Here is a 144,179-nt window from a genome sequence, read left to right as displayed (position 1 = left end):
TGAATTACATCATCTTACGTCACCAGCCGGCAGCTCATTCTAGTTTGCCTATGATCAAAGATATGGAAACATTTTGAGCGTTGCTGGTATTGTAAGCCATGGCCTCGTATGAATGCGCCACATTTAGTGGAAAGCAACAGATTTGAATTTCGTCAGTAATTTTCCCTCGGCAACGCTGAAAATATAACGTTATGTTTTGCTATGGCTTGGTACACAGCATGCGGAATTAAAATTTATGGTGAATGTTTATGTCATGTCGTATTCATGATGTCCTGAACTCCTAAGCCAGCATAAATTGACTGGTGGTATGATAATGACCATGATGATCGCCGCACAATATCTTTGTTATATTTGCATTGAACGCCATATGGTCCTGATATTTTAATGGTTAAGACTCATTCCGTGCAGAATTGAACGTGCACGCTCAATAGTACTTGTCGTTTTAAATATAGTTATACAAATAGTAGGTGTGTTTTGAAGCGAGTATAGTGAACCTGTGTTTGCGGCAAAGCTGTGAAGACATTGGAACCTTAGAAGCTGTTTGGAAGACAATAAGGCACATAGACATTTAGGCAACGACTTCTGTACTCTGCTAAAGTGAAAAACCAAAATTCTACACTCCCAAGTTAGGGACTGGTCAGTTTCTTCAGCCTGGGGGGGCGGTGGATTCATGGGGGGGGGTCACCCTGTTTTTGACTTTGGTGATAGGGGGGGGTCACCATGTTTTTGAAATGCCCAATAGGGGGGGTCAGTGTGTTTTTGAATTTTGACACAGGCTCATCATTGCCTAAAATGCTAGTGTCAGCCACAAAATTCATCATTCAGTTGTATTTTTCGGCGCGCCCTTCGGGTGCGTAACTTTAATAATCAGTCATATTTTTCAGCACGCCCAACTTTAACATATCAAGCATACATACATCAGAGATATCTGTATGTTCAATATTTTTCAGCGTGCTCTTCAAGCTCATTACTTTAATATATCATACATCTTTCAGCATGCCCTTCAGGTGCATGACTTTAATATACAAGGTATATATATCAGAGATATCAGGATGTTTCATATTTTTTGGCGCGCCCTTCGGGCGCCATACTTTCAGAGATATCTTGATGTTTGCTAAGTGAAAGTGTACCATTATGAAAATCTGCATTTCATATGAAAAGGATGACAAATTCCTGATACTTTTCTGTTCTCTCTGTGAGAATTCAGTATGAGAAAGCAACATGCACAAATATTTCACAATATATATTTGATACAGTGACTTATTTTAGAGATTGAAAAATGACAAGATATCTTTCCTTCTCATTGATGCAATTATTTTCCTTTGTTTCATAGGTTTTCTGTAGAAAGATGCTTTTTATGAACAAAATAACAGTTAAAAAAGGCAGTTTTTGTCATTATTAGCTGTGCTTTTATGGTTTCAATGTTACAAAAGAAAAGGTCCTCTCAGACACTGTACACATCAGATTTGGCTAAAAAAGCTCTCTATGGCTCCTCAGTAGATTTAATTGGATGGTTGGCAAGTCTTAACACCCATCAAAGTTTTTGATTCACTGCTTTTTCCTCTTTGATATTAATGATTGACATCCATTTCTGTACAACAGTTCAGGACATCTGGTTAAGCAGAGAAAGTGTGAAATACATTCACAGCTCATTCAAAATACAGCTCATTCAAAATGTACTGTATTTAAACTTTAAGATTGACACTTTGAAATTCCTATCTTACAACTGACATGTCAACAATTTCACTAAAACATAGAATGACTATTTAAAATATAAATATATGTAAAATGTAAAATATATATATATATATATATATATATATATATATATATATATATATATATATATATATATATAATTTATGTCCATCTTTTGTTTTACCTTTGTCGCGCCCGGGGGGGTCACCCTGTTTTAGAAATTTGGAATAGGGGGGGTCACCCTGTTTTCAAAATTTGGAATAGGGGGGTCAGCCACTTTTTGACGTCGGCAAAAAATAATCCACCCCCCAGGCCGAAGAAACTGACCAGTCCCCTTACTAGCTGAGTAGCCTCTGAAACAGCATTGTCTTCACAAAGTGGAGTCAAGCGCTAGCTTCAGCCACGACGTAACAATGCAAACAGGCAAAGTGAACACGTCATAGGGCAATGACATTGCGCGGAACTATTCACCTGAGAGGCACCCACCGTGTCAAACAAGACACTCAATTGTCAACTATGTAAAACTCGTGACCTTTTACGCACCGATGCGATCATAGAACCTGCAGCGCATCTAGGTCACCCATGTTGATCTCTGTGTCACTGAATCAAGACGGACACGTTTTTCCACGGCTGTAGTTTCTTACGCTCATCAATTCATAAACCCTGAAGTGTTTCATCAATAAAACGCCTAGACAGCTAATAGTTACGATGCTTGTTCAAACATTGCTGTAAAAGCGAAAAGACGGTCTGGGGTCAAAGTATCAAGAAACATAAATAAATCGCACCTCGGCTAATAAAAATAAGATGATTTAACGGCGAAAACCTTCTGTTACACTTTTTGAATGGAAAGTGTCAATACTGTTTGCTTGATGAACAATGCAACGCTTCTGTGATTAAACACCGCCGAATTACCAACGCCGATGTCCGCGAATGGACAGTACATTTTCTTGACGAGTAAATGTTTTGCAATTGCAACCAGCTTCTCGATGGCTATTTAGGGAGTGGCGACTTGAGACTCCAAAAAAAAAAGCCCTGTATGCGGTGATAACTTCTGGTATTTTAAAACTGAATTACCTGAGCTTATACTCACGTTAAGAATTGCATTGAATAGGGGCTTTGTTTGTGTGGGCTCAATGAAACCCTGGCATAGGTGTAAACAGCCGTCGTTTTCGGTCGTTGCTCTCTAGGAAATATTCCCAACAACATTGCAAAAATGACATCAGTCCTTTGATAACTAAAACGATAGCTTTGATACACATACTCACCTTAGTCGACTGTCGGTGACACGGGTCTAGCTTGTAGTTCAAAGAGGTAGTAGATTATAGGTCTTCGAACGACAGGTAAGCGACGACTCCACAAACCCCTGCAAAACCGGGTGACAATGGAAACAATCGTGTTTATTGAAGCAGCGAGTTTTGCATGACTATTCTATTCAACAAACAAGCGAGTTTGATTGGCCTGGAAGGACAGGTAATATGCGTAGGCATGTCCCAGAGATCTTTTGGAGAGAACGCTTCCAGGGAGACTAAAATATCTCGCTGATATATGTCATTTCCAACCCTATGTTAGACAACAGCGTAGCCGGGTAGGGAAAGTCACTCTATGAATTGTGCGCAAAGTTCAGTTTTAATACCGGCGTTGATGATCTGAAAGCATGGGTAGCCAGGCCGCTGAAGGGACCACTCCCACTTCTATCGTTGTGTTCACTCGAAACTTGTTGTGTCATGCTTCGGCTGTGCAATTACAGCCTCCATTGCCCATCAAAGTCAACTTATTCGGCATTGCTCGCACAGGTATTGACAGAAGGGGCTAAGGCGATTTATGGGAGCTCGTCAAATTCATGGATTTCTTCAAATCTGCAAACAGCATGCATGATACTATCTGCTTATAGTGTTGAACTTGCCGGTGCTATAAAAGGCAACAATTCATTCTTCTGCTTGCGACACGTCGAGAACAATAGAAAGCTAACACAGCACCTATTTGTCTTACAATAAAACTTGATTACAATGACGGCAGCCCCAGCCCGGTGCTTCTCTCATTGACTATAGAGGGCGACACCACAGATATACCCCTGTTTTATACTTTCCGTAAGGCTGTGTCAAATGTGACTGTGTTTCAACCTGGGCATATGATTTCTCAAACATGCCCTTCTTGTGCAAAGAAAAAAAAATCGTTGTGAAATCCTTATATTCGTCCATTAAGTGTAGATTACCTTATTATGTTGTTTTTTGAAGTTCCTAATTAACTTGAACATAAGTTGTTCAGTTTCGTAAGCGTGACATCCAAACAACATACAATGAACTCGGTTGTGTCTTACCTGACCATGTCATATTTTGAAGTCCCGTCAATAAGAAGACAATTGCCGTTAAATATATATTAACCTAAAGTTTGTGAAAAATGTTTCGAAAGTCTTGGAGTAATGAGTTAACTTCCGTAAGAGCTAACACTATTTGAAAATCCTCGGCGTCTTGTTCCTTCGAGAAGCACTCTTCTTAGAAAGTTAATAAAACTCTAGTCGGTCGAGAAGATATCAAATTTCTAATGTGAAGTCACTTTACTACAATTTAAGAAACTAATAAACGTCCCAACATTCACATTGTTTCTGTGGAGTGTAGCCTTGCGTTGTTTCACTTTCTGTTGTGTAAGAATTCACGAGTTACCTTTTTCACTAGTATAGTAACTTAGTAAGGCACCGTCAAAATTAAAACGACTGTGAAACCAGTTCCTCTTACCAGCTGATCAATATTCTGCTAACAACCCGCCTCTTCCTTCTAGAATTTGTCCGCTTTTGTAAGGTGAGGGCGCTGTGACACTGCACAGCAACTGATATTGTGTGATATGAGTTCAAACTCTCAGACAGGTTCGAGTCTCACGCGATATAACTAAATCACTATGTTATCTGCATGGGTTTGAAGATGGTTATCTTATCTTTCATGTTTTTGCATAGCAAATTTTTGTACTTTGAGAAAGAATAATATCCACAGCCATGGATTCATGTTCACACGATTGGAACTAATTTGAGATAATTGGATGGTGAAGTAATGCCGATTTAATCTGCATATATAATTTCATCTGCTTTCTTTTTACATTGCACACTAGTTCTATGAGTAATTTGCAATATTTAAATATTCAGCTATACGGCACCTAACACTTTTGAGAAATTTGAAAAATATGAAAATCCAGTTATGCAAAATTAGTTCCAATCGTGTTTGTTGGGAATGAAGTAGAAGTCGGTAACGTTTTGGCATACATCAAAGATTATGCTCTCGCAGTGTTATTATTGCGCAAATAAAGTTCTCACTTGTTGTCGAAACGTTCAATGATAAACGCTGCAAACAAACTTAAGTCTACCCGGGACGAAAACCGCTGAGGTTTGTCCATGAATGTAATATTTATATATCAAACGATAGGAATGAAAAAACCTGCTTCGCAAAAAAGTTGCCAAAAAATTCAAGTCGTTTTCTTTCTCTTTTCATGTCAAAATGCACGCTTTTCTGGAAGAAATGTCCTTTATTATGTAGACGAAACAGATGTTTAACTAATAATTTTGTGCGGGATGGGGGTGGGGGGGAGTAACGTCTGGGGCGCATTCATACTTCTGTTCACGTTTGCAGTAACATCCTGGACAAGTACTTTCCACAGTTTTTGTAATAAGTAAACGCTAAAATGCATTTTTATTCGACACTCCAAAGTAGTAGGCCTACATGAGACGGTATAGACCACTTTGGAAGTTAGGGGGTCTTTTTGGGGGGTAGAAAAGATATAGAACACTTGGGTAACTTAGGGGGTTTTTTTTTCTTTTTTGAAAGATATAGACCACTGTCGTGGCCGACTGGTACAAACGTACGTCTCCTTGGTGATGGAAAGATCCCCTAGCCTAGTGAACATAGATATAGACCCCTTTGGAAAGATATAGACCACTTTTTGCCTGGGCTTACCTAGATCACTTTTAAAAAGATATAGATCACTTTTAAAAAGATATAGACCACTTTTAAAAAGCTATAGATCACTTTTTACCTGGGCTTAAATATCACTTTTAAAACGATATAGGTCACCTTTAAAAAGGATATAGAACACTGTCATGGCCGCCTGGTAGAAACGTACGTCTCCTAGGTGATGAAAAGACCCCTAGCCTAGTGAAAATAGATGGGCTCGATCACTCTGTGCAGGAGCCTGCTGTATACGAGTGGGTTTTTTTTTTTCGCGGAGCAGCACAACTTCGAGCCGAACAAGCAATGTAGGATTGTGGCACATAGGTTATTTGCTTCAGAAGTTGAAAAACTTGGGAAAGTAGCGCACTACCTGGCCCTCATTTGATGAAGATGAATCCTACGGCTGATTTTGGAGCTTATTCACAGCAGGGTAGTGATGTACACCGTACGTCGTACGGCAGTCGCATTGGATACGAGTGAGTCTTCCCGACTTTGCTGCAAATAACAGGGAACAATTGACATTCTTTGCAGTCAGCATGGACGATAAGATGTCAAGGGATAATGTGGTAAGTTCATTTGCTATATATTTCATTACTTTTCATTTCTTCGATCTAATACATCATGTATTTTTTGTTCTATGTTCATAATAATGTTGATTGATATGCAGTATCGACCCGACCTGGCTTCGTCTATCAAACAAGCGGGGAGGGGGGGGGGGGCATGTACGTTTACGATTTCAACAGTTGTATTGATATATTATCATTCTGCAACATTCGAGAAAAGGAGTAGGGAGTATTAGAAATGTGAAACTAAAGGAGCGATGCCGTACTGTACCACGCCGTCCAACATACGTGACGCTATCGCCACTATACCGTGCACATGTTCATGATGCTGTGCGTGAACACGTTATACTAGCGACGAATACGGGTTTGAAGAGAGAGGTTGAAAACAGTGTTTAATTTTATAATGTTTCAAGTTCAATGAATCAAATCTATCAATTTTTAAAGAGAACTGACATATCAATTACGGTAGTCGATAGAAAAAAACATTGGTTTGCAAGCGCTAGGAGTAACGCGAGTGATACTGTCCGTTCGTACTTGACCCGCGAGATAACGATGCTATTGTTTGCGCTTCGATTGTCCGGTACTCGCGTAAATCATGAAGTGAAAAAATGCGATGATTTCACAAGTACGCTACCAATTTTATCCTCTCCTTGCCTTCTCAAAAGAATACCTGTGAATCCCTTTCATCGGCGATGATTTAGAGTGAAAATTATCGTAAGGACGAGTGTTTTAACCGCCGATTTTCATGGAAAGAAAATGGTGAAATTTGTCGATCTGCAGTGCATGCAATGCAGTCGACCGCCGCGCTGCCAAAATCAGAAAATAATCCAGCATAGAACAAAAGGTAACCTGTCAATCATCCAGGGACCCCTGCGAAATTGTTACAATGTTTCAATTGTTCCATTCGAAATCTGCCCAGCTGACATCGCGATCGTTCTGCATGCAATTGGGCTTATGCCGAGTTTGTTTACAACTAACTAGAAGACCTCCGTCGGGCTATCTTTCCACTTCTGCAATTCTGTAACCATAGAAATTGTATAACCATTTCAGTCGGATTAAAAGTTAGAAGTCACGCACAATCTGCAGTATGTTCAACCCGTGAAACAGTGATAGTTTGTATTCAACACTACACGTACACCGTCTTGGTTACACCACGGTCCTCTCTAGAGGGACCGATCGTGTGGTTACTTGTCCATCAATGCCTCCTAACTTCCCGTAGGCTTATTAAAACTGCATTTACCATAATGACAGGAAAACAAAATTAATGAAATATCACAGAAGCAGCACTGGTGACGCTTCAAATGTTTATTTCGGTAGTTAAACTGTTGGCGTATAACCACTCTCGTGATGTGATTCTACAGCCTACTGCGCCGATGGGGCTACGCTACGGGTCCGGAGCTAATCAATGTGCAGGCTAGGTCTGTTTTCTGTACCTTTGATGGTGCATATATGAGAAGGTCGGACCTATTTTGAAAATTGGGTCCTGAATCGATTCGTGATATCAAGTTATCGCGGCGATGTTGAAACTTTACAACAATTTCTTTTGATAAACATGCGGAACGGCACCGCACGCAGTGAACCTGTATGATCTTGGGCTAAAAGAAAGGGGGAAACCGCTTAAAACAAGCAAAAGAAAAATAAATCTGCCCTCTTCTAATCTTAAGCTTACTGTTGAGTAGAGGACACGTCCAGCAATTTTCTAAAACTGCTTTAAGAAAGAAAATGGAAGCTGTGCATGGTCTACAATTGGAAGCACATACTGTAAACAGAAGCAACCGGTCACATACACGCGACTAGGTCAATGTCTTGCACGGGAGACAGACTTTGTAACAAATTTTTGATCGACAGTCACCCCGTGTGCATGATACCGGAAACTTTCTATGCACGAAGTCCGTGTTGTATTCTGTGTATGTACTGAGTCTATTGTTTACATGTATTATGACGGTCGGCCGGGGCAATCGAAATCGCGGCCGAAACAGCGGCCTGTTTTTGATGTCATTTCAAACGTCTCCTATTTGATCTACCGTCTGGTTATCAATGTTCAAAAACTTTGTTTGTTTCTTAAAATTGAATATGTTATCCTGATAAAGTGGTAAACTGTACAGTACAATCACAATTTCTTTAACAAGTTACAATGTCAGACGTGATTTTTTTTTTCACGCAAAGTAGTAAGCAATAAGCAAACGCCTCGATACCCAGTTTTTTTTTTACTTTTGTTCTGCGTTGAGTTCAAAGTTCATTGACTTTAGCACCAAATGTAAGGTGACACTGAAACACAAAGGAAATTATGCCGTGTTTGGAATGAGAGCTTGCATAGTTAACAGGCAAATACAACTGTATCACCTTGTTTTATACTTGTTTTAAATTCTGTTTCAGACCTGTGTTTCTAAGGTAAAAATAATAATAATAATAATAATAATAATAACCGATGAAAATGATGATAGCTGTGAAAGTTAACTAATCAAACAAAAAAAAAATGTAAGAGTTGATCGTTTCATATTTCTTTCCCGTCGATGAACAAGAGCTTCAAACAAATCACACCCACTGATGTAAATTGCAAGCAAATTTATATAAAACACACACGCACAACAACATTATATATACAATACTTTACATTTATATTGTGCTATTATTTGTATTCAGTATTGTTTGCTTGCTTTAAGTGTTACAGTCACCTTTACTACATTTGAAATAATTTTTGTTATGCAGTGTCATATTTTTATTTATAATGTCGTTGGATTTTTAAAGAGAAAATAACCTAACTGTTATGTTTTTTAAATTTTGTATCTATTACCTTCTCCACTAATACAGAACTGGGGGGGGGTAATCACATAATCTGGTGTAGATTGAGATTTATTTTCCCATGCATTCAGCTGTTTAACTCTCCATGAATTTCACTACACTCTGCTGATAATCTTCTTTTCAGGTGGCTGTTGATTTTAATCTGCTGATCGCCAAGAAAGAAAGTGGATGACTAGGTTGTATGCGTGAGACCTTCGTCATTAGAAACTCATCCCTAGCGTTGATGCCAGTGAAATGATCGTGTCTCAAGGAACGTACAGGTGACCATCTACTCCACTCCACCCTACCCCGTCCTCCTTCCAGAATACTGTATCTGTGAAACATTCAACATCAAAGTTTTGTCGTCATGGACTATCATTTCTGCCAAAATACTTGACTCATATTCGGACATATTTGAAGGACATTTTCAAAGCTTGGGAGAATAACCGTTTTGTTTGTGAGAAGATACCATCAGTGACTGTGACAGAACATTTCCTTGCTTCACATCTTAAATATGATACATCAGGAAAGTAATGTGGATCCATAGTAATATTTGTATGTTCCAACGCAGTCATCGAAGTATTCATCATGGAAATTTAGGTTAAATACCTGAAAGATACAGTAATTCATTGTCACTGAGAAACAATGCTTGGGTCACAGAGTAGGACATGGAATATTATTTGAAGTTCTGTTGAAAGCAGAACTATGATTCAATACTCAGAAGGTACCTTTCAGGTTATGTTTTATTTCTGCCATCATGAAGAAATAAAGCCAACTGTATGAGGAAATTATGTCAACTTGTGAAGTATGTGGTATCTCACCATGCACTCGGACAACCTTATTTCTATTACTGTTTTTTTTGTGTTTTTTTTTTTACAGTGAAGTCCCCCACCCCAACCCAACACAAGATCTTTTAAATATAGAAAAATAATTACACTGCTAATCCTAAGAAATTGTTTTACCCATAGCTTTCTTCTTTCATTGATATGATTTGGTTTGATGTCCATATGTTTAGAAAAGGTCTGCAAATACAGCATTTGCTACTTAATTGGCTTAATTATGAAAAAAGAGCACAATATCATAATACAGGCTACACCAAGTGAAAAATAAGAGGACCAGACTATCACTTGTTCCGTTCTCACTGAATAATACCTTTTACTGACAAGAAATTTGGGTCATGTACAAACCTAGTACAATTCAACCTTTCTATTCACTCTTTGGATTCAATTCAACGATATTCCCCTACTTGAAGTATCCCCTCTTTCATCCTATACAAGGAGTCTTTCTCAGAATTCAAAACAAACTAACATAGAATTCATCCCTAAGAATTAAGAGCCGATGATCTCCTTTCAGATTCATACCTTAAGGAGAATATATCACATTTTTGCATTCATACTATAGATTGAGTCCCCCTCCTTTAACCCAAAATTTATCCAGAAGTTAAATGGATGAGTTGCAACACTTGTAGCAACCACCATGGATTTGTTCTTATGCATTTTGTTTGTTGGTAAACATTCTGGTAGTACACCCAGCAACAATAGAGAACTATTTAATTGATTCACCAGCTCTTACAATCCCCTCTAAACTGTAATTTGTCCTTTAAATTTTAACTCTAGCAAAGCAAAAACGGGGTAACTTTTTTAAGTTCTGTCTATGCATTTATCGAAGATAACAAATTTTTTATTTCTTTCATGTATGATCTATGAGAAAAGTAGAAGAGAATACGTGATGACCCTTTTTTTTTGGATAATCAATCTGGTCCTCACATCCCAAAGACCATCAATTAATGTCGTTTTCCTTTTTTTCATCTTTACAACAGTACAAAGTCAGTGAAGCCCAGGATTGTAGAAGTGAGGTTCCTTACACTTTAGGCAAAAATTTCAGGCCGTTACACTGGCAAGGTTCAAGTGTGGAATACAGGCAGAGAGAGGGAGACGTTTCATTAGGACAGAGAGCTAATCAATGGTTCTACTTTCAGTTAAATCACACCTCCCTCCCTCTCTTCCTCTGACTTTCTGTCTGTTTGACTATCTGAATGCTTTATCATTCCATTATAAAGATACATTCAGGTCTTTCACTTATATCAAGATCATTAAAACATGTTTTGAACATATGTAACCCAAGGGGAAAAAAACAGATTTTATCCAAATTTCTACAGCAACAAGACAATGAGTAAAAGTTTCTTCCATCTTAATATAAACAGGCCAAACGAGTTTATGTTGTATGCATTCCTGACATTCCAACTAGTGAAACAGAAATTGAATTGTTTTAAACTTCTTCTGTTAACGGTAGTGCAGTTTGTTTTTTGTTTTTTTAATTAAACCAAAGACATGCTCTTCAAAACAAACATATCTATATATTTATTTATTTGACAACTGAATCAAAAGTGTCAAAACATAAACAATAATTTTCACAGCTTTGTTCTTCCTCTTTTAGCTTGATCGGTTGCTATATCACCATTCAATTCCCCCCCCCCCCCTCTCCGTAGCGATTGCTTCGATAAATTGAAAAAACCCACTCCCCCCAAATCTTTGACCATTTCAGGTAAAATCTATAATTATTAGCAGGGGGAAAAAAGATCAACTTTTTTTCTTTACTTGTGTTGGTAGAAGGGGACCCATTCCATCATTTAGATAGATGTCTGTTTGAAACATTTCCAATTGTTTTTTTGTTTTTTGGGTTTTTTTTTTATAGAGACAAGTGATTCATTCAAATGAACCTATTTCTTGGCTGAGGGGGGGGGGGCATTAAAGAAAAAAAAAGGCCCTTGGGGAAACGGGGCATTCATAAAGTCATAAAGAGCCTATACCAAAACAGGTGTAATCCAATTCAATGGCCAGGAGAACTCTTTTAATTTGGCCCTCGGGGCAGAGGGGCCTACTTTTTGGCCTTTAGGGCACAAGGGCCAAGCAGATTCACAACACACACACACACACATACACAGAAACAAATCAACACCAAAGCACTAAAGATTCATTTTGACTTTAAATGACAAGGAGCTGTTACTTTTAATGACTTTTTTCCCTTCAGTATTTGTTTTGTTTTGTTTTGTTTTGTTTTTGTTAAAACCAACTTCTGTTTCTGTTTTAATCCTTAATATAACGGTGTTGAGATACAGAGTGATGAGCTTATTGTTTAGCTCGTACATGTGTAGACTGTATTGATATTTTTATCAAGTTAACCCTTTGATCGTCAATGTCAATTTTTTACCCCTTTACAAAATAAACCTCAGTATTTTTTTCTCAGATTTTGCCAAAGTTTTGAAAAAACAAAACAAAACTGTAGCTAATAAAATATGATGTGCAACTGGTCGAAAATTATCAAAAAAATCAGAAAATTCATAAAAATTTACAAAATGCGGCAGAAAAATTTTGGTTGGAAAAATTACAGCACTGAAAGCATTAATAAAATTATTCACACGCAGACGATTTGTTAACAGACTGAACTGTTGTAGTCTCAGCATACTTTTACGAAGTGGAACAAGGGCTTGCCCTTTTTATTCCGTTCAATTTTATTCATCGGATAAAGCAAAACAAATTAATAATACTTAGAGTTAGAATGTTCTTACCAGAACAAAAAAAAAAAAAAAAAAAAAAAAAAAAATGTTTGACACACTTTACAGACTGGCTTAAACCCCCCCCCCAAAAAAAAAAACAAACAAAAAACAAACAAAAACAAAAAAAACAAAAAACAAACCAAAAAATAATCGCAATCATACCAATCCATAGCATTAATCCAAGACTTATATTGACTTTACATTTCTTTAATCTTAGACATTTTCATTTTTGAATGTGTAAAGTGTGCCAAATATTTTGTAGTTCGCGAACATTGAAATCTCGATTATTGATGATCAGCTTCAAGACTGTTTGCAGAATGAGACAAATGACGTCAAATGATACTAGAAAGGATGTTCTCATTTCTTGACAGAGGGAGGGCAAAATAAGGCCCTAGGGGCTCAGGGGCCTTCAAAGGGTAAAGAGGGGAAGGAGGGAGTCCATAAGAGGGAAAGTGTGATCTCATTCATCGACAAAGACCAATCTTCCTCGGTGGCCCTCGGGGCAGGGGGGCCTACTTTTTGGCCTTCGGGGCAGGGGGGCCTCATTTTTGGCCTTCGGGCAAGGGGATACACACACACCACACACGGAGACAAACAAACAAACATTCTTACTCATTCAACAAACATTTACACACAAACATCAACAAATAAATTCAAACCAGCCATTGAATCATTTAAAATAAACTTAATTGACTTCGGTTTATTGCATTTCAAAAAGATAAACCAGAAACTGCTTTTTGCTGTGTTACCATGTAAAAGACATGAAAGGTGCAATTTAAAAGACATGAAAGGTGCAATTTAAAAGCAAAACAAACTGTTGATCTGTCATGTTCAATTTCAAATTCAATATTTGAAATTTAAGGGGGGGGGAGGAATGTACCCTCTTCTTTCTTTGTTTTCATTTTGCAAATATGAATCACATACATTGAAAGCCTAGAGAAAGTGTCTGAAATATACAACTATAAGTCTTACAAACAGAATGATTAGGAATACAATGGCAAAAAAAAAAAAATATTGATCAGATTTTTTTTCCCCCTCAAATTCTAGGACTTCTAGAAGAGTTTCTTCAGAACAATACTACAAACTACACATTCCAAAAACTTATGCAACATTTTCTTCAGTGTCACAACTCTATAAATTTAATTTTAGTATGGGAAAACTCAAACACATACAATTCTTTTAAAGATAAATACAATTTTCGACTGTAATGTCCAACTGAGCTATTTTTTTTTCTTCAGTGTCCGACTCTATTAATTTAATTTCAGTATGGGAAAACTCAAACACATACAATTCTTTTAAAGATAAATACAATTTTCGACTGTAATGTCCAACTGAGCTATTTTTTTTTTCTTCAGTGTCCGACTCTATTAATTTAATTTCAGTATGGGAAAACTCAAACACATACAATTCTTTTAAAGATGAATGGAATTCCATCTCACAAAACCTCGTTAAGATATAACCAATGCATTTCCCCAGAAATGACAAGCGCCCTCAACGTTCAGCCATTTAAAGCAAACAACTGCACATGCTCAGAAGCATTCATCCTTCTCCAAAATGGCTGCCCTCAAAACGACAGCTAACATTGAGTAGCTAATCAAAATCCACAATTTTCAGCTACAAAAAATTGCCATCCGATGCCTAACTCGAAGGATACTGGCGTACATGAGTCCACCGACGGCTCAAACGCAGTGAATGAACCTCGAGCTCAGGATAACCTGAGCAGAGATGACAGAGACGACACCATTACAATCAGCCAAGGTAATGAGTCGGGGTTGACATCAGATCTCAAAAACGGGATGGCAAGGGAAAGCACTCGATGGGAAACGAGAGTGATAGTGACTCAAACACTGATGGAGAGTTAAGCTCGTCGGATTCGTCGACGAAATCCGACAAAAGTGCATCTTCTAGCTCCTCTAACTCAGATAGTGGCTCAGACCACACTGATACTGACCGTGACGTCAGAAGCAGACGCCATTTTGACAGAACAAAGAAAACCCGCCAAGATTTCGGCGACCGATCCCCAATCGAAACGAAAGGGGCTTACAGCATGTTTGATCCAGAGTCTGATGATTCCAAATGGAATTTGCCAACAGACCTACAGTCTTATGTGGACAAACATTTCACTAAGTATATCAAGGATAAAACTTTACAAAAAAATGTACTGAAACCACACCCTGTACCATCTAGCAAATCACTCAGTGCGCCAAAAGTTGATAGTTACATAGACCATCTGTATCAAGCTAGGGGCGCTAGCATTGAAAAGGGTATTGATAGGGCTCTATCTCAAGTACAGCAAAAACTACTAAATGCTATGGGCCCTTTGGCCCGCATATGGAACAACTTGCATGAGGTAAAGTCTGCAGAGGCTTCTCCTAGCCTAGACTTAGATGAAACTTGACATTGCTAGATCAAAGTGTACTCTTGGTAGGACAAGCCAATGTCTCACTGAACTACCAGCGTCGAGTATCAGTCCTTACTAAACTCACAAAAGACCCTAAACGTACAAAGTCAATTCTGGCAAAGCATGAAGATATCCTGCAAAAACCAGGAACTCATTTATTTGGCGAGAAGTTTGAAAAAGTGATCACCAAAATTGCCAAGTCAAAAAAGAGAGCCAGAGAGCTAGCTAATGAGTTGGGAAACACAAACAGATATACCAACCCTCAAAAGAAGAGAAGGTTCTTCCAGATAAATACACAACCCTTTCGACAGGGGCCCCCAAGAGGTGGGCAACACTTCGGGGGCCGTATTAACTTCAGCTCCAATAGGAAGCAAGGCCCAACCAACCAAGAAAGAACAGGTATGGCATTCATAGACAATTCCTCCTCACTGGTCAGTTGTCTCGAAGCCAAAAGCATGTCAACATCAGTAACAAAAACAGAATCAGCGTCTCAGATACCACTAGAAAGCAATGTACATCCAGTAATAAAAAAGTTGCATTTGTCAGTAAAGACCCAAAAAGGTCTACCTCTGGCAGGCCGGTTGAAAGAGTTTGTCGAAAACTGGCAAAAAATAACAAAAGATCCTCAAATTATTTCAACAGTCAAGGGACATCGAATAGAGTTTTCTTCACTACCAATTCAAACTCGCACTCCAAGAGCACCAACATTCTCAAAAGCGGAGTGTGTCAGCATAGACAAAGAGATAGTAGACATGCTGGAAAAACAGGCAATCGAGCCAACAGGCCAGGAAAGCGGAGACTTCATAAGTCATATTTTTCTTGTTCCAAAAAAGACGGCGGGAATCGCCCAGTAATCAATCTGAAACGTCTGAACAGTTATGTCGTCTATCACCATTTCAAAATGGAAGGTTTGTACATGCTAAAAGATCTCCTCAAAGAAGGGGACTGGATGTGCAAAATCGATTTGAAAGACGCATACTTTCGTATTCCAATAGCAGAAAGCCAAAGAAAATACCTAAAGTTCATTTGGGGAGGAAAATTCTTCCAATTCACTTGTCTCCCATTCGGCTTGGCATCAGCTCCAAGAGTGTTTACGAAACTGATGAAACCAGTAATTGCAACATTGCGTCGGTTGGGTTTGAGATTGATAATATATCTGGACGATATCCTCCTGTTGAACCAGTCAAAAGAACACCTAGAAAAAGACAGAGACACCCTGATATTTCTCCTTCAAAACCTGGGGTTCATAATAAATTGGAAGAAATCCCAACTGGTTCCAACTCGACAACTGGAGTTCTTGGTTTCCAAATAGATTCAGTTTCAATGATCATGTCACTCCCGCAGGGGAAAATGAACCACATTATGAATCACTCTGCCAAAGTAATTCACAAACAGACTGTATCAGTCAGAGAGTTAGCCAGTTTGATTGGCAAGATGACTGCATCAATGGCAGCAGTAGTTCCTGCTCCCCTTCAGTGTAGATTTCTCCAAATGGCAAAAACAAAAGCCCTGATAAACCAAAACTCGTACGAAGCAAAAGTGACACTGACCTCAGGTTGCAAGGAGGAATTACAGTGGTGGATCGAACATCTAAGAGACAACAATGGCAAAACACTGATCACTCCCTTTCCGGACATGACAATAGAATCGGATGCCTCACTGATGGGTTGGGGAGCAACACACCAGGGAAAGAGAACAGGGGAGCATGGTCTTCAGCAGAGAAATCCATGCACATAAATGCATTGGAATTGACAGCAGCGTTTCTTGCTATAAAAACATTCACGAAAGGGAAAACGAATATTCATGTACACCTAAAAATGGACAATCGAGCAGCTGTGGCCCATGTGATAAGAATGGGGGTACAAAGTCTCCCACACTGGTCAATTTGTCAAAGGAAATGTGGCAGTACAGCCTGGCTCACAAAATTACTAACGGCAGAATATCTCCCAGGGGTGAACAATGTCATAGCAGACTGGGAATCTCGTCATGTAACAGATTCCAGCGACTGGCAACTGGATCCACAGATTTTCAAATTGATAACAAACAAATGGGAAACCTGGAGGTGGATCTATTTGCATCCAGAATAAATCATCAGCTCGAGAAATACATATCATGGCGACCAGATCCGGGAGCAATGGCCACAGATGCGCTACAGATCAGTTGGGGGCACATGAAGGGATATGCCTTCCCACCATTCACTCTAATAGCGAGATGCCTATCCAAAATTCGGAAAGAGCAGAGCACAATCGTCATGATAACCCCAACATGGCACACTCAACCTTGGTTCCCCTTGATCATGGAAATGTCAATAGACTTCCCCATTCTCCTACCAACATTCAAGGGACTCCTCATCTCACCACTCCAACAAGTCCATCCTCTCCTGGAAACAGGCTCCTTACAGTTAGCGGCCTGGAGGGTTTCAGGAAATCACTTGTTGCAGATGGAGTTTCAAAGAAACTGCCGAACTTATGTCACACGCATGGCGCGACGGAACAGCAAGCTCTTATAACTCCTCCTGGAGAAAATGGAGGAGTAGTTGGTGTGGTGAACAACAAATTAATCCATTTCAGACACTTTGGGCGATATCTTGAATTTCCTCACAACTCTGTACAATGAAGGCTATGAGTATAGAACAATTAATACTTACAGATCAACTATATCAGCATTCCATCCAACCATTGATGGTTTCAGAGTGGGACAACACCCAAGGGTAAAAATGTTGTTACAGGCAGTGTTTAATAGTAGACCTCCACAACCAAGGTACAAGGAAACTTGGGATGTAAACCCTGTTCTTTCCTATTTGAAAGGTATGGGTGTAAATTCAGCCCTAAGTATGAAAGATTTATCAGCAAAGTTGTGTATGCTGATGGCCCTAACCAGTGCTGGCAGACAGTCTGAACTACAGTGTTATGTAGGTCATTTCCCCCACACTCATCATGACCTGAGTTCAATAAGTCTAGAACATTCTCAAGGTCACTGCCCTTAATGACCTCACAACCTTGAATTCAATTAGTCATGTTTGGAATGTTCTGGAAAGTTGATTAGTTGTGTAAGAGAGATAATTTTAGAACAGTAATTAGCATGTCAATAAAAGTTCTAGATTGTTCTTATATGCTTATGTAAACACATGAGTATAAATACTGGGACAGCAGGCTTGCAGTCAGACTTTTGGGATCGTGTCTCTTGTGTGTTACTAAACTCCAGCAGTAGTCATTCTCAAGACTTTTCAAGACCTTCACTGCCAACGCTGGATTTATACTGTGGACTTTGTGCAGCTTCAAGCCTGCAAGCCAAAGGACTGTTCATTCATCCGACTGACTGTTACAACTCTGAGACTGGAGCTTTGCCGTCCCAGCTGAGATAAGTAGTCTGTACACTTTTAAAGTTTGTACTCTATCCCTGACTTAGCAATTAGTTTTATTTTCGTAATAAATTTTGTTTAAACGTTAACTGCTGAGTTCACCCTTTTGTTCGTATCCTCTGCACGTAACAAAATTGGGGGCTTGTCCGGGATACGAATATTTTGAGCCGTTTGACAACATTTTGACAGCCTTTTCAAAACTACTGTATACTGTGAACTCAGCGAAATTCAATCATGGCGGAATTCAAGCCAGACGAATTTATGGATGACCTTGATCAGGACACATTTAATTCCCTCAGAAAAGACAACCTCATAGCACTGGCAAATTTCCTTAAAGTAGATGTCAAAAGATCTATGCGCAAGCGAGAAATTCAGTTCAAGATTGCAAAACATTTAGTTAATTCTGGCCATTTTGAAGAGTCTGCCTTAAAAGATTATGAGCCTGAGTCTTCCTTCGAACTCAGAAAATTAGAATTAGAAATGCAGACAAATTTGGAGATCAAGAAACTAGAATTACAAATGAGAGAGAAAGAATTAGAAATGGAAGAAAGACAAAGAGAGAAAGAAAGAGAGGAAAAAGAAAAGGAAAGAGAATTAGCAGAACACCGACTGCAATTAGAAATGAGACGTTTAGAGCTTGGAAAGTCAGGAAAATTCTTCCCTTCAGACGGTTTTGACATCACTAAGCATTTCAGGCTAGTTCCCCCTTTCCAAGAAAAGGATGTTGATAAATATTTCCTACATTTTGAGAAAATTGCTCAGAGTCTGAATTGGCCTAAGGAGTCCTGGTCTATGCTTTTGCAGAGTGCTTTGGTGGGTAAAGCCAGAGAAATTTACATTCAGTTGTCAATAGAGCAGGCTTCAATTATGATTCTGTGAAGGAATTAATTCTCAAGGGCTATGAGTTGGTGCCTGAAGCTTACCGTCAGAAATTTAGGGATTGTGAGAAGGTGAAGGATCAAACTTATGTTGAATTTGCTCGAACAAAAGAACAACTGTTTGATCGTTGGTGCTCTTCTGAAAAGGTCAGTCAGAATTATGACAAATTACGACAGCTCGTTTTGATTGAGGAATTTAAAAGGTGCATCCGGAGTGACATCAAGACGTTTATCAATGAACAAAAGGCAGATACATTAGAGGTTGCTGCACGTTTGGCCGATGATTATTCATTGACCCACAAATCTTCATTTCTCAGCAAACCATCCCAGTCCTTTTCATACAGAAACAATGCAGGTAAATTTAACTCCTCCTTTTCATCCAAGAATTTTTCAAAGGAGAGTAGGAAATCAAATGACAACAGTTCACAAAATTCAAGTAACACTTCCACATCATCAGATCCCAAGTCTCAATCTCCTTCTGACAAACAGTTCGGTACACTTTCTTGTAATTATTGCAAGAAAGACGGCCATTTAATGTCAGAGTGTTTCAAGTTGAAAAGAAAACGTGAAGGTCAAAGTGGTCAAAGTGGATCTAAGCCCACCGGCTTTATTTCTTCATCAACTCAATTAGAGTCTAATAATGTGTGTAACACATTTTCTGAGGTTAAACCCCTCTTATCCCCAATTAATGAGGTCAAGGTCAATTCTTCTCAAGATAGCATTATGGGTATTTTCGAACCATTTATTCATGATGGTTTTATATCACTTTCTAGTGATTTTTCTTCCGCTACCCCCCTGTCAAAATTCTAAGAGATACCGGGCGCGTCCCAGTCTCTTTTGTTGGCAGATACCCTGCCGTTTTCTGAAAAGTCATTTTCAGGTTCTAAAGTTCTTATTAAGGGGGTAGATTGTAATGACTACATTCCTGTTCCTCTCCATAATGTCTATTTGTCTTCGGACTTTGTCTGGACCTGTGACTTTAGGTATTAGGCCTTTTTTGCCTTTTGAAGGATTCACCTTCTTCTTGGAAACGACCTTGCTGGGGACAAGGTCATTACTAATCCACTTGTGACTGATAATCCTAGTTTAGATCAGGATCCAGAGCCAATTGAACAAGAGATTCCCGATTTATTTCCTTCGTGTGCAATTACTCGAGCCATGTCAAAGAAAACTTCCGAGAATCAAAATACTCTCAGGAATAATGTCACAGATGTTGACTTAAATGACACCTTTCTCAGTCAGTGTTTGACACGGATCATTCCGTTCTCCCTCGTGGATTTGAAACTTCCAGTAAAACTTCTGCTGACCAAAGTCAGACATTTTCTAGATCAAATCTCATTGCAGAACAACACAAAGACCCAGATATTTGTCTTTGTTTGACAGGGTAGATGATGAAGGTAAAACTTCAGATAGCTCTGTTTCCTATTATACAAAATCTGGTATTCTCATGCGTAAATGGAGACCTCCAGATGTCTTGGTTGATGACGATTGGGCTATAAAACATCAAATTGTGGTTCCAAAGCCCTACCGTGCTGAAATATTGCGCCTGGCCCATGAAACGCCCTGGGCTGGTCACTTAGGAGTCAGGAAAACTTATCATAAAATTCTCAGTCACTTTTATTGGCCTAATCTCAGGCAGGATGTAGCACATTTCTGTAAAACTTGTCACACATGTCAAATGGTAGGAAAGCCAAATCAGACCATTCCAAAGGCCCCTTTACAGCCAATTCCTGCATTTCAAGAACCATTTAGTAGGATACTAATAGACTGTGTTGGGCCCCTACCAAAAACAAGATCAGGAAATGAGTACATGTTGACAATTATGTGTACATCAACTCGGTTCCCAGAAGCCATACCACTGAGAAATATAAAGACAAAGACTATAGTGAGAGCTCTAGTCAAATTTTTCACTTTATTCGGCCTCCCTAAATGTGTCCAGTCCGATCAAGGCTCCAACTTTATGTCTGGATTTTTTCAACAAGTAATGGATCAGCTAGGCATTAAACAGTATAGGTCATCCGCCTATCATCCAGAAAGTCAGGGTGCTCTTGAGCTATTTCATCAAACTTTGAAATACATGATTTGGACCTACTGTTTTGACACAGAGAAGCAGTGGGATGAAGGAATTCATTTTCTGCTCTTTGCTGCTAGAGAGTCAATCCAAGAGTCTCTTGGTTTTTGTCCATTTGAGCTTGTATTTGGACGCCGTGGTCCACTTAAGCTCTTCAAAGAGAAATTCCTATCAGACGATGATGATTGTCTGAATATTTTACAATATGTGTCAGATTTTCGTACAAAATTCTCTAAGGCATGTGCATAAGCCAGAGAAAATCTTGACTCATCTCAGCAGTCAATGAAAATCAAATACAATAAAAACACCTCAAAACGGAAGTTTGAACCAGGTCAAAAAGTTCTTGTTCTACTTCCGGTTCCTGGCAAACCACTCCATGCTCGTTACTTTGGGCCATACCTAATTGATAAGAAATTGAGTGATTTAAATTACATCATAATAACACCTGACAGGCGAAAACAAAAACAGCTATGTCACATAAATATGCTTAAGCCATATTTGGATAGGGATAATCCTACTATAACTCAGCCTGTCAGTGCAGTCAGTTCAAACCATTATGAAGATAGTGATACTGAAACTGACTTGAGTGAAAATACTCTAAACTCAAAGCTGGGCTCGGTCAAGCTTCAGAACTCAGAAATCCTGGAGAAGCTGGAGTCTACAAAGTTGGCACACCTCCAGCCAGAACAACAACAACAGGTGAAAGAACTGCTCCATGAATATAAACACCTGTTTCAAGATGTTCCAACGAGGACGAACGTCATCTATCACGACGTTGATGTTGGGGACAGTAAGCCTGTAAAACAACACCCATACAGACTGAATCCAACAAAAGCGAAATATCTCCAGGAAGAAGTCAAATACCTGCTGGACAATGACTTTATTGAACCCAGTAAAAGTAACTGGAGTTCGCCGTGCATACTTGTTCCCAATCAGACCACAGTTATCGTATGTGCACGGACTTTAGGAAGGTCAACACTTTAACAAAGACAGACACTTTCCCAATCCCGAGGATTGATGACTGCATCGACCGAGTGGGAAAAGCCAAGTATGTGACGAAATTTGACCTACTGAAGGGATTTTGGCAAGTCCCTCTGACGGATCGTGCTCGTGAAATATCCGCCTTTGTTACACCAGACGGATTGTTCCAGTACAAGGTGATGCCATTCGGAATGAAGAACTCTCCGGCAACGTTCCAACGGATGATCAACGACGTCATATCCGGGCTAGACGGGTGTGCAGCCTACGTTGACGACGTCGTCCTGTATAGTGACACCTGGGAGGAACACATCAAGCTCATGCGGAAGTTCTTTGAGAGACTGAGCAAAGCAATGTGACTGTCAACCTTGCCAAATCTGAGTTTGGTAGGGCAAGGGTAACTTACCTCGGACATACTGTAGGACAGGGTGAGGTAAAACCTGTTGATGCTAAAATCAGTGCCATTTCAAGTTTTCCCATACCAAACTGCAAACGACAACTGATGCGCTTTCTCGGTATGGCTGGTTACTACAGAAAATTCTGTCCAAATTTCTCCACAATTACTGAGCCTTTGACTAACTTACTTAAAAAGAAAGTAAAGTTTGTTTGGTCAGAGCAATGCCAACAGGCATTTGATACACTTAAAGCCATACTGCAAAGTGCTCCAGTGTTGTCTGCACCAGATTTCACTTTGCCATTCAAATTAGCTGCGGATGCTAGTGATACGGCTGCTGGTGCTGTTTTATTGCAAGAGGATAGTCATGGTGTAGATCATCCTGTTTGCTATTTTTCACGCAAATTTAACAAATCCAGAGAAACTACTCTACAATTGAAAAAGAGTGTTTATCTTTGATATTAGCTTACAGCATTTTGAAGTTTATGTTACTTCTTCAAATCAGCCAATAGTGGTTTATATTGATCACAACCCTCTTGTATTTCTACAGAAATTTAAAGGCAAAAATCAGAGATTGCTAAGATGGAGTTTAATGTTACAGGAGTTTAATCTTGATATTAGACATATCAAAGGCAGAGACAATTTAATTGCAGACTGTCTCTCTCGTATTTAGAGTTTATTGTTGTTCACTTTCAAGAAGTTTTACTTTAGAGTAAAAAAAAAAAAAAAAAAAAAAAAATTTTGAGTACTTAAATCTTTTTCAAGATTACATTTGTAAAAGAAAGATTTTTCTTTGAAAAATTTTCTTTTTTGAAGAGGGGGTGTGTTATGTAGGTCATTTCCCCCACACTCATCATGACCTGAGTTCAATAAGTCTAGAACATTCTCAAGGTCACTGCCCTTAATGACCTCACAACCTTGAATTCAATTAGTCATGTTTGGAATGTTCTGGAAAGTTGATTAGTTGTGTAAGAGAGATAATTTTAGAACAGTAATTAGCATGTCAATAAAAGTTCTAGATTGTTCTTATATGCTTATGTAAACACATGAGTATAAATACTGGGACAGCAGGCTTGCAGTCAGACTTTTGGGATCGTGTCTCTTGTGTGTTTACTAAACTCCAGCAGTAGTCATTCTCAAGACTTTTCAAGACCTTCACTGCCAACGCTGGATTTATACTGTGGACTTTGTGCAGCTTCAAGCCTGCAAGCCAAAGGACTGTTCATTCATCCGACTGACTGTTACAACTCTGAGACTGGAGCTTTGCCGTCCCAGCTGAGATAAGTAGTCTGTACACTTTTAAGTTTGTACTCTATCCCTGACTTAGCAATAGTTTTATTTTCGTAATAAATTTGTTTAAACGTTAACTGCTGAGTTCACCCTTTTGTTCGTATCCTCTGCACGTAACAACAGTGCCTACGGGTAGATAGCATGATTGACTCTGGGGACAAGGTTACATTCAATTTAACAAAATTGACTAAATCATCGAAAACCACCTTCTCAAAATTGGCAAGAGGGTCAGGTGGTCCTCTAGGATCCCTTTCATTTAGTAAGTATCCCCACAACAAGTCTTTGTGTGTTTCTTACCTGTCTGAGAGTATATTTAGACAAGACAAAGGAGTGGCGTGTGATGCCTGATGGAGTAGACAGAAACCAATTGTTTATTAGTTACACCAGACCACATAGGCCAGTATCAAGGAGCACACTAGCTAGGTGGTGGAAAGCAGTCATGAACTTTGCAGGCCTTGATACAGGTATTTTCAAAGCCCATTCCACAAGATCAGCGACAACATCAAAGGCCAAAAGCCAAGTGTATCACTGGATGATATCTTGTCCAGAGCCAATTGGTCTAAGCCATCTACTTTCAGAAGGTTCAACAACACAATTCCAACAAGCCTACACCAGGCTTTGTGGAAGGTGTTTTGCAACAAGCAAATTAGCTTTGAACATGCATTGGTTATATCTTAACGAGGTTTTGTGAGATGGAATTGGAGATTTCATAAGCACACCAAAGGTGTGTGAAATGGAATCATAATTCCATGAACAAAACCGAGTTAAGATATAATTTCCCACCCTTTCCCTCCCATGAGGGGTTTTGCTGGTGGAATCTATGAGTGACCATAGTTGTTTCATATAATTCTCTTGCAGACCCTGACTTAACAGTGGTATGGAGGCTGAAGTTGTGTTTGGCATTCACAAGATGCTACACCATTTAGACAGAACAGACAATCATATTGATGTTGCGCAGTTATTGTTGAGATTGTTATACTGTGTTATTGTCATTTGTTATGAGATACTGTTCGAAAAGTTTGTATCTGATGTAGTTGACAAAAGTAAAAGTTGGTAAATTAAAAAAAAAAAAACAAAAACAAAAAAAAAAACGGAAATGTAACTGACTTAGTTTAATCGTGCATCATTTTGTCGAAGGATGAATGCTTCTGAGCATGTGCAGTTGTTTGCTTTAAATGGCTGAACGTTGAGGGCGCTTGTCATTTCTGGGGAAATGCATTGGTTATATCTTAACTCGGTTTTGTTCATGGAATTATGATTCCATTTCACACACCTTTGGTGTGCTTATGAAATCTCCAATTTTCGACTGTAATGTCCAACTGAGCATTTTTTTTTTCTTCAGTGTCCGACTCTATTAATTTAATTTTAGTATGGGGAAAAACTCAAACACATACAATTCTTTTAAAGATGAATACAATTTTCAACTGTAATGTCCAACTGAGCATTTTTTCCTTCAGTGTCCAACTCTATAAATTTAATTTTAGTATGGGAAAACTCAACACATACAATTCTTTTAAAGATAAATGCAATTTCGACTGTAATGTCCCGCTACACCACAACAAGAACAAAATCTTCTTCGTCCATATTCTTCCACTTTGAACTTGTATTCTTCTGGGGTAGTAGTTTTGCCATCTTCTTCTTCTTGCAATAGTCTTCCTGCTTCTTTTGTCATGGCTGTTGCTTGTTTTCCACGGGCTGTAATAATATATCCATGATCTTTCATGAGATGGTGTAGATAAGCCACTTCATCACCAACTTGTATTGGAAATGATGAAAACCAACATCCAGTTTCCTGTTTTAATCGCCATAAACGATTGGTAAATCCATGAGCGATGAAATCATCGGGACCATTAATCTTGTATAAGATGTGGTAGTGGTGTTTCGCTGACATTCCAACGGAACATTTGAAGTTGTGATGTATCAGGACAAAGTCTCTCAACTTTTCACGTCTTAGGATATTGGTCAAACACCGCTGAGCCATATACTCCGGTTCGTCGGTATTACACTCAATCTGGACCATGCCATGAAAACTTGCACCAGCATTGATATAGTTGTAATCACCAAACACATCTTTTCCATTGTAGAAACTGGCCACAGTAAAGGCTCTGTATCGTGCTGGCATTATGGCTATAATGTGAACAAATACAAGAACATGGTTACATAAACATTTATAAATCAATGCGCGGGCATATTAGGCTGCTTCGGATTGTTCTTCTCCAATGTGAACATCTTGGATATATTGATGGCAAAGTTCACGTATTTTGTCTGGTTTGATGTCATCCATAGCTATGTCAAAATGCCAAATACAAAGTTGTCCTTCATCCATAATACCCATAGTATGGGTATTACACAGTGTACGAAAATCATCTCGACGAGCTTTTCGTTCTAAGTAAAATACAAATATTAACTTATATCTTTCTTCACTTAAATCTAAATCAAATACAAACGGTTTTGTATGGGTAGTACCCATATTGAAATAACGTATTACGTATGTACCGTACATTAATTATACATTAAAAACAAAACAAAAACAAAACAAAACAAAAAAACAAAAGCAAGCCCAGTGGAAAAGCTAGTTAGTGAGGTTCCATTGCTCATTCCTAATATTCATCCCCCCCCATATGCGCCCCCTCCCCCCTTAGAGACCTATTGTTATTGCCATTAGTAGGCCGGATGAATATTACAATGTCACTTCAATGCATTGGAGACAACCCCCGCGTGACACACACGTACAAAAAAAAAATCAACTCCACGCGAATACTAGTGCACCGGTTCACTCCTCGTGTTCGCTGTCTGCGCTGGGAACACACTGGAAAAACGTAATGATTACTGCGACCAGCAAATAAATATGGACACGAAGCACGTCATTTCGATGAACATTTTGACTTATTCTATTACTAATGAAGCTAAGCTAACAAAGACACAAGCTACAATTTACCTTAAAAAGGGGCTGGCTTAACCTCCGTGTCAAAGGTCTTGAGTGCACACAGAGTTCATAATTTTACCTCTATTTATAGATTTTGGGCGGATCATGTCCATGTTTGCCAAGAGTCAACCTTAAACGGAAACACTCTCTGTCAAAGTCAACCCTAAAAGGAAACACTCTTTGATACAAATTACCTAGATTTTGGAACTCTGCCGGTGAACGATAAAATCTGTCAAATCAGGCCCCGCGCGCGGGACTTGTATAGAAATTTGCATAAAGGCTAAGGCAATGACGTAATGTTCTGTCACAGTCACTGATGGTATCTCCTCACGAACAAAACGGTTATTCTCCCAAGCTTTGAAAATGTCCTTCAAATATGTCCGAATATGAGTCAAGTATTTTGGCAGAAATGATAGTCCATGACGACAAAACTTTGATGTTGAATGTTTCACAGATACAGTATTCTGGAAGGAGGACGGGGTAGGGTGGAGTGGAGTAGATGGTCACCTGTACGTTCCTTGAGACACGATCATTTCACTGGCATCAACGCTAGGGATGAGTTTCTAATGACGAAGGTCTCACGCATACAACCTAGTCATCCACTTTCTTTCTTGGCGATCAGCAGATTAAAATCAACAGCCACCTGAAAAGAAGATTATCAGCAGAGTGTAGTGAAATTCATGGAGAGTTAAACAGCTGAATGCATGGGAAAATAAATCTCAATCTACACCAGATTATGTGATTACCCCCCCCCCCCCCAGTTCTGTATTAGTGGAGAAGGTAATAGATACAAAATTTAAAAAACATAACAGTTAGGTTATTTTCTCTTTAAAAATCCAACGACATTATAAATAAAAATATGACACTGCATAACAAAAATTATTTCAAATGTAGTAAAGGTGACTGTAACACTTAAAGCAAGCAAACAATACTGAATACAAATAATAGCACAATATAAATGTAAAGTATTGTATATATAATGTTGTTGTGCGTGTGTGTTTTATATAAATTTGCTTGCAATTTACATCAGTGGGTGTGATTTGTTTGAAGCTCTTGTTCATCGACGGGAAAGAAATATGAAACGATCAACTCTTAGATTTTTTTGTTTGTTTGATTAGTTAACTTTCACAGCTATCATCATTTCATCGGTTATTATTATTATAATTATTATTATTATTTTTACCTTAGAAACACAGGTCTGAAACAGAATTTAAAACAAGTATAAAACAAGGTGATACAGTTGTATTTGCCTGTTAACTATGCAAGCTCTCATTCCAAACACGGCATAATTTCCTTTGTGTTTCAGTGTCACCTTACATTTGGTGCTAAAGTCAATGAACTTTGAACTCAACGCAGAACAAAAGTAAAAAAAAAAACTGGGTATCGAGGCGTTTGCTTATTGCTTACTACTTTGCGTGAAAAAAAAAAAAATCATGTCTGACATTGTAACTTGTTAAAGAAATTGTGATTGTACTGTACAGTTTACCACTTTATCAGGATAACATATTCAATTTTAAGAAACAAACAAAGTTTTTGAACATTGATAACCAGACGGTAGATCAAATAGGAGACGTTTGAAATGACATCAAAAACAGGCCGCTGTTTCGGCCGCGATTTCGATTGCCCCGGCCGACCGTCATAATACATGTAAACAATAGACTCAGTACATACACAGAATACTATATTATTTTATTATTATTAATTCTTTATTTCGGACAATGAGCATGTCCATATATATAAATGGTTACAGGATTGGCAAAAAGAATGATACAAAAAAGGTTACATCAAGAAATATTCATTTATGGGTTAGACCATAAAGACATATTTCTGAACACAGATTAGAAGACTGAATTTATCCATCTTTTCCTCAAGTCAGAAGTGAAGTACACAACATCATACACCTTACGTATAATTAGGTTCTCACTCATAGAAACCCTTTTCATCAAACTATTGATTTGCTTTCTAAGCAAAGCATCAAAAGTGTCAATCCTATTATATACAAACATAGTACTAGCACTGCTGCGTCTGTCATATCGTAGAAGTATGCGACCAGCATTATTGTAAGCAACTTTCAATTGTTTCAGGGCGCTTTTATTATAGCTGACCCATAAGTTACCACCATACAATTGATAGCAATATGCTTTAAAGAGTTTACATTTAACACTCTGAGAACACATAGAAAATTTTCTCAAAAGCAGTTAGCAGAGATATAAAAAGATCTCCTCTGACGCTCGATATCAGAATTGTCACTGAAGGTATTTGCCAACATATAGCCGAGGTGCTTTTTCTTTTCAACAAATCGCAGTTTAACTCCATTGAGATAAACAGCCGGAATATGTTCCATCATACATCGCTTGAGAATTATACACATACATACAGTTTTCTCTGTATTGAAAACAATATCATGAATATCGCCATAATTGCTACATATATTTAAAAGTATCTGAGTTCCTTTCACTGACGGGCTTATCAGACATATATCATCTGCATACATCAGATGGTTAACAAAAATACCACCGATGTTGCAACCAACCTTAGAATTAATCAATCTATGGCTAAGATGATCCATATACACATTGAAAAATTTTGGGGACAATACACCACCTTGCTTCACACCGTTTTTAACAGTAAAATGTGTTGAAATACAGGAGCCCCATCGAACAGAGATTTCCTGCGTTCTGTACCAGGTTAAAAGGTATCTCACATAGCAAATAGGAACATTACGGTTGATCAGTTTCTTGAATAATGACCAGTGATTCACACGATCGAAAGCTTTAGAAGCATCCATAAAAGTAACGATAACATTGCTACCATGACTTATAATAGCTAATGACCTCTTTCAGGACAAACATACACATATCAGTAGAATGACAAGTTTTAAAACCAAATTGGTAAGGTGAAGATCCAAGGAACGACTCAATCTTATTCAAAATAACTAATTCAAAAACTTTCGAGGTAATAGTAGACAGAGCAATCGGGCGATAGTTGTTCTTATCGCTTACATTTTTGTTCTTATCCTTAACAATGGGCACTAACAAAACTTCAGAAAATCTAGGAGGACATACATTATGAATAAGCATTGAAGTGAGACACATGCTCAAAAGTACAATTAACTTATTACTAGCATATACAAAATGCTCAGATGAGAGAGAATCTGGACCAGCAGATTTACCTTGTTGTAACTTGTAAATGGCTTTACGAACATCACTAGGTGATACAAAACTCATTTGATCAAGGTTGCAATCGTCAACCTTATTCAACACGAATTCTTTGTCTCTAACCGAGTGCACCACATTTAAGAGATCACTAAAATGGTTCCGCCACATTTCAGAGATATTGACATCACCACTGCAACACGGACTTCGTGCATAGAAAGTTTCCGGTATCATGCACACGGGGTGACTGTCGATCAAAAATTTGTTACAAAGTCTGTCTCCCGTGCAAGACATTGACCTAGTCGCGTGTATGTGACCGGTTGCTTCTGTTTACAGTATGTGCTTCCAATTGTAGACCATGCACAGCTTCCATTTTCTTTCTTAAAGCAGTTTTAGAAAATTGCTGGACGTGTCCTCTACTCAACAGTAAGCTTAAGATTAGAAGAGGCAGATTTATTTTTCTTTTGCTTGTTTTAAGCGGTTTCCCCCTTTCTTTTAGCCCAAGATCATACAGGTTTACTGCGTGCGGTGCCGTTCCGCATGTTTATCAAAAGAAATTGTTGTAAAGTTTCAACATCGCCGCGATAACTTGATATCACGAATCGATTCAGGACCCAATTTTCAAAATAGGTCCGACCTTCTCATATATGCACCATCAAAGGTACAGAAAACAGACCTAGCCTGCACATTGATTAGCTCCGGACCCGTAGCGTAGCCCCATCGGCGCAGTAGGCTGTAGAATCACATCACGAGAGTGGTTATACGCCAACAGTTTAACTACCGAAATAAACATTTGAAGCGTCACCAGTGCTGCTTCTGTGATATTTCATTAATTTTGTTTTTCCTGTCATTATGGTAAATGCAGTTTTAATAAGCCTACGGGAAGTTAGGAGGCATTGATGGACAAGTAACCACACGATCGGTCCCTCTAGAGAGGGACCGTGGTGTAACCAACAGGGTTCTCAAAAACTTTTGAAGTAGGCGGAAAATTCAGAAAAGTAGGCGGTTAGCTTCTATGTGCAACCAGGTTCCCTGGGCGGGCGGGGGGGGGGGGAGGAGGACAGTTCTGAGCAATTTCATGCATTCTTATACAGTGTATAAAAGGTTATTTCAACATACACAAAGGGGGGGGTTTCAGGGAGGGGGTCCCCTCCCTGTGTGCAGGAAATTTTTAAAATTTGAAGACATTTTGGAGTAATTTCATGCATTATTGATTGTATGAAAGACCATTTCAGCATGAGAGTGTTAAGGATTATATTTAAATTTGAAGACATTTCTGAGCAATTTCATGCATTCTTATACAGTGTATAAAAGGTTATTTCAACATACACAAAGGGGGAGGGTTTCAGGGAGGGGGTCCCCTCCCTGTGTGCAGGAAATTTTTAAAATTTGAAGACATTTTGGAGTAATTTCATGCATTATTGATTGTATGAAAGACCATTTCAGCATGAGAGTGTTAAGGATTATATTTAAATTTGAAGACATTTCTGAGCAATTTCATGCATTCTTATACAGTGTATAAAAGGTTATTTCAACACACACAAAGGGGGAGGGTTTCAGGGACGGGGTGGGCAAGAACTTTTTAAATTTTGAAGACATTTTGGAGTAATTTTATGCATTCTTGTACAGTATTAAAGACCATTTCAGTATACAGAATCATCATTATCATTGCCAATTACAACATGTTTTCAAGGGATAAAGTTTAAAAGAAAAGTCAGAAAATTAATTGATCTCACTCAGGCCTGTCAACTGCATTCAGTTGACAAGGATAATAGCAAAATTTCACCAGACTGTTGTGTAGAATTATGTGTAGCTCATGACTTGAACAAACATTTTGAAATACATCATAGAACGGGGCCTAGGGTTTTCACAATCCAGTAGATAATGATCCGCTAGAATCCTGACCAGCCTGGCTGTACAAAGTGTTTTACTGATTTAAATAAACTTGATTGACGATACAGTAAAATCAAAGAGTTTATTCAATTCAATGAATTATAGGAACACAATTTTCAGTGAATTTAATTCACTGTACTAATTTCACAATAAAACGAATCCGCGAGCTGATTATTTTTTTTTTGCTGATGTTGAATATAATTGAAAAAGAGAGCTAAATTTCAGTGTTCATGTTTGATAAAACCTCAAACTAACGACACTGAACGCCAGCCTGTGCTACGCCGTGTGTGTACAAACTACCGGTAGTCAATTGTAACACAGTACACACAACGCCATCTCCACAACGCGACATCGGTCGACCTGAAATTTGACACTGTGATCGACGTAGCGTTTGAATAGTACGAATAGTGAGACCAAGTAATTTTTTTGTTGATTTGATCTAAACCTCCCAAAACCAACAGACAAAGTCAGAAAATCAAAGTTTTCAAGCGTCGACTTTCTCTTCCGCGATGCACACAACCACGGCCCCTCCACAAAACGCGATGTCGATCGACTGAGTTGAATATTGACATCGTGATCGACCATGGATAGATTGACGTGGCGTTTCGAAAGTATGAAAAATGAGACTCAGTAACTTGTGGTCGCTTTAGATTTGATCAAAAACCTACCAAACCCATCAGACTAGGCCCTACTCTTACGCAGAAAACCAAAGCTCTCAGGCGTCGACTTTCTCTTCCGCGTTTGAGCGAAACAACAGTCGGCTTCATTCGGAAATGGTCGGCTATTCGCGGGCATAACGTAATTGTATGTTAGTCCAATTTTCGGCTATACCCGATGTGAACGTCGGAATAATTCGGGCTGTGATCGGGCGAGCCAGGTTGACCTCGAGAGCGATTCCAGTGTATAGTACACCACGTTCGCTGATCGCGGTACTACAGTGTACAGTGATAGCAACAAGTTCACCGCGTAAATTGCTAGACTACATATAGCCACATCGGCACTTCTGAAATATTATCTGCGGCTTGCAAGACCACCAAAAAATCTAATTATTGTTATCAAAACCAGAATTTCCGGGCCAGAGAGCGAAACAGTGCTGAAAAGTAGCCGGCCAAAATACGAAAGTAGCCGGTCAATTTGGCCGGCATCCGGCTAAAAATGAACACGCTGAACCAAGACGGTGTACGTGCAGGGCCTGAAAATTTAATTTTTATCCACTTGTCCCCGGACAAGTAGCCTCTATTTTTCTACTTGTCCGTAGCAGAAACTCACTTGCCCTGAAAATTTTCAAAAAAAAAGATTTCTGCTCTTACCCAGATTGTGGGACCTCGAATGGTTTGTGACAAATTGGTGGTATCTACAGTTTATAATTGTAAAAAAGTACATTACTGTAATGAAAATTATTTAATATGCTTTCGTCGTTTATGGGAATTCTTTCCATTTACCGCATTAAGATGTGTTTAACAGAAATAAATACTAGTAAGATGTTTCATCACACTTATGACTACAAAAGTAGAAGTGATTGAAGACAATAGTCTAATAATGCAGACATTTAACATGGTTTTTTCACTAGTGCTGTAAAGTTCACTTCATTTTTATAATTGCCCAATTGATTGATACTTTTTCATTGAAATTGCAAAAAGAAAATAGGTTGAAAACGCTAAATATCTGAGAGGAACTCCTTTCTCTTCATAATAGCAATAGCAACTTGCCATACCACGGCTTTGACAAGCTAGGTGGCTTTTGTTAAGGTCCGCTACAATCAAGATAGGGGGTCTTGACCATATAAGGAATTCAGCATGGTGACCTACACAAGCTTGCTGCGTACGATCGAAGAGTGGCATGAGACTCCTTCTGGAGAAATTTCTGACTGCAAAATACTACTTTGAAAGACAGGGATATAGTGCTTCATCAAAATTTTGGAGTTACTGATATTTTTAGGTAAAGTTGTGAGCTTCCATCACACCACATAGTGCCATTTGATGTTCCGTGCAGTGTGGCTAGAAATTTCATTCTCCGTACACACTGTGTACTATAATATAGCTACAGCAGGTTAGTTGGGTAGAGTAACCGTGGTTGTCAATAAAGTTTGCTTCACTGTTTCACTGTCCAAATTGTTTGGTGAAAAGTTAGTTGTTCTATTTAAAATGATCTAGGCTTCCGCTTCAAACATCATTGTCTGGTTATTATCTCGTTACATTTTACATGTAAAATGAGTGGAGAAGTACGTGGCCCTGCATTTGCCAAGGGTCCAGTGACTAGCGGACGCACATCGACTTGCTTACCATAAATCGCAAACTGTAACAGAGTAACTGATTTTTCTTTAGTTTTTCGGTTGAGACGAAACAAATAAGCCCCGATTTGAGTGCGTCCGAGTGACCCATGTCTGGTACTTTTGGGGGACATTGTTTCTAATTTGCGTCAAAAGACGAAAGAACGCACTCTTGGCAAAACACTGAGTTGACTCTGAACTTTCTGCCGCGGGCAAGTGAGGGCTAGTTTTGCGCTAGTCCGTATTAGAAATCAGTCTGTCCCGGGCATCGGGCAAGCGTAATTTTCAGGCCCTGACGTGTAGTGTTGAATACAAACTATCACTGTTTCACGGGTTGAACATACTGCAGATTGTGCGTGACTTCTAACTTTTAATCCGACTGAAATGGTTATACAATTTCTATGGTTACAGAATTGCAGAAGTGGAAAGATAGCCCGACGGAGGTCTTCTAGTTAGTTGTAAACAAACTCGGCATAAGCCCAATTGCATGCAGAACGATCGCGATGTCAGCTGGGCAGATTTCGAATGGAACAATTGAAACATTGTAACAATTTCGCAGGGGTCCCTGGATGATTGACAGGTTACCTTTTGTTCTATGCTGGATTATTTTCTGATTTTGGCAGCGCGGCGGTCGACTGCATTGCATGCACTGCAGATCGACAAATTTCACCATTTTCTTTCCATGAAAATCGGCGGTTAAAACACTCGTCCTTACGATAATTTTCACTCTAAATCATCGCCGATGAAAGGGATTCACAGGTATTCTTTTGAGAAGGCAAGGAGAGGATAAAAATTGGTAGCGTACTTGTGAAATCATCGCATTTTTTCACTTCATGATTTACGCGAGTACCGGACAATCGAAGCGCAAACAATAGCATCGTTATCTCGCGGGTCAAGTACGAACGGACAGTATCACTCGCGTTACTCCTAGCGCTTGCAAACCAATGTTTTTTTCTATCGACTACCGTAATTGATATGTCAGTTCTCTTTAAAAATTGATAGATTTGATTCATTGAACTTGAAACATTATAAAATTAAACACTGTTTTCAACCTCTCTCTTCAAACCCGTATTCGTCGCTAGTATAACGTGTTCACGCACAACATGTGCACGGTATAGTGGCGATAGCGTCACGTATGTTGGACGGCGTGGTACAGTACGGCATCGCTCCTTTAGTTTCACATTTCTAATACTCCCTACTCCTTTTCTCGAATGTTGCAGAATGATAATATATCAATACAACTGTTGAAATCGTAAACGTACATGCCCCCCCACCTCCCCGCTTGTTTGATAGACGAAGCCAGGTCGGGTCGATACTGCATATCAATCAACATTATTATGAACATAGAACAAAAAATACATGATGTATTAGATCGAAGAAAATGAAAAGTAATGAAATATATAGCAAATGAACTTACCACATTATCCCTTGACATCTTATCGTCCATGCTGACTGCAAAGAATGTCAATTGTTCCCTGTTATTTGCAGCAAAGTCGGGAAGACTCACTCGTATCCAATGCGACTGCCGTACGACGTACGGTGTACATCACTACCCTGCTGTGAATAAGCTCCAAAATCAGCCGTAGGATTCATCTTCATCAAATGAGGGCCAGGTAGTGCGCTACTTTCCCAAGTTTTTCAACTTCTGAAGCAAATAACCTATGTGCCACAATCCTACATTGCTTGTTCGGCTCGAAGTTGTGCTGCTCCGCGAAAAAAAACCCCACTCGTATACAGCAGGCTCCTGCACAGAGTGATCGAGCCCATCTATTTTCACTAGGCTAGGGGTCTTTTCATCACCTAGGAGACGTACGTTTCTACCAGGCGGCCATGACAGTGTTCTATATCCTTTTTAAAGGTGACCTATATCGTTTTAAAAGTGATATTTAAGCCCAGACAAAAAGTGATCTATATCTTTTTAAAAGTGGTCTATATCTTTTTAAAAGTGATCTATATCTTTTTAAAAGTGATCTATAAGCCCAGGCAAAAAGTGGTCTATATCTTTCCAAAGGGGTCTATATCTATGTTCACTAGGCTAGGGGATCTTTCCATCACCAAGGAGACGTACGTTTGTACCAGTCGGCCACGACAGTGGTCTATATCTTTCAAAAAAAAAAAAAAAAAAAAAAAAAAGACCCCCTAAGTTACCCAAGTGTTCTATATCTTTCCCACCCAAAAAGACCCCCTAACTTACCCAAGTGTTCTATACCGTCTCATGTACTACTCTCCAATACAAAGGAGAACAAAGTGAGAAGTTGGCGAGTTGAATTTATGTCTAGAATACTTAGATAGCTCATATTTATTGAAAATTTAAAGTCTTTTACAGATCACATTCCTTACACATATATTCTATGCAGTTAGAATCAGTTCTCATGTGAATTTATGCTTTTCGTGATAGGGTATTATATATAATACAGCTTTGTCAATACCAGTGAATTTTGTGACGTCATCCCACTGATTATTACTGATAATGTTTTCGATTATCAAGTATTGTTGCCCAAAATGTTTCGTTCATCTACAAATTTCATGTTTCCTACATCTACAAATTCCCTGGCATTGCCAAAACTATAAAATAATAGCAATAATGTACACCCTGCCGGCCTATAATGGACTCAAGTAAAATTTGCACTCTATAATGTACTCGGCTTGGCCTCGTCGGCAAAGTTTCCTTTCGTTCATTAAGTTCGCGAGGGAGGTACATTATTGCGTAACTGTAAAATATGACTTCAAAATTATTCTTATATAATCGTAACTATTGACGGTAATAAAGTACAGGTCAATGAAACAAGAAAATGTAAGTGAAACAAAAGCCCTTCAGTCGAGTAAATGCACAGTTTTAGTTCTATCAGTACTGCCATATGAAACGGAACGCTTTTATCCAGGTACAACGATGTGCACACCGTGACGTATACTTGCAGCCAATTGGAACGCAGCCTATAGAGGCTGCTATTTTGTCAACAATGTGACAGAGGATATATTGTTTTAAATATTCTTATTGCAGAGATGTATGACATTCAACAGTTAGACATTCCTGCGACAGCCACATATTTCTTTTACCTCTGTCACATGGATGTGTGCAGTATATCCGTTATTGGCCCGCAGACCACGCCGCTGTACCAGGGCCAGCATCCCCAATTTCCGCAAACCTGACTAGTACAATACTTTGTATCCAAGACTCTGTACACTGATTATGAAAATCCTGTAGCACTCTCACAGCCACGTGACATCTCTGTGTGCAGAATTGATAAAGACTGTGAACATATCATGAAATTTTTTCTGCTATGCTTTACAAATCATTGTTTTCTCAGGCCAGTACTGGGTCTGAGTTTCCGTTCTCAGTGCTATGTACACATTACTGTACCTTTCCTATTATGCTCGAGGGATGCTTTTCTGGGCGGCACACATTATGATTTCATCACTTGAAAGTAGGGAAAACATTAATTGATATAAAAGTTAAGAAGCGTTACTATACTTTTGCAAAAGGAAAATAAGATGACAGTGTTAAAATTCCAGTTACTGTAATAAAGTATAAGATGACAGTGTTAAAATTCCAGTTCTTGATATAAAGTACACAATTACCTTTTCAGGGAATGCTATATAAACAAATGCAGTTAATTCGAGTAAAAGCAGTAGAATATTTATTCATATTCTGTATTCACGTCAATATATGAAACCGCTGTAAAATAATAAGCAAAGTTCAGACATATATACACGTATTACGATCCCGATTTTCAGTTTTTGTGTTGCGTACCCTTTTACAAAATGAAATTTCAATTATGATTAGCTAAAGAGATTGTTTGTTTCATTACAGGAATCTCGTCTGTAAAACGAATTGTCTCTAAATTCTATGCAAGGAAATTGTTCACTATGGTCGTACAGTATTCATACAACTAATTTCAATCTCGCAGAAATAAGACACTATGTAACAGCTTCTCCTGGGTGCCCTTTTAATTTAGGAGGAAATGTGACTAAAAATTACAGCTGTTTCCCACTCAATTCGTTGTTTGCACAGTAGACCAACCACGATTCGGACGGCAGCCTAGCCATATGCAGCCAGCGAGTTCAGATTTCGAAATCTAAGTGCGAGAGGAATGTAACTTATAATCATTGGTCTGAAAGCAATTTTCTATTTTTATTCACGGGTTTTAAATCCATCTTTTGTAAGAATGAATCGTAAGGTATGGAGGCTATCATTCACATCAAAGGTTATAGAACGCTGTTCCTGCATCTCTCGGAAGATGTTGAAACTTTAACATACGTCCCACTTGAACTATACCAATAAAATTATCATTTCTCAAAAATCTTGCAATATTGCGTTCAACCTAATTATACAGCTTCCAAAGCAAACGACCGTAGAAGCACAATACATTGTTGGAAATGACATGAATTAAAGATTTAAAGATATCTGAGACAAAAAGGAAAAAAAGAGTATGATGAAAGGTCACAATACAAAACAGTAAATAGCAAATAATGTTGTAATCTTGTACATATTGTAACACTGAAGATAACTCATTGATGATATCGATATCATAATCTACGACACTGGACCTTGGTATAGTTATTACATTTCATGAAGTGGCGTAATTGAAATTTAGTAAATAATAAAATATTTGAAGTTTTTAAGTACGAGAATTACATTAAGGTAGGAACAGGTATGTAAATAGGTACGTGCATTTAAACAGACAGGGACATCTATAAACTTGCATCAAATAGCAATGAAAAGGCAGAAAGATAACCAATCGCGACCTTTGAATTTCAAATAAAAAGGCATCAATTATTTTATCGGTAGTTTTACGACAAAATTCTCTGTGGTCTTTGAAGATGTGTGAATGAGTTACTTGTAACATTTGAAAGAAATAACGACAAGTTCATCGAGAGGAAGAGAGAGTGAAACAAAATCTTGCTTTGATGTTTGGTTTGGTCAACAGCCACATCTAGAGATATATGTATATTGCAAATAGCTGTTTGGGATAACACTGCACTGAAAGTATATATGCATCATTAAGTCCAATATAATGTACAGAACGACTTTGCTTTTGAGAAAATTTGTCGGTTTTGAAACTATCATTTCGATCTCATTTGGTTAGTTGTGACTACATAATATGTTATCTAGCATTACTTGAATGTTGGAAAGACTTTTGTCACGGCGGCTAACCTTGTGTGAATTGCACTTAGCTTTAACCCTAAAGAAATCTTAAGTCCCAATTATTAGATAATGTGTACGATGAAGTTGCGTCAAAATACAGCTTGGTGGTTTTGACATGTTTTCATATCTATCTGTATTCAGTGGGTAGTTTTCTCCGAACAGGACTGCCACACTTACAATACACAGTGGGGTTCCCAATGGATGAAATTTCAACCTGTTGCGGGCACTTACCACACTGATACTTATTAAGCTCCATAACATCATACGCATTGCAACCATTTGCGAAATTGAAGCCCACAAAGAATTCAACCCGCCGGTTTTCAAATCTTCTCCCATGCAAGCCATTAGCTTTAGGGACGAAGAAACATTTAATAGTTTCAACTCCCTTCAGCTTTCCAATGTCCATATCAATCTCACCAACAACATCTCTATGGCATTTTCTTATCGTGCCTGTCTGTCTGGAAAGTAAAGAGTGTAACTTTTGTCTCTGTTTCCAGAATCGAGAATCGTGGTCCCATTCTCCCAGTTCAGATTCGTAAACAATACGGCAGATTCCAGTTCTCGTTTCAGCGCCCAGCCATTCTCTTGGACGACGTGGTCTGCCAACAAATCGCTTTTCTCGTTCTAAGTGGCCCTTGAACCTTAGAGATTCAGCGAGACACTCTCTTGAACCTGACTGACCTTTACTTCCAAGTGCAAGAATAGTCAGCAATATATAACTATAGTATATTGCGTACGGTGATCTAAACCTGTCATACCACTGCCTTACTTGTTTTAATACCTCTTCTACCGAATAGACACGAGGGACGAGCTTATTTCGTATTGTACAAAGCCATTCTTTCATATCTTCATCTATCTTCTTCACAATTACACCTCTTTCAAAAACATCTCGCATGTTTTCCTCGTACAATGAAATAACATCCTCTAAATCTGCAAGTTCACTTATATTGTCCATATATAAGGATTCTCTCGAAAGAATTTGCACCTGTGCCCGTTTGTTGTACTTCATTCTGTAGGCAGCAATTTTACCTCGCCTTCCTTTGATTGAACCGGTATCATACCATACTCTCAGGGCCAAGTTAACATCGTCAAACAAGACATAGTAGCCATTCCTGCACTTGAAAAACTGGTCAGATAAAATGTATACTTTATCGTAACATTCTCTGAACAGCACGTCAATGATCGAAAGTGATTCCTCAACAAATGTGTCGGCGCAGCTTGAATGTGTGACAAAATGCTGATAACCTCCTTCGAGATTGTTCTCGATGAATTCAAGGATTTGGAGCCTGACTTCAATTTCGTGAACATATGAGATTTCCTCTTCATAGCCTTCCTTGGTGTATTCTCTACATTTTTGAAACGCATCACACGCCATCTTTGTCAGATGCACAGATTCATTTATTAGATCCAAAAGATTATCTTTGTCTCTTTGAACGTACCGCTTAGTCCCTAACCTCCCGATTAATTTGGATAACTGTCTATGGTGGACGCGACCGAGCATATCATAAATGCGTGTCAACTGGACATCCTTTAATGTCTCATCACTGTTATCAACCACATCGACATTGCCACCTGTTCGACAGTAAGACCGTCTCAATTCTTCATGCCTAATTTTTATGGCCTCATCCATAAGCTCTTTTGCCCTTTGGAAATCCTCTCTTTCGTTGGCATGAAACCTGCCAAGATGGGCGAGCGCACTCGAGTCTTTTGGAAATTTCTGGGACAAAAGACTCAGGACATTTAATCTCTCGGTATAAGGTGGCTCTGATACAATATCCATTATGATCTGCGAATATGTAGAACGCTTGAAATGGCTTATCCTTCCACCGAGATCAGTTTCCCTGTTGTTTCTGTAAAAGAATGTCGCCCTAATAATTTCCATTATTTCAGGTGATATTGCCTGGCTTTTGTCATGCCTCAATCCGGCTTCTTCAATGAACTGGCAAGCAAATTTTTCAAGACCTTTCTTAGCCTCCAAAGAAAGTGAAACAGTACTCTCTCGCTTATGCTCTTTAGGACAGAGTATATCTTCTAATATCTCCTTCGCAACGGCATGCAAACTGATTCTCCAACCTTCGTCGGTCTCACACACAAATTTCGTGGCTTCATACGGGAGTTTTACGACTGCCTTTTCATTCACATTTAGTACATTACAAAAGAACTGCCCTGGAATGTGCATTTGACCATAGTAGTATACTAATGCAAGGTACCCAATGACTCTTTGCCAAGATGTCAGTTCCTTGGAAGGGTTAATGTCCAGATATCCTGAAACATATGATTGTGTGCCCCGAAATGCATAATCATATGCTGTCAATCCAAACTCATACATACAATGATTGGATTGCTCTTTTGTGTCACATTAAGCATAAGCTCCTTCAGGCCTTGTTTTGCATCTGGTGGGCAAGACGCAGAAAACACTCTCTCTAAACGTATTGCCTCATTATAACTGACTTCACCCTCGAGCCATGCTTTGTTGCCTTGGAAGTATTTTGTGATACGACCGATGTATCTCTGGACATACAGAATGACAACAGGCACTTCCCTTGAACAAACATTAAACAGTCGAGAGACTCCTACGCTGTCCTTGTATACAAAGCTGTCAATGAGGACGAATACTGGTAGGTATGTTTTATCATGAAGCCAGCTAATTCTTTGTTCAACCTCCACCAGAAACTCAGGTGACTTAGAGTTAACATAAACGCATGAGCACTTTCTCTCTAAATGGATATCCCAAAGCATCCTTCTTCCTACAGTAGTTCCTCCAGACCCTGGGGCATGGTACAGAGAAACAACAGCAGACCTGCCCTTACTGATGTTATCATGAATGAGATTTTTCAGTTTTGAAAAGATCTCTCTCTCAACATCAAACAGATGTAATTTGACCTCGTACCACGAAAGAGTACCTCCTCTGAGAAAATCCTGTCCAAAATCTTCTGGACCACCGGTAGCTAGATTGTGGTCATAGTCAAGGTATAACACATCGAAGAATTCTTTCAACCATGCAGCATCTTTAGGGGCAATTTCAATTTCCATCATGGCCTCCCCCTTCATTGCTGGTAATTTAAACCGACCAACCTGTCCCGCATCTTTTAGTTCTTCACAAAGTTTCAAGCAGATGTACTCAAATGGAATATCATGAATCGATTCTTGTGGCACATTAAGGTATTCAAAATTTCCACGCAGCATTTCGTATGCTTTCTCTTTTATTGAAACCTTGTCGAAACAAAATACTATTTTTAGAGCTGAAACCCTTTCATCCAGCTTTTCCAACAGTATCTTTAGACATGGTAGTAGATTTTCAGATGAATACCACAACACAATGACAGTCACAGGTTTTCGTCTGAGAGTAAAGTCTGCTAACTTCTGGCAATGTTGTTCTATGCCAACACTAATTACTTTTCGCCATTCCCTCTCGCTAATGGGAGACTCTTCGGTGTGGTAATTTGTCTTCACAAAACACCATTCGATGGCCTTATCTGATAACTCTTTTGGACTATCATTACAATGGGAGATATACAGACTTCTTTTATTCCTTAATTGCTCCTCACAAACGGAAAATAGCCCACTCTCACGACTATCAGGATCTATATCGAATGCCTTTATCCACGGTATATTACTCAACACTGACACAGATGCTGTGTCAATAGAACATGGACCTGTAATCAAACAGTATGCCCTTCCATCCTCGAAATGGTCAACACTTTCCAGAAATTTCTCCCCAATATCTGATTTTATCTGAGCACATAGGGGCGACTCTGTTTTACGACTGTCGTGAAACCATGATAAGACCCTTTGGATTTCTTCGGGAGATCTCGCAACTCTAATACCTGATCTTCGATCTCTATACAGCAAATCGTTTACTTCCCACAATCCATTTTGATGGCACTTTGTGGGACAAATAGGATCTCCTCTCAATATGTCGGAGTTTGAAACAACAATAACCCCAATCCTCTTACCTTCTATCTGTTTCTGTGTATATTGGAAGTGTGGCATACCACTAAAAAAATTAGCATTAAAGAGAGTTTGGTAGTAGTTATCATCGACACAGTGATCAAGACCAATCAAGTCGTGCGGAGGATGGGACCTTTCAACTACACCAAGAATGATGTAGCTTCTATGATAACGTGGTGTGTTCCAAAAACTGACAACATCTCTCATGAAGTCAGCATTCTGGTCTCTCATGTAATGCTTAGACCTGTATTGGATATAATCATTTTCACAGTGTGTGAGCAAACATGAAAAATTCTCATCATTGGATAGATAGTAATCTTCTTCACTTTCAACTGCGTTATCTGTTTGCCTTCCTTGGAGGTTTGTAGACATACCCTCATGAATATTCTGTTCTACATTAATAGTGACATTTTGTGCATGATTTACACTTATGTGGCCTTTTTGTCGAACAGATATATCTAGATATGATTGTTGTGGGATGGCATTTGCAGACGGATCTGCATATTTCAATTTCACAGGCTGAACATTGCCTAAACCTCCAGATGAAACCTTTGCCCCATCACATACGCCTTTTCTGCCATGATGTTTCATGGACTGCCCATAGCTATCTCCCGTGGGAGACACCATCCCGTCCCGATAAGATGATTGACTTTCATCTGGACTGTTTTTTCTTCTCATCTTGTGCTCTGAATCTAATCGTTTATTTTTTTGTCTTTGTACAACTTTCCACTCAGTAGAGTAATCATCAGATTCGGGACTTATATCTCGTTCAGAACTACAAATGCTTGATCCATCATCTTCGTACCCTTGATCCCTGAACTGAGACTCATCGGAAATTTGACCTTCCTTAGAACAATTCTCTGAACTATTTTGTACAAGCGATAGAGGAGCTTGAGGGGGAGATGGTTGCATTTTCATGTTTCTGCGTTGGTATAATGCATGAACAAAAATTACTTGACCTCTTTCTACTAAAGTGAACCAATCGGGATGTTTTTTAAGGAAATTTTTCATACTACCATACCCAAAGTCTTTAAATTTCATTTTGACTTTACTACAGTACTCAGTGTCGAATCTTGTTGCGAGTTCATTAAGAGTACATGGCTTCACACTCGGAATGTTGTTCGGGTTAGCTATTGAATGAAGTAGCATCAGAACTTCTCCCTCAGATGGTCCTAGAGGTTTTCTTTCTCGATGACTTGAATCTGGAAAATTGTAATGAGCAAATAGTGAATGATTGCTCATACATGTTTCTGAAAAATAACAAGAGAAGAAAACGAAATTTTGAATATCATCCTTCCTAAAACACTTTCTAAACTAATTGAAGCTTCCTAGGGCCAAATGTAAAATACTGAAGGCAAAGATGAAGTCACTTAGGCTTAAGACTGACCCCTATGCATTCCTATAGTTTCAAGGTTTGTACGAATCAAAGTTAAGTCACAGCTACAGATTACAGACTATAGTCACTAATACTGAAAGAAAATCATCTCTTACACCCATAAATGAACATCATCACAATTGAATGGGTAGTGGATCAAGTGAGACTCAGCATATACACTCATATTCTTCAGCTTACCTGTCTGTGGTAGCGTTGTAGGTGATTCGGGATGTTGGTCTGCACAAGCATCATTGCTACTTTGTACGATGGTGTTATGATTCCCGATCTGAACAATTTCACAGTCCCTTATTTCACACTGGATAGCTCCTATAAGATCAATTTAACATATATCTTTCATTTGCAGTTCAAAAACTTCAAAACTCTTCGATAATGGCAGAGTCACCTTAGAATTCCTTTCTGTCCCCTTCCATTCTAAATACTAAGACATGTACATCTGTGTAAGTTTTAGACCATCCAGCAACTTCTTCAATTGGTGAATATTTTTGAATGATGTTATCAAGTAATCAAACGTCTTTCGAACAAACTTCTATTCAAGCCACTCTGAAGACAGAACAACTTAACTTTAAATTAATTTAAATTCATCGGGTAGTTATAGTCATGAAATGAATATCGCAGACTTTTGGAAGAGCTTCAATTCGTAAACTAACTATTCCAACCATATTGATGAGACATATTTTGATAGACCTATTTCAACCAGCTGATGATTCATTCGAGCATTAGAATAGCTGATATCACAGATGCCTCGACAGACCTAAGTTATGTATCAAGAGCAGGAGGGTGTTGACTAGCCACCGTTAAAGCAGAGCCTTCAGCCTATATAAAGTTAGCCTGTGCTTTGCCAATAAAGGAGGCTAACTGTCAAGAATTTTATGCACACAGATTCCATATGAGATCAGAAATTCGACGATTTGCAGGACATCTAAAGCAACCACTTCCGATGCTTGACACAGAAACTAGAGCCAATGTTGACATGCACGCTAGCATTGTTTAAGTTCGGGAAGAAAATTAGGTCCAGTTAACGATATGAAGATGACACATGAGGCTACTGTCTAATATTAAATTATCAAGATCAAATTAAAATACCATGACACAGAGAATATTCATGTAAACGGAACTATCTTCATCATATAACTTATCCAGAAATGATGGATTGGATAGGTGATCCATAGACATATTAGAAATGACCTCGACCAAGGGAGAGACTTTTGGATAGTCCATGAGACTTCATGGCAGAAAAAATTATCTGACAGTGCAAAGGTTTCATCTGGCACTCGTAAAAGATCAATAGTAATCAAGGAGTTCGAGGTCATTTCAAATATGTCTGAAACATGGTAAAGGAGGAACAGAGCTCTGTTAAAACGTTTGAAGGCTCGCGTTTGTCGGAGGAGAGGCAGGATAATAGTGATCGTGATTGCTGCCATCAGGTAGGTGGTATTACTACGGGAAGTATGAACTCACTCTTTGCAAGGAATTCCGAGATAAAGTGCTCATTTGCATGTGTGGTTAGTTTAAAGCGCTCCATCGTGCTGGATAGAATTAAGCTGCAAGACTGGCAAGAATGGCGGTTACATTAGACTGGGATCTTTTCTAATGCATATGTTAATTTGCAGCGGCAGCTTTAAATAGATTAGCAAGCTTGCTCAGATGTAAATTTGTTGTTGACAGTATATTCTTTCTTGTCTTCAAAAAGTTAAATTGGAGCAGTTGTTATCTATTGGCTTTCTGCCGCTCCCAAAACAATGCTTTTCACGTCCTCTGCATATCTGATGGCTTTCAGAATCGAAGACAGTGATATTCACTATCTTGGTGGCTGGAAACACGTATTCCGCGCAACCACGAGAGAGAGAGAGAGAGAGAGAGAGAGAGAGAGAGAGAGAGAGAGAGAGAGAGAGAGAGAGAGAGAGAGAGAGAGAGATGAAAAGACAGACATAGCTAGATACAATTAAGACACAAACATAGAGAGCTCCATAGCATGATTCTAGTGCATCGTATCCTAGGAGCCTAAAAGCTAAAATTTTGTTACTGTGCTTAAGGCCAAGCATGATATTTGACGAGCTGTGTGTGAGATGATGACATGGTATCAGATCTTGTCCTGTTCTCACAAAAGCCTAATGTTTCTATGAACATTGTACGAATGCATCTAACAAATAGGAATTTAAAAGTACCTGAATGTAAGACTGCTTTTCCAAACTGTTCATCACTTCCTTTTGTATTGTTTGGATCTATGATGTAAAAATGAGAAAAGGGAATAGTACTTCACATGACGCATTATACCACTCCATTGTCAAATATTTCATAGGGATTACCTTACATTAATACACAAACACTAAATAGGTGCCGGACACCCGCTGCTGTTGGGAAAGGCTTCTCCCTTTGAGTCCCAAATATCTTCTGTTTCCGTTACTCACTTAAACAGTAAGCAAAGCAGTCAGTATTTACAAATTTGTCCAACTTTTATCATGTGACTCGACATCAATTTTGTTTTTAAAAAAGTTATGGTTGAGTGATTTTTGAGACAAAGTAAAGGGGAGGCATCATGGGTCCGTGGACGCACGATCACAGGATAGTGAGTTCGAGCCCCGGCATGGCTATGGCGTTGTGTCGTTGAGCAAGACACTTTATTCCTCATTGCTTCTGCCCAGTGACAGTGGTTGTAATATGTACGTTTAGCTCTGCTGTGCTGATTGGCTGCACAAGTGAGCTGTTGTTTGCTCCCCAGGGGGTTGAGTGGTATCAAATCGGGTCCGGTGACCAGGGGTTACAAGACTTGTGGATATGTGCGCTATACAAGAACCCATTATTAAATATTAAAATTTAATTACCATTATCGGCGCCTCCCCTCAATCCAATATGATACCAAACATTGCTCTCATCATCGATCAGTTGTTCCTCTACTGTAAGTCCATCAATCAGCTAATGATAATTTAAAGCAAATAGAAACAATGGACGCAAAATCATACACTGGCCAAAAAGTGCTGACATCTGACAAAGTTAGTTTTGAGTTTTTAATAACTCACTAGTTTCCTTTTTATTGTGGTGAATGCGAAGATCCACTGCAACATGAAGACACCGTGAATATATATTTACCAGCCGCTAGAGAATCCTATCACTGTGTTATTTTTTTCTTTTAATTTAAAGGTCCACATACAGGTTAATCCATTTTGTATATATCATGGATAAGGGAATGTACGTGTGTACATACATACATACATACATACATACATACATACATACATACATACATACATACATACATGCATACATACATACATATATGCTATATTTATCTCATACATACATACATACATACATACATACATACATACATACATACATACATACATACATACATACATACATACATACTATATTTGTCTATTTTAAGATTATATACTCACCTTCCTTCCTCTAGCAAGGTAAAAACTTCCATGGTGTACATGTAGTTGTCTTTCGTAGTGTATCAGCTCTCTAATTCTACTCATAGTGTCACATGGCTTTAGTGCTACTGGGAAAACGCCACAAGGTATTCCATGTACGTAAAGTACTGAAGTTCTACACAAGGAAAAACATGTTCCACAGTGTATTCCATAATCAACATTTTCCAACCATACACATTGTTATATTATGTGCACATTAAGCTCCATTCAGCAATATAACTTTTAAAGCTTAGAGACTGGACATAAATTACAGGGGGGGTTTCGAAACACCGCTGCATCAAAAAAAGTGACCTTCAAAAGTTCATACACAAAAATTAGTGACCCTCCCCTTATCCGCGCATGAAAATAAGTGACCCTCCCCTGTTACTCAATACCCCTCCCCCCCCCCAAACAAACCCGCAATGTGTTCAAGACCTCCTCCTGACTTGCTATACTTTTGAAGTCCCCTCCCAAAAGGAAGGCAAAATGCAGCCGATATAACGCTTTGTCCAAAAAATATCAAATCACATGTATGTGATAATTCATGTAAATGTACTTTGCTTGAAGTGGCAGGTAAAAAGTGCATGCCTGTACAAAAAATGTATTTTTTAGATTTCATCGATAATGCCTATTCACTATGCATGGCAGCCTATGATGAAACTATGAATATTCTTTTCCAATACAAAACTAGGTAAATCTGTGCATTTATGTACACCTAATTATTAGTATTAATGTTCATGATTAGACTACAGTGGTTTCAAGTCAATGGTTGTGCAAGAAAATTTGATTTTTTGAATTTCAACTGAAATGTCCATTCACTATGCATGGCAGCCTATGATGAAACTATGAATATTTTTTTCCAATACAAAACTAGGTAAATCTGTGCATTTATGTACACCTAATTATTAGTATTTATGTTCATGATTAGACTAGAGTGATTTCAAGTCCATGGTTGTGCAAGAAATTTGATTTTGGAATTTCACTGAAATGTCCATTCACTATACATGGCAGCCTATGATGAAACTATGAATATTTTTTCCCAATACAAAACTAGGTAAATCTGTGCATTTATGTACACCTAATTATTAGTATTTATTTTCATGATTAGACTAGAGTGATTTCAAGTCCATGGTTGTGCAAGAAATTTGATTTTGGAATTTCACTGAAATGTCCATTCACTATGCATGGCAGCCTATGATGAAACTATGAATATTTTTTTTCCAATACAAAACTAGGTAAATCTGTGCATTTATGTACACAAAATTATTAGCATTAATGTTCATGATCAGACTAGAGTGGTTTCAAGTCCATGATTGTTCAAGAAATTTGATTTTGGAATTTCACCAAATGTTAATTCACTATACATTGTAGGCTATGAGGAAACTACAAATAACTCATAGGTTATCTGATCCTAAATTGTTATTCAAAGGTTGTTTGACCTGAAGCTTCCAGTTGTTATTGATGACATTTTGCACTATTCTGAATAGTTTGTATTCTGTCAATGTCCTCAAAAAATGAAAAATGTACATACAGCTTCATGAACATTTGACACTGACCTATACTCAATGTATTGTCAATGGGAGAATGATATCAAATAAGTGATCTCCCAAATTGTTATTGAAAGCGTCATTATAGGGGACAGTTTATATGTACAATAGAGGAGTTGGATAAGTAGCAATCATGACAACTTAAATCAATGTGGCTGCTTGGATCATCAATACATTGTTTGTTATACCCTTAAACTTGCGCCCGATACCCTTAAACTTGCGCCCGAAGGGCGCGCCGAAAGTGGAAATGACAGAAAATGAAAGTGCCAGGAGGTATTTTTTTCTTTTTCCAGTATTCCATATTCTTTAATACTTGCACATGCAATTTCAGCTTTGATGCATAAAAAAGGTGACCCTTCCCCATAGGCTTGTACAAAATTTTATGACCCTTCAAAAATGCTTACGCGAAAAATGGCGACCCACCCCCAAAAAACACCGGCCCACCCCCCTGTAATTTGTGTCCAGTCCCTTCAGTACAAATATGTTTATCTGGACAAAACCTGATTTAAAATTCACTTTTAAAAGTTTTTCCCGTGTTACTGGTGACCATCCGATTGGACGTAAATTTTCCATTGAGGACTGAAGTATCTCGTAACCAAAGCTGGAGTATTATTGACAGCTGTCGGTCTAGAACGGAAGGCTTAAAGGCACTGTTCGCGATCCTTGAGATCGCCTTTGTTCTAGTGTGTAAGAGGATTATGGAGGTGTGATAGCGTTTTGTGTTCAAATGAAATTGTAATCTGGTTGGTAAATTTTCTGACGAGACAATCTGGTGCCAACAGGCCTTTAAACCATTGCCATGAGAGATCAATCATGTCTATAAGCAAAATTTATCCTTGTCTTAGCCCAATCAACTCCTGAAACGTGGCACACTAAAACGCATGAACACACACGGAATCTCGTAAAGTCTCGTTTAATGTCATATTATCTGACACTTTCTGACCATATCTTGTCAAATTGTACATTTTGAGGTTGATCTTACCTCAAATCATCATATGCCATCATGTTGGTCTCTATAGGACAATGTCTTAATTCCATCTTGTCGGTAACAGCTGCTTTAAATTAGTAGTATGCCATGTATTGAACACTCCTAACGAACAAAGAACATGAAAGAGTAAGAAAGGATAACTTAATATGAAAACCAAAATTTATTTAAAACGAACAAAAACTGTTGACATTAATTAGATAAGGAACGATCATCAACAACAAATAAAGAGTAATTCAATCACCATTATGGCATTAGTTTGTCACTAAGGAAAATTCTTAGCAGCAAAAAAAGAAGAAAGCCAAAAGGGAATGTACCGTTGTACATAATTACTCTTAAGGTAGTATGCCCTCAGTGACCACATTTATCTTTCATGGCTTACTTTGTTTATGAATTTCGAGCAGCCAATCACGTGTTGTAACGTGTAATGGAAAGGTTCATAGGTAAAATGTGATTACAAAACCTGACGTCGACTGGATACATTCAAAGTCTATTATGACGTACGTTTGTAACACTGACCCTAAACATTTTCCCATTTTCAAAAATAACGCGCGAATCTGTTTCTGGATTTGCTTTCGGGTTTGTAAAACAAACTATTCTAATAATAAAATGCAGTTTCCGACCGACTTAGCATAATTATCGAAGCAATGTTACGGATGAACACAAACATTTTTATTTCGGCCGTACGTGCATTTCACTAGGTGGAATGCAAACGGTAGGGTCTATCATTGGAACAGTGCTAAAATACAAAAAACTTTGAACTCAAAGGATGAGGTGTAATTTTATTTGATCATAGAACTGGGTGTTTTATTGTATTCATATAACCATCATCAAATCTCACATTTCTATCCTCTCCTAACCCCATACGACCCTTAGGCTTAGGGGAAAACCCATCGACAAGAAGATATTTTTAGAAGTTTCCAGTCTGGGTTTGTTTGTGCCGTAAAAATATATGAACAATTGTAAGAATTGGAATAGGATATGATATCAAAATGTTGGATTAAGGGCGAGTGGTGAGATCGTCAAGCTCAAAGTCTAATACACACAAGAAAGAGTAAAATTTTAACACGCAAAATGTGCTAATTATATCAAGTCAAAGAACTTACAGGGGTAAAACAAGTCGCCGAGCGAGTGCCACTAAAATAACCATGCTTAACTATGGTCGGTCGATCGTTCGAACCAAGGAAAAACGTCACGGTGAAGAAGATTTAATTTAACATTTCAGGTCGAAATAATCGGAATCGCTCACAGGTGCAGTGCATTTGCATCAGAATCAGTCAGATTTCCGCCAAATAAATGATTTGGCCATGAAGGTATGTGCTATCATAGACAGTTGAGTCTCGCTTCCACTGTCCTATTGCAAAACGAAAGTAGGGGGAAAAAGGAAATAAGGGGCAATTTTCGATCAACATTCTACCGCACGACTTTCATTTAGGCGTTTTAAATTCGATGGTGTTATTATGCCCATGGCGCCTTGTATGTGACGCTATTTTTGCTCAAAACCGTGAAGACATCATGAATACATGTGACGCAATGGGCGGCCCGTGCGATATGATGCCTCTGAACAACAGCACTGGTCCAATTTACGTACTGTAGTCGTGTCAAAATACCCTTAAAATGATATGGATTCCTACTTACCACATTCGTGCCGTAGGTCTTCTCTCGGAAGAAACATCGCTTATATACATGTCGACTAAAATGAAACAATTTCCGAGACAACACTGGTGTTAAAGCTTCCGCCATGTTCACCTTATGTGACATGACAGTAGTCAGAACCAAATCTGAACCTCGATTTCGATTCGTAAAAAGGACAGGTATAGGATACCATTGGCTTACCAAAGGTGATTTCCCTTTACGTTGCCTGTATCTCATTATTTTAATGTTTTGGTTTGTTGCTGACGACTGAGAGTAGCAATGTCAGTGTAGAACATCTCTCGACAATTTCTTTGATTTCTCTTTCTTACGTACACGTTAATTGTTCAGTCTCTCGATTTCTCCACGAAGTTTTTCCAGATATGTTTACATAACAAACCGAAAGCAGACATCCTAACAAGAGCTCCAGTCTAAGGGTCAAGCCAAGTCGGTTGCAGCCTTACACACCCCTATCCGGGCATGACCCCTGATACCGGTTCCTATGGCAACAACATAGACATTATACGTAGACGATTTTGTTGTCGGCTTGGTGACTAGCTCTGAAGGTGAGAAGATTTTAAATCACGTCTTCTGTAAAATTGGTTCATTCAAACGAACTCTATTACCACAATAGTACTTTCTTCAATATAAAATCATACAGAATGTTCGTACAATGCAGTACGTCGATGACACCATTGTTTTGCCACGTAGCTAAAAGGTAGAACAACAAAACAAGATGATGCATTATCTTATTTTCTGGTAAGGAAGTATGCACATCGAAAGTGAAAGACTTAAACTTTTATTGAAACGTTTATTCATTCTCTTACCAAATCAAGAAATCAAAATCAGGAGTCAACGTGCAAAGTTTGGTAAAAGGGAAATAAACTACATAAAATTCACCTGTAATTTGCGAAACTCTAAGACGGCAAAGATATTTTACTCTGAGAGCTGTAAAATGAACCCTAACAAGTGGTAGAGTATAATCTGATTTTTTTAACTTCAGAGTCCGAATATCTGCCTCCGCGGCGCATTCTACCTTTGATTCATGATTGTAACGACATACATCATTTGGTGCAGGAGTATGTATGTATGTGATATTTTACTTCAATAACATAGGCCACCGGCCTTTCGTTACACAAACTAAAGAAAGAATAAGTCTTTTGAAGGGGCAAAGGTTAAAACACTAGCTGTAACAATTACAAAGCTAACGAAAATATCAACAAAAAAACGCCACACTCGCCGCACAATACTTATATCTAAACTTACACTTTAGGTCTCAATGATATCTTTCTTCTGTTTATACCATGATGAATATATTTTGCGAGACCAAAAATCACATGCTTATCCCTATTTTTCATTAGTTCAATAAATTCTACAAAGGACACGGCGTTCTCAATGTAATATACAGTCAGATGATGTTTTCTTAATGTTTGAGTAAAGTCACATAACATGAAAAATGATATTCGTCATCTAGTTCTCTTCTGCAAAATCTACATAACCTCAACTGTCTTTCTGTTTTAGCTCTCTTTCTCTTACAATTTCTAATTTCTTGGAAGAAAGCCTAGCGTTGATCTATTTGAAATAGGTAGTTCTGATACAGAAACCCATTATTTTCCAGGCCTGAATATTTTTTAACGGAATAAAAGTCACATCAAGTCAACATGTCCACTTGTATACGGGAACGAAGCGATGACGAGCGATCATTAGTTCAAGTGTTTGAAAGTGTGCTGTAAGTGCACACAGATTATAGTTCTATCCCATAATACTGTGTTTGTACGCATGTCGCATGTAATATTTAGCTAATAATAACTTATGTTATAAGCGCAGTTAATATTGACAGCTAGGTAAGTTAACCTCTAACAAAGTAAACATTGATACATTTCACGCTTGCGCGTTTTAATCGATCGATATATGAAACATCCTTTCTGCGTGTCATGTTGTACCAAAGCTGTCTCGCAGATCACTAATAAAATAATTTTCAATACAGACTTCCGTAAATTTCGGATAAGTCACCTGTACTTCGTCTCACAAGACAAAGGTAACTTCCTCGTTAATCACATACACATTGATGAAAAGACATTTCTCTTGGATTCGAGAATAGTAATATTTTGATGTAAAGAAATCCTCTTCTCATATTGCTCCAGTAGCACATTTTCGACCCTGTTCTGTAGATTCTTAGATTCAACAAAACTTCGTAGAGCATTCGTCATCATCGTCGTGACGTCACATTAAGATGTCAAACTATCGATTACCAATCACAAAGAAATATAGAAGTTGATGTACTTTATTTATGTAGCGGTTATTGTGCTTTCTTTTCACATTTAATAAAGAATTCATGTTTATTTATGCAATTTCACATGTACAGTTGTAGTCTTCATAGACAACTCTTTTCTATTATTTAAATACGTTACACAGTCTTTTAAATGCCAGTGAAGTTGAACCAAACATCTATTTACAAACTGATGTTAACTATTGGAATACAAGGTCAAAATATGGACTGAGGTGATGCGGAATGTTAACCAGTTCATTTTAAAAGGGTGATTATGTAATGTATTGACCGACGGTGTTGACATTTTGGATCATCTTCCAGGCCAACCCTAGCTTATTAAGATTTGAAATATTTCATCCACCCACTCCTTCGCAGAGTAGCAGAGTCTTCGGCAGGTTCCAGTCACTACAGTATACGCAGGACAGTCGAGATGGCAGAAGCTCAGGTAAGCTTTAGTTTTACTCTAACGATTCTATGCACGAAGCCAACCTATGAAAAGATTCTGTATATCAGATAATGTCTTCTGCCGAGCGGAGACAAGACAACCAGATGCGATCTCGACATTATACGCCATACATGAAAGGGTCTTATAAAATCGCAATTGTTCAAAGCTCGTCATCTTAATGAGGTGTCAGACTTTCAGAATATTGCTGCGAACATTAATATTTCCATACGTCCTAAACTCAATCGGCACTTTGTAATTCACTGTAATTGGAAAACAATTATGTGAAATTTCAATAACGCCCCGCATAATGGCATGTTGGTTTCGTCCACCGAGAGGCGCTCGACTCAACCAGTGTAATCTGGGTCACCAGGTACATGTACATCGATATTAAACGTTTGTCGAGTCAACTGCCTATGGGTACGGCGCTCTTACAGGTTCTAGCGGTTTGTAGTGATGATCGAATCATTTCCTTGGTTTAAAATCAACGGCTGTTTATAGACAATCTTACGTTTTGCTTTACTTTGTCAACATTTGAATGAAGCTATCAGTGGCAGATGACATCAAGGAAATATATAAAAGTGCAACAGATATATGAAATGTGTCCAGCAACTATTACCTACAAACACCTCGTTTACGAACCTTATGAACTAAAATAATGACGGTTCGAAGAATGAAAATAAGACGGTATATCTGAAATAAAAATGCAATTTCTTTAGGAAGACTTCTTTCTTTCTCTTTCATATCGACTTTTTTCGAACTTTTCATCTTATTTGTAAACATCAAATTAAATACATCAGCAATCCTGGGTTTTTTAACAGAAGACGATGCATGCGAATACTCGATGCAGCTTGAATTTTTCGAATGTCTTCTTTGCCTTCTTATATCTTATATTAAATAAATTGAATATAATCTAAAGAAAAGCGTGTCCAAACCACGTAAGACGGTCCGTGCATACTCCATAGGTCTTGTATATCTGAGATGGAATACGGTTACTGATTAAATCGTATAACCAAACATCTGAAAATACTTCTCACTGCGTCATTTTGCATCACAACCTCATATCAGTCGAATTCACATCAGTCGTCACCTACGGTCATTTCCAGCTCCGAAATGTCAAATATAGCTCAAGAAGTTTTAGCCTCGTTCATGGATAAGATAAAAACCCTAGTGTATTCGGAAAGTATAACTATACATAATATTTGTACGGGGGATAATGCGGTTTTTGACTAGTGACGTAATAAGAAATTTGTACCAATGGGAGGTTAAATTTCAACCCACTATAATGACTCACGTACGAGTGTCAAGTATAAGATGTTTCCAAGTGAATGAAACTTCCCTTAGCAACGAGATATTGGATGTCTTATCTAATTGATTCGAGCTACGAAAACGACGCGCAGGGTAATATTGACTTCAATTTGCATACATACTGTGCACTTCCCAGTGAAATTTTGATGTATCATAGTGATGTGATAGCAGATATTAAATACCTAGCGAGAAAAATCATTCCGAAAACGATATATTGTCATTGTTGTGTGACAATATAACCTGTCCTTTCGCACACATCTCGCAAGAGGACACGCCCAGTATTCGCAAAGTCTTCGGACATTCACAGATTTTGTGTTGACCAGAAATGATGATATCAGTGTAGTCGATGCATGTCAATTTAAACATACCACGATAAACATGATAAAGACAACCAAGCTCGTCCATCTCTCTACCTAGTTATATTACACATTCATCTTGACAATATAGTCATTTTTGACTGCATGGCATGCCGCAGGTCATGTTTTGACATATCATTTTAGAGACAAAACACGGGAAATACTAATAACGAGAAAAGGAAGAATAAGCATTGATATTTTCTATTTATGAATTTTAAATTCCATCTGTAAATTGCAATATGTTGAAATGTAGGTATTCAATGTCAGACTGTACAGAAAATACAGAAAGTTTGATTTGAATTTCTCGAGCTTTTCATTCGAACAATATTCGAACCGCGGCGGCTGGGAAATCAAATTTTTGTTTTAATTCCTGATGGTTTATCCATATTTACGGATGACGGTTTGGATTGCCAAACTGCAGACATTTGCTTCACGCTTCGAGTTTATATTTAACATTTTGTCTGAAAAGAATTTAGAAATATTTCACATAAATTTGACACATAGCAAATTATTTACAATGGTGATTCAAAGCATGATTTAATTAATTATGCAGCATTTCATCTTCGCCACATCCAATCAAACAAATTTCCGTAAGTTAATTAATCTTAGGCAATTAAAAAGCAATTCGTATAATGTATTACTATAACACGTATTGTTTACATATGCAAAATTATTAATAATATTCCAAGTTTTTATTGCATTGTCGAAAAAAGTCAAATCATATCAAGAAGAAATAATTCTAGTCGTATTATTGTACTTAGGTTCTGTCCTTTAATATTATTCGTCACTTTATGTCAGTAAAATTAAATTATACCAAAAGAATTACAATTCTCTTTTGCCTGCCCTCTTATATTAGGGAGGAGGTACCGTGAAGGCAAAGTCCGACTTCGATGGCCAGAAAGAGGCTGAAGCTTTAAGGAAGGCTATGAAGGGATTGGGTGAGTTCATGCTCGCATATCACTGCCAACTCTGATCAGAACACATCAATATGAAGACAATCATTGCTCTCCATGGTTATCTCAACAAATATTGGCGACCTTGAATGTGCTTTCGGGAAGTTAGTGTGAATCATATTCATGATCAGGGCATTAACCCTTTCATCTCAACGTTTTGGTACTACCCCATAGCTTTCTTTGGCAAAGTTGGATTTCGACACTATGAAATGGGGGTGTAGAGTCAAAATCTTTGGGTGCGTCCTCCACCCACGCGACGGTGGTTGTTAATTTCTTTTCCTCCTTTCAGTCTACGGGGAGCGCTCACACTTTTTCTGTCACTCTATTTTTCTAGGCACGAACGAGAAAGCTATCATCGAAGTGTTGACAAATCTGAGCAATGCACAGCGTGTTCAGACCGCCATCGACTACAAGACTATGTTCGGTCGTGTAAGGATAACAATTGTTTGTTTGTGATTTCTCTTGCCAATATGTGTCCAATATTTCAGTTCTCTATTATTGTCGTTGACCACCTCTGACTGGTGTTTGCCGAATTCTCTTGAAAAGCGTTTATTTCCCCGGCATTATATTTATGAGACTGACAAACTATTTGATATGATAGTCAATTGCATAGTGCATTGGAGAGTTGACTGCGTTGCCAAGCGTTTGTGCGCACACCATAATGTAAATTATTAATTTGCTGACAAAAGATGCTAATCCGCAAGCATTTCTGTCACTCATTCATTACCATGGCGTGACTATTCGTGTTAAACTTGGTGGTGATGTAGAAAGCAAAATCAAAATATTCAACTTCCAACCGATGGAAATGTAAGACTTCTACAACCGATAGTGGTGATTGCGTTGACGTTTTCATGGAGAACGAAAAGATCACAACTATGTTTTTGTCTGTAATATGAAAAACCTTTTCAACTGATTGCTAAAGAAAGGCGGTAATCACACAACTACCAAAAATAATGCCATGAACAGATTTTATCAATATTACCTACGAGTTTCTACTAGACAAACGCTAAATGAAAAAATAGATAGATATAACTACTTTATGATAATCTTGTTTGAAAATCAACAGGACCTTATAAAGGATTTCAAGAGCGAATTGAGTGGCAAACTAGAAGCTATCGTATTGGCTTTAATGATGCCATCGCCGCTATTCGACGCCCACGCACTGAAGAGAGCTATGAAGGTATGCAGCAAGTGTATTCAAAATTATGAACAAACATACTCGTTTGGTAATCTTCAACAAAGTCACGTTGCTATGGTTACAATCCTACAACATCTACAGTAAAGAATGTAATTTATAACTTTGTTTAGTCTAAACACTGAATTATGTAGTCATTCTAGCTTCATTAGCTTGGTATTAGTTTTAATGCCAAATGGGACCCCCACACAAGCTGCTCCTTTTCAGTAGACGCCCTCAACGTTACATAGCTCCCATCACCCTACATTTGTTTTTTTTTCTCATCAGGGAGCCGGCACAGACGAAGATGCTTTGATTGAAATCCTGTGTTCTAGAAACAACGCTGAAATAACAGCCATTAAATTAATCTACAAGAAAGGTCAGTCTTTTGAATCAAGCGCGGCAACAATGATGTGTGATTGTTTTGTCATCTCGTACTTTCAAACTGAATGTGCGGTATACGAAATGTTCGTACATATTTAATACTGATAAAAAACCGACACAGCGTGCAATGTGAACATGAAATCTATATCATGCTAATACGGCAGGCCAGAAACTGTGACGGTTTGCTGTAAGCGTCCAAAACGAATATTCGACTCGCACAGTAATGAAAAATTGTATTCAACAGAATTATTTGTACTTTAATTCATAAGTTATTGACCGGTTTTCGTACGTGTGACTTCGCGATCGTGGAATGTATATTTTTTGTAAAAAAGGCAAAATAATTAGAGATTTTTGAAATTTTCCGGTGTTACCGCTGTGAGGTCGACACCACCCAAAGTTTAATATCCGACTACGCGTCCACTGGTACCGAAATTTCCTGTCCAATGAAATTCTATCCGCTAAAGACGCAGTAGTATAAATCTCGCTGTAAATTGGACTCGGAATGGTGCGGTACTCGTAATATTGCCTTTTTGGCTTGTTTCAGAATTTAAAAATGAGCTGGAGGAAGATATAAGATCGGACACGTCTGGAAACTTGCAAAAATTGTTTGTGTCACTCTCAACTGGTGGCCGAGACGAAAATGCCGAAGTGGACTCCGACAAAGCAAAAGCCGATGCCAAGGTGAATAAATGACCAGAAACGTTAAACACGATGACAGTTGTATCGTACGTTCTTGTTTGTGTAATCTTACAAATACGCTGATGGTTTGTTTATATTACTTTATTTTCTTCGAATTATCATTGGCGAGGTGTTTGCACAGAACTCTGAAATAGTAGTAAATTACATGATAAGGTATTTCGTCTGCAAATATCGTGATCAAGCAGCTTACATGTTCCGTCATTTATCGCATTTTTTCTGTTCGTTAAGTCCTGGATGAGAGTAACCATGTTTGCATTCAGGATCATTTACACCTAACAAAATATATGATCCAACACACAACAAAGAACGAGATAAAGTTTACCGCCCTCTAGAGTCATGATTATCGATGGTGTTGGCGACGCACATATTTTACGGCAATTGTAGTATATATACCCCCATGAGAATTACAGGCTCTTCGTTTGAGAATGACCTGTAAATGTAAGTTAATTTGTAGGTTCATCATTGAAATTTGTCAGGAACGATATCTGTACTATTTTCGACAGATGTGATCTGTGATATTTAATTAGGGGCGTTGCAGTGGAGTCTTTGTAATGAGCGGGTCCCAGATTTAAACTGAAGCATCTTCCAACAGGCACTGTTTGAGGCCGGCGAGAAAGCTATGGGAACTGACGAATCTCGCTTCAATATGATATTGGCTACGAGAAGCTATCCCCAACTCCGTGCGACCTTCGATGAGTACGCCAAGGTGGCCAAGAAAGAAATCGAAGCCTCTATCAAGAGTGAAATGTCCGGAAATCTTGAAAAAGGGATGCTTTCTATCGGTGAGTTCCGCTTGCAAAACGATTTTTATTCAGTGGTGTCTACTCGGTGATCTGATATTGATAGTAGCTGGTATAGTATTTTGACATTTTCGTCTCAGAGAGAGAGAGAGAGAGAGAGAGAGAGAGAGAGAGAGAGAGAGAGAGAGAGAGAGAGAGAGAGAGAGAGAGAGAGAGAGAGAGGAGAGAGAGAGAGGGGGGGGTTCGCAAACGAATTCAGTAAACGACCACATCACTATATAATCATCTATCTATTTGTCAGGTACTTAGGATGACTTTATATTATAATATGTCTATATAATGATATAATGTTTATCGTTGTAAATCTTTATTTCAGTCAAGGTTGTCCGGGACAAGCCTGCATATTTTGCCGAGCAATTGCATGCAGCTATGAAGGTAATGAAAGATTATAATATATGTTCCTCGAAGTTACTATTTGCTTTCTATGTCACAAGTAGACATCTCTCCTTCCTAAACATAAATCTGTTTCAGATGTATCGAAGAATACAATTCACATCCATCCATCCATTCATTCATTCATTCATTCATTCATTCATTCATTCATTCATTCATTCATTCATTCATAATTAACGGAGTGACGCAGGATGTAACTTTTCGAGTGTCGTTTTGTAAGACTGAAGACGGAAAAAAATCCAAAAAACTTTATCGATTATACTAAACCCTTAACAGTGTGCCAAAAGTTGAGATCTGTCCTAGCTTATTTTCGAGGCATTATCATATAGTAAAGTCAAGTTTTCTGAATGGATTACTATCTTATTTTAAACACCCAGGGACTAGGAACGGATGAAAAAACCCTGATTCGTATCCTGGTATCAAGATGCGAGAAAGACTTAGTCCAGATCAAGCGCGAATACTTCAAAATGTTCAAAGTGCCCATTGCAAAATCCATCGCTGTGAGTATGGTTTATCTTTGCATCGTCAGGGTATTGCCATCCAGGCATTCCTGTATTTTTAACTCTTTATCTTGCCATTCTTATGAATGTTATTGCATTTGGTACAAAATTGACAAAATAAACAAACTGTTACGGTCATTATAATCAAATTGAAGTTATTTTTTCAGTAACACGATTGGAACTAATTTGGGATAATTGGATGCATGCATGGTGAAGTAATGTCGATTTAATCTACAAATGTAACCTCATCTGCTTTTCTTTTTAAGTTACACACTTGTTTTTATGAGCAATTTGCATTATTGCAATATTCAGCTATACGGCACCTAACACTTTTGAGAAATTTGAAAAATATGAAAATCCAATTATCCCAAATTAGTTCTAATCGTGTTCACTAAGTTTACTTCCTAGCCAAGGAAATAAAAAATAGCAGACGGAAAGCAAGAAATGAGTCCTAGAAGTTATTTCTTATTAAATCTAGTTTTTGAAAATTACATCCGATTGAAATTAAAAGGGACAATGGCTTTGAATTTGAATTCCACTACATTTATCATGGAAAACATGTAAATTTGGTTCTTCCAACCATAGTATGTTGAAATACTGCGTATTTGGCCTTCAAACAAGACACAATTTGTGTAATATGCAGTGTCATTGCTGACAAATGAATTCTGGTCCATAGTAGAATTATGTTTTCAGACATAACGTCGGATCAATTGCTAACATGCATTGTCATGTACGTTAATAAGTTGAATACCAGGTCTTTCGATATTTACTTTGGACGTGAACAAGCCGTTGTGTGTTGCAGAAAAACAGAAAATACATCAAAAATTATAACTTTAATGGATCTAACAAGCCAACATTAGAAAATCATAACGCTCAATTAGCTGCTTGTCCAGAATGACACAGCACGCGTGGACACAGTTAACGCGCAACGCTGCTCGCCCGAACAGCAGAAAATTCCGAAATATGCAAATACAATTTAGGCCTACTGGACAAATGATTGTAGCTGTGTCATGACAACAGAACTGGTTTTACAATATCAAAGCGAGTCACACCTTCATTTCGGAGAAAAACCAGTTTTGACAAACTGCACAAATTAAACTTTTGTAACGGGTTTTCCACTACGTGAGCGGATCGCTGGAAAAAAAATCGTTCAGTGTGTACACGTCCATGCTGGTACGTGTGTCAACGATTCGAAGAAGCTGCGATGGAGCGCCCTCAAACGACAGATCTTTACGTATGGATGATCTATCCCGGAGCACTTATTAATTTTCACTGTTAATCTCTATTTTATTTCCATATTTACAGGGGGATACCTCCGGAGACTACCGAGCAATGTTGCTTGCCATATGTGGCGGACCAGAATAAACGAATTTTGATACCTACCGCTAGGGCAGCCGTTCTGTCGCTAGTATTACGTTCAGTACTTGATATCATAATTTTGTAGTTTTAAATATAGCTCCGCTTTCCCATGACAAAAAGTGAAATCCGCCAAAGAAGAAAATTTCTCTAAGGAAAAAGAAATTACTTTCCGCCTTCTGAAGACAAGACGTTCAGCTTTTCAACAAGACACGTTTTTCTTCAGTTTAAACTGGAGTTTTGAGAAAAACTTCTCTCGGACATTGAAATGGATTTTCAATCTGTCAAACTTGTCAGTTTAAAAATAAAAGTATTTTTTTCTCGGTAGAATTAGCGTCTTCACTTGCCTTTTTTGCACGGCATGAGTCAGCCTATCAACTTTCTGAGGGCATGTGTGGAATATTGATCAAGTAGTATATGTCTGTGGTAATGACTGTTATTTTGGAGAGGAACATAAGCTTATGTACGAGTATGAAATTTGTACTTGTACGTTTCGTCACAGTCCTAACATCACGTCAAATTTATTAAGTCGATTTCTGTCTCTGTTGACAGGCACTATTTAATTTTTGGCGCTGGTCATGCGATAGCAATCGAATTACAGACAAGTTTTACTGAATTCGGCAAAGTATGCGTGGTTTAGGCACAGTCGTCCCGCCATGCCATGAGACAGATGCAAAGATTGCTGGTAGTCAGTGAACTGTTTAATGAACACATTATTAAACCACAGGGTCCTAAAACTAAAAGGCAGAAAACGTACGTACAAACAAACAAAAAACATACATACACATACATACATACATACATACATACATACATACATACATACATACATACATACATACATACATACATACATACATACATACATACATACATACATACATACATACATACTGCATGCGCATATGCATGCATCCATACATATACTAATTTATTTTTTAGTTTGCTGTTTGTTTTGCATTTATCAATTGTCTATTTTATATATTGTTTGTCCACGTGTATTAGTTTTTTGTTTTTATTTTATCATTTGTACGTTTTATCTTATTGCTTCTGAGGACCCTGAAACTAATACATACCACGAAGACATCAAGAATAATTTCCAACCACAAAACATCAACATTTGATTCAAACAGGTGTCTCTTGCACTTCTCACTTTGATTTAGTCAGTTGAACTTGGAGATTCACTTTCATCCACAAGTCTTCGATATCACACCCTTATATGGAAAAAAAATCAGTATTATTTTTAGCAGAGATCACTTTATTCAGTACAATGAGACCACCAGACTAGATTCGGTCATGGTCCCTTTGGTTTGATATAAACAACACGATTGGAACTAATTTGGGATAATTGGATGGTGAAGTGTCTTTATAATCTTCAAATGTTATCTCATCTGCTTTTCTTTCTACGTTACACACTTATTTTTATGAGCAATTTGTAATATTGAGACACTCAGCTATAAGGCAACTAAAACTTTTGAGAAATTTGAAAAATATGAAAATCCAAGTATCCCAAATTAGTTCCAATCGTAATACTTCACCCGGTCGGATGATAGCGCCCTCTGTCGACATACATGTGTAAATGTCAAGGCTGAGTTTTGCTCGTCTGTCATGTCTGAAATGACACCAGCTGTGACCCAGAGATTTTTCGGCATTTTTGCAACGTGTCATTTTGCCGGCTGTTGCCAGTGACGTCTAACAAACAGTTAAAGTGATATATGCTGGGGCAATCCATTACATCGCAGGGATGGAGAGGTCAAACCTACAGGAGCAATGTATAAATTTTCCACAAAATAAATCATAACACAATTTGTGAAAAAGCATGAACTTTTTAAAATTAACAGCCATTTTGTAATGAAACAATGGTCAGAATTTTTTCAAGAACACAAACATGTAATACAATCCATTCATTCCATCTGTGACATCATTGGATGGAGCTCACAGTAGCCTACAATAGAATGTATACATTACTGTCGCATCATTGTTTATGAGAAAGAGTAAATCTATCTACCAGTTACACTGCTCAAGGCTATAGCAGCTTCATGCTGTGAAGTACAAAATAATTAATTTGCCATTATGGATAATCTTCTGGAACAATCAGACTGGAACATATTGGGTTTTCATCTCCTCATGAAAACTCTGTTGAATCTGAAGTACATCTGCAAGAAATATTTCTTTTTAAGATCATGTTATCAATGTCAGAATCATTATGTTTTACACTTTTGCTCTCTCTTTGACCCAATATTCCTTTCAAAATGAGGACAGAGATATTGGGGTCACTAGACATAGTTTTGGAGTAGACTACAATAACTTTACTTTACTTTACTTTATTGCTCAACAACACACTCAAGGAGTGTGGTAAGGCAAAAATTACAAAACTCAAAGATGCGGACTTCAACAAACACTGGATGAAGCTGCTGCTGGGGGAGGAACACTGACCAGTATATGATGTCGAAAAGTGGTGGCCACTCACTGCGTTCATTTGATGGGAAAAATATATTTTTAATTTACAGGAAAATGAGATGACTGAAATCACAGCAATTTCAGGAACACTGACTGTACAATGGAAACCTAATTTTTTTCATCAACTTTCAACATGACCTTCAGAAAGTTCAAGTACAGCAACACCTTTTTATTAAATCTGTTTCAGAGATTAAGCATAGGGGGAAACTTGAAACTGTTCTCTTTCACAATAAAATGAAAGAAAACAGGATGATCACACCAAATTTCAAATAAATCATCATGATAACACTGAGAAAAACAATTTAGCAATATTTGATTGTCACAAAAAATGACTGAAACCTTTAAATTTTCCCAGAAAGTTTAACAAGTTGACAAAAGCTGTAATATTTGTCCTGAAAAAATTTGTCCTTGAGGTGCTATCCAGCATAATAGATATACAGAAAGTGACCTGCTGACAGTTTGAGGTCAAAGGTGACATCCACTTCATCCTTGATTTCTGAAGTTTCAATGTGTCAGATAATAATTTTGCTGTGTCATGATCTGCCTGCTCTGTGATGCATAGGCTCGTGATCACCATGGGGTTTGATATCACATTCACTTAATGGAGATACCCATTGATATGGCTGATTGCCTAGGTTTACAACAAATCTTAGGCTACAAGGCTATTCTATTTAAATTTTTCTCAGAAATGTTGTTCTTGATGGCTTTGCATTATCATAATGTTTTCTGTCTTGAAAAAATGCAGCTTTGTGACTATTGGTTTGCACTTCAATAGAACATTATCATGCTGTTGTAAGATTTTTTTAATACAGCACATAATGTGCCTAAATTATGTTTGAGGTGTTTTATTGGTGTTTAATGGCTGCAAATAAAACTGTTGATGACACATCAAAATCTAAAGTTCTACGAAAATAGGTCACACCATACATGTAATGTGTGAGAATCTATAATGATATATGCTTACAAAGAAAAACAGAGCATTAACATTGATGACATATCTCAAATTTCTGAAACAGAGAGGATTAAAATAGAATGCGCCTCGGGGACAGATATTTGGACGCTCAAACTTTTACAATACTTTTCTGATCTACCACTTGTGGGGGTTCATTTTAAAGCTCTTGGTGTAAGAAAACTTTTCACTAGCTTAGTTTTTTGAAATTCGAAAACTTTATTTTTCTCCATAGAGTTAACACAGGGATGGTGGCCATTTTGAATTTAAAATATTGGTAAATCTTGGGTTATTTGTTTCTGTAGTACCAAAATTTGCATGGTGACCCCTAATCTTTATTCTTGATTTTGAAAGAGAATGGTTTAAAGATTCCTTGAGGAAACTTTGAGCAAACGTTTAAGTCTTTCAATTTAAGGCGCATACTACCTTAACCCTTTGAGTGTCAACGCCAACTATTGTTGACTTTATAAAACTTTTTTCAGATCTAGACAATTTTTTTCAGATATTTCCCAAAATTTAGGTCAAACATTGTAGCCATTGACAGCTTATGTCCATTTGTTCCAAAATTATCAAAAAGTTACAGAAAAATTCATAACAATTGATAAAACGTTACACTGAAATTTTTGTGAGAAAAATTACAGCACTCAAAGGGTTAAAGCTCTGATTAAGTTGAATCATTCGACACTGTGCTGGCAGAATTATGCATCCATGCTTCATTATGATGGCAGACTGCAAAACAGACAGCTGAGTTCCTGTTGCTCTATTGGCATTCAAGAACCAAGCTGTGAATAACTGTCCACAAAGAAATAAAATGTTTACTACCCCATTGGAAGACAGTCAACAACCCTGATTGACCCTTTGCCACACTCCTCCTCCATCCCTGACCAGAGACAGTGGAGAAGCTCCAACCCATGTTTACTGGTCAGTGATACAATAAATTTCAGGATTATGCCATTATGTGACAGCGCAAAGGGGTGACCAGCTTGCCATGAAATCGTCCGTTCTTGTCGCTACCTATGGTAACACTGTCACACAAGTGTGAAACACTTCACTTCCCCTACTCAGTAATGTTACAAAGACTGCCAGCTATCCAATTTGGGACAAAACAAAATAAAATTTGATGAGTCTAGTAGCATAAAAAGGGATGTTTGAAGGTTAAGTGATCACCAACAGAACTTTATTTGCCAAGTGTGTTTACGACAGTGCTGCCGGAATAGAGGTGACATGAACTATCCTTTGCCCATATACAGCAACATGGGTTAAAAGTTCACCCATCAAGTCGGCCAAATCTTCTGAAAACAAAATGCTGCATCATCATGAACAATTCCAATTCAGCACGTTTACTCAGAGATAAATATTTGTACAAATAGTGCAAACAAGCACTTTATTGAGCCCGGTGTTTGGGCATGCTCATTTCCAGCACTGTCTCACTGGGAAACTCACAGACCCACGCACAGGCCTGGCACTTCACTTGAATACTCTCTTCAACTATCAAAATGAAATACATCTGTGATTGTTAAGTTTTACTCTGCTAGTCCAGACGGAACATGTAAAACATTTTGCAATATTTGCCACAAAAAGAGCGCACAAAGGTCATTGATGAAATGGCGATAAAAGTACAAAATATACAAAGTCATCGAAAAACTTGCATTTCAACATTAAAACACATGATGCTCACAGCAAAAGTTTGTTTTCAAATACAAGCAACAAATCATAGGATTTATTATAGCTATGCAAAAAAGATGATTCTTGTTTCTGAGCTGAATAATTTTCAAGAGTGGTACACTGAGGCATTCAGAATCTCTTGTACATTTTGTTACAGGTTTCCAGAACTTCCCATCTTTTTTTATTTTCAGAAATGAACATATTTGTTACCAAAGCAACACACCGTGAGAACGTTCAAAAATGAGCAGAAATATTCCTACCTGTTTGCAACTTCAAATTCATTTTTTCTACATCATCTGGAGCAGAGAGTCCCTATAAGCTAGAGTATTTTTTGTTATTATTGCTACCTGGTATTAAAATTTAAGCGGGTTCCCCCTGTCATATCAATGCAATCCTATTTCAGGATGACAGATATGGTACTTGGCTTCCCACATAATTTACATATCTTTCCAAACCATGGCAAAAAAAAATTAATGCTGCACAGATTCAAAAATCTTCTTGATGCTAGAAAATTTTTACATCATACAAGTCAAAATTAGAAAACAATTTAGTCATTAGAAAGTACCTTTGATACTGCCACAGAAAATAAACCCTGATAAAGCAAAGTCAAGGTCACTGTCATTGGAACTTTGTTGTTGCATTAGATACACACTTTGCTACACTGTGTCAACTGACACAGCAAAATAAGTAAAAATCTGTTACTGATTACATCATCGTACAGGGCCAGATTACATTAGAATGTACGAAATTAGAATTTAAGAAATTAAAATATGAATTTTTAATTCTCTACTTAAACAATGATCTCTATTTTCAACAGAAATTAAAATACATACACAAAAAGGCCTACTACTGAGTAGTAAAGTGTGTAGAGGATTGATATGCAAATGTTTAATTGGATATCAAAATGTTAATCATGCTGATTACAATTTCAAAAATTAATTAACACATTGTTGAAAAAAGTAATAGAGTCAATATTGCTGTCCCTTATCTTTTAGACCCTTTACAGAGTGTTATGCATTCTGTCAATAATGAAATACAATGTCTATCTTTATTGCTGTCCCTTATCTTTTAGACCATTTACAAAGTGTTATGCATTCTGGTCAATATTGAAATACTACATCTATCTTTTTTTCTAAAGATACATTACTCAGGTCAAAGTGAAATACCGTGTCTCTTGTCACCGTATACAGTGTTTTGGAAGGAATGAGACAAGGTATTTAAAAAACTGACGTGAGATAGATTTAGTTTAAGGTAGAATGTGCCTCAAAAGTGAGACTTAAACTTTTGCACAAACTTTCCTCATGGCATCTTTCAACCATTCTCTCAAAAAATCACACATATAGTTAGGGGTCAGCCTGCAAACTTTGGCATAGGAAAATAAATTACCTAAGATTTACTGACATTTGAAATTCAAAATGGCCGCCATCCCTGTGTTAACTCTATGGAGAAAATAAAATTTTGATTTCCAAAAAACTAAGAGGGTGACAAGTTTTCTTTCACCAAGATCTTTAAAATGAGCCTCCACAAATGGTAGATCAGAAAAGAATTGTATAAGTTCAAGAGTGTGAATATCTGTCCCCGAGGAACTCAAAAAGACAATTTATTGCATAGCACTGGATCTAAACACTATGCTCAGGATTGGCAAGACTGAAGAGCACTGGGTCCATGGTAAGTTGTGTAGTACGGTTAAAATTTCGTTATCCTAGGGGGTATGTTTGTATTTGTTTGCACCTTCAGACAGGCACTGATTTCTACCATAAGTACTGTATGGCCCCAACATTATTCAGCTGTGCTGTTGGATTTCAATGTATTGTCACTGGTGAGGGAACCATTTTTATCAAAGGTTTTCAAGCTTGTATTTCACAAATAAAGAAACAAGGGTAGTCTGCAAACTAAACTTTCTTTGAAATTTGAAATTATCGGTAAACGATACAATCCTCATCAGTCTTCAGAAATCCTGAGGGGGTCAGAACAGTTAACAAAACAAAATCAAATTTCAGCTGCGCATGTGTATGTATCACGTCTGATGCTCCTGAAAAACTGCAAAATCATGTTTCTGTGAACTCATTGACCTTTTTGACAGTCACTCACTCACCCTGGGACAGTTACTCAACCCTGGGTACGACCATTGATATACACTGACACAAAGCAGGGAGGTTAAACTTTTTTCACCTCCACATACAAAAGAACGAATGCTGCAAAATAAATAAAAACCAGGGCAGACTTCGACAGGGTTACTATTGCACTCTTTGTTGCCTTGCTAGCTGGCTGTGATTATGTGAGGTGAAAAAGATCAGTTACTGTGCTTGTGGTTTGATGCAACTACCATCAAAGACCATGGGACCCTGATGTACAATGTGCACCACGGTAAATCACACAGGTTGTCAAACCACAAAGCCCCATAAAAGCTAAACCATAGACAATAAATGGTCTGCAACTACAGGTAGACATGCATCCATGATATCTGACTGGCATCTTTCAGAATAAAGACCAGGAAATTTGTGACAATCAGTGTTTGACAAAGTAGATATGCAGAATGCCGTACTGCTTCTTTTTTCCATTCTTTTGAAGTCTCTAATGAAGTGCTAATGTCCCAAGCTGAGAAACACACAATCAAAGGTGAGGTACATGTCACTTGTGAGTGTGTGTGTGGCTGCTTAGCACAATGCCTTATCTGCTTTGATAAAGCACTGAGATCGTTGCCAGGTTTGTTGTCAACATGGAGGTAAGACGGAGCCTGCAGTAGTTGCAGAGTCTGGTTCATCACAGACAATAGCGCCACGTCTGTGATCTCAACAAATTCTATGAATGGAATCAGAACTGTGGTACAGCTGTATTGGTTGTATTTCAGAATATGCATCAAATTTGTAAAAATACCGTCAAGGACAGTGTGCTCACATTCGGTTTGAAATGGTCCATTCGAGAAATATTTAAACCAGGAAAAACAAGAATGTCAAAAGCAAATAAGGTCTCCAACTTAGGTACTGGAGGTCATCTTTAGGAACATGCATATCAACTTCTATAGCAATGAGACAAGCAGATCCTAAATACGTATTAAGCAAATGTCAACAACAAAAAATAGTCAGAGAAGGCTTGATAAAAAGAAAAGGTGGGAGTGGGTAAAAAAATGTACAAGGGATCTGGTAAAAAAGTAATGCTACCGTACCTCATCAATCTTCTAGACCCTACCCCTTCCTGAATATCAAATGTTCCATCCCTCGGTATTACATAACGCGAGATGACAGGAAATATATTTACAACCTTGGGGAGTTTTTAATTAATGCCATGAGTGTTATCATTCTAATGTAAACAGCACTTAAGTTAGTTACAGATAGTGAAATGCCTTCCACTGTGGGCGGTGATTACAACATCTGGAATTATCCTGGATCCAAATTTCTCATCAGTTCTTGTATGTCTTACAAAGAAAAGTTGCACAAATTGGTCCGCAATGAAAAAATTCACCTCAGCTTTGTTTTCTGGATCAAAATTTCCTACAAATTGATACCAAATATGACAAAATTATGTTCACAGCCTTCAAAACTGTCTCACAACATATCCCGGGTTGGTGTAGGTCATTTAAGGTCACAAACTGAGAAAATTACCTAAAATATATAAATTGTGGGGTTTCCCAACACTTTGAGCAAAAAATTTGTCTAATAACATCCCTGGGGACTTTATACCAAATTACAAAGCTATCAAACAAGTAATTTTGAGAACAAGTTTTCTTGACCAAAAATGACAATATTGTCTTAAAAATACAAATTTGTATATTTCAGGACAATTTCCACATATCTAACTATTGTCATCTCTGTACGTCTGTGTACCAAATATAAAAGCTGTCTGTCCAGGGGTTTTAAAAAGAAAACACTGTTTAAGATTTTTTGACCAAAAATGACAAAATTGCTCCAAAATAGTAATTTTCCAAATTTTGTCATAACTTCAACAAATTAGAAGAGTAACACCCTCACAAAGATCCAACTCAAATTTGAGAGCCATTGGGCTGGCGGTTTCAGAGAAGAAGATTTTTTTAAACTGAAAATGAGAAAAATCACCAAAAAATTCTGCAAAAATACAAAATTAAAAATATCTTCACAATATTCATAAAACTGTATGAGGTTCACCTAAGGTACTTGCACAAAAATTTTCAAAGCAATCAAAACAGCAGTTCTTGAGTTATTAATTCTTGACCATTTTCACATTTTGTAAGCTCATTTGCATAATTTTGGCAACGCAGACTTCATTTGAACAAAATCCCATATATAGCCCAGGATGCATCCACACACCAAATACCAAGCTGAAATGTGCAGCGGTTTGCGTGTTTTTGATGTTGACGGACATACTGTACGTACATACATACATACATACATACATACATACATACATACATACACACATACATACAGACGCCATCGACTTCAGCTTATACGATAAACTCACATTGATATAACCAAATGTGAGCTAAAAAATTACATTCTAAATGATGAACATTAAAAATAAAAACATCCAAAATAGTATTTGGTTTCTTTCTTGACAAAAGACATCATTAACATGCAGGCTTGAGTAGATTGATTCGCCACTGACTGCAAGAAAATGTGATATTTTTTTAACAACAAGCTCATTGTCATTTTGTAATTACAAAGGCAAAAGCCTGCTGCAATGATGTCAGCCATCTTGGTTCAGTATAATCATTTTTTGACCTACATGGTTAAACACCTCCCTGGTAGCCAGCTGGCTGTTATCAATAAAATTAAGTTGGCTGGCTATTTCCTTAAAAGTTGCATACCTATTGACAATACCTGGACTTTGGTGGCATTTTTTTCCTAAATTCAATTCGATAAAAAAGGGTACTTGGCATGATGCCAAAAGATAAAGATATTTCCGTTTACTATAATTTCATGAAAATCAGCAAGTAGACAAATAAATTTTATACCATCAAATTTAAAAACAATTACTGGTGAGTTACTACTACAGCTCCTCTTTGAGTTTTTGAGTTTTGTGTTCATATCCACACAATTTTTCAAAGTCACAATCATTCAGCCATTTTGAATAACATTCTTTAACGGTTGTGTACTGACAAAGAGATGACTGACAGCAGGGTAAAGTCACCGGTGTTTCCTGGACAAAAACTTCAACCATGAAGTCATCAGCATCGGTCTCGTCCTTGTCACATTCATAGACGACAATGGCCACGTTGGACGCAAACGGGGCTAGCTTGCTGCCGCGGAATAGTCTATTTCTGCTGGTGTCAAAGTTATCCGCCCGAAGTTTGACTGTGTCGTTGAACAATCCCAGAATGCTGATGAGAGGGAATATCGTCTCGGCGTGACCAAACCAGAAAGATCCAACCAAGTGATCATCACTGGAAAATTGAATATGCACATAGTTAACTATTACCATAGATTATTTTAGTATGAATAAATCATGAATGGCTACAGAAAAACGTCTCCTCCATTTTATCAAGGTTCTATATCCTACCTAAGCTATTTCTCTAACATTCAAATTGTAGTACATCACATAGACCCTTGAGGGTCTACGTACCTCAATATTTCATTTTTTTCATGTTTAAAAAAGATATGTGAATGGTTTGGCAACCCTGGTAACATTTCTTCCATTATAACATTTTTGCAATGACACACCTAGGGGCCAAAGCAAAGTAACTGGAGCACCACAGCAAATACTCTGTATACTTTTTTTTATTTCTTCCTGATAAAACATAGGAATGATATGTGAAGAGTATGGTGGAACACTGATATTATAATTCTACTACTGAGTACTCCATGCTGCATCAATGATTCCTGTCAGTTTGTTCTCAGGTGTGAGTCTTTTCAATGTAAATAAATCATTCACATCTGCTTTCAAACACAAATATTTATCTCGTCAATGGCTAGCTTTTGGCAGCTTTTGCCAATTTACAGTGTAAATAGTAGTGAGGTGTTGATGGGTTTTATTAGGGAAAAAACAATAGACTAATCTGTTGGTTAGATAATTTCTCAACACATAAGATAGGCAAGACAATAGTATGACAATTCCAGGTGTAGATTTGCAACAGTGAAAATCTCTGTCAGATTCAAGTTTCTGAAAAAAAAGTTCTGTGGACATGGATAATATCCTTCAGTAAATTTTGTGATTGGTCAAAGAGGGTACACGACTCTGTCTGGGCAGGAAACATTCTAGTTTGAATACCAGCCGACCATCCATGAAAGCAGTGGAAGGGAACATAATGCACTGCTACATCAACATATCTGTGATTTGATCTCATCTGTACAGGTAGTCATATTGGATTGAGTGTGCACCAGCTTGTTATAACATGTGTATTTTGCTTTGCCAGTACAGTTCCTGTCTCAGTCAAATCAATCACATTACTCAATACATACATTCAGAAAGATTACAATTTTCTGTCACAAGGAACATCAAAATCCATGGGCTGAAAAAGGCAGTAAATTTTTACACAAAGGGGAATATGTAAAAATCACTTGGGAAAAATCAATGTGCCTTAAAGAGTGAAAAAATTAATTTGATACACTGTACATACAAATTTTTCAACAGTTCACTAACCGCTTAATCCCACTGACGGCTTGTTCCATTATCGCAAAGAGCTCTTGCAGCAGACGGCAACAGATGTGATAGTTCAACTCATACCCATATCCTTTCCTCCAGTAATGTTTGAGATCAGCCAAGTATTCAAGCACCTGTAGGTCGCTTGTTGTCAAGGCATCGCACCAGTGGGATTTCCCCAAAATGGCCAGCTCATAAGCACACACACTGAATACGGCCTTTGCATGATCTGGAACGTTCAATGAATGGCATTGTACCGTGATTAGGATATATAAATAATATCTATATCAAAACAATCAGTCTACATTAATTTTAATGAATTAAGAATTTATGGGTTTTGATTCAAGGAAGTAGATACTACTATGAAGAGAAAACTTATATATCCCCATTTAGGCGTAGTTCACCATTATAAATCATTGCTAAGACATTTTCATAATAAGAAAAGCAAACTGAGCTTAGCCAAAAATCTGACCAAATAAAAAACCCATGAAGTCCTGTAAAAAAAAAAGCGAAATGTTTCACTCCATTCTAATTTCTGTGTTAAGATTAGCGAATTGTTTGAACACAACTTTGGCACTTAAAACACAAATTAAATACACTGTCAATTTGGACACCCAAGTTCACCAGGTACATCAGCAAATCCTGGTTTGACTCTACATTTTTCACAATTTATTTGTAAGAAATGATCAATTATGAATCAATAATTGTGACATGTAAGCAGCTGACGTGTTTATTTTTTTTATAATTCAATGAATCCAAAATGATCTTAAATTCATTTTCATTAGAAGGAACAGTCTGAGTTTTTGAGTAGTGTTTGAAAACCAGAGTTTTAACAATTTTACTTGCTTTCTCCCTCCAGTCTGGGACCTTATCTGAGTTACTGTATAAGCTACACTTCACTAAAGCCTAGGTTTCAGTGGAAACATTGTGTATAAACCAAGGAGAAGTCAAAGCCTATCTCTTCTCCTCTATGTTGACAATTTTGACAAAAAGGCTCAATTGTTCAACATAATTATTTGGCTTAAAATTTTCCCATTTGAGTCCCAGCAAATCCTATGATATGCACATATTAGCAAACGAATACTACAATGTTAATAATCATAATGATTGCATTGTACCCTGGAAACGGTAAATTAAAAAATAATTATTACTTTCAAGAAAATCCTACATAAGTACATTACTGTTGACATATGTATCAACTTTTGTATTTTGTTTAAGTGCAAAAAAATACATGAAAATCCCTAAGTCAGGGCACATTCATAGAATTATCAGTCCACAGTTATCACTGCGCCCACAAAACCTAATTCCCTTTTTGTTGTTCAATGCACAGATGGATATTGACACCATTATTTTTAATTCCTGAAGGTCATAATTTCCCCATCATTTTTACATTGGTTTTTTGAAACAACTCATGAGAATGATTTTCAGTTTTGGTTTGTGTACACCTTCAGGATTCTGCCATGGAACCTGAGAAATGTTATTTTCTCTAGAGTCTATGAATCTGCTTGAATGTAACTTTAACCAGAACACCAATGCGTGATGATGTGATACCTTTGATTGTTGGTTGCTAAATGAACATTGACACTATGACAGCCTGAAGCACCCTTTTGTACTTGTTGTCCCTTTTAATACTTTTGAAAAAACTGGATAGAATCATGGAGGTTTCTTTCTACTGCCACAATGCAATATACCAGTACATTGTAGACTCTATGACAAGTTCAAAGGTCAAAGCACCAATGCATTGTGGACCAAGGAATATACCAAGCTTCATCTTAGGGGCTTCTCTATATTTTTTTCACAATTGTGGTTTTATTTATACAGGATGTAACTTTAACAGTCTCTCTAAAGAGTATACACAAAAGTAGCAGAGCTTGGCAATCATATTTTCTATGTAGACCATAGTTACCAGAATGGATTTTCGGAGTAATACTAGTATACAGAAAACCCTCTGATGTGGAGCTTCAAAAGAGCCATGAATACATTCAGTATAAAATTTTGTTAAGTTGACCAATATCTTGAGATAGTATGGACACAGCGTTAGGAACGGATTATTGGAGGGAATGTGAACTTACACACGCACACAGTGATTATGATTTTAAAGAAAACAGTTTTCTCTGCTTTATCTGAGAAAACAACTTTTCAAAAGTCCATACAACTGAAATATCAGCTACAGCTCTATGAAAATTTACTATGAACCTAAAAAAGACAGTATACACTGTTGAGAATCTAATAATATAATTGATATATCTGTACACTCATAACATTGAGGTTTTTACTTTAATTCCAAGCTCAAACTACTATCTTAGCAACCTGTGGGACTAAACTTTGACATTTGCGGAGAAATGACAAATTTACATATGAAAGAACTCCGACTAAAATGCCAGGGTGATACACTTGGTGGATTCATGGTGGATTCCATCACAGACCCTTACTGCAGGGTAGGGGCCATGATCCAGCTGGTAATACAAGAATGTACTGACAGTAACATTTGGTGTGATGGTTGTAAATTTTTGAGCAGTGCTTTTACAGTCAATATTTCTTACGTAGAGAAAAATAAGGGACTGCTTAATTTGACCAAATATGTCACCCTGGCATCAGTTTGAATTCTTAATTTCCTATGCAAATTTGTCATATGCAAATTTGACATTTCTGTTTTCTTTTTAAAATCGGCATACAAACTACATTTGCAACTACAGACTGCACTAACTGCACAATATGTGTAAAAAACATCCCTACCATAGTGGAAGCGAAAAAACATGCTTAAATCTTATGAATAATACCTTTATTGAATGAGATGTCTTCTGGAATACCTAGTCTCTTGATAAGCCCCTCCACAACAGAATGTACTTCATTGCCATCACCAAACTTTGACACTTCAGCTAGTGCCGTTTTGTTTTTCTCAATTGTCAGGATGAACTTTTCACAATTGTCAAAAAATCTTGCGAGGACGTCTGTATCCGAATTTAAAATGTCAAGCTTAACACTAGCTCTCTCTTCTTTACTTCCCATCACCTTTTGCAAGCCTTCAATGAACATTTCAGCACTTTCTATAGTTCTTGACAGATCAGAACTAGTAAACTTGAGACGGCCGTTTGCAGAGTGTGTCCTGCTGATGAGTCTTGGAAAATACCATGCATATCTTTGACCAAGATCCTGCATTTCTTTGCGACCAGTTTCTGCTAATATTTTCGGCTCTGTGTCTGAAAACTTATTTATCCACGATTTTAGTTTGTAATATTTCTTGTTTGTAATATATTCTTGAACGCCCTGAAGCTTGTGCAAAATTTTAAAGTCGTTTTGACTTGGGTATCTCGTCCCATGCCTGAAAACTGCATTGACTTGCAAAGGGCGACAGGTTGGACTTCTCGATTCGATCAAGCTCTTCGTGTGTATGAAATTCTTGTCCATTTCCTCCCAGCCACCAAACGATGCAGAGTATGTTGTCTTGGTTGAGAACAAAACACGAACTACATCTTGCTGAGGAGGCTGTGACGAAGATGCAGAAAGTAACACTAAAAACAAAGTGATGAGACTGTGAGCCATTTTGTACGGGTACATGTCAGCCATAAATGTTAGGCTACCGATTCAACCAATCCAATGTCTTCTGAAGGTTCACTTTTATTCGAAACTTCAACACGTAGATGCAATACATGTAGCCATCATGCATCATGGAACCTCAAATGAGGAACTTGCTGAGACATCACATATGATACACATATACATGTTCTTCACTTTCTCCAAATATTTCTTTTCAGCTTACTGTCACATGAACCACATAACTTAGGTCCCATAACTTACAGCCATTCGCCAATCACCTGTACGGAGACAGTGACCCAGCGCAGCGTGTATATTGTCCTTTTTATCATCATCTTCGAACACATGCGTGAGGAACAGCCGGTCCACTTCCGGGGATTTTCGAAGCATAACGCCCTCTGTGGTGTACTGGTTTTTACATGAAAACAAAATTTAAGTGGATTAAAATTAAAGAAATTTTAAGGGAAATATTTAAAAATGAATTTGCACCATTGAACACAATTTTGGTGACATTTCATCGAAAAACGATGAGAATAGCTTCGGAAAAAAATGAGTGGAATATGTACTTCCGGGTCACGTGTCAAATTGTGCGTGCTCGCCGCCGAGAGCAGTTATCGTCACTCACTCGCACTACAGCCAAGCTCGCAGCCGGTAGAGAAGACAGACGATCTGGCGTAGCATATCGTCGCTGGACCAGCCTAACCCATCATCTATCCTATCATTTCCACAAAGTTAAAACTGACGATGTCTGGAGACATTACAAAGGGACCCATCGGAAATGTAAGTGTACACATCTTAACATCGGCCGATATTTTACTCAACATGCTCAAGTGGAAAACCGTGTTTGATAAGCTGTTTACGCGTTGGCGAATAGTTTGTGGAGGACAGCTTGCCACAACGTCAGCAAAATGACTAAGTTGTAGTCAGCCGGTGTACGTTCCGATCGTTTCCTTTTCTTTTTTGACAAAAGACAGTTCAGCAGTTCATAATAGCCCTTTTGATGTAATTTTATGGGGTTTTTATTTAATGCTGTGATGGTATCTGTGACACGTAGCGTAGCCATTCAATTACTCGGCCCAAAGTACTGTGAAGTGGACACGTTGCGCGTTGCTGGTAATAATGTGACACCCAAGTTCAAACAATCGCTTATGTGAACGCCACGTTCATGGTTATTACATACGTATCCTACACCAACAACATTGCCAGGCCAGATAACTTACGTATCATACCGTTGACGGTGTATATGAGGAAAGTTTTTGGCATATGCTGTACCTCTATTTTGCTACCATACCACGGGTTTGTACACCGGCGATTGTTTATTTAACCGATTGTCATGATGCGATAGCGCTGTATTTCGATCAGTAGAGCGAAATTTGCATTTTACTTGCGACCACCATCCTAAAACACCGAGTTCCGAAGTGTGACATGGTAGTATCGCACAGGACTCGGAAGCCATTTAAAAAGTTATTTCAAATCTACCCGCGAGTCAACACCGGGTTGAGTACAGCCCGTGACGTTTCTGAACTTTGGACAAAGGGGACGCCTCGTTGCTAGATTTGGGTCAGCGCGAGGATGAACTCAGGACTTTAAAAATGTGCCCCAGTAAAGTGTTAGCAAGTCGGTGCTGGTCAAGATATATACCCACGCTGTTTTGCAAGAAGTCCTCAAAACGAAGTAAAATGGTTATACATGACCAACGCTCTGATTTGTGGAAATATGCATAATGAGAAAGGACTGATATCGTTCTTGTGATTAATCCTAATCCCTAATAACAGTGTACATACAGATTGATACAAATCCTGTCATGTGATTAAAAGGTGATAATTGAAAAATATCTGATAGAATGCTTTTGGTATCCATTGCTGCATATTCACACATTAAAATTGTTGAACGGGCATTGAGGAAAGTTTCCAAGAAGCTGATGGAAATTTCCCCTGGTAATGAAAAACGACTCGTACAATAAAGCTATTTCAAGTCATGAACATACCACAGAAGCCAACATACATTAAATAAATTTATAATTCAGTGTCTAGATTTGAACTTGCCATCTTTCAACATTCAACTTGATAGAATTTATTCATTGCTGTTATGTACGGCTTGACAAAGAAAGCAACACAAGAACTTGTCAAAATGTAAAACGAATTATTATTCTGTAGACTGTCAGTAATTGTTAGCAGCCTGAACTCCTCTAAGGTCACTGACTATATATGTTATAGATTTACAGATGTGGTGAAAACTTAGTATGATATTTGGTGTTTTAGCTAGCATTTGGGAAGATAGGTAAATTGTGTGGGAACCACAGCATGGTACCATTTCTGTTGTCCTTCAATAATTGTATATGTATTGATATGTTCGGGGAACCCGTGGTTTTCCATTTACTGGCGTCACCATAAACACTGTTGGAATCTCCTTGGTGCATTTCTAATTTATTCTTCCTGTTGTACACTAAATTTGCGTTGATATTTTTATGTCTGCTGATTCATGCCAACTGCAAGAATTCCTACATATAATTAATCTTCCAATAGAGCCAGAATACTTATCTGTACTCTTTAAATCTTCAAATTTTACTAAATTAAACTCTTTTTTAGTCTGTTTTTACATCCATAATTAAACTAAGATGTCAGTAAATTTGTGTTTGTGGTTATTATAAGCTTCAGTGAGTTTGTTATTTTGCTAAATCATGCCGACTCTCAGTAAGGTCGATCACCTACAAAAGTACAGGTACATGAGGAATGTTTGTTCTAATTAAGTGGCTGGACACCAACCCCTCATACTCTGGATAATGTTCAACCTTGTTGGATAATAGTATGGTCTAATTACATTGCTCAGTGTTGACATTCGTCTTATCGACCAGCATTTGTAACTTTTTCAGTCCGGGTCAGCTCCAAAATTGGAGACGCTATACCATAATATTTACCCCCTCTCATTAGCCAATCAGCGGCCAGCGCACCATCAGTAAAAATTGTATTTCCTGGCAACCTCCACATGCGTCCTTCGTTACGTACGCCATACTGTGTCGAACTCCCGCGCCGTATTCTGTCATAATGTCGAACAGTTGTGTGGCCACTCTGTCAAAACACAATTTCAAAATCGCGTACCAGTTTTATTCTGGCTAAGACAACCAAACCCCATATATCGCTGTGATTCCTAGACTCTGGCTTGAAGTCCTGCGAAATATAAATCGTGTACCTACACAGATCGTTCAGAATACCCCATTTGTATCGGAGATGGCAGTGATATAAATTCTACCGTATGGGGAACAGTTGTGTGGCCACTCTGTCCACACATTTTCAAAATCGCGTACCATTTTTAGTCTGCGTTTGACAACTACAAAACAGGTATCGTTTTAAAGCTCTGACATTGCTCTTCTTTCTTGCAAAATGTTATACGCGTACCTACACAAATAACCTTTATAAGAGTATTTCTAATAGAGATGACGAACATCCACAAAATGATTCTCGGTACTTGAGCGAAATCGATCAACTGGGGGTAGAAATGAATCGTCAATATTTCGAATATTTGTTCACTAATCGGACTCCTTGTTGGACATGACCTTCTGCAGAACATGTGGATTATGTTGACTGTCGAAATTCGTCGAAATTCACAAGACAGGGGCTTAATAAGCGGCCCAAAACTGCCGATCACACTTGGTGGGTAATTTGTGACCCAGCGTGACCTGTACTTTATTAATGATGTAATCTGGTCGATGATTGGCTGAATGCCGGAATATATTATCATAATGAGTCTCCAATTTTGGAGCTGACCCGGACTGTTTTTAGCTCACTTTAGAATGTCAGAATGAATTGTATGTTAGACAGGTGGTTATTTTAATATCTACACAAATAGCTTTGATTAATACGTAATAATTATCATTTCATGGTGTCAGGCGGTACATACACCTATCGCCTGTGAGGGAACTCACACATCTTACAATAATCATTCAGTTTGTTTTGTCATGGAGGTGATAATATTCTTCTAATACCTCAATCAATGACGTTTTGATGTATTTTGGTTCACTACAACCCAGTAGAAAATTAGATGGTACCTCTCTATTTGTTAGAAACAGAGAGATGCAGCAAGCTTGGAATCTGGTATCAATTTCCAATTTTTTTTTAAGATAATATTTTTTGTAAAATTAAATCGATGGAAATATCAAATTGACAAGTGGAAATTGCAAAATTTTCAGTCTAATACAGTGTCTGTAATTGGCAGGTAGCTTCTGAGCAACTAATGTTTGAGCTTGAAAAATCTGTATCAAGTCATAGGAAATTCTAGTTAGATAGTAATGGTGAATAAGTAAAAGGTTTTTGACAAAATAATTATCTTAGGTAGTGGTGGTAGTAGTATTGTATCTTTCAAATTTAACATCAACTTAAGTTCTTGATGGGGGTGGGGGCCTACAATGGTGTTACTGAACTGTGACACGATACTGTCTACAAGGCATTTGCATGATTTCCAAAATTTCAACCTACTTTCAGATAAAGGCTTACATACACTATCCAAATTATGAAAACATGAGACATCTCTGCTGCAAGTAATGTACTAAGCACGTGTGTAGTTGTAACGGTATTACATGTGCAATGCTTTGACGTGGGAAATTCCACATGTCGTGAAATCATGAATATACAATGAGCCTGCTTTCAGGACCACGTGAATGAAGGTCAGAGGTCAGGGTGGAATTTTTCCTTTAAATCTTCCGAACACATGAATGAGTGCTACCAGTGTTAAGTAGATAGTCTTCTAAAGGGAAGATTCTATTCAGCGGCATGGGGGTCTCTGGCTAACTTTGAGGGTTCTCAACGCAGAAAATATTCCCATACTTCATAATGAAGTTCAACACCAGTGTCATTCACTATCACTTGCTTGCTATTTTTTCAGCAACTGAAATAAATTTTTAAGTACATATTATAATTAAAACCTTCATTAACATGTAGTCATTGTAACTTGTGCATAAATTTGATTCATTCTAAATTTTGCTGTTGGCATACAAATTTGGTATTTTTGCGTCTGGTTTACAAGTTTGCCTGGTTGTCAAGCCATGTGATCTGAGAATTCAATGGATTAAGGTGTGTTCCTACCTGCATTGTTGTCTGAATACCAAAGGGACGACAATGATATCTTTGTTATTTGTTATGTAATAATGCGTAATGGTGAATTAAACAGATCAAAGATTGAATTGTCTTCTGGGTTTGAATAAAGGCGGTGGAAACTCTGAATTCTTTTACACTGCAACTGAAGACCAGCAGGCAAAACTGATGGCATGGGCACGCAAGTGTCTACCAGCATTTATTTCATTACATTGTGATAGGCCTAGTAGTTTTGATGAATTAAATTGTCCGGCAATCACCTGAATAAAAGGGGAAGAATTATTTCATATTGCCAGCAGGCTGAAAGTTTGAAGAACGTGTATATGTAGTTTGCCGTAATTGTAGTAAAGCATCAGGCAATTTTCAAATTTTGAAAGTTTTCCAATTTTTCAACATTTTTTTTAATGTTATTGTAGTCTGGATCATTGCGTCTTTAAATATATAGAAACATAAACTACATGTATTTTTGTTGATTTTGAGATAATTAGTAGACTTGAAAAGTAGCGCTTACTGTAATGACAATAAATAATATCAACAAATGTGGCTTCAGGAGCTTGGTTTTGATTTTGGAATTTGATTATTGTGATGGTTGAACATAATGTCGCGATTCTGCTATGTGGCACTATTTACAGTGACGTCACTATTTTTTATCTGCTGTGATGTCATACCACCATGTAACAGCTGTGGTGTGGTGCCACATATCAGTCGATCCAAAAATGCATTTTGATGCGTGAGAAGTGAAAGTTGACCCTCAACAACTCTACCCACCTTTTAACACACTAAGAGATCTTATCTCTCAAAGATTAGAAATTTTCTTTACATCACCACTGTAAGAACATATATTTACTCCCATACTGAATCAGTCCTTCACATTATCATAGAGGGTGACCTGGTCTGTTTATTCCAATCAACTATATATTAATATTTATAACACTGAAGTAGTATGAACAGTTTTTGACACACTACTGACTTGGACATTTTCTTCAATTAAGATAGTTTTCACTGTTGGAACTGAGTTTCAGGAGTTGAGAAATCTTGAAGTTCAGTTGTCCTTCAAAGTGATATCATGCCACCATTCAATGAAGCCTACCTTTTGGTGTGAATTGTTTTTCCACCGAGTTCTGATGAATATTATTTTTTGTTCCTTTTCTGATTATGAAATATTAAATTGCGTTTAGCCTTTGCAGGTTCTTCTCTACCAATCCCATGTATAATAGCTCCCTCTGTGGTCAGATTTGTGTCTGTTACCCAGACAGCTCTAATGACTGGAAGGGCTTGAAAATGTTTGCATAACACATTAGCAACTGTTGATATTGTTTACTCCTGTCTGCCACAGTATTCCATTAATGCTCCTCCTATAGTATCATAAAGAAGGGCAGAAAAAAAGATTACCAAAGACCTTTTTTCATCGATCAGACCAAACCTATTCATCACCTCTACCATACATAATACTATACAGCACAGGTTCTCTTGTACTAGGCCTAGATCAACTGCTCATCAATGATAGCTCCCTCAGTGGCCATGATTACGTTTTCTCATTGTTTCAAATACAGGACTAGTATGGAAGCCTCAAGGAAAAGCTGTAGTTCTCAGTACATTTTTTGCAACCCTATATTTACCACTTTTCTTTGCTATATTTATTTGAAGTATTACTTTTAATTGATTCATAATGGGGATAGGCCTCATATTCGACAGTAATTTTAAAAATTTTAATTTTTTGGTGATTTCAAATGGGGTTTTATCAACTGTGCATGATCTTGTTTTGTTAACTTAGTAAACTAAACTTTCAGTTTCGTGACAAGCCACTTTTGCCAGAGATTTCTTGACGACTCGCTCACCTTTGGTAAAGGAAGCAACAAATCAGCGAAGCACATACGTGGGTTGATTGTTTAAATCACAGTGGAGTACCTCACCTGAATTCAGTGACAACATGCCACCGTTACAGATAACTACAACAGTCACCTATCGCCGAGGGGTGAAGGTATAGAAAGTTAGGAGGGTGTGAAAATTGGGACTTACCTTTTACCCAGTGCTGCCTGCAACAAAACTATGTCAGGTATTCTTTGTTGTAAGTATATCACCGCTAAACTGCAGCTTCTTTCCTGTTTTTCCAATGACAGAAAAGAAAAACTTTTTCACCAAACATTTCATGATACTTTTTGTCCTTACATCAGCAACTGATTTTGAACTGATGAAATCCTCTTAAACTACATAGTGCCCTTGAGTTATGTACTTGGTCATTGCTAGTCTCATTAAACTTGTTAATATCCCCATGTAAATGTTTTCTCCAGTATTACCTTCCACTTGAATACCAAAGCTTCTCTCTCTCTCTCTCTCTCTCTCTCTCTCTCTCTCTCTCTCTCTCTCTCTCTCTCTCTCTTGCAATACATACACAATAAAGCTTGTATAGACAGAGACAGACAGATTGACAGACAGAAAGGTGAGGGGGAGAGGGATACACACACACACACACACAGACATTTCCTCCAAACCGTACCAGCATTTCCTACCTGAGTAACGCAGTTTCTGTGGTTTCCGTGACACATGTTGGGCTGTACAGACAAGCAAACTCATTTTATGAATTGGTCAAATCCTGTTGATGTAGCAATCTTTGTATTCTTGCCCAGGGTATTTGGTTTCAATCCAAACCTTAGTACTACAGGTCACAAAGAAAAAAAATAAATAAAAAGTCGCGGCTTTGTTGGACTCCAATGTCCAACACGGCTGGGGCAAGTACTCCATTACTGGCGTGGGTTGCTTTGCTCTGGCGTCCTAAACATCATCAGCAAGACAAATGGTTTTATTGGCTGGATGCTAAACTGATAAGGGATATCAATACATGACATAAAAAGTTCTTTTCAACTGACAAGACTACTGAGACAAATGATCACCATATACAGCAACATCCTGATCACTGCTAAGTCATCAATATGTATGTTGAAGTTGACAGGAATAAGCAGAGTGATAGAAGGAGGGAAGTTTTTCTTGAAGAATTGTAGCGATGACATCACTGTTCTATCAGTGTCCTCCACAGCTTTGAAAAAGAGAGGGGTAGTTAATCTACATTTACAAATGTTAAATATTCTTTTGTTATGCAAATGTTTTAAATTGTTATGAACACATGATTCATAGAATGCTTGAAACTATCAAGAAGGGCTGCCCTGGCCCACAAAGTTTCCTTGTGGCGAACGTAGAACATGCAACATTAGCTTCATCGTGCCCGTTGTGTTTTACTGCTGTCAACGAAGTGTTTCAAGTGTTATTGAGTGCAAATTTTTGGTTCGGACGTTTGTTGTTTTGACAACGTGATCTTCGGTCACACTTGAAACAGAAACATTCGAACTGTTCGTAAAATTTGCAAATCACAAAAAGTAGTTGAATGATTTACATATGAAGTTATGTATTTCTAAATTTGGCACTGACAATGATGAATTATGGTGTTTTTATAAAATTTATTAGATATGAGAGAGAAAGAAAGATGAACATATTTTGGTCCTCAACAATCTCATATAGAGCTTAAACTGTTATAAAATTATCAAAACTAGGCTATGACAAAGTTTAAGGTACGTGGTTTATAGCTTTCTACTTCCAGAACATTTGGCTCCCTGCCAAAACATCAAACTTTTTTCTGCATTTTCTTTGTTGGAAGAAAATGGTCAGACAGGTGTCAAGCAGATCCAGGTGACTTAAAATTGAAATGATTGCAGCTTGTGGTGTAAATTAAAAATAATCTAAGACGTTGTGAAGTTTGTATCAACCGCCATATAAAAGTTGGCAGCAACTGCAGCAGAATAGGCTGACTTCCCATACTCATCATTGATGTTGGTGCAGGAATTTTGCGAATGCCCATGGCTTCATATTTGTAAATGTTAGGAGTGTGCTTACATTCCTGAGAAAGCCCTGTTTTTCAACAAACACATGCTGTCTTTTCTGTGTAAAAACAGATTTGATAATGGTAACACATTCCCCTAAAACCTAGATCTGGTGTGCCCTTTTCCGCAAGATTGTCAAGTGGGACAACATTGTTTAAGTTTGTGAAGAGCTAATTGATATTAATTGTCATGATGGCACAAAATTGCAAATTCATCAGAAAAAGAGTGCATTCCTGAATCCACTGTACCTGAGCCAGACACACCTTGTGTGTTGTGTCACATCCTCAGTACCTTGTCCCACATACAAGATAAATGAACAGAGAAAAAATACAGTGTGCTGTACCTGTCCTGGGTCACCTTGATGTTAGGACTTGGTTCACTTAAAGGAGTATTAAAGACGACCTCTTCTCTGTGATTGGTCGAAAGTGCCCCATCGCCTGTTAAGGTTAAATGACACTGTTTGGCACAAACCATTATCAAAGGGGGAGTGTGGTGACTAAAAGTATATTAAGTTGCCATGAATCACCGCAAATAATTTTGTAGAATGTGACAAACAAAATGAAAGAAGGAAACAGAGCAAAGAAGAACCGTAATGTGTGCCATATTTTGAAGATGAAGGGTTTTGAAAATAGGGTATAAATTTCTATTGGACACTTTTCCAAATTTGATGATGTGGCAGAGTACTGTCATGGTAATCAGCTATTTTTATCATTATTGGCTTTTGTTGCATTGAAATTAAATATCAATGATGATGGGCATTTGGTCAAGGGATATTTAAAGATTTTTATTTTAATAAGGCATCGTGCTCAGTAATAATAAGTATCCAATCCCAAAGCTATCTATATGCAAATTATGCATGATTTCATCTCAAACGATGAATTGTTTTGCTTATTATATCTTGAAAAAATAAATTGTGTATGTTGTAAAGTGATTTTTTATGTGATTTTTTTTTGAATTTGACGTGACGAAGGTTCCTTTTTTTAGCTGATTGGAATGAACATGCCTCATTTTTACTTCGTGAAAAGAACATGTCTGAAACTCTTTTTATTAAAAAGCATGTGATGGCCTTGGCCAAATAGAGTTGACATAGAAACAATGATGGGAATCTTTAGATCAGAAACTACCGTTAGTTTCCCTCCCAAATTTTAAGATTCAGTCTTATTTTCCTTGTATGCAAATATAAGTGAATACTCAAGATTGAACGTTAGCAGCTGTTTTCCTTTGATTTCATGTAGGCAGGAAAGAACACTTAAATTCAATATGCCTTGAAAATCTATATTTGCACACATAATATTTAATACGAGGGTCATACAGCAAAGATAGTTTCCTATATTTTACTTTTAGGATGAAGCTGTGCAGGTTTTAATGTTTACGATGGTTGATTATTTACTGGTATTTAGACAACTATCACAGTATGTTTCGCGTTACAAAACATCACTTCATAACCCATAACAGTAGTATTTGCTGTCATTGTTCCTTGACTGATTGAAAGGCAGTCACAGTTGACTTCTCATCGCGTCATAATTTTGATCAGCAGTGCTTGATCGTTCATAACAGTATTCACCGATGCGTTGGCACCAGTTGATGACGTGACTTAGTCTAATTGTTGCGAATGAATTGAAGCTATTCTAGCTGTTTTGGCATCAGCTTGCAAAGGATTATGCCATTTCGTCATTTCCTTCTTAGCTTCGCCATTAATCCCCAGAATCAGACCACAAATCACAATTATCCAATCTGTGAGTGACAAATAGTCATTTTCGCGATTTTGTATTGATTTTTCAAGACTTGGACTGTTCTTTCTTTTATTTAGTAAAGTGTCACCAGAAATGGAATATGTCAGGAAGTTGTAAAAAAAAGTTAGCCTATTAAAGCTTTATTTGATACATTGTATTCGAACTTCAGAGTAAAAAAATATACCATAGTTTAAAACACTGAGTGTACTTTGAAGGTAAGTTAAAGGAAAAACGTTCTACAAGTAAAGTCTGTACATCCCTATTCTTGAATGGGGGCGCCTGTGACCCCTGTCTAAGACAGCTGATGACCTCAGCATGCAAAGCTCTTGAAAATTACCATATCACTGATGTTGGTACGCCTGTTGTTATGCAAATGACCTGTCCACGTCCTCACAGCTATTTAAAAATTGGAGTTGGGCCGCATCAGCCCACTTTGCAGCTGAGTCCCACCATTCTCTGATACCACAGTCCCGTGTTGTGTTGCAGTCCACCAAACACTCACCATGACGGACGTGGAGGGTCCCAAATCCCCCACCGTGAGGGCAGACCCCTACGGTATGAGGCGTGGAAGGGTAAGTGTAACTGAGGACACTGTTCTGTTAGTTTTCATTCATATCTAGCGTCGCGTCTCTCGTCACTTGACATGACTTTCTAGTAATGCCTTGTTTACACTCAAAACGGATTTATCATACGCTGAAAACTTTGCCTGTGACATTTTGTGATGTGTAACTGATGGACATTGTTGAGCATCAGAAGAGTTCAGCACCAGCCAATACAGTATGATGTATCCACATCCTTGTAGTTTATAGTAGTAGAAACAACTCTGGAATGGTGGTGTCATCTGACAGTACAGCTTGGTTCTCTGATACCACAGTCTGTGAAGTGTGACTTTCTACCAAATGTTCACCATGACAGATATAAATGATCCCAAATCTCCCTAACACAAGGTCAGATCATACAGTATGAGATAGAAAGGTAGTGGGCAAGTCTAAGAAAACTTCTTTTCTCTTTCCTGTCATTTTGGAAATTGGAATTTGGCGTTAAATGCCAAATGACATGACTTATTAGAAAATGCCTTGTTTTTACTCAAAACTTGGATTTATCCTCCATATTACATCAGTTGATTTGTATGTTGTGTGGTGTCGTCTGACGTGATGAAAGTCCAGTAGTATAGCCTCGGTTGAGCTAGACTTGTAATGTTTTAACTGATACTTACATGATTTTGGAGTGGCATGTGTACAAGCCATACTTTTTAGGTCGCATGGAGCACAAATTCAAGCAGAGGTCACTCAGCATCAACAGGTACATGCATGCCTAAAGAGTAAATCAAAACTCACTGATTTTGTTCATGCCAACTGTTACAATATCTTCAAACTCGACATTTATATTGCCGTAATTTCAAAGTGCCCAAAGACACTCCAGAGAGGAAAAATACGACAGTGTACTATGATTTGTGATTTTCTAAAAATAGACATGAAATAATATCACAGTGTTCTGCCCAATATTTCTCCTTCATAACAAACTTAGAATGAGCAAATTTGCTGCCAGTGAACTAGATTTCAGTCAGTTTTGTGTCTTTTTAGAGAGTGTATATCACACATAATCTTCTGAAAACGTAATTAACAAGATTTACCCTCAGAGCTGCCAAGAGATAGACCGTAATAATACTCTCTGGCGTCAATGTGTATGTATGTTGATAGGTGGACCACTGCAATCATAACTAACAAAACTTGGCTTAAAGCGCAGGAGAGGGTTACCCTTGACAATTACAATTTGCGATCAAGGGCATTTTCCACAATTTGTAAGTCATTGCTATGGAGCGTGCCCTGTCATCTGTGACAGTGTGTGTAAATTCATGCAAATGTGGCCTTTTGGTCACTTCACTGTTAGCTGACGGCATGGTGTGTTGTTCAGATTTGTGTGCTATGAATGGACAGTAGGTATTGTATGTTGTAAACTCAAACACCAGATGACTCACTCACTTAAAACATTGGCGTCTTCATTTGAGGTGGTGTGGCCATGCTCAGATGGCAAGAGTTTAATGACATTTATGTATATTCTGGCATTAAATCTGAAATGTCAAAAATGTTTTCACTTTTGGTTGAGAAATTAAAGGGTCTACCAGCGTTTTTCATGAGTGCTCACAGTAGGTTGTTTCTGTACAGACCAGATTCTGTGACGCTAATTTTCCACTCAGAAGTTTTTACAATATTCTAGATCAGTTCTCTTGATAAGTTGAAGGTACCTGCAGATGTTAATATTCATTTGGTCCTTCCGACTTTACATTTAAGTGAAACTGAAAGGGAGCTTGTCGTGCTTCAAATCTATAGTGCCAGTTACAAGGAGCTTTACTTAGGTACATTCAACACAAGGAGCTTTACTTAATATGTGCATTCAATACAGCGTGGAGGTAAATCTGTATACTACCGCCGGGTATACAGTGATTTTAATGATGACAATGCAGTATTACCCCTAGGAGTAATCTTTGGCCCCCTTATCACATTGTAGTGCCTTTTTTGTTTGATTTTTGCCGGTATCTGCTTGAATTATGCAACTTGGGACAAGAAACTTATCCATGATGTGGCCTGGCCAAGGCACAACTTCAGACTACAGTACAGACTAGTTCAGTAGTTTGTATAGCGTTTCCTTTGGCAAGCCCTCGGACAAAAGATTATGTTTTGAGTCCTCATACACTCGGATTTCAATGGATTCTGATGAGTCATTTCACAAGATCCTACTGTTCAGCCTTTTCAGCCCAATGAAGTGAATAGAAGTGGGACCAGGCAGGCTTATCAAAGTATTCTTCAACTTCTGAAAACTTAGCAAATTTGATTGTGCTATCATCTAGAGGTATTGTTTCTTGAAAAATCTGATTTGTCTACTGTCCCATACATTTTGTATGTGTCGGATCATCCCGTGAGACAGTTTGCTTTGTTCTTCTGGGACGCTCTCTGACCTCAAATGGGTATAAATACAAATTTTCCATCAAATGCCGGCCTATTCTTGTCGACTTTGATGAAGTTCACGTGAGGAGTTTCAGATAAGCTCATAAGTGTAGTTTTCCATATCTGTTTTCTTGTTACTGTGTTAGCGGTGTGAGAAGTTGATACAATTTCACATTTTTCCAACAGTCAATCTTTGAATCGTTTCCAAAGTAGTCTCCTTTCTCGTAACACATTATTAGAGCAGCAAAAAAGCAGAAATATTCATGGTCATACAAAAAATTAATCTGGTCGCAAAAAATGTATGTCCCTACCGAGGAGCAGAAAATGTACACATGTCAGTGCATACAAATGCAATGCAAGAAAGTGTCCCCTTCAACATGGCAGTTGATACGTGACTTTTTTTCTGTATCATGTACTTCTGCAAAGGGTTCTCAATGAATGAAGAGTCAGTGATTTCAACAACTTGAAATTTATAAACTTTGAGTCTTGCTCACTGTAAATTTGTAAAAGTTTGCGAGCGCAAATAGATGTGTCGTCCGCACTTTTGTCTTTTGTTGGTTAGTTTTGTATTCATCGTGCCCGTAAAACTGCCATGGAATTTGGAGAAACTTGCTTATCCCTTGTAGAGAACAATGAAAACTAGAGTCGGTGTACCCTGACCTAGAACACCTGGATCACATAACTTGGTTTGTGCCAAGGACAATCCAGGCAGCATACCCTACCATCAATCAGTGTCCATTCAGCTCTTTTCAACTCGCACCTTTTTCTTTTGCCACAGTACATCCAGCGGTACCTTAACCTGCCATTCCCAGGGGTCAGACAGTATTCATTTTGAAAGCTTTTAGCGGCACACAGGGGCACTGTATCGAAGGTTCTTCCAAAAAAAGACCAGGTTATAGTACGTCTGCAGGGTGTCAATTGTTCCACTTCTAAATGCCTCACCTGTGTGACAAATGGATTTTCTTTAACAAGGTGTCAGTGAATCCATAAAAATTTTCCCCTGGTCACCAGCCAATATTCTGTACATTAGCCAGACTACAATGCTCCACGGGTCAGTTGTATCACAGCCTCCCCCACCCCTCAAACAAATCTACAGATTGCTAATAAGAGAAAAAAATAAGATGGCATGGTCAGAATGGATGAGGCTAGATGAAGAGGGAGCCATTGAAACTAGAGGGGAGGGGGTATGTTAAGATTGAGGAGGTGGTACATGTAGATAGGAGGCTGGTGTCGAGAGAAGCAGGGATGGGGTGCAGATTAACAATGGAGGGGGGGGGGTCAGGTCAAAGTTATCTTGAAGGTAGAAAATTGAAGATGGAGACAATGTAAACTGCTTGTAGAACTTGAGAGCTAGCCACAACGTATGAAAAGGGAGAGACAGGTGCAAGTGATGAGGAGAAGAGTGGTCAATGAAGTAGGTTAGGATGTAAACCTGGGTATGGGGGCGGAGGGCTGCAGGGAACGGGGTAAATTTGAGCCAAGGATGAAAAAAAAATGATACACAAAATTGAAGGGTAAGGTCAGCTATACAAATATGTTAGGATGGAATAAGTAGGCCAGGGTTAAGAGAGAGATGCTAACTTTGAAGAGAGTTAGAGTCAGCGGAGAGTGATAAAGAAGGGAGCAAATGCCCAAGGGTGAAAAGAAAGGCCTAGCAAAACTTAGCGTGGGGTGTAAGAGTTCTGTATATGGACTTGTCTTTCTGAGATAAGGCATACATTATGTTAATGTGTCCCTGTCTCTGGGTCTGTTTGTTACCTTTACTTGCTGTGTGACCATAAACAAGGGTACTTCGACCTGTCACCTTGTCGGGAGAAAGTTCATTCTTTTGCATTGTTATTCCATGCTTTTGTCTTGTTCATATCGGTGTAACTGTGTTGCAATTATTCGGCAACGGTAGATTTGCCAGATGTCTTCATTTTTCTGTGTTTAAAATTCAACTTTCCACCTCTGTACAAGGAAAAGCTGCATTTTTCTAAACATCAATATCAAAACAGCCAGTCCCACAGGTGTCGTCTCGTTTTACAGTGTCCTAGATTTGTTCTTTGCACCCGTCCAGCATTCCAAGTGATTGTGCCTGTACCATAACCTACTCTCCTGTGAGTGCTTGGCACCCCTTGCCTTTCAATCGGTAAAATCTCTCACCCCTTGGAGTGCAATTAAACTGTCAGCGGGCTAAAAGTGCACTCCTTAGTTGACATCTCTAAGAATTTTTGATCAGGATTCAATCTGCCTGAAAGAGCGGAGAACTTCCAAAGACACAAGGAGTGCTCTTTGAAAGTAAACATGTTTTATTCTAATGCTAAATTACTATCCCAAAATCATCAAGTTTATAGTTTGATGGAGTTGTCTGACTTCCAAGGCATTTGACGAGCTCATGTACCTGTCCTTTATCTCTAGAGTCGTTATAAAGCTACCGTACTCACTGTAATGACACAAGACTTTGTCCCCAATTTTTTGATTACCTATGTGCAAAAGGTATTTAGGCCTGGAGTGCCCTAGATATAAAACAAGGGCAAGCTCTTAATTGGTCCAATTCTCATGCATGGAAAAACTTTGAACCTGTTAAATCCTTCAGACCCTGAGTAGATGAGACGACAAATCCATCTTATCAACCTTTGTTTTCATTGAAATAACTATTGGTAAATGTAAGTCAGGAAGCGCTGTAAGAAAACAAGGCATTTGTGGCACTTTCTTTTCATATTTTGGCCCTACCTATATAACTGGCAAGTTGTGGTACAGCCCCATTGTTTTCAGCTGCTACAATGATGATGTGGGGGTGGAAAGGCCATGTGTACCTTCAGCGTAAAGTAAAGTAAAGTAAGCCTTTATTGAAATCCTATCCCAGTTGGGATCTTGATCATAAAGTACAATAAAGGTTTTGCAAAAACAACAATGAAAGAGTATATATAATATATATATAAATATAAATATCTATACATGAGGTCAACATATTAAAGGTTCATAAATAGTTTACTTTGCCTTTTTCATTTTGTCTTGTCTGAGTTTAAAACATGTATGTATGTATTTTCCCAATTCACATAGTGATGCTTTATCTGTCCTTGAAAAGATGCTTACAAGGTCTTGTGTGCCTCTGAATGCGTTTTTACAAATGTTTAGTTTACTGAAAAAATCATGTCTAATGTCTGTGTATCCTTTGCAATGAAAAAGAAAATGTATCTCATCTTCTACTTGTTTGTTTTGGCAAATTGGGCATGCTCTGTCTATGACATCAAGGTTTCTATATCTACCTGTTTCTATGTGTAGTATGTGTGCACTAATGCGTAACTTGCACAGGGCTAATCTGTGATCTGGGTTTTTTATAACATGAAGGTAGCTTTCGAGAGAGAAATCTTTTTCAACTCTCTGTATGTGCGAAGTTTATTTTTATGGTGCCCTTGTCTGGTATCATCATGAATCAATTCAAATGCACATTTTTCAAATAGCTGTTTAACTTTTACATTGAAATTAGTTTTAAAGTGTTTGTCATTTTCTATCTTTACATTCATGGCATCTCCAATATTTACGAGCAGCAACGATTGTTTAATTCCTGACACCCAATTATCTGTATGTGCATTGTCCAGTTGACAACCCAGATCATAAGCCTCACGAGTCAGTGTTGTATCAGATTTCTTACTTATTTTTAACCAATATTTGACCATTTGTGTTATGCTTGAAACAATTAGAGGATATCTACCCAGTTCCATTAGACATGCTATGTTGGATGCTTTGTTATTCACTTTAAGTATGTGCTTGCAAAATTTAATGTGCAACTTTTCAATTGTGTTTGTTAAGTTTGTGAGTATGGTTTTTGCATTTGTGCATATGTCTGCAGTCCATACTTCTGTACAGTATAGCAGAATAGGTTTATCATGGCATCAAACATTTGTAAATGGACCTTAATTGGAATATTTAACTCTGCAAAGAGTAACTGTCTCAATTTAAAACATGCCTTCATAGCTCTGTTTTTCAAATCAATTTGTGCTCTGTTTAGTTTTCCTGTAATATTTAACTTTATGCCAAGGTAAGTGTATGTTGACACATTTTCCAACTCATTACCATGTATAGTAAATTTAAATTTGTTGAAAATTTTCCCCGATTTGTTGATTTGTTGCGTATATTCCGTAAGAAACCAAAAGACATTGCTTGCCCCTTTCAAATTGACAGCTTGGGCTTGCAACTTGTTGCCACAACCCCAAAACTAGAGCACACTCGCTGGCGTCAAAGTTGCTGAATGCTGGCACTGACCCCTTTTAACCTTTCGTAGAGGTCGTGGGGATGAAGGCATTGTAAACAAATCAGCCCTGTTTCATTCCTGTCTGCCTGTGTTTGAATTTGCAAGACAATTCCCAGGGGGCTGAAGAGACCAAAGCTGATCTAGGCTGAACTGTCCACTTGTATTGAATTCAAAGTAACAATTGAAAAATCTTTGTTGTTCCATGTCCTGGAAAACTATTGCATGATGATTCACTCACATTCCATTACATGCATGTGAGAATCTATTGAAGGGCACTCTTGTCCATGTTTTCCCCCAATTTTTTCAAATTTTGCAAAATACATTTTTGTTATCCGTCTGATTTGAGCACACTCCCTGATCTCACCCTCTCTGTGTCTTTTGATGTCCTGTTGATGTAAAGAGCTGTTTTTATCCGAATAATTCTACATCGATGCATCCTGCACTTCCTTATCCTTACAATTTTGATGAAAGTATAAAGCAACTGGCAAGGGAAGGAAAGGGTGGAAGTTGTCATCTGCAAATCTTTTCCTGATTCCACTGCTCTAGGCATGACATTGTCTACTGATGCAATGTCATATGTGCAGCCTTATGTCGTCTCAGTTTTGACAGATCGTTTACTCGTACAACGCACAGCAAGGAGGGGCAGTTTGGGTCAAGGAAAAATGTACCCTATATGGTCGATATAATTTGACTGCCTATGGCTAACAGGGTTGTGTTTCATTTCATTGCAGATTTCCAGCAACGTGTTCCAGCAAGCCCATCATGTGTCCCGCGCCAAGAGAGGCCAAGTCATGGGACAGCGCGGTGGTTTCAGAGGCTGCACCATCTGGTTCACAGGTAAAAAGACATCCCAAGACATCAGTCATGTGACGTTCAAAAAAATATGAACAAAGTACCAGCGTAATGGAAAAAAAGAAGCAACGTCTTCAGGGAGGGGCTGTGTGACATCTTAGTAAAGGCTATAAGATTAGTTGAATTCTTGATATGAATTGAAACTGTCCTCTAAAGGGGCATTAAGCAATGTACTATAGCTCTATCCCAAATATGTATTGCATCATATGTATTGCAAGATTTTCTCTCCTTCTCTCTCTCTCTCTCTCTCTCTCTCTCTCTCTCTCTCTCTCTACTTTCTCACTACTGCTGATGTACTCTGTCAAAATATATGGGCTACCTTGTGGTGTATCTCTATAGCATTGTTGTTTGGTGATATGGTCGGTACCCTGTCCCTTTGCCAGTGCCATGCAGCATTTCCAAACTAGGAAGTATAAAAGGCATTGGAGATGCACAAAGGATTGACTGTGCAAGTTTTCTCTAAGGGCTCCACATTTTGACACAGAGCAAAGGGTCAAAGGTCTCACAGTGTCATCACCCAAATCCTACCCCTTGGGGCTTGGTACTGGATCCAGGCTACCTAATATTCAAAGAGTTAGTTTAGGTTTAGCGATTGGCTGTAAGAGTTTAGCAATGTACGATGCATGGTCAATTTACTGCACCTGATTCTGAAGCAGGTCTTTCAAAGCCCGGGTTTCAAAGCAGACTATAAGATAATGACACAAGCCTACTTTCAGAAACCCTGTTTTGTTTTTAAAATGAATTTTATTAATGCCCTGCTTTAGGCTGTAATGTTTTAGCTGGAGAATATAAACTGGATCAGTTCTATTGCCTTGAAGCTTGGCCATAACTCTTGTTTGTCTTCCAAAATGAAAAGATCAGCCAAAAAGTGTAGAAGGCTTACAAGTCACTATACAGTGACATTGCAGTGACGAGATGGCACCTTCCATATTAATCTTAAAAATACAGTAATGGGCAAACAAGCTGAAAGAAAGGGTCAAAGGTAGCATGGTGCTATCATTAGAATCTATGATAGGGTCTATTAAATCTGATACCCAGACATAGGATAATTACAGGGCAGGTTAAGTAAAGAATGTAAAACAGTTTCAGAAGTACTGCAATTTGCATAGCAGCAATATCCTTTCTGACGTGGAACAAATGAACGAGCTTTCATCATGACAGGAAAATAAGCTTAGCTCAGGTTTCAGGATAATTGTTAACGTGGCAAGGGTTCGTTATGACTACAATATCTGCCATTCCAATTGTTATGACTACATTATCTGCAGGGTGAAAGTAACTGACCCTGGGCAGAAATCAAGGTCAGATCATGGCTTGTGGACTTAGCTGTGAATGCCAACTTCAGGCCATGTCTGATCAACATAGATAGACCTGTTTAGATTGGAAATTTTTAGACGGTACATGTACCTGGAAATTTTTAGACAGTACCTGTTAATATGTTACCAAGTTAAGACTGTAGAAGCCAGCTGGTTGTCATGTGTGCTTTACCTACCAGTATATTTCAATTCTTTTCATTGTTCTGTGTCTAATACAATAGAAAAATTCCGAATTAAGGCATGAATTGAATTTGCAGTAGTTTGGGGCAGGCTCAACCAAAAGTCCAAAAAGCGGTACCTGTCTTCTGTCAGTAATGGTACATTGCTTCCAATGGGGAAATAGATCGCCCATTTTTTTGTGGATTTTCAAAACATGATGAATTGGGACTGAAATCCTCTCGAAAATTAAAATAATAATCAATACTTCAATAGAAAACATGTACATCAATCTTTGCAACGAAAGTTGTCATTTTTGATTAATATTTGAAACCTTTTATATTACTGTTGGGTATTTGCTTTTGAAATTAGGAAATAACGTCAGGTTGTTTGAGGATTGAAAACAGCTGTGGTATATTATGTTAAACAAGAAATGTTGTGCGATAGAGTTTATATTTACTTTTCTGCATTTTGAGTAATACTTCCCCGTTTTCATGTGACAGGAGGCAAGATGGGTAGACATACAAAGCTTTGTATATGAAATGGAAGATTTTGCCTGAATGGCCCCTCAAGATGTACTGCATTCAAAGTGTGTATGAGTAATGTTTGTCCTGGTTTGCAAATAACACTGTAAAATGCTACCTGGGCCCCCCATCTATCTTCGCTCTTGTCTAAAGAGTTCAGAATCAGTTTGTTTGAAGGTTGAAAACAACTCGGAGTTTCAATGTTGAACAATGTCAAAAAAAAAATGGAATGACAGAGTTCACATAAAGATAATTTCCCATTTCACACTTTATCCTGTGTTTTATTTTGATAGGTCTGTCTGGAGCCGGAAAGACCACGATCAGTTTTGCTCTTGAAGACTACCTGTGTTCCAAGGGAATTCCCGCCTATGCCTTGGACGGCGACAACCTGCGTCACGGCCTCAACAAGAATCTTGGCTTCTCTCAGGAAGATCGTGAAGAGAACATCCGCCGTGTCAGTGAAGTGGCCAAACTCTTTGCTGATGGAGGCATCGTCTGTCTGACAGCCTTCATCAGTCCATTCAAGAAGGTGAGTATATGTGTTCATATATTCCTATACCTCAGGGGTGCCTTGTGGGGTATGTGCCGTTCAAAACAATCCAATAGAAGCACAAGCAAAAACACTTGATTCCGGTGACTGTCACCCAATGATGCTGTGTGTATTCAGAAACATGTTTCGTGTTTTAAACCACTGTACTAGATCCATTCCAGTCGCTGGTAGTCGTCTCCATTCAAAACATACATGACCTTGAAATGGAGGTATTACAGTTGCTATAATTAGACTTCACACTACAAGGAGTGTAACAGTCATTGCATACCTCCCAGGTTGTGTGCTCACCTGCAAACACAGGACATGATGACACAGAACGGGAAAGTGCAAGCATTTGATCCCCAAGTATAGCATGTCAAACGTTGAAGTGTGCCAAAAGTACTATGTGAATCCAGAATTGTCATGGTTTAACAAGAGAAAAGTGATATGTTGTTTCTTTGTTTGGTGAAAGTTGATAGCATTGTAGGTAGGGTAAAAATGGAAACACATGACACAATTTCGGTACTGTTGGTTTCAGTGACCATGTACTGAACCTATTCGACCTTTGACCTTGCCTGAATAGGTGGTGTGCAGTGGAGCAAGTAGTACCATTTTTCACAAACACCCCTTTATTACCTTATCCAGTATTGTTTTTTTCCACCTCCAAGCATCTGTGGCATGGGAAAACATTGTTAGGTTTTCAACAGCTTGTCCTTCAGAGGACTGCTGATGTCGTAAAATGTTACGGCCAGCAGCTAAGACATACGAACCTTTTGACATCTTGAAAAGATTACCCTATAATGCCAGAGACACTTTCTTGACCCTGAGTTGTGAGTGACACAAAGCTGCCTTTTCTGCATTCATCACTGTTCGAAAGAAGCAGAGGTTTTGAACAAAGGCCTTGCTTGAGAGTCTTTCAAACATCCAAAATTTACATTGCATGTAATCATATCAGCCACCGGCGAGCTATTATCTTTAAAAAACTGTGGATGCCATGAATGACTTTGGTTACCGTGGTTAATCCGGTGAAAGATGTAATAGTCTCTGCTCTTTGATACAGCTCTGTCGGTCTATAAACCAATGATTTAACTAACACCATGGCAGTTAGCAAAGACCAGTTACAATTTATATTTATCATTTGTGCATGACGTCCTTCTCAAGAATTGTGCAATATTGTTACAAGGTATAGAGCTAACTAATGGTGTTTTTGTGTCAGTTTTACCATTGGTGAAATCTGATGAGTGTTTACATTATCTGAATCACCCAAAAACTTGTCTGCTTGAAAGCTTAGCCTCTCTGTGGAATGGCTGTAACTTTAAAGGGAAGTTCACCAAGGATGATTTTTACATATGTGGTAGCTTTGTGGTCATTTACCCAGGAAAAACTATTTTCACCATTTATAACTCACGCGATTTTTTACAAAAACCGATAAAAATAGTACAGGAAGTTGCCCATGTAATTTGAATCATAGGAAAAAAACTCCAAGCTTGGAGCTTGCATCATGTGATGTGGAAGGGACCATCTTCGGACGGGCATGGCCCCTACATTGTTCACTTACAGCAACACAGTAGTAAATAGCAACACAAAATCTGACAATGGACAGTTTATTATAAGTGATTCATTGTTTGTGCAAGGATACTCAGTAAAAACAAAAGTTACGTAAATGCGCACGCCTGGTTTAAGCATTGGGTGAGTGGACAATGCCATACCCATGGGTAGAGTAATGTAGAGTAATGCGTTTTTTCACCCATTTCTGTTTTCAGGATCGTGATGCTGCACGTAAAATCCATGAGGAATCCGGCCTTCAGTTCTTTGAAATTTTCGTGGACACTCCGCTCGAAGTCTGTGAACAGCGTGATGTCAAGGGACTGTACAAGAAAGCACGTGCTGGTATGATCAAAGGTAAGGTGATCCAACCAGCTTTCGGAAACTTGGTCCGAAAAAATAAAACCCTTTTACAGTCATGTCTCAATCTTTCTTGACGGGATAGGGATTGTATTGAATTTGAAAGACAAGTAAATGAAAGAAGTAAAGTGTGTGACACACGAATGACATCACTTATATTCATAGTATCTTATGAATTTCAATCATTGTCTTGAATGCTAGTTCATAACATTCTGGTGTCATCATTCCAATGTTTGACATTTATTCCCATTTATGACCATATAGTAAAATTTTCCTCTAAATATAAGAACATAACTTTCCTATTATCATTGTTCCAAAGTGTTTTATATCCGTGTACAAAGCTGGTCAGGTTAAATTCAAACCAGGCCATCCTCATTGTTCTTGATTATAGAGGTTAATGGAATGTTAGAGGTGACAAATGATCAATGATGCTTCTGATTATTTGCAGGCTTCACTGGTATTGATCAAGCCTACGAAAAACCAGAACACCCTGAACTCGTCGTCAAGGGCGGTGAACTGAGTATTGACGAGTCCATTCAGCAAGTGTTGGAACTGCTGCAAGAGAGAGTAAGTTATCTCAGAATTCCCAGAGTTCTGTGGGTGGTTGTCGATGTGAGCTAAGGGCATCAGATAAGCAATGATGAAATATACCGGTGTCTGTTCTGTGTCTTTTATCACTTTTGAAACTAGTGTGGAACAAGACATGATGGATGCATCGGTTATCTTCTCAGCCTGTTGTGTGTCTCTCACTATTTTGGTTTTGCTGAGAACAATCTCCATCAGCCATTTGACTGATTGCGAAATCCCACACATCTGAGACACAGCAAGCCAGCTTCTTTCAGTCTTAAGTGAAGTTGAACATTCCCAAGTCTGCTGTAATCAGCACAGACTGTCGTCCATCCAAAATTGAAAAGCAAAGATGACCTTAATACTGACAGTGAGACCCACGGCAGTATCTTTGCAGCCCCTGTGTTTTATCACTCAGTAAAGCCCAAGTTGATGGTATAAGAAGAAAATAAACAAAAAACATAAACAATAGACAAAATGGCTTCCTGGTAGAAAAAGAATATTTGACTCTGCAATACAAGTGCAGTAGGATCACACCTTGCTAACTCTGCTTTTTCTGTTTGTATGAACAGCAAGTTGTTCCGATGTCTGCCATGGATACAGTCAAAGAGCTCTTTGTTCCTGAGAATGGCGTTGAAGCTGCCAAGGAAGAGGCTCATAGCATTCCATCATTGGAAATCACCAAGGTATGGCAGTGATATGATAGTGCTTTGTACACTTGTTGACAATCCTGGAGATCATTAATTTGCCATCTTTTTCTGTTGGCCACCTATTCCTACTGATCTTGAATATGAATGGTCACGGAATCTGATTGGCTAAAAAAAATAAGTTCCTCCAATTGGATTGAAAATTTTCTCAATATCATTTCCTGTCATTTAAATACCCAATTTCTAATCAGCCGCATCTTAACTGAATTGTAGCAGAGAAATATGAAGATGATAACAAAAGCTAAAAACCCAGTGCACCCAGAGTGTTGTTTTAAAAACAGCCAAGTTTGAGTCTCTCATCACATCAAATAGGTGGTGTACCAGTCTGAAATGCCTAACTTTGGTGTGTTTTATTCTCCATTCCAGCTGGATATGCAGTGGACCCAGGTTCTCTCCGAGGGCTGGGCATCACCTCTCCAGGGATTTATGCGAGAAAGAGAATACTTACAAACGCTGCACTTCAATTGCCAACTAGACGGTAAGAGTAACCAGTGGACTTTGTTTATTTCCCACATTCTTCAAACCCCGAGATTTTTCAAATTGAAAAGAGACTGATGTAGAAATGCTACATAGGGATGAAAGTAGTATGACGGTTTGTTTATGGACAGACAGCTGCCAGTTTCTAGGTTATCTTGCAGTGCATGTGCCAAGATAAACAAATATTGGGTTGAAAACAAAAATTGAACCTACTCGTTTGACCTTTGACATGTCTGACGAATTCAACATTCTGGTAATTTTCTTGCATAGACTTGTTGGCTCCAACCCTTTTGCCAGTGTGCCCTTCAAATGAATGAGATGTACTTCAAGGTGACCTCACAGACTCCTGGAAAGTGAGAAATTTCAAGAAATTCCTACATCTCTCGTAAACGCTCAAATACTTTGAATGTGTTGGTCAAGGGTGTTGTACAACATTCCAGACAAGGTTCAAGTTCTCATGTTTTGCTTCTCTTTATCAGGTGGTGTGGTGAACCAGTCACTACCCATAGTGCTTCCAGTCCATGATGATGACAAGGAGAGACTCGACGGCTTGGAGGCGTTCTCACTCAAGTACGAGGGCAAGATCTATGCCATCCTCCGGTCTCCCGAATTCTATGAGCATCGGAAAGAAGAGAGGTGTTCCCGCACCTGGGGAACAGCCAATCCAGGACATCCATACATCAAGGTAGATTCCACATGAGCAACTTTATTGCCATAGATGAAATGTGGTGTTCTCCACAGCTTACAAAATCAGAGGGACAGTCAATTTACATAACGCTGCTCAATTTGCATATTCTTTTGTTGTGAATATGTATGGTTATTACTATATGAATAGATTGCTTCAAAAGAGAGGGGTGACCTACCCCTCTAAGTCCCCTTGTGGAGAACCATGATTAGTGGTTGCATTGAACAAAGAATTGAACCAGATTGTCCAGTGTTCCAGAATAAAATCAAGGCTGCCTATTGACTGCTTTGACTTTTATCTTTTGCAACACTGATAATGATTTGTCCTCATTTGTCCGTAGATGGTAATGGAGAGTGGCAACTGGCTTGTGGGAGGTGACCTGGAAGTCCTGGAAAGAATCAAATGGAATGATGGACTCGACGAGTATCGCAAAACGCCAAACGAGCTCCGAGCCAAGTTCCGCGAGATGCAGGCCGATGCCGTGTTTGCATTCCAGCTGAGAAACCCGGTACACAACGGCCACGCCTTGCTGATGCAGGACACAAGGAGAAGGCTGTTGGAGAGGGGCTACCAGAAGCCAGTCCTGCTTCTCCATCCTCTTGGTAAGTCTCCGAAAAGCAAAGATCAATGAAAGTTAACCTCCATCTTTCAAAGTGAACATCATCACCACCCCCCAATTCTGTCAAAAGTGGGGTGCCCCTCTTTTGGTGAACCAGCTAATCAAACTGTCTTGCCCGTATTCCATTTCATTTGATCAGTCGTGTCTTCATTGCTCTTCAGTTACCTGAACTTGGAAGTTATTTTGGACTTGAATTCTGATATTTTAGACATGTTAGTAGTATGCATATGGAGACATTGAAATTCTGGGCAAAAACAACGATCAGCTCTCATACAGAGGTATTTGTAGACAGACAAAAATGATAAAACCCAGGAAAGTCCCTGCCACAAGAAGTAGTCTGATATTTTTGGGCCATCGTCACTCATTTTTGCCCGATTGCCATGTCCTAGGTGGTTGGACCAAAGACGATGATGTTCCCCTTGACTACCGTATGAAACAGCATCATGCAGTCCTGGAAGAGGGCGTCTTGGATCCAGATTCCACCGTCTTAGCCATCTTCCCATCACCCATGCATTATGCTGGCCCGACAGAGGTAAGTAAAATACACATAACAGTTCCTAGTTTACACCAATTCAGTATGTCAGTATGTCTTTTCTGAGGCACACTCTGCCTTAATAAAGACCCTTGCCTTTATCTCTGTGTTTTGAATCACCATTGATGTTGTCCAGTAGTCACAAAGCCAACTTTTGTAAAAATTTTCATTCTCAGGTCCAATGGCACTGCAAAGCCAGAATGGCTGCTGGTACAAACTTCTACATTGTTGGCCGTGACCCAGCAGGCATGCCCCATCCAGATGGTACTAAAGATCTCTATGATCATTCGCACGGCAGAAGGGTATGTATATGTTTTCTGCGTACTGTACAATAGCATTAGCACTTTTTATACTTTCAGACAGAATTGAAAAAAGATTCTAAGTGTTGTAATGGGGGCCTATTTTCACATTTTTTAAATTCAATTTTAGAAATGTTAGGTTTTTTTCACATGCAAGTGACCATAAAATTCCACGCACTCATGTAAAATTTGTTGGCCTCCTAGGCAACTTGACCACTGCTGCCTGAAAACTTTCTCTGGGACTCAAACCATTTTGCAAATTTCATGTATGTATGTAAATTTGACGAACTCAATGAAATTTCATGACGTAGCCCATTGGCTCAAGGTTCAAGACATAGCTCATCGGCTCAAGGTTCAAAATCAGTATATCTCTTGGCAGCATACAGTATGGAACATTCTCTGGGACCATACTAAGTGCAGTACTAATAGCAATGCTATCCTTCCAATAGGTTCTCACCATGGCACCAGGGTTGACACAACTTGAAATCATACCATTCCGTGTAGCTGCATACAACAAGAAGAAAGGCAAGATGGACTTCTACGACCCAGAGCGCAAGGAAGACTTCGAGTTCATATCCGGCACCCGCATGCGAAGAATGGCGCGTACTGGCGAAATCCCACCCGACGGCTTCATGGCTCCCAAAGCCTGGACTGTGCTCTGTGAATACTACAAAAGTATCGCGAAATCTTAAACTACTCTCACTGCCAAAAGCGGTATCCCTCCCACCCCCATGAATCCACAGCAATAGCATTTTCCCAGATACCTTCACATTGAAAGGTCAATTATTCCTCATTTTATAGGGGTGGTAGTCTCTGAATTCTGAAAAAAAAGGCATAGTCTGTCCCCAATTCTAACCATTTCTGTTTTCTACCAAACTCTCAGCAACAGTGTACTTCAAGCATATGTGTTTTTTGTATCAGATTTCCACTATCTCTCATGGCTTGTGTGTTTGGCTCATATTTCCCAAGAACTTTATAAGTTTTGCTGTGTGCTTTTCGCAGACGATTTCATGAATGTTCAAAAGCTCATTCTCTTGAGAGCAAAGATCATTGCCTTGTTTGGGGTCTTTTTCTGAAGACCCCTCAGTCATTTTAATTTTTTTTTAAATTTTAATCTCTTTACTTTTGCTGTGTTTCCAAAAGCTATGAGAACTCTCATGCAGTGTTTTGTCTGCAATTCAGCTTGTGTTGTTCCTTATTATGCAAAATCTGAAAAAAAAATATCCCGTTGTAAACTTTCATTCGTTTTAGACTTCTTTAGTGTCAGGAAGAAAGATATCCAGTGCCTGTGGTCCATAGACCTTGATATGAAATGTATGAATTCAGACTTTAAGGTAACCATGTATAAATTGTCAATTTGAAATCATATAAACTTCTGTTGTACTCGAATGAAACAATGAAATAACAATCAGGAACAGAAAAATTTAATCAAAGTAAGAAACAATGAACTGTGTTGTGTCCGTTTTAAGCAGAAAAATTTCAAGCTATCACAGAAGACATGGACAAAGTGAGATATTTCAAGAACTCTTATTGCCAAAGGGCTTCTGTTTAAAGTGTGTAGTGCCTATCTGAAATATACCACAGTTTGTACACGCATTGTGTATTTGAAGTCAGGAACTTTGTAATGTTTCAACGCAAGTCAGGGATGGGTATCTGTTTTGAAAGTTTAAGAACATCTTTGTTCCTGTAAAGCTTGCCATTTCACAGGCAGTTGACAGTCCAGGGTCTTTTCCTTATTGCTTCCCTTCAACTTTTTCATCATTTTATGTATGTCCAAAAAAAAGAGAAAAAAACAAAGATTTGGGTAGGGTAAATGGTGGACCAAAATTTGCATTCAATGTACAGTTTTTCTTGAAAAAGTAATCTGGTTATCCATTTTGATTCTCAATGGTTCTGATATACCGGTAGTAAGTTCCACTTTACAAAATATATTTGCTCGGGAAAGCTTCTGCTACTTCTAAGATCTCTTCACTTGACATATCTTTTCGTCTTTCATAGCAGAATACCCTAAATCAGTTCCACTCATTTTTCGCCATTACTTCTTGTAAATCCAGTATTGTAACAAAAAGCCATTAAGGTCTCTGACTTTTATCTCTTTGAAATGTTACTGATCATGAAATGTACAAATAAAGGACTTAAAGGCTCCTCTAGGCTTTGGGGCGTGTCTTTCCAAAGGTAATAAAATTTGAAGATTATGGTGCAAATATGTGTGTGTTTGTGATTCTTCTACCAATGTTTTGTTAGTCACAGTTTAACCTCTAGGCATTATCCCTTTGCAAGCATATTCACATCTTTTTCTTCATTCATGTCTGTTTTCATGGTTCTCCTAAAGGTTCACTTATCATGCTTTTAACACAGGCCATATCTGCAGTGCTAGAGATATCCCATGATTCATTGTGATTTGTACCATTGTAGAGTCTACCAAGTCTCCCATGGGAAGACAAATTCAGAGACTAGTTTTAAAGATTCTGAAAACATTCTCTTAATTAAACGCATGTTTCTTCTCCATTATGCATTCCTATTGTAAATGGTTTTGAAAAGTATGCGCTTGAGATGGCATTTATAGTAAAATTTTCCACTGATTGTGTCCTCAGCTATACAGAATAACGTAATGGAAAGCAGGGAGACTAGTGGCACCTGTTAAATGAAACAAAAAGGATATTGATTTTTATGCAATAGACATAACAAAAGAAATTTGCATGCCAACTTTTCTCAGAGACCCATTCTATGACCCATTCAACTTGCTCCCCCAAGAATGGCAACAGCTGTAGTACCTGCAAAATGTCGGCTGACTCGCAGCGTGCTTGCAAGGTTATATCTGATTGGTCGATTGTCACTATTCACAGCCACTTAGAGAGTCTATTTGTATTGTTTTCATTATATTGGTAAGATTCAGCCACCCAATTGGATAACAGCTTCGAAATCGCTGCGAGTCGGCCCCAAAATGTGACCTTACGGTCATTTCATGATTGTTTTGAAGTTTCACCGAGATACCACACCATATTTTCACTAGATATCAATTTATTTAGATGTTCACACTATCGCTTGTATTTGATGCAATGAAAGTTAAAAGAAACCTTAATTTTATTGGTACAACCAAAGATCAATGATATTTTAGCCACAAAGCTTAGTTCCTGATGAGATTAATAGGGACAGAAGAAGCATAACTAAGCAGAAAGCAAACTCTTAACGGATTTAAAACCTAATGGAAAAAACAGATATGCAGAGTGTGAATTAAGCAGACACACATGAAAGACAATGGGTGTATTTATAGGAATATTTATAACACTGTAATTAAAGACCAACCGTTTAAACATCCAATTCTTAGGGCACACAAGACTATTGTGGAGAACTATTGTGGAGCAATTGTACTGATTAAGGGGTGTAAAATGATGCATTCATCAATCGAAATATCGCATGAATCAATCATGTTGAAACACGCAGGACAATTTCTAAATGTGACTTTTACTAGATACTTTAGATATGTATGTTTTCAGATGATGGATCTGTGCTATTATGGGACAACTTGAAGGTCAGGGACACAGCCATGTCCTCACACTAGCATTTTAGTTGATCAACCAAGAACTTTATCCAAGATTCTCCAAGCATACAACACATTTTTGTTGAAATTAAACAGATACTGGGTCAAGTCACCACTGACCATGCCTGGCAGTAACCTTTCCATTAACCTTGAAATGGTAGAACAGTCATTATCAACCAAAAAAACTCTCAAACATGCTTTTAGAAGCCCACTGACATTTGTTGAATATCTGTGCTAACACCCAACTTATCATGGCATTTACTTCATTAAAGAAACACTTAAAATACTCCCGTGACAATGATATGCAAAAAATATCTGTAGTGCTGTAGGACAAGAATTGGCAAGAAGTTGAGGTGAAGACGCATTTGTGATATCTACCATTGAGGGCGCTTGTCCATGTTATCAGTTGCTTGATTGGTATGTAGGTCGGTGCACGGTGGAAAAAGGATTTTTTTTGGGTCTATGATAGAACATGACTAAAAGTAAACGTTACACACTAGATACCTTTCAATGGAAAGGATTTTTCTTTACCTGTTTTCATTGATTATCAATTTCCTAAACTAATTTTTTTACAGAAATTGACTTATTAAAGATTCCATTAACAGATGAAGAGAATGGAAAATTACTCTTAGCAGGCTTTAATAGGTCACAGTAGCGGAAAAGCTCAGATCATAGCATTGTATCCTAGTTTGTTTGTTTACTGGGTACAAATGCAGTACATTATTCAAATTACGTTTTGTTCTTGTCACAAATTAATACCCTTGGCTGTGAGCATGTGAAACTTTTCAAGAACTTCCCATTGTTCTGGAAAACAAATATGTCATGCAATTAAAAGTAGCCTCTCTGGATGTTCCATAGACCTTCCACAAAGGTCTATGGATGTTTGATGGAAATTTGACATCCGCCAATCAAATATTCAGTGAAATGTTGATGACATCACATGCTGGGGAAATCTTGGATGTAGAACATTATCTCTTTGCTGTCACCAGTTTGTATACCAGTCGCAAAATACCAAAGATTATAAAAATACTCTATGTTACACTTAAAAGAGAATGCCTGTGTCTGCTCTAATAATTTGAAAGAGAACTAGCACGAGATCAATGGAATACCTGGGGGGGGGGAAGAGAGAGAGAGAGAGAGAGAGAGAGAGAGAGAGAGAGAGAGAGAGAGAGAGAGAGAGAGAATTAACACTGGGGGCATGTTGACAGCTGGTTGCAGTGACTCTTTGTGCTGCAACTAGAGGGCATTTGCTGTAGTAAATGTCAAACAAAAAGCTTGGTGACAAGTTGTGTTATAATCACCTGATAACGATTTGTTAAATTATAAATTGAGGTAGCAGACATGTCCACACCTGGTTGACACAAAGCATCAAGCTTAAATAAGGCCAAGAAAAATAGAAGTTTGTTTCTCATCCTAGACATATTGCAAAAGTGATGTGTTGACACAGTTTTTTTTTTCTTCTCAATTTTTTTCTATTCTTCAACCAACAAGAATGTTCAAAAAACATGAAAATAGCATGGAATGCACATAGAAAGAAAAAATGCACAGCAGTATTGCTTTAGTATTTTTGTATCCACTGTAGCAACATTTCTGCGGTTTGACTTTTAATAGTGCTGCATTGCACAGTTCTGACAGCTTAATATAACAGTGACATTGTGTACAGTTCTGGATGGCATGTTAGTGTAAGGTGTTTTGTTTACAGTTATGTTTTATACAGCACTGTGTTATGCACTGTCTATGCGTATTTTTGCATTTTTTTCATTTTATTTCCTCATGAGCAGAAAAGAAAGGTTGATGCGGCAGCTCTGAATTGACGTGTGCGAGAATTAGAAGCAACTTTTATTTTTCTTGGCCTAAGTATATCTTGCATAAAAAGAAAACTGCATAGAGGTATTATCTGGCTGTGCCAGTTCTCCCAAATAGCGCCCTCAATGCTCCAAGAAGCAAGGTGATGTCCAAAAGTGGCGCCCTCAACGGTAGCAAAGGCCAAAATCTCTGCATATTCTGAGCAGATAAAAATTACAACAGGAAATTTTCCACACTATTCTGAATGCCCACTTTCCTGGCAGAAGGAAATTAACATTTTAGTAGAATTACGAGCAAGACTGTAATGAATGCTCTATCTATACTGAACTTTGAGAAATGATAACTATATGATACACAACAGAGATAATATGCAGTATGCGGTGGTCATCACACCCCAGGAGCATACTGTGTACCCTTGAAAAACTTGCCACGTTTTTAACATAATTCCCCCCTTACAACGTATTGTCAAAAGGCAGCAGACTTACAAGACCTACAAAACTGCATTACAAGATTTAGAAAATATACACATAAAAAATACTTGTGTGGACATCGTGGAGTTTCAACAGAGACTGAAGACAAAAGACCTTTACACCAATATATACGCATTCAACACCTGGTGACACAAGCATCAATCAAAGGAATTCTCTCTCGTGTAATGAATAGATAGCAATTATATGCTAATCTTTGAAACGCATATAATTGTTCAGTACTGTTGCTCTATCACTACTATGCCAGTATACTTGCCAGTACATTGATGAAAACAGCAATCTGATATTTGTCATGACCTGAAATAATTAGTGCTATATTCGTGATATTACATTCTATATAGCATTGCAAGCCAGAATTTCAATATACTGTTACAATATAATAGCAATTAATATAGCACTTCGGCCACAGGTATACTACTCTATTTTAACAAGTTCACTCAGTATATGCACTTGCTTCTCCATGTGTCATGATTCAAATCTCACGATACACCCAGTGCTGGGAGATAATACAGCAATACAACACTATTGCTCAGTTTCTACACTTGCTCAATTCAGTAAATACAATGAATGAACTCAAGCACACACTGTCCTGTCTGATAGTGGTGCGTGTGTGCAATAGAACAGTGACTGCAAAAATACAGCCACTAAAGCGTCACCGAAGCAAGATTCAAAATCACAAATTGCACGGTTGCAGACAAAAGAAGTGCAAAGAGTGGGCTAGATTCAAACCTAATTTTGCTAGAAGTCACCCAGGCGAGATGATTTTAGCCATCTCTAAATGTAATTTATCAAGTGAAATTTAAAAGCATCACTCTCAGGATATGATGCCAGGGAAATATAAAAAAATACAAATTCTTTGCACAATTATGGGGTAGTATATGGCAGAAAACGAGGCATGCTCGGCAATCTCTGGAAAAAACTGCAATGATTGAACAGAAGGCACCATCACTTTTTCACATTTTCTTTGAAATGGTACGATACCATAAATCACGAAAGTGATTAAATAAGACTCTTTAGTGCGGAAATATTTTCTCAGTTACAACTTCAGACCCACCACAACTATGATAAAGACATGTCTGAGCCCTAAAAGTATGGTGGGACTGACCCTTTAATACGCCACATGGGGATGCTTTACTTCAAAGCTTGCATTTCAGCAGACTTTTGCAGCTTTCATTACCTTTCCAAAACTTCAGAAACATAATCACTGGGCAACCCATACCATAAATTTCGAGACAGAGGACAGAATGTTTGAACTAGTTTCGGGTAAAAAAACATCTTTTTATTTATCCACTGAAAATGTACACATCTTGAAGGAAGGAATTATTTCAGCATTCTGAAGATGTCAATATACAGACTTAAAACAGAAAAATGAACAAAGTCTGTCCACTAGACAGATTTGTACTTGTGAAAACTATCTACAGTGCCGATTATCAAAAGAAAGTGAACACAGTGTAAAGGTGTGAAATTAGCATGCCACGATAAAAATTAATCTAGAATATTAGCATTTAACATATTCCTTGAGCCTTTCTTCCATTACAAAACACAGTGAGACTGCAGATGACTTGACCCACACTGAGAATTCTTCAAATCAACATATTCCTAAGGAGTACAGTTGCTTAAAAAGCTATGGGAGGACCCCCTAGGAACACACTTCATTGGTTTTGTAGTGATTGCCCCCAGTATCATTCACCTACAACCTTGTAGTATTCTTTAGGTCAAAGGTCATGTTTCAGGGTGGTATGTAGGGTTACATACACAGGTATGTTGATTGCCAACTGAATAAATCTAACCAGGTGACTAAGAGCCCTATACAATGATTTAGACTTGCACATTTTGGCTGTGCAATGGAGTAATCCATTTTCTTTGTAGGTGGGTTTTGCTGCAGATGTTGTATGAGTGAACAACAGATATACAGAGTGCAAAGAAAAAGGTTGAAGGAAACCCTAAAGAAACACATAAGAAAGACAGTTGGTAAAATGAAACAAATTTCTGTATACTCAATGTCATATACTCATTCACTAGCAGTTTATCAGAAATTGATTTTATGTTTTCGCACCACTTCCATAGAATTCAACTGATTCTCAGTACAAGTCTGTGTAATATGAAATCGAGGCAAGTCATTCTTAATGATTTGATTGTAGTCAAATCAAATGTCCACTCTGAACAACTGGTCTAAATATAGGTGGTAACATACCAACACAATCTGAACATGCCCCCTTATGGGGGAGGGGGGGGGGGAGGTCTTGGAATCAATGAAATCATTTCAAGAGTATGTAACATGATAGCATCTCAGGGAAAGTCAAATACAATGTCACTCATAATGCCCGGTTTGTTTCTTTCTTTCGTCACTGTACAATTATTTACACACATTCTGAAATGAAAGCCTCAAGGTCATTCAAAAGAACAGAATTCACACTTGGATCTCTTTCACAGGTTGGTATGTCATGACCTCTCTTGACCTGAAAAGTACACACTACTCTGCTGCATTATGATTTATGGCGACTTATAAATTAAAATTAACCTATAAATCATGGAAATTGACATGAAAAATGACTATATTTGATACACTTGTTTGATTAATAATCCCTTTTGAATGCTACTGTCTTTGGTAATGTACATGAAAAGTATATTAATCTGAAAAGCCCATACAATGGAGCTAATTTACATCTATGCTTCTGAAATTTATTATGGAAACACTGAAGAAAGTTTAAGTGTTGAGAGTTGGTTCTGATGATATCTCACGTTCCAATGTACGCTCTAAACAAGATAAGAAAACATATTTTTTCAAAATTCACCGATTCAAATCTTGCTAAAACTTGTACCCTGGCTTTAGTTTGACAAACGGAGAGGCCAAGCTGGATCTGAGAAACACATTGGGCCGGCCATGCCGCAAGGATGATGCCAAACCTGATGAATCCTGGGCCTTCACTGAGCAAATTTACAAATCAGCATTAACTTAGGGGGTGCAGTTGCCTCGCAAGGTCATGGGAGAGCCCCCTAAGTAAATGTTGATGTTTTCAGATGGAGGGTTGGACCAAGCTCTTCAGGTGAACCAATGTTACAGAACGATGTACAGAGAAAACCTCAATTTTAATCCCTCACGGCAGTGATGTATGACACAATATTCTGACATACTGTACTGGCTACCCTATTGGTCATGCAGCATGGTTGTAAATCTGACCTTTCCACCACAGGACATTGGCCTTTCCACCACAGGACATTGGTTGAGCCCTATTTTATCAAAGTGGCAGCTGGATTTAAGGTAGTATGCACCCTAAAAGTGAAAGACTTAACTTTTGCTCAAACTTCCTAAAGGAATCTTTTAACCCACCTCATTCAAAATCATGACTAAAATTCGGGGGTAATCGTACAAATTTTGATACTAGAGAAACAAATTACCCAGGATTTACCTATATTTGAAATTCAAAATGGCTGCCACCCCTGCGTTAACTCAATGGAGAAAAAATAAAATTATTGATTTTCAAAAAACTAATACCGTCAAAATTTTTCTTACACCACCACCTTTGATCAAAAAAGAATTATAAAAGCTTGAATATGTCCCCGAGGCCTTCTACCTTAAATACTGACAACAGGCTAGCAAAAAGTTGGGGGGGGGGGGGGGGGGGGGGGAGTGTAAGAATTACATACCATGCTGGACAACCATGAGGGATGAAAGAGCCTTTTTTATCCACTGGGATATATAATACTTCAACCACCACACAGTTATGCAATCATGTACAGCAAAAATAGTGTGTAACCAAACTGCGCAAGCAACTTGACATTTAGGAAAGACAGTCTTACTGACAGCATTCAGAGAATTCCATGACGACAGGATCACAATTAAATGAAAGCCACTCCCTTGAATTTTTTTGTGCTAAAAATGACGGAAAAACAAAAACACAACATACCAGTACACCAACTCTGCAAATATACAGAGTTTTTTAATCTAAATTCTCTTATTTTCACAGAAATAACAACAGGAGACTAACTTACAGTAATTCCACATCTTTATCTACAGGGTCATCCACGATTTGCTATTATTATCACAATTTCTGTTATTTATTGCATAGTAGGGGAGAAAAACAAAGGTTGAAGTGTTCAACGGAATTAATGTATATAAAAATTAAAAGAAAATGAAAATTATCATCATTTTGGATGAATTTGGAGATTGATCTATAATCGTTTTACGCAGATGTGAAAATATATCTACACAAACAGGATGAGAATAGAGAAGATCTTCAAAAGAATGTTAACACGGTAAAAGTGATTATTCGAGAAATCTCTGTTTACACCAATATACAAACTTTGCACCCTGGGAAAACGGTGAATTAATAAACATGAACAAATTCAATGGGTAAACATAAAAAAAACCGGCTTCTATGTACTATCGCCTTTACCTTCACTTACTTGTGTCGACAAAAGAAAAGTTTAAAAAAATGCCCGGGAGTAAAGGGTGTCAATAATCTGGGACATCAGAGGGGAAGGGTTAGAATAATATTCACATTGCACTTTCATACAATGAGTGTGTACATATGCAAATATATGCAAATATATGCACAAATTCATATATGAATGAAGAGATATCAATTGAATAATTTTTCAGTTGACAGATACGGTGACTATTTCATCAATGATTGCTACCGTTTGATTCCAATTATTCTTGTGCACCAACATTTGTAATTCCATCCATTTTACCTCATCAGGTTTAATTTATGTCATTCATGACAGAGCTAAAGCTTTTTACTTTTTAATTCATTCTGCTATTTTACAGTGCTGACAACTACTCAAATTACATTTCTGTGACACGACATTGCTTTACAATTATTGGGACACTGATGGTTCAGTCTTAGAATACACTGCCTTTGACACTATTTGACCAACACGACAAGAACTATTGCCTTTTCAAAGATCACAAAGTGTGGAAATTGAATGCATAAATGTCCTTGGGCGAAACCACAAACAGCAGCAAACATTGATGAACTTGACCTGAACAATGTTGATACCCTTGAAGATCCGAGTTATGAAGCAAAAAAATATTTTCAAACTTGATTTGGAGAGGGGGGATGGGGAGGGGTAGAGAAGGGGAGGATTAAAATATACTACATTGATCATTGTAAAATAACAGTGACAATGGCAAATAATGCAACGGTTGAAAACACAGCGCTGACTGCACCCACTCCGTTGTCACGGTTACATCCATCTTTGCCACAGGTACTCAAACAAAGTGTAACTTTCTTCTCATCATCGAAGATACAGCCATTTTGCATGTCCTGCCTCAGACATCCTCGACTGTATGCAGAATAAGTCACTGAAAAAAAGACAACAGTTGAAATTGCGTGAGTTTATTCAAAGAGTCTGAAAGATTTTTAATGTCTACACTTGAAAATTAGTTCTTACTAGGCTTCTTTCTGTCCATGACTTTGGAAAATATAAAAAAATTAGTGTCTGTACCATGTGTATAAACTGCAACCTTTTACAAGGTTGATGGTACACACTGAGGTATAAAATTGAACACGTTAGATGGATGTAACCCTTTTCAGGGACGATCTAATCATTTGGTAAATTGTTTCACTGACTGTTACGCAAAGAATTCAGAATTGGGGCGTTATTGTCCATTTTGTTGAAATTTTTTAGATTTTTAGGCGGTGTTGTATTAGCTGAAGACAAACTTTTGGACAGAGATCTGGAAATGTCACAAGATGACAGTACAAGCTGTGAAAGGTAGTGAACAAAGATCAGGTGAGCTTACCAACTCCTTCATCTGAATCTTCCCTCTGAGTGTAACAAAAATTAGCATCTTCTTCACATTCCAGGGCCTTCATCTTTTTCTCATTGCCTTTGACTCCACCGCAGTTGTTGTAACCTACACCAGCACACTGGAGACATTTGAGAGCATCAGCTGAAACAAACAATATAACTTTTACATTAATGCTTGAAAGGGCTCTCCACAAAGAGATTTGGTTTGTTGTGTTTTTTTTTTGTTTTTGTTTGTTATTGTTTTGTTTTTTGGTTTTTTTTTGGGGGGGTAATAGGCAACCCCTCTGTTTTTTGGAGCAATGTATTACTATTTCAATAAGTGTACAAAAGACCACATTTCACAACACAAATATACAAATAATGCATTGTTATGTAAATGATCATCCATCTAATTTTCCGAACCTGTGGAGAACAATGCATGAAATTAAATGATTCATGCACACTTGCAAATCAAAGACAACCACAAGCTGGCCTTGTCAGAGCTAATTTTTTTTGCTGAAGAGTAACCCAACTACTATCACTAAATCGGATACACCACTTCTTTGTATGGACCTCTGCTTATCATGTAAGAACTAAGATTGAAAGATTTAGCCGTATGAGGGCGCTCCACAACCTCTGACCCTATACCATGACTGAAGGCGTAGTGTAAGTTTCCATCGTGATCTAAAAGTAAATAAGTGCTGCCGACAATTTGCTGACAAGCCACACTTCTCCATCATGTAAATAAGGTTTAGCCTAATTTAAATATTGGTCACATAATTATGGTATCGTTTCATATATAATCATCGCGTGGTCATGACAACACTGTCAATCAAAACATTTATTGGCCCACTTTGCATAATCGCTCAAGATGGCAAATAAAAATAACTGTACGCGAGCATTATGTGTTGCTAAACTAGTTCAGTCAGAATTCTTTTATGAATGGATCTTTAAGCAACTTCTTGTGACATAAAAGGGGCCTCTTTTTCACTTAGCATAGAGGAATGCTCACCTTGAAGTTTTCAAGGTGTGGAAAGATTTCATTCTTGAATGGAAAAGATTGATCTTTTCAAGCTCAATTTTTGAAAACCAGAATTTAGTTATGTGATGTTAACGAAAACAAACTAGGGATTCCTTGTGTTATTTGTTTATATATGTGACAGGTTATATAGGTGGAGCAACCAAGAAGGCTACATTCATGAAATGCTAATCTTGATCACACTCTTACCAAGCCACATGAGCAGTCCTATTAACAGGCATACTTTTAATAAAAAAAATACTGTGATATGATTGGTTCAAACAAGATTTTGATGAAGAACAGATATCAAACAAGGCACCCTTCAGATATACTGTAGGGTCGGAGGTCGCAGAGTGCCAAAGCACTTGCACACAGCTGAATCTCAAAGTTTCAGTTAAGTAAGAAGCAAGACTGTGACATAAATATAAAAAAAATTCTTCACACTATGGTACATAAGTGATTTGATAAACCACACTGTGCAGCTCATGTACCAATACTACCAAAACTGATTTGCATATCATTTTATATTTTTCAAATGCTCTGAAAGATTTAACTTAATTTTAATTTTAATTCAAATTTTTAAATTTTTATTCAATCTTCTTATCTAGCTCAAAAACATTTTTGATTTCACTGTATCACTGCAAGAACATCATGAATATACGAGCATGTGCAATGCATAGATAGTTTTCAAATATTTCACAATGTCCTCTGCATATCAGTTTCATAACATCCTTATACCACAAGATTGTGTGACTAATACATTTTCACTATAAAAGATTAGAATTTTGAAGGTTATTTGGTCATGCCTGATGAAGACGAGGTCATTAAACTTCCTCGGAGACGGGAAATAAGAAGATTTGACATTGAAATCAACCTGGCGTTGCGAAACTACTGCACGTATATGAACAAGCTTTTAACAACCTTAATTAAACCATTGCAAAGTCTCTTTGGAATATTTCTAAATTTTCAAATTTTATTAGAATAGTATAGTGGATGTGTACTGGAATTAGCAAAACACTTGTTTGGCAACAGAATCTTACCTGTGTAAAATGCTGCTATGCATAAAATTGTGGCTATGAGGATCTTCATTTTCAGAGGCTATGTATAGATGACCCTGCAATGAAAACATGTATTAGTAAATACTCTTTAGAGATATCTACTTAATCTAGGGTCAACTTGTATTTTAATGGTGTAAAATAGCAACTGCAATCCCAATAAAGCTTTGCGCCATGTACAATAATGAAAATGTAATTATCAACACTTGTATTACAAGGTTATATTTATGAATGTACATATTATTAGCATGTTGCCAATGCCAGTAAGCTGACCTATTAATCTATACCGACACATCTGAAGATTTCAGAAGGCAATCTAATAAATCTAAAGTACAATGAATCTGTTTCACTTAATCTAGGACATCATTACTTTCCACGACACCATTGGAGAAATCACAGGGTTTATCGCCTGGGTTTGGGAGGAAAAATAAATGGTTTAGGAACACTGGTGCCATAGCATTTCTGTTCTAATATGAATGCACTGGCATACCTATGGGGAGCCTGAAAACATTGGGGATGGGGGAGGTTGGGAATGGAGACAGGGAAAAATTTACCTCTGCATCATCGTATACTAAGTAAAAAGGGTTGGGGACTGGCATTCCTGTGCTTGGGAAATATTTGCTCTAGAATCAAGCGCTTTGAGAGCCCTTATGTAATGTGTGTACATAGCCTCAACATTTACCACTGTGAGTACAGCTATACAATTTGAATATACTGTAATTTATAGTGATAAAATTTCTCGTCAACTGCAAGTAATTTCTCTGAATCTGCCATAAAAATCTGATGGACATGGAAGACTGACATATCCACACAAAGTGAAGTCATAATTATTATAATCATCTAATGACGTTCAATACTGTATGCATCTAAAGCTGATTCATATTATATTATTATACTTCTTTGACATATCTGGTTTTAACTAACTAGTACTATAGATTCTTGGCATCATATCAAATTTGACCCAGAAGCTGAGGACTGGTTTGTGTCTTCACTTCAAGTCACCCACATCTCATTAAATTACTGATGAATTAGGTTAATGAATTATGATGGATAAACAGTTCCACTCTGCCTTTTGGTTCTATGGGGTACAAATTGACTCTCATTAAAGGAACAGTGATTTTGTTAGGGAAATTACATAATTCATCTAATGTTGTTTTCCTAGTTACCTTGAACAAAGATGCCGTCTTAGTGGAAGCAATAAGAAAACCATATTGTCAGGTAGCATTTTCTAACTTTAGCTTGATTTATATTTTTTTGTATATTCTGAGGCTTGGTGATGATTAAATGGTGCTGTACTCTTCATGAGGAAGCCCTACTAGTGCCCTACTAGCCCTATTAGTGAAAGTGAACAAACATTCAAAATTTACCAACCATTTTCAGTACGATGCCTTTAGAAAGACAATATGCAAACATATGGGAGATACACCCTACGTTCGCAGAAAGTTTATGCTCAGTATTAACTCCAAATGAATTGCTTTCATTCTTACTGCATACTATGTTGGCGAAATTGTCATTTGACTGATAACAGAAAACACCACCAATCTCTATTGTGCATAGCCTTGGCAAATGAACAGTAGTACACTGATATAAAATGGTATTCATATCTGCCTGTCTACCTGTACTCCCTTGTGGTACAAAGATTAAATGAATGATGTACACTTGGGTAAAAATTTACGTCCCTATGCTCCTTTCTGATCAATCCTGACAAAAAATGATGTTTCAGATGTTTAAGTCTAAAGTTACAGGATGTCAGATGTAACCAAATATGGCTTGGTAGGATTTTGCATACAATTATACCAGCATCACTGAAGCATGTGAGAATACACACAGTCCTTGTGACACAAAGATACTCTGAATTTTAAATATCAGCAATGAAAACCATGAATACTTTGTAAATTTTTGTGTAAAAAAACCTATTAAATAAGACATAATACAGTATTGTGTCTTATTTAACAAGGTTTTTTGAGAATTATATGTACCATTGTCTTTCAATCATATGTATAAGATATGCAAACACAAAATTTGCGAAAACTGTAATGAGTTCAATCATGTACACTGTAATTTTAAACAGATATGACCCACAGTGTACAAGAATCACCATGGGTTTGCTGGGATATGATCACACTATTGTTGTATCGTCAGTGACAGTGCCAATGGCTTCTGTAGTTGTGAGCGAATCATGTATGGAAATTTATTATACCATTAGGGCATTTTTTTAAATGAGATGTTATCAGTTATGACACACAAATGACATTTGGTAGACTTGAACTTGAATGACTAAGTATTCTTGTGGCAAGTGTGAATGGTGCGTCTCCGAACTACTGGGTGAAACAGTGGAAGAAGTGATGACCGCAAAGAGTCAACCTGACCTCTGTATCGATCCGAGGCTTAGTCACCAGCATATGGCTTCAAAGCATGACTGTGAGGCTTATCGTATATTCTTACATTACAAGACATACAATGTGACGCCATTTTCCTAGTTCTGGGTAACACTAATGGCCTTCGCAAACTATCACCATTGTTGTACCGACTACCCGTCGAAAACTATTCTGCGAGAACCCCCTATTAAGCCTTAAGGAGTTGATTGGTGGTTTCTCTAGGATGGCATGAGCACGGGGCACACGGGGAAAGGTCATCGTTCACGCTGCAGTCCACAGCCAGTAATTGTTACATATCCCTTACTGTTCTACACAATGTTCGTCATAGAGGATGTGCATTCGGCAAGATCGAGACCTATTTTAACTCAAATACCCGTATGAAGATTATGGCGGTAAACGATTGGAGAAACAGGCACATAAATGTCAAAGTTACGTTTGTAGTACACATTTACTGTGAGAGCATACAAATGCTTCGTCGCCATATTGAATACGCTGGTGTGCCGCGATGCCGGGAAGGTGCGCTCTACATTCAGCTCATATTCGCCAAATTATTGAATAAATCCACGGGACACTTTATGTGGCATCGTGGTAGAAATATTAAAATGATAATGATTAGGGTTAAGTACTTACCGAAAACACCGAACTTGTCAATATTGAGGAGAATACCCCAGAGAAAGCACTACCGTTGAAAGTCCAACCGGCGTGAGACACTTACGTTCCTTGGGTGAAAGTATTTTGCATAAAAGTCGTGCATGCGCCGTAAGGGCGAAATGCATTAACACGCGCTTTGATCTATAAATAACAGGCCAGTGATGAAAATGTTGTAATATTCTAATAATCGCACAAAAAATCTCACAAAATACAGATAAATCAACTTGAAGGGTAATCATTTCATTGTGCTTGTCTATGCTTCACTTGTTTTCCAAATTAGCGACTCATTTTAATCATGCAAGCCTTGTGCTCAATTAATCTACCACCCGTTTATAGGTACAAGTTCATACCAGGCTCAGCAAAAGAAACTTCCCTTTCAAAAGCGAAACATATCATACAAATGATATTACAGATACATGGACGTAAAAAGTTTACGTTCTTGTCCAAACGATTATGTAATTTCCAACAGTCGCACTATAGATAAATAAAAATGCAACAGATCAGCGTAAAGTCTACCGGCAAAGTGTATTTAATTAACAGAAAACAAATATCAAAATATCAGCTATGACTTATTTTGCCCGCTTCCAATCGTTTAGGTTTTACGCAAAAGAAGTGGAACTTAAACTTGTCACGTTAGAATTTACTAGTCAGGCAAAAAATAGAAACTACAACGGTAAGACCCTATGTACCCGCTGACCTTATTTATTGCCGGAAATGCCCTTTAACTGCACACAGTAACATTCAAGAACAAGAGATTTGCTGTTGGTATAAAAAAACGACTTTCCTGAAATATTCCCTTCGAATGTAGTACGTACATGCAGAAAATGCCCTTTCAAGGAAATGACAGTTTTCGGGAATGGAACATTAGAGGGCCAGTAACTCACTAAAAGCATGTCATAGATATTCACTTTTAGCTTGTCAACTTAACGTCCATATGTGTAAAATGTACAAGAATTATTTACATTTGAATATTTGACTGGACCAGAATTCAGTCGTCGACAATAACAATGCAGTCTGTATGTACAAACCTGGATACTGTGTATCTCAACATGCTTTGGGGAGTACTCAGAACACGGGATTATTGTTGACATTAAAAAGTCAAAAGTTAAAGCCACTGGTCCATTAGTGGAGACAAAACAGCATCTAACGCATTGACATAAGAGTTTTTAATTTGGCATCCAAAAGCGTGTTAAACCAAGTATCTAAACTACACTGCTAGAATGTAGAGAATATCAATAAACTGCATAAAATTGCTGTCAAAGGGTCTGATGAGTATACAGAAAGCAGACATCTCACTTTTTTGTGATATTTTTCTAAACTTGTTGGTAATGGCCTGAAAACTAGAAGGTAGTGGTATATATATATATATATATATATATATATATATATATATATATATATATATATATATATATATATATATGTGTGTGTGTGTGTGTGTGTGTGTGTGTGTGTGTGTGTGTGTGTGTGTGTACGCATGCATGTATGTATGTATATATATGTATATATTTATATATCGTTTGTATTAAATATTAATGCTTCCATTTGCTGATCATAAATGTATATTTAATCTTGATACTCTAAGACTGTGTTGCGATTTGAATAAAGTGAGCTAACAAGGGAATAAAATTTGGGAGAAAAAAAGACATATTACATCTAGTTACGATGGCAACGTACATATTCCATTACATGATGATTCCCGAAGATTACCTTGGACTCATACTATGGGGCTATATTTTTTTTTTGTATTTTACAATGTCTGACTACATTTTTACACTCTCTATGATCATACTGATACTGTAATCTAATATTTAAAGCTGACGGAAATATCTTGTCGAACGGACAAATTAAACCCCAAGTTTCCAGGAAGGCTAACAACTTTCACAAAAGGATGACATAGATTGCTTGCCGTTGAGAATTTCAGTTTAACTGCATAGGTAAATAAACTGCGATCGTTCATAATACAATTATAGCTTCATGACGGGTAAGTTAGATTATTAAAAGCGGTGTTTTCTCTTTCTTTCCCATTTCAAGATCTGCCTTGACAAGGTTTGTTTACCAGTTACTGGGATAAAATAGTAAAAAGCCTACAATATAACTTTTTCAATCAAATTACAGTGTGTAGCTCTGTAGTATAAACAACATGTCAATATACACAACACTCACTTGTAGACAAATCTTCTCAGAAAGAGCCCTTCTTTTGGTGAAAACATTCAGATCTTTAGCGACACCGACTTCGAACATGCCAATAGGGATGGATAATTTGTACTCAAAGTTGCCATTGGGGGCGCTAGAACTGGGCAAGAAGAATCTTGAGAGAGAAAGAGAAAAGCCACCTCCCTGATACTGCATTTAATAAAATTTCAGTGATGCCGGGTTCTATCATGTCACTGTTCGTACAATGACATGATATTCAGCAGCTTTTTGGGTAGAAATTGAAAGCTTTAAAAAATACTCGTTATAATTAAAAATCGGCCAGTCCTCAGTAAAATAAGAGCGCGATTCCAAATGTCATTATGACGGCAAGTACTGAAAATTGAAGTCCACTCGCACTATTGTCTCGGTTACAACCATCTGTGTTGCAGGATGAGTAGCAAGTTGACATTGTCTCTCCCACGTTGCAAAAATTTCCTAGACTTTCTTTACTGCAGCCTCTCTCGTACGCACTGTTGGTTACTGAAAGGAAATTGATATTTGATGGTCGACTATTTCAGGGAAATAATGTCGTTTTACACCCCTTTTGACTGTTAGGAGATTGTCAATAGCCCTTGAAATCGACCAGAAATCAATAAACATACTGATATACACACAACAGCTCAGGTGAAATTCAATTTTTTTCTGAAGGCAGAGATGTGCAATATTTCAAAGCAGCCATACAGCACTTTTTGCAGATTCAACAGTTTGTCCTCGTTTTCGTCCCTCTTTCTCTCTTAAAGGTAGGTTGCGACTCAAAAGTGAACGACTTAAAGTTTTATTGAAACTTTCATGAATGAAACTTTCAACCATTTAATTCTGGATTGATCTATTTAGAATAAGAACCAGGCGTCACCGTGTATGGTTTGCTGCAAGAGAAACAAGTTACCAAACATCATGAACATTTACCGATATTTGGTGGCCATCCCTGTTTAACTCTCGACTTCTAAAATCTAAGACATCGAAATTTTTTTCACTCCAAGAACCTTAAAATGAGCCCAACAAGTAGTAGATCAGAAAAGAAATGTAAAATTTGAGATTCTGCATGTCAGTCCTCGACACGTATTCTACCTGTATATTTCACAGTACACTCTTTCAGTATGTCTCGTGATGCTGGTTAATTTCAAAATGTTAGTGTCAAGAGAGAGAGAGAGAGAGAGAGCAAATTTGTCTCTTTGCATGATGAACTATGTTTCTCAATGTATTTCACGGCTAGAGGAAAAATGTAGAGTTTACAGTGACTGCGGTCTATCTTTTGCGTTCCCGTAATAGAGCTGGGTTCAAAATTTTCATACTATTGGCGTCTATCTATCTATATATCTATCTATCTATCGATCTATCTATCTATCTATCTATCTATCTATCTATCTATCTATCTATCTATCTATCTATCTATCTATCTATCTATCCCCCTCTCTTAATATATCTATCTGTCCATCTTTCTATCTATATGTTTTATGTGTCTGCCTGTCTGTCTGTGTATCCCTCTGCCTTAGAGTCTGTTCGCCTGGCTGTCTACCTGTCTACCTATACATATCAACGAATGTATAATTTTGTAAGTGAAGACGGACCCCGTCCCCGGTCGAAGGACCTTCAATTTCTTTTTTTAAGAGGCATGGCATAGAAGGCAGGATCAACAAACTTAAACACGTCTGGTTAGTTTGGAAATCGTTCAACAGACAACAAAGTATTAAAAACACTCACTTTTTCCTTCGTTATCGTCTTCTCTCATCACAAAGCACCAATTATGTTCTGGATTAAGACACGGCAGTGCTTTCATCTTCTTCTCTTTGCCCCATTTGCCGCCACAGTCGTTGTAACCTACACCGACGCACTGTAGACAGTTGATACTATCAACTGCCGCACGTAACATGAAAAGTACATGAATATGAGGTAAAGTTGTTGATATCATCATCATCATCATCATCATCATCATCATCATCATCATCATCATCATCATCATCATCATCATCTTCATCATCATCATCATCATCATCATCATCATCATCATCATCATCATCATCATCATCGTCGTCGTCGTTTTTGTCATCGATGTCAACGTTGTTGTCTTCAGCATCTTCGTCATAATCTTCGTCAGAAATTTAATAAAAGTACAAGTACTTACCTCTTTTAAATTCTAAGACCACAACGAGGAAGGCTACAAATGTAAGCCACAGCAATTTCATTCTGATCTGCTCTTGATTGAATGGTTGGCTGGTAGGGAGATTTGGGGGGGGGGAGAGAGAGAGAGAGAGAGAGAGAGGAGAGAGAGAGAGAGAGAGAGAGAGAGAGAGAGAGAGAGAGAATCAAGTAACACATTCCGAAATATTTTCATTTATTGCATACAATTCAAACGATTTGTACAAGTATTGATGTGACCCTGTGCATGTAATTGAGTGTCTTGCGAATATACTTTCACGCTGATCAGCATTTTCGCTGTATCAATGTTCTAACATGTTCGGAATTCTTTTCTTTTTGTCTTTCGATCATAATTGCAGAGGGTCAGTTCAAAATGATCGATTACTTTTATTTTCTGCACGGTTTATAACTGCCAATTCCAATTAAACTCTACCCTGGATGAAGAAACAGCCGAAAATTCCGATTTCACTTCTTCAATTAAGTGGTGCACCTCCCTCTTGACCGAAATATATGTCGCCCTCTCGTGGCATACTTTTCTGCCAACTTTTCCCCTGTTTCCCAAAGTCATACGGTGAGGGCAATCACGTTCAAAGGCCATGAAAGGTTATTGTGATTGCAAACTTTCTGTACTCTGACCGAGACCGAGTGGTTATTAATTGCTATACTTTTGCAGACTACACATAGTCACGCGAGAAGTATATGAATCATATTGATTCACTGCCCTGTTTGACAATACGCGAGATGTCGACCAGCGTGATTACCGTTTCCCGAGTGATGTTCTGAGTCTGAGATCAATGGTTTGATAGGGGTTACGAAGTCCCGCGTTCCACGTATGTTACACTCTCGAGGTAATGCCAATGTATGAAGTAATAAAGGATAAATCCAAGACAATGATGAATTCATGTATGATCAGATATTAAATTACAATAAGACGAACTGTGCAACAATTAGAGTGCTATAAAGTTACGTTTCTCATCGACTATTACAACAAAAACCTCAAAAGAGTATTTATATGCCTGGCATGGTAACTATTAATAGCAACAGAAAGGGAATTTTGCGCAAAATGCTAAAAAGAGGTAAATGGAGAGATACAATTTTATCGTCAGCCATTCTCAGTCTATTTTAAGTATTTATATCGAGCAACGTAAATAGTTAGAGGAACTGAGATAAACTTATTATGTGCCACCAACAAATAATGAATAAACATTTGTGAATAGCTGAAAGGGAGAAGTTACATGTAATGAAAACACGCTCAACTACGCGTAAAACGGCAGTGACAGACAGATACCGAGCTTCATACACAGTTTCACCACCAAGAATGTTTCAAACACAGAGTAGATGAGTGGCGACAGAGTATTAGGGTGCTAACATGAATGAACGCTGCCATTTCAGAATTACAGTCTATCACGGAAATCTGAGGCCGTTGGAGCGGGGATGGGAGTTCAGATAGAATTATGAGTTACAAGTAAGCAGAAGTTAAAATTTGTCATAAAGGGAAGTACGCTCATCAATTTGCAGGTTTTTCACGACTGGTTATGTGCTATGTACGACGGTAACATAGTAAATAAGATACTTTTCCCTTGGGATGTGCGATCAGAGCGTCCCTTTTCTGCGAAGGACATTTTCGCCGAAATCACCGCTTGAGTAAAATTCGATAAATTACGTACATTTTCCCAGCGTGTCAAATGCAAAATCTTGCAACACACAGTTTAAAATCAATCGATCAAAATACACTGAACGCGATAAGCTGGGCATAGAAATCACTATCTGGGGCTGTGTTGACATTGTTCAAATAAACCGAGGTGCAAAAGCTTAATGATCTGCGACAAGCACAGCACAGAAAACACATCTTTCATCTGGTAACTGCAAACCTGAAGGAACACAATTTGTCTTCCGCTAATCTCGTAATCAGTACGGGGCCATAGGCCATAGAGATATTATTTATGGGTCATAAACTGTATCACGAACTTAGAACTACTGCTATCTTTCACCTGAAGGCGATTTTCAGCGTCGTACAAACATGCAACATAACTTCGACGATTTGTAAAACTACGAATGACGTAATCATAAAATATCCTAGTTAAGTATTCATTTCTTTTTTCTTCGGATTGCATCGATTACTACCTGACGGAATTTATCATGATATTATCGAAATTACCTGTTTTTCGCTGCACAGACGTCTAATACGCGGTATGTTCAGCACCACGCATTTCGGAGTTACAAACGAGATTATGGGTGAAAGGTCAGGGTACGAGGCAGATGGTGTCACATTGTGTATGGGCTTCCAAATGAAACTTCGGTACTTCTCGACGAATATGTCGGCTAAGTTGAACACACCTTTGTGTCTTAAAGTCGACGTATACAACCTTACCTTCTCTGAAACTTGTGATTGATATAATATTTCGTAAATATCCGTAATTGGTTCAAAAAGAATCGATAAGAACACCATGACCCAATCGATCAATTTACATGCACCAATGTTGGAACACGGGCTCCTATTCATGGCCAGAGGGTAATTTAGTAAATTATCGCACCGGGGGCACACAACAAAGAAATATTTCACAACCAATTGAACTAAATCAACTATATAAAGAGTCTTACCTACAAAATATCCCGTAAAAATCAAGGAAAGGTGAAATATAGATGCAAAATTGTTGACGTTGCTACTATCACGCCGGGTTAGAAATTTCCACGAGTTTATATTAACTGATAAGGGATTAATCATTGACTGACAGATATGTAAGTTAATCGGCGAGCATGCGTAAACGTATTGGCGTTGACCGCGAAAATTAAATTTGTTTTCACGGTGTCTCTTGCATTGGGTAAGTCCAGTAAGTTACAGTTCTTAATTTGTACCTTGAACAAACCTGCACGCACAAATCTTCGATGTCTAAAAAACGGAAACCCAGAATTTGTGTAAACATGATACTGGGAAAGCGTTAAACATAAAGGTAGAAATTTCATGGAATTCATCAGTTTACAAGACCATGTCAAACTCTTATGCAGCTCCCAGCTCATTCCTCGTCCGCCGTTAAAAGAAAAATGGACCGCCAAACCGCCAAGAGACTCAAAATACACCGTTGCAGCGGCCATCGACGCCAAGCGCAGCTGTCACGGTGATTTATACTTGAGACAGCTTGTTTGAATAGACATACAAGTGGTAAAAAATATCCACATTGCTACCTATAAGCTAGATATCTAGAAAACTATATTGATGAGATGATAGAAAGTGTTAATGAATATTGGCGATACTCATAGAGTAACTGCAGTTGAAAACTTGGGTGGTGTAGCTCAAGGGAACTGTATCTATGTAACATTTTTTTGGTTTTTAGAGGCAGCAAACGGCCGATAGAGAAATAGAAATAGACCAGAGCGTCCTTACGTGTGTAAGAATGCTATTCTAACGTATTTAGCACACGGGAAATAATAATTGTTCGTATGCCCTCGAACTACGATTTGAACTATTTCCTCAGCTCTCCAGCCCATGACTTTCCGCTTTCCTACTCCCAACTGGGAGATTTCCATGATTTACAAATTAAAAAACTTTGCCCTTCAAGTCCTCTCCCCGCTGAAGAAATTCTAAAATAACCCAATGCAACCGAGTTATACCGAATACGCGTACGAAAATACAGATTTCCCCACACTCCAAAGGGATTGGCTCCCCGTGCTCCCTCTCCCACCCACTGATATGGAAAAAGTGCCCGCATGTCGGAAAGCAATGCCTATCGCTCATCAAGAGCTTTCCTCACCAACAGCATTGTAGGCTTCCCCTAAATATTTCATATATATTTTGTCTATATAAACTTTCTTATTCTCTTCAATAGGCACGCTCAAATATAAGTTTGTGTGATATGCCGTGCAAGTAACGACAAAATATGTACAAAAGGCAATTTGGTAAGGATGGTCCCACAAAACTTTGTTAATCACAAATGTCCCATGGACCTGTATTACCTCGAATGTAAATGGTTATCGTAGATACCATTTTTACGTCATATTATTCTTGCCAAATGAGTTATGGTCACCGGAGAACAGTGCGGTTGTCAAATGTAACAATAGTCAGGGCGGACCCTTTCCCGCTGGGGGGTTCGGCAGACTAAAGGAGTGTATGAAAGGGGCCTTTTTGTACTCCTAATATATTGGACGCCCTGGCCGGTCGCCCGTGTCACTGACAGCGATTTTATAGAATGCTGCTCTGCAGAAAGGAAGCTCAATCCTGATGAAATACTAACTCGGTTATGTGATATCAATATGTCATAATTACGATTTATCATTTTTAATAATAATGAAAATAATATCATATTTTAGACTATTAATTTCCAGTTGGCCTCTGTCCGATGTTGTCGTTGGCAATAAAGGTTGTGCGCGCGTCGAAAGAAAGGCTTCATTTGTTCAAACTTGTCACGAACCTCAATCCATTCCCTTTCGAAATCAAGATTAAAGGTCTAGGCTCGCCGTGCAAAAATTTGTACTAGAGAAACAAATTACGCATGTATTTACCGAAACGTGAAATACAAAATGGCTGCTCTCCCTGTGTTACCTCTATGGGAAAAATTAACTTTAAATTTTCACAAAAATAGGCTGATGAAAACTTTATTTATTCAATGAACTTCAAATGAACCCCACAAGATTAGATTTAAGGTATACTGTCAGCTGTTCCAATTTTGCCACAGTTACCATGGAAAGAGAAAATCTAACTAATCACAGATTTTATGCGGGTGGCCGCTCTTTAAAAACAGCGCCCTCACATGGGCATTTTGAATACCAAGGAACGCCCCTTTGACCTTATATGGGCATATATAGATTACAGGTGACTGTATACCTTTGAAAGGTTATTGTAAAAATTGAGAATCCTTATATCTGTCCCGGAGGCGCATTCTACCTTAAGCTCTATTAGTCAGTACCAACGGTAACACTGCACATTGAACGTAAAGTGCTGTATTTTCAAAGCTGTCACTATTTCAACAACATGTACAGGGAACAGACTGAATTGTGTTTGTTTTCTGGAACACAAAATAATGGAAATACCATAAAAGTTACAGATAATGTCCCCTTGAAGATTCGTTTGCCGTTTTGTTCAGATACCAAAATTAGATGCCGCTAACTGAGTATCAGCTCAATCACGATCCTGTTATCAGGACTGTTGTTGGACCCAGTCCTTCGTCATGCATCTATTTTTTTGAAAGTTAAATTTATTCCATGTTAACAATGAGAGTCAAATCTTTATAACTCTAAATTTGTCAAGCAATTAATTTAAATGACAAAGGATTGGTCTATGTTTCGACAGTAAGTATTTTACATTTTTAAATGTTGGCGTTAACTTTTTTCATTACGGATTTGTAGGCAACAGTGAGACATTTGCACGATAGAGAGTTTTGCGCTGCTGAGGGACAGGCAACCGATGTCCGAAACGGATGAATCGGATCTGGATGCTATACCGACAACTATATTATTTTGTGTTCAAATGCCATGCATATAGTTTTTCCGTTTAGACATTTATAAAAACTCGTATATTTACATTATTCTTTAAGATTTACTTTAATATTTATGATGTATTTTCAAATATTTTAATTTTGTAAATACATTTTGCTTCGCAGGTTTTTAATTAAAATGTTGAACACCCCCCACACTACATGGTCGGTCCCTAATAATGAGGAAATAATAATATTGATGTTTAGATTATCAAAATTCATAAATATGCTGTCAAAAATAGTCTTATCGCTGTTCACCACAACCAAGCTACATATCACAGCAGCCGATGAAATGAAACCAAATTCCATAATTTATAAGTTTGCTCCAACCTAGCAATATATTATACTGAACTTGCTAGGTTATCCCATTTGCAAGCCTTGTCAACAGAAATTAGAACTTCAGTCGTGCCGACTACATCCGCCAGAGATGGCGCTGTACACTCTGCAAATAATAGTATCTTGCTTGCCTGCGACACTTTGCTGTGAATGATTTTACATTAAACCATTGTCAGGGCAATGGGCTGCTAACGAGCCGATTACGCGATATTGTCATCTTGTTTTATATAGAAGTTTACAGGTTCAACCTATTTTTAAACAAGTTTAAGTTCAAAAGGCTTTATTTACGCAGTTGTGGCCTCCAGCCAAATGTACAATCTAAAGCAGAAGTAAAACAGGATACAGATCACTTATCAAACATATGAAAAATACATCCAGGCAAAAAGGCAATTATTCAAAAACAAACAAGCGCTTGGTAAGATTGAAGACTCCCTGAAATCGAAAGATTTGTAAACATCCACGAGCATCAAAATGAGCCCAAACAAGCGGGAGACCATACATGTATAGTAAAAGGTTGAGACTCCCAATGTCTGTCCCAAAGGTCCCTTCTACTATAAGCACAAATGTAAGTAAAAGGGCGAGAGAAAAAATAGTTTCGTAACTTCCTCCCCTGGTACCATTTGACAATTAGCTCTCCTCTATTGTAGTATTATTCCGACTTCGTAAGGGCAAAACTTCCTCATGGTCCGACCCAGTGTTATACAATGACTCATAAATCTGCATGTCAATCTGAAATCCTTGGTAGTCAAGTTTCCATGTAACTCTGTGCTATTCAATTCAATGCGAGTCCGCCCATGCACAAACTTTCGAACTAGTATATGAGTTTGTTTACCCGTGCTCCACGACTACCAACACACAGTTTACCCGACACCGGGAAACACAACTATCGGGTTATTTAAGGTAATGACAGCAAAGATAACCAAGGTCAAGAGGTTATATTTTTTGCGGGAAGTTGTTACTTATTAAACAGTCTTGGATAGCAGCTTGTATAAATAATAGTTAACCTAGGACAGACAAAAACTCAAATAGACACAGACACGTTGCCATAAATTGTATGTCCTCATTCATTGCTTACGATGCTAGATATAAATATTTACGATATGCTATAAAATTGGTTCTGAGGATTCAAAATTTGTTCCACAAAGACTTTGTTTCAGTACAACGGCTTCATGAAACTTTAAGCTTGACATGCCTGCAACCTGTACCAGTTAGCTTACGAATAAAAATCAAAGCGTGCATGAGTCATACCGCGGTCAGTTCTGCCTCAGACATCTGTCACGTATACAGGTCTCCGGTCATACCTGGCTATAGAAACGCAGCGAAGCAACCGGTCCTCAACATGGCGTCAAACCAGCCGGATATGTTCCCCGCAGACGACTCTACAGATGCTGGAGTTTTGAAAGCCGAAGAAGCAAGCACCAAAGGCAAGTATTCACACGTTCCTTGGGACAGACACACAATTCAATTAATTGTGCTTCATAAAACCATGTGTAGGTTGTGAAACTGCTTTATGCGGAAGTGCCCTCAATAGGAAACAAAGAGAGTCGTAGTTTATGGTTTTAATGACTATCTCTTCAAGAACATCTGTTGGCTGTTTCAAAATACCTCTAAAACTGAAATAATCAACACTGTAACAAAATCACAGGAGATTGGGAAAACCCTTTCATTTTAAGAAGCAGAATATATTCACTAATTGTTTCTCGAAGGAGGCAGACTGCGATATATTTAGATTTGATCAACAAAATTATCGATGACAACACTAGTATTGCTAGTATCAGGTCAAAGTATCATGGATGCTGGATTTTGAAAGCAGGTCAAAGTCATTACAGCAATAGACTTAGACCTTAGAAACAGTCACTATTTTATATCGAGAGCCATCTCTGAACCAATTCCATTGAATCAATTCAGTCAGTTCGTGCTGTTACATGTAAATGATGAATGCACTATGGCATACAGGTATGACGTGTTGAATCCTTATACACAGGCAATTTGGTCGTAAGGTCACCACTATGCCTTATATCTGACATCAACGAAAATAGACCGACAAACAGTCCTCAAAGGCAAGTGACCCAGAGGGGACTACGTCGTCACGATGACTTGCTAACTGAAGCGACAGACATGTTTCACGAAAACATAAAAATTAACGATGAATTCGTACGCAATCTTCTGTCAAGGAGTCAGTATATGGTATCCAATCAATGCCAAAAATATCAATTTCTACTCTGCTGTCCCAAATTCAATGTAAATCAAAATAGAAAACAATAGTTTTTGAATAGATTGAGAGCCATAGTCAGTGTATAAGTGCACCGTGGAAATTAGTTGATTAATCCTGCCCTTGTATTGACTGAAATAAAGAATTTATCTAAAAAAGTTTGTAAAGAGACAATAGCTGTAAGTTGTGATAATGCATTCATTATTTTTTTTTGTTAAACGGATAATTTTTTCTTCTCCTCCGTATGTTGATATATATATATATATATATATATATATATATATATATATATATATATATATATATATATAATATTGTGACTTAAGTTTCATGCATTCTGCAATCTCCAGACAGACCGACCGTCAGAACTAAAAATATCCCGAGCTCTATACTCTCTCATATATGGTTTGGATGTACAATTTAATTGTGTTTCTACGTGGTGTTAAAATTTGACAAATAATATTTGTTTGGTGGCGACATTTTGAAACCAACTCAGAGCGTTTGTTTAACGGCGTAATTTTATCAGCATTGATAATGTGTAGCTTTTCTGACATAAAAAGATTACACCGCTTGCTTCCATGAGAGTAATTCGATGCTTTGTCAATAATTGACCATGATGTGCCAAAGACTTGGTCCTAGTTCTTAAGAGACCGAATGAACTTTCAAGAACGTCTGTCGACTGTTTAAAAATACTTTTAAAAGTGAACTAATCAACCTCGTAAAAGTGCAGGACACTGGAAAACCGTTTCAGGAGCAGAACATAATTTCATTAATTGATTCTCGAAGGAAGCAAACTGCGATAGGTTTGGGTTTGAGCTTTACATTATTAATCGCAACAGTAGTATTGCTAGTACCCGGTCGAAGTGGCATGGGTATAGATGTATAAAGTAGGTCAAAGTCATTGCCACAATAGACCTTAGAAACAGTTACCAATTCACGCCGAGATCCACGTCTGACCAATTCTATTGAATCAATTCAGTCAGTTCGTGCTCTTAAATGATGAATGCACTATGGCATACAAGTATGACGTGTTACTGCCTTATACAAACAATTTGGTCGTAAGATCATCATTATACTTTATACCTGTCATCAACAGAAAGAGATAGACGAGCGGTTCTCAAAAACGACTTATCAGGACCACGTCGTCATGATAACTTGTTGACTGAAGCGACAGACATATTTTACGGAAAGATAAAAATTAACGATGAATTAGTATGCAATCTTCTTTCAAAGAGTCGCTATATGAATCCACTAATGCCAAAATTTTCAATTTCTACTCTGCTATTCCAAATTCCATTCAAAGCAAAATAGAAAATGGTAATTTCGGATAGATTGGGCATTATAGTCAGTGTATCAGTGCACTGTGGAAATTGGGTGAGTAATTCTGCCCTTGTATTGACTGAAATAAAGATTTTTATCTTTTTAAAGAGACAATAGATGTAAGTTGTGATAATTATTTTGTTTTGTAAGTATGTATATATATATATATATATATATATATATATATATATATATATATATATATATATATATATATATATATATATATATATATATATATATATATATATACTGAGAATCTAGGAACTTGTAGTTGTCACTCTACAGGCTGTTTCATGCGCTAAGCAATCATCAGGAGTGAAGGTTTGGCGGCAATAGAACTGTTTATATTGTGTTGCAGGTGGGCATGCATATTCAAATGCGTGGAATTTGATCTCCGCATAACTATCCAAGCGAACATCAAGACCACTAACTTCCTCGACATAACATTCAATCTGGAAAATGCTTCTTACCAACCATACAGCAAACCAAACAACCAGCTTCTCTACGTCGATAGACAATCCAACCACCCCCCGCCAATCCTGGAACAAATACCTACCTCAGTCAACAGCAGAATATCAAACATCTCAGATTGTGAAACAACATTCAAGAAAGCAGCCCCCGACTTCGAAAAGGCGCTGAAACAAAGTGGATACACATACAAAATGAATTACGAGCCCCCGTCACCAAGCAACGAAAACAAAAGAAAACGCAGCAGACAAATCATTTGGTACAATCCCCCGTTCAACAAGGCAGTGAAAACCAACATCGGCAGAACATTCCTGAACTTGATTAAGACCCACTTTCCAGAAGGCCACAGCTCTTCAATAAAAACAACGTAAAAGTAAGCTACAGTTGCTCCAGAAACATGGGAAGTATAATCAAAGCCCACAACAACCAAATACTACATAAAGACAGGGAGCAAGAGAAGTGGTGCAACTGCCGCAAAAAAGACGATTGTCCACTTTCAGGAAACTGCCTCACCTCTTCAATAATATACAAAGCCACTGTCACCACAAGCAACGATCAGAAACACTACATTGGACTCACGGACTCAACCTTCAAACAAAGATACACGTATCACAATTACACTTTCAAAACTCCCAAGCACAGAAATAGCACAGAGCTCTCAAAATTCATATGGAAGCTCAAAGGCAACAACATAAACTACGACATCAAATGGTCGATCATCGACAGAGCTCCCCCCTATTCAAATAAAACCAAACGCTGCAACCTTTGCATAACAGAAAAACTCCATATAATTTATTCAGATAGCAAATCAACCCTCAACAAACGTGCTGAATTCCTCTCAAAATGCAGACACCGCAGCAAATTCCTCCTCTGTAATAACTGACTTGCCATTGGCCACAACCGCTTATTTGAATATGCATGCCCACCTGCAACACAATATAAACAGTTCTATTGCCGCCAAACCTTCACTCCTGATGATTGCTTAGCGCATGAAACAGCCTGTAGAGTGACAACTACAAGTTCCTAGATTCTCAGTATTACCGCCCTGCAGAAATGCATTGAGCACTATACTTTGCCTGCATTGACAAGCAAACCATTTTCGTATATATATATATATATATATATATATATATATATATATATATATATATATATATATATAATATATATATATATATATATATATATATATATAATATATATATATAAAGAACAAGGACCATGTCTTTTTCACATCATGGTCACTTATCGACAAAGCATCAAGTTACTCTCACGTAAGACGTAAGCAAGCGATGTAATCTTTGTATATCAGAAAAGCTAAAAGCTATACTTTATCAATGCTGATAAAGGTACGCTGTTAAACAAACACTTTGAGTTGGTTTCAAAATGTCGACACCAAAACAAATATTATTTTTCAAATTTAATACCACCTACAAAAAGAATGGTACGTCCAAACCATATATATGGAAGAGTAGAGCTAGGGATATTATTTGTTCTGACGGTCGGTCTGTCTGAAGATTGCAGAATGCATGAAACTTAAGTAACAGACATAATTACTTTGTACTTGAAGTAATTTGTGTGTGTGTGTGTGTAGTATATATATATATATATATATATATATATATATATATATATATATATATATATATATATATATATATATATATGTATAATAGATAGGTAGATAGATAGATAGATAGATAGATAGATAGATAGATAGATAGATAGATAGATGTTGATATGTTGACTGAATTGGACTACAGTGTACAATGCAGTTTAACTGGAAAGTTGGTATGATCTTTAGGGTATGACAAGAAACCTCTTTTTATAAAAAGAACAAAAATAGAGAAAACACATAGTTACTCAAATGGAGCTTTAACAAGGCCTAGTTCTGGGAAAATAATCAAATAAAAGATTCTGGCATACACCACATTGTCCAGTTTCTGTCGATGGTATTCAAAGACAATGTAGATTTCTCCATAATGTTAGAGAACTACATTTTGTGAATGTTCAGCTGTTTGCGGTATGTCATGAATATGTGTACGCGAAAGCGCGTTACATGCTAAAATATACTGACAGAATTATCTTGCAATGTTTATATGCGTTTCTGTAAGCCAAACTGCCTTTCTACTATTAATAATGGCACAGAGAAAAAAGTCAAACATCACATGTGGGATACATCTAATGCTCGAAGTGCAGCACTCTAGCATTCATTTCATTATCAATGAAGAATATTCACGTGCCTCTGATCACATCTGTATAATGGCATGTTTGGTTTCTCTTGGCAGATGTCACAAGTTCTCTTGATCAACTAAAGATCGAAGAAAGCAGCCTCGATGAGTCACCGGACAAGGCAGAAAAACAATCTGAAGGAACACATTCGTGGTAGGGCAGGAAACAAGATTTTTTTCTTTGATGTTATATTGTATTTTTTCGGCTTACACGTGCATGCATTAAAGTAGAAAAAATCCTTCAGATCTTACGTGCAATTCCCTTCAAATTATGATTCAAATGGATGACTCCTTCAGGAGAAGCCGAAAGAGATCTACATGTTTACTTTTTCCCAGTTTATGTCTTATATTTGTCATATTGAGAAAATGGTCTACAGGTGTCTATTTCATCTTTTCTTCACCAAACCCATCTGCATATTAACTTCCAAAATAATACTAACATCCCAGATTATTATCCAAAAAAGTGAAACTGTGTTCGTTGTGTTCATTTTCCGCATAGCATTCTCCTGAAATATATTCCTTTAGTACAAAGATGTAAAGAATCGAATGTCAACCTGTTTTTCTCTGAGACAAGGAATATCATGGACACAAAGTAGAATGCATCTAGATCTGCCAAAAGTTCATACCTTTAAGATACAGTAGCTAAATAATTTAATTAAATATCTTGCCGGGCACATAGTATTAATAATAATCAATTCGTTGATTGAAGCCCTGTCATCAGAGGGCGCTCTCAAGAGGGAGCGTAAATGGTGTTCTCATGTGACAGGATTTCCAGTCGAGGTCTTCAAGCATTTTGTAATTGACCGGTTGTCATATCGCTACCAGCTTGATGACAGCAAGCTGCCAGAACCAATTTTAAAAGTGACTTGAAAATGAAAATCCGTTCAACAATTACCAATTGTCAAATAACGATTTTTTGTACGTTATCAAATGTAATGTGCAGACCTTTGGCATTACGTTCCCATGTAACAGATCATTCACTCTCATTAGATCACAACAATAAACAACTTCGTATAGCCTACTTCAAGATTGTCCAACAAACAGTAGCTTTGGTTCTTTCTTCACAGTGAAGACAAAAAGAGTGAAACAGTGAAGGCTCAATCTATTGATGACATTCTGGAGCGAGATAACGTATACAGTACATCATATCCTAAAAGAGGACGGGCTCTCATCATCAATAACAGGGACTTTGAACGCAAAACTGGGATGAATAGACGCAATGGGACAAACTTAGACAGAGATAACATAAAAAAGACTTTCATCGGACTTGGGTTTAATGTCAAGACATCTGATAATTTGAAAGTTCGTGAAATGCATGAGAAATTGCAAAAGCGTAAGTAATTGTAATTGATATTTTGTGTACCTGAGTAAACCAGTGCTGACCGCTTTTATTACATTTTTTTTCTATACTGTGATGATATAGATTGTTAATTTCAGTTGCCAGGTGACTAACTACCAGTATTCAATTGCCTATTGAGGCTTGATGTTCACCCTGCGTTGAGTTGGTCAAACGCACCAACCATCTGTACCATGATGGGCTATGTTCGTCTTACACATGGCAGTGCAATATCAGCGAATTGGAAGGGCATGGTTGAATTGTCCAAAGAAAATATACACTCATGACTAAAACGGAGACAGGTGATTAGCAAAATTCCAAATATTGGCGAATGAGAAGAAACAGTTTCAGGCATATATAACAAATTGGAGGTATTGAAGTCCTTAGTTTTTTTAACATTGTAAACCAAATATGAAATGCAACATTGAAGCAGTGTGTTTGAAAATTTCGTAATCTATTTTTTACGTTAATCCAAAGAGATGATAAAACAAATCATATAAACGACCCCAGCAAAAGTTCACATTCTATTCTTCTCTCTCCTTGCGACCAGTATCAAGTAAGGATCACTCAGATTCTGATTGTGTAGTGGTGGCTATCCTTAGCCACGGGGATGATGGTATCATTTATGGTACAGACGGTACGACACGGGTTGAAGAACTCACAGAGTACTTCTCTGAGGAAAATTGTAAAACATTAGTTGGAAAACCAAAACTTTTCTTCCTCCAGGTGAGCATTACATTTGGATTTACGGATAATCTCTTATAAATAAATATATTTTACATTTATTTTTATAATAATGTACAATTACTGAATTGTGTACAGACTTCCACTTTATGTGTTCAGATCCAGTTCAGTTGTGCAAAAGAGTGTTGTTTATTCTTCTGAACAGAACGGTCACATACTCTCAAATCAAACGAAATAAACCAAAGTAGATTGCAAGCAGTTCATCCTGCAATATGCACATGAAAATTACAAATTAAACGATTGCAACGCATTCATGTTTTTTCTTGTCATAACAAAGATTGAGCAAACTGCAGAGCAGCCTGTGGCAACCAAGGTCAATGTGACCTTGTCAGCTTGACAATTCAGGATTTCTAGTGTACAGTTCAGTCTTGCTATTGGACAGACCATTGAAAGTACCCTAATGTGAGCCAGAGACGAATAGTTTTCTAGCAAGTTAGGGAGTCCACTTGGGGTGCTCACTGAGTGTCTTGACATGCTTGTTTATCATTCTCTATGTTCTTCCATTATAGGCATGTCGAGGTACTGAATTTGACGACGGTGTTGTGTTGAAATCTAGCCCCGACCAAACAGATGCTGCTCCTGTCCCCCAGCGTCTGCCAGTGCAGATTGACTTCCTCATCTGTTATTCAACAGTGCCAGGTATGTGCAACTATTGATCTCTGCTTTACATTTAACCACAGTCACTCGTGATCTATTCAGCTCTGGAACTATTCGCCCCATAGACGTGTGTACATAAGCATTATGGGGCGAATAGTCCCAGAGCCGAATAGATCACGAGTGACTGTGATTTAACCCTGACATGAAACCCTCATTTAATGTGTATATTTCAGACTACAGCACTGAAAACAACGCGTTTGACTTGAATATGTTGGTTGAAAGGATCAATCAATGTCACACCAATATACTGTATCCAGCAGCATAATATATAAAATGATGTTGGCGAGAAACGGCAATTTCCATATTGTATGCTGGGATTTGGAATATTATACAAATTACACAATCAGGCTAGTTTTGCACCATGAAGAAGATGCAATCGAATGACATGTGTTGACACCTGGGATATAATTTAGAACGTCTTTGTGTTTTACAAACGCGAAGGTAACGATTATTGAATGACAAAAAAAGAAGTTTCACCCAGTATGTAGACCTGCTACTTAGGTTAACACTATAAGACAATTTAGCAAAATCTTCAGCGCCTCTCACTATCTTATTCAGGTTATTACTCATGGCGAAATCCTAAAAACGGATCCTGGTTTATTCAAGCCATATGTAAAGTTTTTGATCGCTATGGTAAAGACATGGACGTGCTTCAGATGATGACCAAAGTCAGCAAGACGGTGGCGTACAGTTTTGAATCGACTACCACCTCTATCAGGATGCATCAGAAGAAACAAATTCCGTGTACTGTGTCAATGTTGACAAAGGACTTTTACTTTAAGCCTAAAACCACTCCCATGGAAACATAATTTTTAAAGTTCCCAGGCTTGCCAAACGTCATGTAACTCATCATAGCTGACTTCACAATCTCAGATAATACAGCAATTAAAGCAATGTTGGCTTTTGAGCTAAGAAAAATGCAGATCTTACGAACCCTGTCAAAATTAAGTACGTTCAGTCTCTTGAGTATCACGTATTTGAGTTTTAAAACATACACCATGGGCAAATGAAAACTTAATTTGCCGGGTAAACTTTGTCAGGGCATCGAATTACTTTGACATATCAAAACGATGCAATCTCTGTCCTTATTGGTGAAAGCTCACGAAATGAGGATTAAAAAGTTAAGCGATAATTCATTTCCGTTGTCGGGGCAAGGGGAACCAAGCAGGCAGATAATCTATAGAGTACTTTCAGGTGCTTTTACATGCAAGTGTACAGTTCCAAATAGTTTGCAAAAAACTCAGCTGAGTTCAGTTGACTTTATTTCAGTTGTTGTGGCCGGGACTCCGGCCGAAATATAGACTGTTGTAGATAAAATAGGATACAGATCGTTAGTCAAATATAAAAATTACACCTTGAAGTAAAGGCAGTTATATAAACAAGTTCTATACGGACGTGTTCTCATCGGTAAAATAAGAGAATATTTTCACAACCATCTCTAGAATAATTTCAACCTTTTTGAAAAAGCATTTGAAACCGGATTTAATGTTAAACACTCTGGTAGAACTCAAAGGAGATGCAACTTTGTCCAGTTTGAAGGAATGGGAGATATTTACTTGTCATCCCTCAAAGGTAGCAGACTGATTTCGTTTGTGATTCATAGTTAAACTGACCACACTAATATGAGGTCATGTCAATAGTTCAATACCTCGTAGTTGAACCAACTGTAAATATTTTCTTGTTATCAATGCAGATGTTTCTACCAGTGTAGATAAGAGCATAGATGCCAATATCAGTGTGTGCTCACCTTAGATATATGACAAACAGGACCATTTGAAAGCATTACAGTTGGTACAAATGCGGAAAAAGGGATCAGGGTTATATAAAGCAGACTAGTCTACTTTCTATTCTTAAAGGTTTAAAGAAATAAAGATAGATCCGTATTCTAACAATCATGACAACAGAATGGGCAAATCTCTTCGGCTCCACTATCATGCAGGTTTCATTGTTTGTCCCTTGATAGATATACTTTGACATCTGCGTTACGAAGTTATCTATCGATGAGGAACGTGTGAGTGTCTGCAGTATCAAAGTTCATGAATATGTAAAATGCATGTAGCGGTATTAGAATACTTTAACTGACTGTATCGTTCCTTTTGGATGAGCCATTAGAATTGTGAAGTAGCGAATTAATAAATAAAGCGCAGGGAAACACGAATTTCTCTAATATCCTTTTGATGATGAGTGTGAAAAAATCTGCTCTCCCTTTATTTGACACTTTAATCACAACCTCTGATTACGTTATCACACTGCTGTCAGTCGATAGACACTAGCGTACTGCCCTTAGGCCTATCAGGTAATTAAATCAATCGTTGAACATCTCGCTACAACGACGTGACTTCTTCAAGTCAAAAGTATACTATATCATGAGATGCTGACCGACTGATGTACAGGAACAAAGTGGGCCATTTTTCATGAATTTTGTTTAATACGATATACTATTTTTATTGTTTGACATGTTGAAAGATACTGAATGAATGGGTGACCATGCATGTATTCGACCCCGGTTTTAGACACAATACATGAAACCATCACGAAAATGAATTAATGGTCATGACCATTAATCCATTTTTGCGCTTTCTGTTTCATTTAATTTGTCTAAAACCGGGGTTGAATATATGCATGGTCACCCATTTACTCAGCATCTTTCAACATGTCAAACGATATAAATAGTATCTCGTATCAAACAAAATTCATGAAAAATGGCCCTCTTTGTTCCTTTACATAAACTTCTTATGAAGGTAAACAACACTGTAGGCGATTAGGTATCAGGCTACATTAACAATACTGGTGGGGGGGGGGGTAGTAACTGGAGGAATCGCGATTGCAATTGCAATCTAAATTTGTTTTCACTCCCCAACCTGCTTCCAAGTGAAGGTAAAACAGTCACCTCCCTGTCTTGATAATGTATGACAAAGGCGCTTTGCTTGTTCACTCGGTTTGCGCCCAATCACGGATGAAATGTCAAACATCATGAGGTGTTGAAGTGAGAACTGGAGGTTAGGCCGTGAAGGTAATAGACGAATTTTCAATGTATGATGTTGAGTTTCTTAACTTGGCATCAATGAAGCTTACTATATTGTTGGGCTTTTCAATTTTTTTCTCGAGACCACTCACGTCTTGAATACTGACCAAACACCGTATTCATTACCCATCTGTTATTGTTCATAGCATAGTTTACCTCAATACTCATTGTCAGGGGCCACAGTTCACGGGTTATTTTAGGTAATGACGTCGAGGGTATAGGCGCAAGGTATAATAGACCAGATTTTTGCAGGATTTCTTCCTCATTAAGTCGTCCATTGCAGCAATAATATTAAACCGACACGACTGAAAAGCTTCAA

The 144,179-nt window shown here is 37.8% G+C and overlaps 9 protein-coding genes and 3 long non-coding RNA genes across 19 annotated transcripts in view; 4 read left to right on the top strand and 8 right to left on the bottom strand.

The window, feature by feature from the left end:
• The window catches only part of LOC139122987 (annexin A13-like), a 16,257-nt gene extending 12,858 nt beyond the window's left edge, over positions 1 to 3,399 (bottom strand). Inside the window, exon 1 of one of the 3 annotated variants that reach the window (XM_070688917.1) lies at positions 2,964 to 3,399. The gene's annotated coding sequence lies outside the window, so the exon portion shown is untranslated. The remainder of the gene's footprint in view (positions 1 to 2,963) is intronic. The other 2 variants (XM_070688915.1, XM_070688918.1) reach the window with 2 other exon arrangements.
• Positions 3,400 to 24,024: 20,625 nt separating this feature from the next.
• On the top strand, positions 24,025 to 24,994 carry LOC139122985 (uncharacterized). The gene is made up of 2 exons (XR_011549555.1): positions 24,025 to 24,162; positions 24,762 to 24,994. It is a non-coding gene; the product is annotated as an uncharacterized lncRNA (long non-coding RNA).
• Positions 24,995 to 25,205: 211 nt separating this feature from the next.
• Positions 25,206 to 36,207, bottom strand: LOC139122986 (uncharacterized). Of its 2 annotated transcripts, none has more exons than XR_011549557.1 (3): positions 35,564 to 36,207; positions 26,842 to 27,472; positions 25,206 to 26,030 (listed from the first exon to the last, which is right to left on the bottom strand). It is a non-coding gene; the product is annotated as an uncharacterized lncRNA (long non-coding RNA). The 2 variants fall into 2 exon arrangements; XR_011549556.1 differs by having other exon boundaries at positions 27,337 to 27,472; positions 35,564 to 36,203.
• Positions 36,208 to 37,761: 1,554 nt separating this feature from the next.
• On the bottom strand, positions 37,762 to 52,370 carry LOC139122984 (uncharacterized). 2 transcript variants are annotated; one of them, XM_070688914.1, is made up of 7 exons: positions 52,226 to 52,370; positions 50,585 to 50,692; positions 48,038 to 48,191; positions 47,462 to 47,552; positions 46,805 to 46,861; positions 44,817 to 44,945; positions 37,762 to 44,445 (listed from the first exon to the last, which is right to left on the bottom strand). In XM_070688914.1, the coding sequence occupies exons 2-7, from the start codon at positions 50,638 to 50,640 to the stop codon at positions 41,603 to 41,605; spliced, it is 3,330 nt and encodes a 1,109-aa protein (XP_070545015.1). In that variant the 5' UTR covers positions 50,641 to 50,692; positions 52,226 to 52,370; the 3' UTR covers positions 37,762 to 41,602. The 2 variants fall into 2 exon arrangements, with proteins under 2 accessions (XP_070545015.1, XP_070545014.1); XM_070688913.1 differs by having other exon boundaries at positions 41,591 to 44,493; positions 52,226 to 52,364.
• On the bottom strand, positions 39,420 to 41,471 carry LOC139122296 (uncharacterized). The gene has a single exon (XM_070687694.1). It carries the CDS (start codon positions 41,469 to 41,471, stop codon positions 39,420 to 39,422), a length of 2,052 nt encoding a protein of 683 aa, XP_070543795.1.
• A 95-nt stretch (positions 52,371 to 52,465) lies between the features above and the next one.
• Positions 52,466 to 63,183, top strand: LOC139122983 (annexin A7-like). Its single transcript, XM_070688912.1, has 11 exons — positions 52,466 to 52,785; positions 54,810 to 54,933; positions 57,451 to 57,532; positions 57,882 to 57,976; positions 58,614 to 58,727; positions 59,010 to 59,100; positions 59,650 to 59,786; positions 60,397 to 60,586; positions 60,921 to 60,979; positions 61,375 to 61,497; positions 62,803 to 63,183. The coding sequence occupies exons 2-11, from the start codon at positions 54,919 to 54,921 to the stop codon at positions 62,860 to 62,862; spliced, it is 966 nt and encodes a 321-aa protein (XP_070545013.1). The 5' UTR covers positions 52,466 to 52,785; positions 54,810 to 54,918; the 3' UTR covers positions 62,863 to 63,183.
• Positions 63,184 to 66,461: 3,278 nt separating this feature from the next.
• Positions 66,462 to 84,432, bottom strand: LOC139122981 (multiple inositol polyphosphate phosphatase 1-like). Its single transcript, XM_070688911.1, has 4 exons — positions 84,194 to 84,432; positions 77,263 to 78,424; positions 74,483 to 74,711; positions 66,462 to 73,286 (listed from the first exon to the last, which is right to left on the bottom strand). The coding sequence occupies exons 2-4, from the start codon at positions 78,047 to 78,049 to the stop codon at positions 72,893 to 72,895; spliced, it is 1,410 nt and encodes a 469-aa protein (XP_070545012.1). The 5' UTR covers positions 78,050 to 78,424; positions 84,194 to 84,432; the 3' UTR covers positions 66,462 to 72,892.
• Positions 78,594 to 107,259, top strand: LOC139122980 (bifunctional 3'-phosphoadenosine 5'-phosphosulfate synthase-like). 2 transcript variants are annotated; one of them, XM_070688909.1, is made up of 12 exons: positions 78,594 to 78,796; positions 96,622 to 96,727; positions 99,029 to 99,264; positions 101,028 to 101,166; positions 101,618 to 101,736; positions 102,309 to 102,422; positions 102,810 to 102,921; positions 103,400 to 103,605; positions 103,946 to 104,207; positions 104,614 to 104,756; positions 104,933 to 105,058; positions 105,505 to 107,259. In XM_070688909.1, the coding sequence occupies exons 1-12, from the start codon at positions 78,761 to 78,763 to the stop codon at positions 105,745 to 105,747; spliced, it is 1,842 nt and encodes a 613-aa protein (XP_070545010.1). In that variant the 5' UTR covers positions 78,594 to 78,760; the 3' UTR covers positions 105,748 to 107,259. The 2 variants fall into 2 exon arrangements, with proteins under 2 accessions (XP_070545010.1, XP_070545009.1); XM_070688908.1 differs by lacking the exon at positions 78,594 to 78,796 and adding an exon at positions 89,052 to 89,280.
• LOC139122982 (uncharacterized) lies at positions 84,774 to 87,356 on the bottom strand. The gene is made up of 3 exons (XR_011549554.1): positions 87,224 to 87,356; positions 85,614 to 85,759; positions 84,774 to 85,205 (listed from the first exon to the last, which is right to left on the bottom strand). It is a non-coding gene; the product is annotated as an uncharacterized lncRNA (long non-coding RNA).
• A 4,888-nt stretch (positions 107,260 to 112,147) lies between the features above and the next one.
• Positions 112,148 to 121,845, bottom strand: LOC139122979 (uncharacterized). The gene is made up of 4 exons (XM_070688907.1): positions 121,708 to 121,845; positions 118,685 to 118,758; positions 116,640 to 116,789; positions 112,148 to 116,198 (listed from the first exon to the last, which is right to left on the bottom strand). The coding sequence occupies exons 2-4, from the start codon at positions 118,731 to 118,733 to the stop codon at positions 115,999 to 116,001; spliced, it is 399 nt and encodes a 132-aa protein (XP_070545008.1). The 5' UTR covers positions 118,734 to 118,758; positions 121,708 to 121,845; the 3' UTR covers positions 112,148 to 115,998.
• Positions 121,846 to 123,272: 1,427 nt separating this feature from the next.
• Positions 123,273 to 128,776, bottom strand: LOC139122977 (U-scoloptoxin(05)-Er3a-like). Of its 3 annotated transcripts, none has more exons than XM_070688904.1 (4): positions 128,662 to 128,776; positions 126,047 to 126,135; positions 125,626 to 125,778; positions 123,273 to 124,404 (listed from the first exon to the last, which is right to left on the bottom strand). In XM_070688904.1, the coding sequence occupies exons 2-4, from the start codon at positions 126,105 to 126,107 to the stop codon at positions 124,211 to 124,213; spliced, it is 408 nt and encodes a 135-aa protein (XP_070545005.1). In that variant the 5' UTR covers positions 126,108 to 126,135; positions 128,662 to 128,776; the 3' UTR covers positions 123,273 to 124,210. The 3 variants fall into 3 exon arrangements, with proteins under 3 accessions (XP_070545005.1, XP_070545007.1, XP_070545006.1); XM_070688906.1 differs by lacking the exon at positions 128,662 to 128,776 and adding an exon at positions 128,219 to 128,276; XM_070688905.1 differs by having other exon boundaries at positions 123,481 to 124,404; positions 128,666 to 128,751.
• A 3,919-nt stretch (positions 128,777 to 132,695) lies between these two features.
• LOC139122976 (caspase-3-like) lies at positions 132,696 to 143,019 on the top strand. Its single transcript, XM_070688903.1, has 7 exons — positions 132,696 to 132,764; positions 133,152 to 133,288; positions 138,156 to 138,252; positions 139,166 to 139,431; positions 139,985 to 140,160; positions 140,688 to 140,817; positions 141,394 to 143,019. Exons 2-7 carry the CDS (start codon positions 133,204 to 133,206, stop codon positions 141,642 to 141,644), a joined length of 1,005 nt encoding a protein of 334 aa, XP_070545004.1. The 5' UTR covers positions 132,696 to 132,764; positions 133,152 to 133,203; the 3' UTR covers positions 141,645 to 143,019.
• Positions 143,020 to 144,179: the final 1,160 nt, after the last annotated feature.

The sequence above is a fragment of the Ptychodera flava genome, chromosome 22 (assembly GCF_041260155.1).
Source record: "Ptychodera flava strain L36383 chromosome 22, AS_Pfla_20210202, whole genome shotgun sequence".
Taxonomy (NCBI): domain Eukaryota; kingdom Metazoa; phylum Hemichordata; class Enteropneusta; family Ptychoderidae; genus Ptychodera; species Ptychodera flava.
This window is presented reverse-complemented; position numbering and strand designations above follow the sequence as displayed.

Excerpts from the sequence above, each read along its gene's own strand:
- LOC139122296 (XM_070687694.1), bottom strand. The coding sequence starts at position 41,471 with ATGCACATTCCAGGGCAGTTCTTTTGTAATGTACTAAATGTGAATGAA.
- LOC139122984 (XM_070688913.1), bottom strand. The coding sequence starts at position 50,640 with ATGGAATTAAGACATTGTCCTATAGAGACCAACATGATGGCATATGAT. Across the intron at positions 48,192-50,584 it reads ATGGCATATGATGATTTGAG|AACTTCAGTACTTTACGTAC; the intron begins GTAAGATCAACC and ends TTCCTTGTGTAG. Across the intron at positions 44,494-44,816 it reads TACAACGCTACCACAGACAG|AAACATGTATGAGCAATCAT; the intron begins GTAAGCTGAAGA and ends GTTATTTTTCAG.
- LOC139122983 (XM_070688912.1), top strand. Across the intron at positions 58,728-59,009 it reads CACTGAAGAGAGCTATGAAG|GGAGCCGGCACAGACGAAGA; the intron begins GTATGCAGCAAG and ends TTTTCTCATCAG. Across the intron at positions 59,101-59,649 it reads TAAATTAATCTACAAGAAAG|AATTTAAAAATGAGCTGGAG; the intron begins GTCAGTCTTTTG and ends GGCTTGTTTCAG.
- LOC139122981 (XM_070688911.1), bottom strand. The coding sequence starts at position 78,049 with ATGGCTGACATGTACCCGTACAAAATGGCTCACAGTCTCATCACTTTG. Across the intron at positions 74,712-77,262 it reads AGACATCTCATTCAATAAAG|ATCATGCAAAGGCCGTATTC; the intron begins GTATTATTCATA and ends TGAACGTTCCAG. Across the intron at positions 73,287-74,482 it reads GCCGTCAGTGGGATTAAGCG|TGATGATCACTTGGTTGGAT; the intron begins GTTAGTGAACTG and ends TCAATTTTCCAG.
- LOC139122980 (XM_070688908.1), top strand. The coding sequence starts at position 89,212 with ATGACGGACGTGGAGGGTCCCAAATCCCCCACCGTGAGGGCAGACCCC. Across the intron at positions 101,737-102,308 it reads TGGAACTGCTGCAAGAGAGA|CAAGTTGTTCCGATGTCTGC; the intron begins GTAAGTTATCTC and ends TTGTATGAACAG. Across the intron at positions 104,208-104,613 it reads CCTGCTTCTCCATCCTCTTG|GTGGTTGGACCAAAGACGAT; the intron begins GTAAGTCTCCGA and ends GCCATGTCCTAG.
- LOC139122979 (XM_070688907.1), bottom strand. The coding sequence starts at position 118,733 with ATGAAGATCCTCATAGCCACAATTTTATGCATAGCAGCATTTTACACA. Across the intron at positions 116,790-118,684 it reads CATAGCAGCATTTTACACAG|CTGATGCTCTCAAATGTCTC; the intron begins GTAAGATTCTGT and ends TGTTTGTTTCAG. Across the intron at positions 116,199-116,639 it reads AGATTCAGATGAAGGAGTTG|TGACTTATTCTGCATACAGT; the intron begins GTAAGCTCACCT and ends TCTTTTTTTCAG.
- LOC139122977 (XM_070688904.1), bottom strand. The coding sequence starts at position 126,107 with ATGAAATTGCTGTGGCTTACATTTGTAGCCTTCCTCGTTGTGGTCTTA. Across the intron at positions 125,779-126,046 it reads GGTCTTAGAATTTAAAAGAG|TTGATAGTATCAACTGTCTA; the intron begins GTAAGTACTTGT and ends TACGTGCGGCAG. Across the intron at positions 124,405-125,625 it reads AGACGATAACGAAGGAAAAA|TAACCAACAGTGCGTACGAG; the intron begins GTGAGTGTTTTT and ends ATTTCCTTTCAG.
- LOC139122976 (XM_070688903.1), top strand. The coding sequence starts at position 133,204 with ATGGCGTCAAACCAGCCGGATATGTTCCCCGCAGACGACTCTACAGAT. Across the intron at positions 138,253-139,165 it reads TCTGAAGGAACACATTCGTG|TGAAGACAAAAAGAGTGAAA; the intron begins GTAGGGCAGGAA and ends CTTTCTTCACAG. Across the intron at positions 139,432-139,984 it reads GCATGAGAAATTGCAAAAGC|TATCAAGTAAGGATCACTCA; the intron begins GTAAGTAATTGT and ends CCTTGCGACCAG.